Source organism: Pinus tabuliformis, chromosome J (assembly GCF_031772625.1).
Source record: "Pinus tabuliformis cultivar Carrire ecotype Pingquan chromosome J, CPIR1, whole genome shotgun sequence".
NCBI lineage: Eukaryota > Viridiplantae > Streptophyta > Pinopsida > Pinales > Pinaceae > Pinus > Pinus tabuliformis.
In genome coordinates, this window is record NC_142295.1 from 235,032,818 (window position 1) to 235,176,996 (window position 144,179).

General features: G+C 38.6%; 1 protein-coding gene and 2 pseudogenes across 5 annotated transcripts; 2 read left to right on the forward strand and 1 right to left on the reverse strand.

Moving 5' to 3' along the window:
- Positions 1 to 34,829: 34,829 nt before the first annotated feature.
- On the forward strand, positions 34,830 to 36,114 carry LOC149226616 (uncharacterized; annotated as a pseudogene).
- A 714-nt stretch (positions 36,115 to 36,828) lies between these two features.
- Positions 36,829 to 91,971, forward strand: LOC149226617 (uncharacterized). Of its 5 annotated transcripts, XM_089377536.1 has the most exons (4): positions 36,838 to 37,183; positions 39,330 to 39,456; positions 41,591 to 41,693; positions 41,788 to 42,356. In XM_089377536.1, the coding sequence occupies exons 3-4, from the start codon at positions 41,605 to 41,607 to the stop codon at positions 42,056 to 42,058; spliced, it is 360 nt and encodes a 119-aa protein (XP_089233662.1). In that variant the 5' UTR covers positions 36,838 to 37,183; positions 39,330 to 39,456; positions 41,591 to 41,604; the 3' UTR covers positions 42,059 to 42,356. The 5 variants fall into 5 exon arrangements, with proteins under 5 accessions (XP_089233661.1, XP_089233662.1, XP_089233664.1 ...); XM_089377535.1 differs by lacking the exons at positions 41,591 to 41,693; positions 41,788 to 42,356 and adding an exon at positions 39,756 to 41,583 and having other exon boundaries at positions 36,829 to 37,183; XM_089377538.1 differs by lacking the exons at positions 41,591 to 41,693; positions 41,788 to 42,356 and adding an exon at positions 91,495 to 91,971 and having other exon boundaries at positions 36,892 to 37,183.
- Positions 91,972 to 96,252: 4,281 nt separating this feature from the next.
- LOC149226618 (mitochondrial carnitine/acylcarnitine carrier-like protein pseudogene) lies at positions 96,253 to 103,364 on the reverse strand (annotated as a pseudogene).
- Positions 103,365 to 144,179: the final 40,815 nt, after the last annotated feature.

Below are 144,179 nucleotides of genomic sequence, written 5' to 3' on the forward strand. Positions count from 1 at the left end.
ACAGTTTTCATACACCAGCATCTTTTTCTTCAAGGCAGTTTGAATAACAACAGTCATGGCATCTAAGCATTCATCTGATTTTGAAATGGAGAGCCAAAGTGACTCACCCATGGAGGAACATGCATCCCGGAGGCCTCATAGAGGTGGCAGACATATCAGAGAAGAACCAATCACCCTCACTGAATTATAGGCCTGCCCTCTTCCCATGTTTTGTTTTCAGCATCAGTCATGTTATGAGTTTTGTCAGAAGGTTGCTAATGTTAAATTTCATCATGAGTTGGCTCGTCTATTTGTACTGCATTTATATGGAGATCAGGCTACTTTGGCTATTGTCACCTTCACACTTACACCAGAATCTGTCTCACTGGCAACCGGCATACCAAACATTGGGGAACCATGGACCAAGAGGAAGAAGATTGACCGACAGCATTATCAGCCATACATTAAAACCGGTTTCTTGAGGCAGCTCAAGAGAGTGTTTCCATTTCGATATCTTAAAGATGAAAATGCTCCACTAATGAAATTGATCATGAACTATTTCAGCTGTGAAGGACGGTTCTCTCGTTTATATGCTTATCACATCAGGTTGCTCATGCATTTCACCAGGGTACGGATGATGAACATTCCGTATTTCATTTGCCGGAACATAGAGAGGATGACCACCCTTGTACAGCACAAAACCCCTCAGCAGCAACTTAACAGTGTTTATCATTTTGCTCTTATTAAGATTTTGGTGGTTCATCAGCTTGGATTACAGGGCATCACTTGGGATGATTTCATCTCTCGTGACTTCTTCAAAGCTTCACAGGGAATATCAGAGGTTAAGCATGAGACAGGTGGACCTTCTCATCAGTATGAACGCCATGAGACCGCTAGTGTGCCGGTATTCATCACATATCAGAGGGGCACTAGACATTTGTTTGCAGCAGCGAGGCGAGTATTATCTCTACCCGGTGTGGAAGGGGCCTCGCTTCTGACACCAGCACCACAGGTACATGACAAAGAGGCCAATGCAGGATGAGGGGCCTTCAGGTGAACAAGAGACCGACTTCATTCTCATTCATGATGATGATACAGATACGGGCCCACAAAATGCACATCTTAGAGAGATCATCCAGGAGCAGCAAACAGAGATCAAAGCCTTATCCCTTGACTTGGAGAGGGCTAAGTGGAATATGAAATACTTGGAGCAGAGGAACAAACAACTTGAAGATCAACAAGCAATCATGGAGTTACAAAACATTCGCGAGATTCGCCAAGCTGCACAAAGGAGAAGGGTTGAGCTCACTTCATTGGAGCAAGAGATTAATGATGATCGTGAGTCTTGGCTCGAAAGAGTCAACATCCACTTAGAGGGACTGTTGGACAAGGCTGACAGAGACAAAGCATTGTTGAGACACATGGCTTTCCATTACATGGCGCAGAACAAGGTTTGCAAAGTACGAATAAGGAATCTAAAGGAAAAATTAAAGAAGGCAATAAGGAAGCAAAAGAGGCAAAAGGAGCATGATCGCCTTCGGATATTGGCCGAAACCTCTTTGGCCCAGCATGACACTTGATGGAGAAGCTCCAGCCCAAATTTCAAGAAATTTGGGGCATTTTTGGCATTTTGACAAATTTTGGCACAAAAAACAGGGTTTTTCTCCCTATGCGCCGTGCCACGTGGCGCGCGCTTTTTCTAGGGAGCTCCAAATCACAAAAATTTTACATTTATGGATTTGTCATGAAAAATCATGGTTGTTGGTGCATGGCCAAGAAATTTGGGCAAGTTTTGAGTCCTTAGGAGGTCAAAAACACTCAAAAAATGACCTCACTGCCTCTATTTTGACACACAAGAAGCAATCTTGGGAGATTGAAGTTTTGGATGGGAAAATGACATCCAAATCCAAAAATTCCACTTGGGTTGAAAAGTAGATAGGCAGGGATTTCCAACAAGAACACTTGGGCTTAATTTGGACTTTAGGAAGTGCCTCAAAATTAGCTCCAAAGTGGCGCGACACATAGAAGATTTTTGCCCATTTTTCACTGTTCAGCTCAGAAATTCACCCAGTTTTGACCAGTTTTGCTTTTTGATCTTACTCTTGACATTTCATGATGTAATTTGATAACTATGATGTAATAAAGGCACATTTTTACTTGTTCTAGAGGATTCATTCACTAAAAGGTGAAAATTAAATGAATGAATCAGTTTCCTAGCATATAGGGGTAAGTTGTTTGACTACCTAGATTTCAGTTCCTTGTTTAGAATTAGTTCAAACAGCTCCTAGAATGATGAGCTCAACCCCTAGAGGCAAGGGAATAGGTTTGGCTTGTCTATATTATGTAATTTCTAAGTCATTTTCAGGGTTGGATACTTGGGATTGCTGGGCACTCTATTGTACATTTTATTTCTGCAATTTTGGCAAAGGAAAGACCAGGGTTTTGCAGCACTTGTTGGGATCCATGTGGCTCTATGTTTTGATGGTGTGTTTCTCTATGTATTTGTAAGTTCATTGATGTTATTGTGTATCATTTTCTCTTCCCTTGTCTTCTGCAATTAAACAAATGAGTGATTAAGGTAGAATTCATGGACTGTTATGCTCTGCCTGGATATTTTGTTTAATTCTTCATGTTTTCATCTGTTTGAGGAGGATTCTTGAGACCTTCTTTCCCTCCTTGGCTCCTCACCAGTCTGATCCACCCATTCATTCAAATCCAAAGCATCAAAACTACTGCCTATCTTGCCCCTACCTGACCTCTGCAAAAATCTGGCCTCATCCCCGGACCCAAAATTTGCCTGTCCCCTTTTTCCAACAAAACCCTAAAAAACTCAAAACAAATCCTTGCACTTCATACCTAGCCTAAGATTAGTTTATATTTCAGCCATCTCAAGCCCCATAGATCATCTTTCGCTGAGATTGACCCGGAGAGAGCCCTCTCCTGTCCTCGTAGGGCTAGCCACGAGGCTGAGCATGGTTTGTTGTGGACCTAGAACCTTGTCTTTTCAGCCTCAGGCAAATCTAGGCTCTAACATAGGGATTTGATATTCTTGATAGGTTTTCTCCTCCACTTTGACAAAAAAAATGGACCATTGGGTTGTCCTTAAGGACATGTGGTCTTCTTGTCCATATATATGACTGATGCAAATGGTATGTCACTTCTTCAACTACTACATTCTTTCATAATATTAATTCATTTGTTTTAGAGATATGATATGCTTCGTTGTGAACATCAAGTCAATTTAAAAATGAATATGGCCAATCTTTTTTTTTTACATATTTTTAATGCATGAAATATATTATGGCTAATTTTACTGCTAAGTATAGCTTAAAATCGATCCATTAAGCAATACATTTTTTGAAAACATTTAAAAACAATAAAATAGAGATATTTGTGAATGGATGATTTTTTGGCTAATGTGAACCGCAATGTTTGTAAGCATTCATACAAAATGGGAAAGCAAGGCAAATGGCAATCTGTCTGTTGGGTATGTGTTATATACTTTACACTACTATCCCCACAAACTGTACAATGCACGATGTGTAGCAGGGGGGGGGGGTCACAGATGGACGAAAGTCCCCTTGTGTAGGATTTCGAGGGCAACCCCCCCCCCCCCCCCCCAAAAAAAAAAAAAATATAAAAATAAAAATAAAAAATCATGTTCTTTTTTTTATGGTTTTTAACACACGAATTCACTAAAAGTGGTTTTGTGGTGCATTGTAGCTTTTCCCATGGTTTTGTAGTTTTAGTTAAGGAATTGCAATTACATTCTAATCCAATGGTGAATGTACTATTATGGTTGGTAATGCCGAGGCTTTTTCCTCTATGAAAAAATATTTTATGTGGATTGTGCGCTAGTTTGTTATTACTTTGTTATTTGACAAATCTATATTACAAATTATCTATCTTCTTCCTCCATTCACCTGATGGACCTACACTGGTAAATTTTAATTTTAATTTATCAATCTTTTATCAAAAACATTTATAGACACCCTCCATGTCAGCCGGATAAATCATTCTTGCGGACAAGAACGATCTCCCTAGTATCAACAGATATCTAGCAACAAACATGACAAGCAAATCTACCTTTCTCTAAATATATTGCGATTTATTAATAAAAACCAAGAGGTGTTTTAGACCCTACCTTAAGTCCAACGCTAGTTTGTGGCAGCCACGCTTCGACCATCCAAACGAGTTTCCTTTTGAGAACCTGCAATCGCAAACAAGCACACATCAAATAACACCTGCATAGCTAATATAATAAATCATATTCATCATGGTGATCAAGGAATCCATGAAATAAACCATAAAACACAGCTTATTGAGAAAAATAAACTTGATTGTATTAACTTTGAAAATAGAAGAACTTTACAACCTTTGGTGCCTTGATTTTGTACAAGCTCCTCCCAGGGTCCAAGCAGGAATCTCCTCTACTTTGACAAGCCTCACACTCTTCCCAATGAGATCAAAAAGGTATGTAATCTCTCTTCTCAAGCTCAATTAGGAAGACTAAATTCCAACAGCATTTCACCTAAAAAATATTCAGCTTTCAACCTTTTCAGTAACCAACCCAATGCCTCATTTTATAGTGCAGAGGAAGGAAGTTACAGGTCCACCTATGAAGGGATAGAGTCCTCCTTCAAAGGGATAAGCTCCTCACATCAAGTGGTTAGCTCCTTAAGGTATGGGATGCATGAACCTTAAAGGAGCGAACTTTCCACCTCAAGATTCCCTCTAGAAGCTTCCAAAAATGACTCAAAGTGAGTTTTTAAGAATGTACTTGCGCCCTTTTGACTTTTACAAGGGTCTGCACCCATTACACAGAGACAGAGCGGTCAGGTACACAGGGGACATGACCAATAGGTGCGGGACCGCAGGTAATGCTAAGAGAAAGTGAGGAACCAGAGTTTTAGAGACTTTTAAGGGCTTTCTCTTATTTTTTAAGGCTTGACATGAAGAAATGAGGTTTAAGACTTGCAAAGGAGGAAAGTATGAGTGCTGATAGACTCACATTGATTGCAGAATGTCATGGTGACAATATTTTGTGCAACAGATTGCCCCCTAAAGTGTGAAGTCTGTAATAGATGAGGATAACATTTGTAATCTAAGAAGAGTGAAGTACTTTATCATTTCAAAGATCATCCTGTGGACACCCTGGTTGGAACCCGTAAAAACATTCAATACAAAATATATATATGTGAACATATCATTGCTGAGGTAGGCATTCCCATACTCAAAGCAAAACTGACTAGAAAATTAAATAAACTGCTCTGATATAGGAATGATTTTGTAATACATCACAAGTATAGACATATGTAGACACAGTATGGGCGCAGCCATCTGTTTATGAATAGTCCACTGTATAATGAATAACAAAATTCCTCGTAGCCTGGATGGTGGAAACTAGATCCAGGGTCTTGATTTCTGCTTCCCGAACTAGTACGATTATATCCATGTGAATGAATGTGTCGAAGTCGAACATGGTAGAAACCACTTGATTACCAGTTAATGATGTGAACTATTAACAAGTGTGAGAGAAACCACCAGTAATGTCAATGGTTCTCAAAGTACTCAGTACAATCCATGAAATGTGAATAGATGAGTTGATGTCGAGCATGTCATAGAATCCTTTGATCGAAGGTCAATGATGCAACCTATTGTCGAAGGCGAGAAACTTGCCATTGAGGCATGCAGATTCCAAGGTACTGACGATTTCTAGATCATCTTTCTAGATAATGAGCTAAAGTCGATAGAAAGCAATCCGTCATAGGCAAGCCCAAAACACGAAATCATAGATCAAGTTTAAAGAAATATATTTGGCAAGGACTAACTCAGGGATGGTCAAGATGGATGACAGATATTTTGCAGATGAATGGTTTATTCAAACTGACCTCTTGAACACATAACGACACTGCAGATGGTTTGGTGACAATTGACATAAAGCTAATACCCGAAAAGCGGCTGAAGACTTTCAATATGGTTTGATTAACTGTTAGGCAAAGGATTTCCCAACCTAGGTGAACAAAAAGTGTCGTGTTCAAGAGTGGTTAAATGCTTTTCTAAAACACAAAGTATAACAAACAGGTTCATTTTTCTCTCTTTCGCCCACCATTTCTGGCAAGTACCTCTTTATTTTTGACAAGCTTGAGGAGGACAACATTTTCTTGGTTATAAGCTCATCCTTCGGATGAGTCCAACTTAGTTTAAAAATTCGAACCCTAAGAAGGAGTGGTTCGTTCCTGTTTAAAATTGAACAGGTCCTTTACTGTTAAATTTTAACGAGTCCAGTATAGGAGAAACTCGGTGTTTTTCAAATTTAGGGAGTCAGAAGAAAAACTTAAGAAAACTCCATGGACATCCTTTTTCATAAATTTGTGTCTCCCAAGCCCGAAAAAGTATAAAATAATACTTGATAGAACTGCTTGACCATTACGATCAAGGAGTACTTTTCATAATTAGTGTCCCTGATCCGAAAAAAGTAAAAAAGCGATCAAAGCCACGTCGTTTTATAACCAATATCGAACTTGAAACGACAAAAGCCCGACAATCTTTTCATGTTTATACGGTCATAAAAGAGTTGTAAGTGGACCGTCATTTTAATTCCGTTTTAACGAGTTAAAAAAGGGAAAAACTCGACAATCTTTTCATATTTTACGAGTCAGAAAAGAGCTTAAAAAGGACTCGTCCTAGAGGAACGAGTGGTATAAAGGGTAGCAACTGGTTCGGGCAATGGAGGAACTGCTCAAAACATGTAACGGTTAAGAGGCTGGCTAATAAAACCACTCATAGATGCAGTCCCTCAGGAAGGGTAAACAACCAAGTGAAAGCATATGATCAGCCAAAGAGATGGGGGCGATGGAATGAAAACAACCAAGGCTCATCTAATAGAAGTTAGCGGATAAAAACGGCAATCACAAGATGTAAATCAGTTATACGTTCATTTTTACACAAGCTTGAACCATAGAGAACTCTGCTTGGATTTGGTTTCATTTTTACGCAAGCTTGAAACGAAAAACTATGCTTGTTATAAGTTCACATGCCCCCAGCATAATGACTCAAAACGAGGTACATGCCCCCCAAGCTTCATTGCATTCAACCAGGTGGATGGAATGAAGGTTCACTTTCGAGATCTTGGAAAGACTCGGCTTGGAAATGGAGTTGTTTCATTTTTTTTCAATGAGGTTGACATAGGAAAAGAACTATCCTCAAAACCCTTGTTTCATTTTTTAACGAGCTTGACACAAGACAAGGAACTATGCTCATGACATCTAGTTTCATTTTTTAAATGAGGTTGATATAAGAACAAACTATCCTCGCTGACTCCTTGTTTCATTTTTAACGAGCTTGACACAAGACGAGGAACTATGCTCATGACTCCTTGTTTCATTTTTTAACGAGGTTGATACAGGAACAAACTATCCTCGCGGCAGCCTGTTTCATTTTTTAACAAGGTTGATACAGGAAAAAACTATCCTCACCAACTGATTATGGCTTCCAACTAGAAGAAAGACATGTCAATGGACACACCTTGATCATGGCTTCCAAGAGGTCTTCATCAGAAGGAAGAATAGTTCTCTGGAAGGAACACATGTCAAGGGACTCAAAAGGGATAAGAACATCGCGTTCAAGTAATCCCATAGAGTTTTCCATGTCAATTACCAGATCTAAATCAAAGGAAGATGAGAAAACAATGAGAGGCTCACTTGCATCGGTAATTGAAAACATGGGACCAGTTGCCACATAATTAACCCATGGCGAGGTAGATACCACTTTAGAATCAGGAACATTTAGGGGTGTCAAATTATTGGTAGTTGAAACAAGACTAAGGAACGAAAGCTGGTCTACAGTCACAATATTTCCATAGTGAGGGAAAGACATCACGCGAAAGAGTGTCGATACGACAACTTTCATTGCATAAACATAGTCTCGCCCAAGGAGTAAATTGAAATCCAAGGGACCTCGAACTACCATAAGATCAATACAGACAGTTTTACCTTCCAAGGTAATAGCAAACTTAGGAAGGATCCCTAAAGGTTCACTAATGGTTCTGTTAAAAGCTTTCAGATTCTGCGTAATAGGCACAAGTTGAGGGGAACCCAAAGCTTTCCAAGCAATTGAGGATAAAATACTAACAGAAGCACCTTCATCTACCTATGTGCGGTGTATGTCCCTACCACCAGCCTTGACAATGATTTGGAAAGGGATGGAGGAAGGAAGACGAGGTTCTATCAGTCTATTCCAATCAAAGGAAAAGACCTCAGTACTTGGAGGGGGTTCTGTAGAGACAGGTGAAATGCCCCCCAGCATAGAAGAATCTGATGTAACAAGAAGAACCTGAGCAGTATGAAGTTCAGTCTCTAAAAGGAGAGTGGGATCGACCGAATGTGAAATTGAATCGACCACTTGATCAACTAATGGATCATCAACTGAGTGATATGAGTTTCACTCTCCAATGGAAGAGTGGGATCGACTGTACTTGAAATTAGATCAATCACTTCGTCAGTTGACAGTAGGTTGGGAGAAAGTTTACGGTAACCAGTTGGAAATTCTTATTGTGGAACAGTAAGGTTTTCCAACAATTTTGAGGCTTCATCCATGTGAGGGCAAATGTGAGTTTGATGACTCCCTTTGCATAACTTACAAGGAAACCTAACTTTACCTTTTTTTCCCAGGAACCTGACTATCACTGGTTGATGGATCAATGGAAAGTTGATGAGATTTTTTTGACCATACTTCCAAGACCTTTGGTATACCATGAAAATTGATAAGGAAGTGGTCACCCTTACAAAGCCTGCAAGGGTATTTGGGTTTACGATGCATGTTGGAGGTTTCCTCAACACAACTAACACTTATAGCCATGGTTGGTTTATTGACTTCTTTCTTATCTTGCTTCTTCTTCTTCCCTTTCTTCTTCTTCTTAGCCACCTGGTTACTAGTGTCAAGGCTTTAACCAAGCGAAGAGGAAGAAATGGAGGAAGAAATATTAGGCGAAGAAGGTAAAGGGTCAACAAAAGGTTGGTGATGTTGAGATGGTGAACTCTGTTGAGGTGGAACAATTGGAGTATTTGGGGCCAACGAAGTTGAAAATAACCATATCGGTAAACCTATTGTAAATCCAGGTAATGACAAAGTAACCATATAAGGAGGACCAACATTTCCAAAGCAAGGAAAAGTACTAGGATTCTCATTAAGAGGGGTTCCTTGGTTGGTAAATTCCAGAACAGTTGCCATTATATTCAACTTCAGTGAATTTTATTAACAATTTAAAACTAAAATTAACAATTCACAATTCACACCTATGGTCTCTAAAAGTAAAAACAAACAAATTAACACGTGCTATCAAATCTAGGAGTCAAACCACACACAAACAGTAACTTCCCGTACTAAAAACACTAGTTGGTGATGAAATCCAACTTAGTAGAAATTTAATACAGAAAGGGCGGTTGGAATAGTTACCCCGACAACCTGCTTAATGAAACAGACTGGCACAAGTTTCTTCACAAAACCATCTCGAGTGAAGAGAACCCCCCAGAGAGTCCAAGTGAGTCTAGTCGACGTTTGCTCCAGGTACAGTGGGATCTTCCCTCCACCGTCACCTTAGGAAAGAATCCTATAGATTATGGCCACTAAGGTTACCAACAAAAACAAATATACCTAGGGGAACAATCTACGATCCAATACACACGCAAAGGCAGAGTAACAAAGCTCAATCCCCTTGAAGGCTCCTTGACATAATCCAAGGTTTACCAACAAGTGACCCCAGGCTCCTCGACAATGGTCAATCCGAGGTTTACCGTTTTTAATACGTGTATATCTGCTATCGTTCCCAATGAGGAAGGATTGATTACCTCACTGGTTCAGATATGATCTCGTGCTTGACTCCTTTAGGAGGAGCTTCCCAGAGCATACATGCAACAATTGGAATTTTTCCTACCACAAGATCGACTACTTGTTTGTTTTACTATCTTGGAGAGTTAACTAAAACCTATTCCAAGACACTATCCTAAGCTAGATTGGTGGAAAGAGCCCTAAAAATGTAAAAATTAGTAGATGAAGTTTAATTAAGCGCTGTGTTGTTTAGGTTGTTATTACTCAAAAGGGTAAATGGATATGAAACCAATGGTGTTATGACCCGACCCAAAACTGAATGCAATCGAATATGATAATGTAATCTTTTCAATTCGATGAATCCTAACTAAAGTAAGGAGAGAGTTTCCATTCACTTCCAACAATGCAAAAAATTGATCACCAAGAGAAAATATAACAAATTCTCTAATGCACTAATTTCATCAAGAAAAATTAATGCAAATCAATTCCAAAACAGTTTTTTTATTTTTATTTTTGTGTGTTAAAAACAAGAATAAAAATATGTAAATTCAAATCAAAGAAAACTGATCTAAATCTACGATTGATTTTTAAGAATGTAAACTATTCAATTGTAATCTATGCACAATTTACTTGAAAAGTATGCATATGTAATCTATGCACATTTTTCATTCATATTCTGAAAATGAGAATTCTAATTATGCAAATGTGATCTATGCAAGAGAATTCTCAAACACAAGATGATTCTAATGTAATCTAAGAACCAATCAAGTGCAAGTCAAGAAAATTGGGTGAGAGTTCCAAAGATCAAAAAATAAAAACACCCAAAGGCGATTAACACTCATACACAATTTTGCAAAAACAAAAGCAAAAAGATGCAAAATTGTGAAAAGACTGAGACAAACCTCCAAGTAATGGCCAAAGGAAATCAAATTAAGAATTTCTCAAAAAAGATACTCAAAACACCCAATTAACTTAATGGAGATTGATGAGATGAAGAATTTGCTGAAAGAAACTCAAAAAAGGCTTTTTGACAGAAAAATACAGATTTGGGTAGACTAAAAGCCGTAAATAAAACCTAAACCTAACTGGACAAAAACATTTTAGGTTTCTCAAAAATTTTGACAGGGTCCGCAGGCTTCCAGTAGAACCAGATGCGGTACCGCTCTATGCACTAAAGGAACAGTGCGGGGATGTCAGTGCTATCTTGTAAAAAGAAAGTGCGGTCCTCTTCAAAATTTCGAAAAAAAAAGTACATACATTATCTAGGGGAGGTTAGTTTCTTTGTCAAATTTGATGTAAAGAATGCTTTGCGTTGATTTTCAAATCTGCTGCGCACGGCCCGACCCTTCGCTCTCAAGCTAGGGTTCTGAGTGTCTGCGGTGTCGCTCAGGCTGCTGCGCCTCTGCGCACAGCCTCGCCCCTCCCTCTGCAGCCAGATGGAGGCTCCTGAGAGCTCTGCCCCCCCTGCGGATCCGCCCCCCGAAGTTAAAGCGTTCAGAAACTTGATAGCGAATGGAACAAATCGGTCTCCCACTGCGACTCAGCAAAAATTCATCAAAAGGATGGATTCGATTCCCTCTGTTGCCCTGCCAGAGGAGGACACCTGCAAAGCTGCTCTGAACTTGGCAGAAAAAGGCCTCATAGGCCAGTTTACAGGCCTATGGCCCTCCCCCAAATCCGTGGAGGATTGGACCCAAAGAAACTGGCAACCTCTGATAAAAAACGGAGTGAAGAGTTACTTCGTGGGCAAAGGGTACTTTGTTTTTGTTTTTGAAAGCTCGGAAGACAGAAGCTTAATCTTCAGAAATGGCCCCTATTTCATGGGGCCGCAGGGACTGTATTTAAATCAATGGAACCCAGACTTTGATCCCTCTCAAGACGTCCCATCTGTTGTGCCGGTGTGGGTAAGACTCCCCCATCTGCCCCTTCACTGCTGGAACCAAAAATCGTTTCAGACTATTGGGAACGCATTAGGCAAGTATATAGACTAGGCTGTAAGAAGAGACCAATATTCTTGTGCGCGTATTTGCGTCGAAGTGGACCTTGAAGAAGGATTGCCTGAAGCGATCAAGCTTACGGTGGCAGGATGGACGCACATCCAAGAGCTCGATTATGAGCAGCTCCCCTTTAAATGCAGACACTGTCACGGCTACGGCCACTTTGCCAAGAATTGTAAGAAGAAAGCAGAGGACCAGGCTGAAAAACAGAATGGAGAGCAATGGACCCTAGTCCAGAGAGCAGCCCAAGCAAAGAAGGACACAGGAAAAAGCGCAGCAACAAGAGACAGGAACAAAGTCATCCCAACTCAGGAGACAGGAGAAAATGTAAAAGGAACCGAGGAGGCGCAACCAGATCCACCGATCAAAGACCAGGCAAAAGAGAACCATGAGGAAACCCCTCCTGAAAGCAATGAGGGAGGGGGAGACATTCACATCGAAGTCACCCAAGGCAGCCCCTCAAGCCCCACTTATGCAGAAATCACGAAGAAAAAGTCAGCTGAAAGCTCTGAGTCCTCAGAGGAAGAACTCTTTGAGAGACCTTTAAAAAGACCCGGAAGGAAATCCCGCAAGGAAAAAAGAGAAGAAGAAGCAGAAAGGCTCAAAACACAAGGGAGCCAATCCACGATAGAAATGACAATCGGAAGAAGTAACAGGCCCAGGTCATCCAAGGGCGGCTCCACCCCAAGCATAGGTAAATAATGAAGTTAGTCTCTTGGAATTGCAGAGGACTGGGGAACCCCGCCAAAATAGAAGCAGTTAAGGACCTCTTAAAATCGGAACCTACTGATATCCTCATGCTCCAAGAGACTAAGATAGCAGGACAAGCCCTGCTAGATACCAGCAAATCAAAATGGAAGAAAAACTCAGGCATAGCTGTCAGCGCTCGGGGATCCTCGGGAGGTCTGGCAACGCTCTGGAACGAAGAACAATTCCAACTCATCAGCACTCATGAGACCTTGCACTGGATATATACAGAAATAACCCACATTTCAAGTAAGTTATCTATCTCTCTAGTCAATCTATATGTACCTGTCAATTATTCAGAAAAAAGAAACTCCTGGAAATCTTTGGCAGAATTTCTTGAACAGGAAACCCCTAATAACATTATTCTCGCTGGAGATCTCAATATTGTTTTGAAAGCAAAAGAAAAAAGAGGAGGTTCTGACTCCAAGGACCCTATGGTGGGTGTAGTGGAGGAACTTGCCCAGCTCTGGGATCTCCAAGATTTTAATCCAATCCAAGGCTTATTCACCTGGTCAAATAACAGAACTGGAACAGATCATATCTCTGCTCGCCTTGATCGTTTTCTAGTGCAATCCCTCCTCATGAATAAGAAAATCATAACAACAAAAATTCTGCCCAAGTTGTCCTCGGATCACAAGCCAATACAGCTCTGTTTAGAAGACGAAGAGGATTTGGGTCCCATCCCTTTTCGTTTTTCTCCTCAATGGATTGAAAGAGAAGGCTTTATGGACACGGTGAAAGCATCTTGGAACATATCCATTTCAGGTTCCCCAAGCTTTGTTTGGGAGCAAAAATTGAAGCTCACCAAAAAAGCATTGAAGGAGTGGATCAAGAAACCAACTCCCAACCCCACCTCTCTTAGAGTTGCAGCAGTCCAGGCTTTGCATTCCCTTCAAAATGACATGGAATGTAAAAACATTAATGAAAACCTCTTGGACAAGGAAATAAAAGCGCAGAGAGCAGCCTACCAATCTTTTAGAAATGAGGAAGAATACTGGAGATTAAAGTCTAGGAGCCTGTGGCTGAAAGGAGGGGACCGCAATACCTCCTACTTCCACCGGCAGTACAGAGCTAGATTGTCAAGGAATCATATAGCAGAAATAAAGACTATGGCGGGCCAAATCTGCAAGGGCAATCAGCAAGTCAAAGAAGCTGCAGAACTACACTTTCAGAATCTATACAGCTCGGATGACCAAGGTGAAGAAATGGAGGAAACAGAATTTCTCAACCATATCCCCTCCTCAATCTCTCTGGAGGACAACGCAGAATTATGCAAACCTGTTACAGAGGAAGAAATAATCAAAACTATCTGGTCCATGGATTCCGACAAGGCCCCCGGGCCGGACGGATTTACCATTCACTTCTACAAAGTATGCTGGGATATCATAAAAAATGATCTACAAAAGATGATAAGGGGATTCATGTCTAAAGCCAAAGTAGGCGGCAGCACTAACTCAACCTACTTAGCTCTGATTCCCAAAGATTCTAACCCGGAAACTTTTGCCAGATTCAGGCCAATTTCATTATGTAATGCTTCCTATAAGATCTTGGCAAAGTTGTTGGCCAACAGAATGAAGCCCTTGCTCCCTAGAATCATCACTAAATCTCAAGGAGGCTTTGTGAAAGGTAGACACATCCTGGACAACGTCATTCAAGTTCAGGAGACCGTACACTCAAGCAAGCAGAGAAAAGAGAAAGGTATGCTCATAAAGTTAGATATGGCGAATGCGTTCGACAGAGTCAATAGAACATTTCTAAGTAAAGTCTTGCTCTCCTTTGGCTTCTCCATTCAGTTTGTCAACCTTCTAAAAGCCTGCATGAACAACCCATGGATAGCTCCCCTCATAAACGGCAGACCTGCAAACTTCTTTAAAGCCAAGAGAGGCATCAGGCAGGGATGCCCGCTCTCTCCCTATCTTTACATCATACTGGCTGAAGCATTAAGTCGAAAACTTGAAGCTGAAAGACTGTCAGGATCCATTCCGGGCCTCAAACCTTCCAACAGAGCAAGCTCGCTGAACCATGCATTATTTGCAGATGATTCGATCCTTCTGGGGGGTGCCTCAATCAGAATTGCAAAGGCCTTCGGCACGGTCATTAAGAACTACTGCAAAGTCTCAGGAGCACTGGTAAACGAAAGCAAAAGCGAAGTCTACAGTTGGAATACAGATCAACAGGAGCTCAACAACATAGCTAACTCTCTTGGATTCAAAGGGCATTCACAATGGGAGAGAATCAGATATCTCGGCCTACCCATAATCTCAGGAGTGAATAAGAGATCGCTTTGGACCGACATAATCTGCAAATTCAAGTCCAAGATCTTGAAATGGGGAGGATACTGGTTGACAAAAGGAGGTAAGGTCATATTAATCAAATCTCAGCTCTCTTCTTTAATAATTTATCAAGCAGCCTTTCTGCTCGCCCCCAGAAATATCATGGACCAAATCTCCTCTCTCCTTAGAAATTTCCTCTGGCAAGGAGGCAGGGGCAATGATAAGAAACTCCATCTTGTAAATTGGGAAACGGTCAAGAAACCCATCGAGGAAGGAGGATTGCAAATCCGAGATCCTTCTCTGGTCAATCTCGCCTTAGGCAGCAAAATCCTGTGGAAAATGTTTAAAGAGCCAAGTCTTCCTGTAAGTGTCATTCTGCGATCAAAGTATACAAACAGAACTGATTTGAGAAACCTCCATCTGGACTACACAGCAAACAGTACTCTGCTGTGGAAGCTCTGTTACAAAAGCAGCAAAATCTTCAATCGAAACATCTACAGAATCCCAGGGAATGGCAAGAAAATCCGACTCTGGCAGGACAGGATAATGGGGCGAAATCCTCTAAGCGAAAATGAGGAAATCGCAGGACTAAGAGACTGGTTAATTACAGGTGGGAAGTTAAGTCTGTTTGACATATCCGATTGGGATCAGAGAGGCGATTGGGCAGGTTGGGCAATCCCTGCTCCACCAGCACATTTGCAACAGCAACTGAATTTATTTCTGGACCTGATCGAAGAGGCCGCACCGATACATAGATCGATGCAAGACCGATGGGGTTGGGGCCATTCTGGAGATTACACAGCAGCTGAAGGCTATAAAGCATTCCAGACATCGGGAAATAGCAAACACAGTCCGGCGTTCTGGAAATACGTTTGGGATCCCACAGCGCTCCCGAAAGTCAACTTCTTTGTCTGGACACTGATACACAATAAGATTCTAACAGGTGACAATCTAGTAAAAAGAAGCTTCGCTGGCCCTCACTGGTGCGCCCTTTGTAGAAGCAACGCTGAGACAGCTCAACACCTCTTCATCGACTGCCAGTACGCAAAGGATGTATGGAATTTTACGCTCCAAGATTTGCTTATAAGCTCCCCCGCTCAGATATCAGTTCCAGACCTCTTTGCCGAATGGAGCCACCGTTACTCTCGGTATATCCCTCAAAAATCGATTTGGTATAAAATCTGGAACGCATTGCCCAAATTTGTCTGCTGGAAGATCTGGTTGGCCCGTAACCAGAAGGTCTTTAAAGATTACCATCTAACTCCCTTGCAAGTAGCAGCTAAGGCTAGATCCCTTCTTCTAGAAACGGTGCAGCAACAATATTATAAAGAGGATGCATCTCTTCAGCAGATAGAGAAGCGGTGGATTGGAAAGCTTGAATTACAAAACAGAAAAATCCTTTTTTCTCCTAATCTAGAGCTCCCATCCTGGAAGAAGAGAGACGCAGATGAAACATTCCAGATCTGGTGGAGAGCCCAAAACTCTCATACAATCTTCTTTGACGGGGCTTCTAAAGGAAACCCCGGTCCCTCGGGCGCCGGCGGGATCATCTTCTCCCCTGAAGGGCGCTCCAGCGATTCTTTCTACTGGGGTCTTGGTTTGAAGACTAACAATCAAGCAGAACTGCTCAGCCTTCTTAAAGCTTGTCAAATTGCCAGAGATAAAGGGATCAGGGACATTCAGATTTTTGGAGATTCGGAGATCCTCATAAAGAAGCTGAACGCTGGAGAGTTATTCAGAAATGCAGGTCTCAATAGAACACTGGAAAGACTGAAAAGAGTGCTCTCATCCTTTGCATCTTACAAATTCTATCATATACTCAGAACTTCAAACACCGAAGCGGACTTGATGGCTAACAAAGGGAGCGCTCTGGACAGAGGGTGGTTGTTCATCAATGAGGACAGATTTGTAGAAACTCCTCCATAAATGTTTAGACATAGCTGCTGTTTTAGAAGCACAAGCAGGATGTAATCAGGGCTGCTTCGGCAAAGCCCCACTCTTTTTTCTCTGGAATCAATAAAAAAACCATATCCACTACAGTTAAAAAAAAAAAAAAAAAAAAAAAAAAAAAAAAAAAACAAAAAAAAATCTAGATCTTAAAAACTACCCAATCCCACACACATTAAGCAAAAACCAAAAACAGGGATAAGTTTCTCAAGTCAAAGAAAAAGGAAAAGCAAAAAACCAAATTCAAGTCCCTAGTGGAGTCGCCAATTTGTCAACCGGATAAATCGTTCTTGCAGACAAGAACGATCTCCCTAGTATCAACAGATATCTAGCAACAAACAGGACAAGCAAATCTACCTTTCTCTAAATATATTGTGATTTATTAATAAAAACTAAGAGGTGTTTTAGACCCTACCTTAAGTCCAACGCTAGTTTGTGGCAGCCACGCTTAAACCATCCGAACGAGTGAGAACCTGCAATCGCAAACAAGCACACATCGAATAACACCTGCATAGCTAATATAATAAATCATATTCATCATGGTGATCAAGGAATCCATGAAATAAACCATAAAACATAGCTTATTGAGAAAAATAGACTTGATTGTATTAACTTTGAAAATAGAAGAACTTTACAACCTTTGGTGCCTTGATGTTGTACAAGCTCCTCCCAAGGTCCAAGCAGGAATCTCCTCTACTTTGACAAGCCTCACACTCTTCCCAATGAGATCAAAAAGGTATGTAATCTCTCTTCTCAAGCTCAATTAGGAAGACTAAATTCCAACAGCATTTCACCTCAAAAATATTCAGCTTTCAACCTTTTCAGTAACCAGCCCAATGCCTCATTTTATAGTGCAGAGGAAGGAAGTTACAGGTCCACCTATGAAGGGATAGAGTCCTCCTTCAAAGGGATAAGCTCCTCACATCAAGGGGTTAGCTCCTTAAGGTATGGGATGCATGAACCTTAAAGGAGCGAACTTTCCACCTCAAGATTCCCTCTAGAAGCTTCCAGAAATGACTCAAAGTGAGTTTTTAAGAATGTACTTGCGCCTTTTTGACTTTTACAGGGGTCCGCACCCATTACACAGAGACAGAGCGGTCAGGTACACAAGGGACATTACCAATAGGTGCGGGACCGCAGGTAATGCTAAGAGAAAGTGCGGAACTAGAGTTTTAGAGACTTTTAAGGGATTTCTCTTATTTTTCAAGGCTTGACATGAAGAACTGAGGTTTAAGACTTGCAAAGGAGGAAAGTATGAGTGGTGATAGACTCACACTGATTGCAGAATGTCATGGTGACAATATTTTGTGCAACACTCCACCATGGCCAACATGCAATTGTGTGTATTTCTATAGTATATTCATATGTGAATATTTTACTTATTAGTTATGTCATTGACCAAATGCATATAATTCAATACAATTCTTGCACAACCTTAGGTATAATTCAACCACTATCTTAACCAAGACCCTCATCTTGCCTAGAAATAATGGTGACAAAATTTTAATCCTTTGGAAAATAACTAAAACACAGTATGTTGGTTCATGTAATGTCTGTACTTTTTTTACATTCAATGTACTCCTTGAGTTTTGATATCGATAAAGCAACATTTGAAAACACAAGAAAACTCGTTTACTAATTGATCAAAGGTTGCCATTTTGAGGATATACATATATACTCAAACCTTACTAATTAAAGGCTTAAATGTTGTTTGTGCATCCATGTCATGTTTAAAAACCTTTTCCTTTCCTTTATCCATTTGCACATTTATTAAGCAAATGGCTACACCTTGGAAACAACATCATGGAGTTTTTTATTACGTCGTAGGCATGGTCTATATTGAAATTGGGCTTGAGGAATTTTCATTTTTACGTAAATGGGTGCACAAGATTTGATTTCAAGAGAATATTCTCCATCTAATACATAATCCAACAGATGATATGAAAAGTAGTTGAATGGGTTTTCAGTTTCAAATCAAAGAATAAGGAATTTAATTTAAAAATGATTTATTTCACTACATGTTATCTTTTCAGTGTTCATTTATTTTTCTTTTTAGTGTTCATCTTTTTATATTTTCGGTTTTCATTTATTTGTGTGACACATATTTCCCGAACATGGAGTTGTAGCTGCATGTTCCATGAGAATCGGTTGTCACCCTTGGGACTGAAATTCTTATGTGTGTTATGAAATATTTCCACATTGATTTGTGGTTGATTTGGCAACGTTGGTCATGGAATTTATGTATGGAGATCGGGCTTTGCGGTTTGGCGTAGAAGATCAATGGTCACGAGGCCTTCAACTCTGTAAAGACTCTAATAATTAGATCATGGAATGCCTAACGACGTAAGTAGACAAGCCCAATCATGAATGGTAAAAATCTCTAAATTTACCAAGTCTACTAATATGTAAAATGATGAAAAGGTTAAAATTCAAGGTAAATAATGAAATTTCCAACAATTGAACGTGCAATAAAGTTTAATTTTGAATTAATCATGTACTTTGGATTAATGATAATCATAAGGGTTATATTTTTAATAAAAAATTTCAATAAAGTTAATAACTTTTGTCTCAACTAATGAGATACATATAAAAAAGATTTATTGATTAATATTTCATTATGTTTGTATGAATTTTTTGTGTTAAGATTTTTGTGTAAAGGTAAATCGTTAAATAAAATTTGAATTGAAACGAGACCTTGTCATTATACATTGAGATGCCTACGACACATATCAACCACATTTATTAATGTGGTTGTGCTAGTTTGACACGTGTTGGAGAATTTATCTATTTTTAACATGAATTCACATAAGCACACATGTAGGCTTCTTTTTTGTCTTCATTATGGGTTGAGCCTTTATTAAATGTCTTTGGCACATTTGTTGTGGATCAAGCCTTTATTAGATCATGCAATATGGGATAATAAAACCTACAAAAACATCACTTTGCAAAGAGATAAAAACATGTTGAGGATTTCTCATTTCTACTCATGGAATTATACAACAATAGAGGATGATGGTGGGGTAATGACAAAAGCATACACAAGAAGCAATATTGTTATACATCTAAGGAGGGATAAGTATAGTAGGAAACTCAAATAAGAAGGAAATTTGCCTTGAACGGTAAGATGGTTCATGCAAAATAGTCACTCAACAACAGTTTGAATGTACCATGTCAAGAAGTAATCTCAAAATGCCAATGGCACGAGTCATTGTCATAATTAAAATGTTCATCATGATCCCTCTAACGATGATGATTTGAATATGTTTGCAAACTAAATTGCTCCAATAATACTTGAAGGAACTCTAAGTGAGGCATATATAATCAGTTATCACAATACTCATGAAGAGTTAAGATATAACATTGTCGAGCACAACACAAAATAAACTTTGCATAAAAATAGAGCAAAATTCTAAGATGTAATATTTATCTTCTTAGAAATAATCCACCATAAAATAACTTGTCTTATTTATAAAACTTACTCTCTGAAGGCCTAGCCCCATAGATTTAAAAATATTCGTGGGTGGTTGTTGTTATGCGTGCCCACAATTATATCTCTCTACTCATGAAATCCTTTATAATTCCACCCATATTCAATGTTTGGTAATTCCCACTAGTAAGTTTTATGTGAAGTGAGCCATTGCAAGTGGTACGAAAGAGACTATTTAAGGCAATACTAACATCCATACTACTTTAGATTTGACCTAAGTTGGCATCCATAAGAAAAGTGTAGCATCCATACTATCATAGATTTGGTCCAAGTTAGCATTCATACCCTCTTAGGAGAGTTTTTGTTCAATGTACTCAGTTTCTTATAGGAGGTCCAACTACAAACTATTTCCTCACAGAATTTACTTTTGATCTTCGAAGTCTGTGTTTAGTTATGGCCAAAATCTAAGATATTTCACCATTGCTATTATTGTTCCATTATTTGTTGTTAATACTCTTAAATTTGTTGAATATTTTAATGCAAATAGTTCATGTTAGATTCAAATTTTGGTTTAGCTTTAGGTTTCAGATCTAGGTCCATGACTTTTCATGTTTCATTTTTTCTTTCCCAAATTTGAGTTATAATAGCGTGATTTTTGGTTGGCTTGCATCAAAAGTATCAAAGGCACAATTAATAGCCTATTCATTTCAATTTTTTCAGTTATATTTTAGATTTTAAGTTTGTTTCATGACAATGGTATTATAGCCACTTTCTTGGCCTCATGGGAAAAATTCTTAACAATGAAATACTTTTTTAGAGAGATAATGAGTTTTTCAACACTTGTTGGCAAATACCCAAGCTTATGAGAAAACTATGGTAAAGATGTTGAAAATGTAGCAAGGAACAGATTCTTTGACATGTGCCTTAGTCAAAGATGCTAATTCGAATTCAATCTCATAGATACTTGAGTTAGTTGTTAGTTAACATGTGTGATGTGGCCTATCACTGGGTTATTGTCAGTTAATTCGAGTTAGATGGCTTTCAGTGAGTTGTGGACTAGTTGATGGCTAAAATTAGCTATCTAGTGGAGTTAATTCTAGTGTTTGTCAATTAATTGATCTCTAGTTCTAGAATAGAGAAAAGTTTGAGTTCAGTTGAGTAGTTGACTTTCTGTTAACTCAACTTACTCTCAATTAACTAGTTGCAGCTACTAAAATTAGCCCTAGTAGGTCATGCGATTTGAATTCCCTATTGATATTAAATGGTGGCACAAATTGTATTTATTATGGTACACAAGTTTTTGTGTGTAGAGCTTGAGAAGAAAGAATAACAATTCTCTTGGGAATTGCACAAGGAAATAGGAGAAATTACTATTTTTTAGGGGGAAATGTGTGCTAGGAAATAAGAGTTTCCTAGCAGATCTTATTTGCCTAAGTGTTGGGAAAGTCTTGTAGGGAGTTGGTCAGTATTGCAAGGAGCTTCAGGCTTGAAGAAATTCTTTGTAATAGATCAGATTGCTAAGTTGATTTAATACAAACAAGAGGGTTTTTTCCCATTTGGGTTCCCAAGATAAATTTTGTGTTCTATGTGTGATTGTGTTTCTTTCCGCAAAATTTTTGGTAGAGAAATCTTGTGTATTTTGTGATTAGTTTTCTATCATTAGTAGTTGCAAGGTTTCAAGGATTTTCTACATGGTATCAGAGTAGAAAACAAGATAGAGATGAAATTCCTTGATCAGAATCAAAGTGTGTTTGAGAGAAAATCAATTGGCGCTGAAATTCTACAAGTGCAGGAATCATGTCATCCTATGGCTTGAGGATAGAGCATGCCCTAGAAGGGACTTCAAATTTTTGTGCATGTAAGGACTAAATGGAGGTTGTGTTAGATGATAGTGGGGTTTTGGAATATATTAAGACTGATATTCCTAAACCTGTTGCATCAAATGCACAACAACTGGCTGAATGGAAGAAGGACACTGCCAAAACTAAGAGAATGATCCTAGAAGGAGTCAGACATCATATTGTTCCAAATTTGCATGGGAAGGAAACTCCATTCTAGATGTGGAAGGCCCTTATTGATTTGTTTGAAAGCATGTAGTGATTCCATAAAACTTGCTTTGAAGAACAAATTGAGGAACATTCGAATGGGCAAGGATGAGCCCATTGCTACATATCTATTCAAGTTTACTCAAGTGAGGGATGAAATTGAAGTTTTTGGAGAAACAGTTCCACCAACAGATCTTGTGAGTCTTGCTCTTATTGGGCTTCACAAATCTTGGCATAGTTTCCAAGATGTAGTGAATGGCAGAGATAAGCTCCCTGATTGGGAGTGACTGTGATTAGATTTCGTGCAGGAAGAGATAAGGAGGAACATAAGGGATGGAGTCTCAACTAGAACTAGCGATGAGGAGAACTTTTCCCTAGCTGGAAAAGGGAAGAAATCCAAGGGCGAGAAGACCCAAGGAAAAACCGAGTCTAGTCAGAATGGAGGAAAAGAAAAGAAGGATCTTAGCAAGATCAAGTGTTTTCATTGTCACGAGTTTGGAAACTATGGTACAAAATTTCCAAACAAGAAATCCAACAAGCATGGTGCAACAACAACAAGAGGAGAAGCACTCTCTTCTCAGTTCGAATTGTATTTCTCCTTGATAGCTTGCATGGCAAGCTTAGTATGAGGTAACGTGTGGTACATTGACTCCAAGACTTCATTCCACATGACAAGAAACAAATATCCCTTCAGTAATTTGGAGGAGAAAGACATGCAATTCCATATCGAGCTTGGAGATGATGACAAATACTTGACCAAAGGAGTTGGTACAATGAGCTTTAAGAGGGAGTCTAGTTCCCTTCTCCATCTCAGAAATGTGATGTATGTTTCAAGATTGAAGAAAAACCTTTTCTTAGTAGCAGCCATTGAAGACAAAGGGTATGATGTTGTATTCAACAAAGGGAAGGCCTACCTCAAGCATTTTTCTTCCAGACAAGTCAAGCAGACTGGGGTCAGGATCGAGAGCCTCTACAAATTAGAAGTTGACGGATCTACAACCTTGAGGAGTAAGGCAGATAGTTCCTAGAGTAGAGATGTGGTGGTTAAGGAAGAGCAGAATAGAGCTCTCAAGATGGAGCCTAAATTAGTATCTCAGTTTCAATATAAGCTACTTGGTAGTTGGGTTGACTAGCAGGATGATAATGAGGACCATAGCCCAAGGCGAGTGGCGAGTGGAGGCAACCACTCAGTCAAATACTTCTAGTGTAGGGAAATTTCGAGTCAAGTGGGCAGAGGATTTGGTTAAGGGAGCTATGAAGAGAGTTGAGTCTCCCAACACCACGAAGAAGACACCCAAATGCACAGGGTACATGGCTCTTTCTAGTTCAGAGGAAGCAACTGCAAGAACAGATAACTTGGTAGAGATGAAGACAAATCCAGGTGGACGAGGCTCTTCCAAGAATCCCTTCCTCCCTAAGAGGGAGCGTTGAAAATGTAGCAAGGAATGGCTTATTTGACACATGCCTTAGTCAAAGATGCTAATTCAAATTTAGTCTCATAGATACTTGAGTTAGTTTTCAATTAACATGTGTGATGTGGCCTATCATTGAGTTATTATCAGTTAATTCGAGTTAGATGGATTTCAGTGAATTGTTGACTAGTTGATGGCTAAAATTAGCTATCTAGTGGAGTTAACTCTAGTGTCTGTAAGTTAATTGATCTCTAGTTTTAGAATAGAGATAGATTTGAGTTTATTTGAGTTGTTGACTTTCTATTAACTCAACTTACTCTCAGTTAACTAGTTGCAACTACTAAAATTAGCTCTAGTAGGTCATGCAATTCAATTTGCCTATTGAAATTGAATGAAGGCACAAATTGTGTTTATTATGGACACATGTTTTTGTGTGTAGATCTTGAGAAGCAAGCAGGGCAATTCTCTTGGGAATTACGCAAGGAAATAGGAGAAATTCCTATTGTTTAGGGGAAAAATTGCGCTAGGAAATAGGAGCTTCCTATCATGCCTTATATACTTAAGTGTTGGGTACGTCTTATAGAGAGTTAACCAATATTGCAGGGAGCTTGAGGCTTGAAGCAGTTCTTTGTAATAGATTAGACTTCTTGATTGATTTAATACAAGCAAGAGGGGTTTTTTCCCAGTTGGGTTCCTAGATAAATTTTGTGTTCTATGTGTGATTGTGTTTCTATTCATTGTTTTCTTTCCACATAATTTTTTGTAGAGAAATCTTGTGTCTTTTGTGATCAGTTTGATTTCATTAGTAGGTGTAAGGTTTTAAGGATTTCCTACAAAAGATTCTCCTAAAAATCACATTTTCTCTAAATATGTTCAACTCTATGATGAATATTAGAAGTTGTAGACATTATAATTTGAGGATCCTACAAAGGAGAATATTGTTGTTGGTTCATCAATATATAATTTCCAGAGGCAATGATGTTATGTAAGGTAGTGGGGATTCTCATATTTATGATTCATTATGTAAATATAATGGATATAATGTAGTATCATAGGTAGAAAACGAGAGCCTTCATCAAGTACCTGAAAGTAATTCCTAGTTATAGCACAAATATTGGTTCAACCGTAAGATACCTTTGTACAAAGAATGGCATTGTTGTTGCTCTAGTTATTGAGATTTTTAAAGCGAAAGTGAAATATTACTTACAACGTGAAGACAATCCAACAGAGGACAATGATTACTTATATTCAAAGAGCAAAGATAATCCATCATGTGGAGAAGTCATTATGGTACAAAATCATTCATGTTGCAGATAACTTAGCTCCTTAAATGAAAAATATGTTCAAAATGCACATATAGATAGGGCAATTATTAGACATTATTATTTACGACAAGAAAAATGCTCACTGTTGGACAACAACAAATTATTCATGATAATACATTTACATTGCACATGCTTTGATGATCACCTACCTAATTCTCTAGGGAATTCTGTTAGAGCATAATTGAAACCAACAATGAGCTTTCTATCCAATACTAGGGCGATTGAATTTCTACCTTCTCCTCTGGGTGGCACATGTACAACACAAGGCCATACGTAAATAATGTTGTGCTATGAGCCTTACTCATCAATCGAGACCAACATATTATTCAAGTGATAGGAAAAATATTATAAAACTTTTTTTGCATCGAGTTTTTTTTTTTTTTGCATTTTTCTTGGTGGTTTGGTCATTTGGTTATTATTTGGCTCGAAATTGAATGCCATCTTTACAAATCGATGATGTGATAGCATGTTGTTTAGAAAAATCAAAGTCTTCCTTGACCAATGATTTGAAATATCAAATTTGTCACCAATGTATACACTTTATATTTTTTTATCATTCCTCTCAATGGACTAATCCAAACAAGGTTGGCAATGAATGCATGTTCATCCTTGTCTGGCCATATTATTCTATTGTTTTTACTTTGACTATGTATATGCACTTTTGTAAGCCATTTGTTAGCAATTTCTTGCTCTTTGAAGACCTCTTTTTAAAACTGATAAGCCAATGTCTAGTGCATATGCACTTGCACACAAATAAAGCAAGAGAAATTAGTATCAAATTTACTTTGGATGTGGTCAACATTGCTATACTTGAAAGTAGTTAAATAATTTCTAAATATATGTGAATATGAAGGCTAAATGTTTTCAGGAGACAATGAATTGGAAGAAAACGATTGGCTCCAATGGTAACCTTTTGTAGTTGAATGTGTCTATATATGTATTTACAAATAAAGCAGATTCATCGCTCAAATATACCATAGAGGAATGATGTACCATTAATATAAGAATTGGATCTACCAGACCTAAAATAGATAAATTTCATGCACACCATAGAGTTTATCATTTTTTTAGATGTCACAATCTACTACAAAAACATAATAAAATAACACAAAAAAATATTTAGAACCTAAAAAACATTTGTTTATTTATTCACTAACCATATAAATATTGTATTTGTCCATATATATGTCACCCACAAAAGAGACCCTAATCATTGCAAGTTGGGGAAAATATGGTAGATCAATCGGTTGTTCTTTAGTGAAACAACAATGCTACAAGAGACCTAACAATAATCATAATAAGACGTCATTCACTCAACAAGGACCTATATTGATGTTCATGAATGACTTTTGTTTCAATAGATGGTGATACCAAGTCATCTTTGACATCACCACTTACACTTGACACTACTTCATGCATTAGATCATGGGACATCCTTTGAATCTCCACAGGGTAATTTATGGTAAAAAACTGAAATTGACTCTATGAAGAGGTCTTAGATTTGTCTTTTTGAACTTGATAAATTCCTTTCATCTGGTTACATATTGGTTATGAGTTGATGAAGACCACACTATCATTGACACCATATTTTTTAGCTGCTTTTAGCCCCTCAACAAGGGCAATATAATATGCTTCATTATTTGTAGTCCTTCAAGACACTTTTCTCTACTTTGGAGCACCTGATTTAGTGCCAAGTTGTGAAGGTCACATGTAAACATTGCTTGTCGTGCGTTTGAATAGGAAGAAACTTCAATGCATAGTGTCCACTTTTACACCATCTTTATGCTTGAGACAACTAGTGAATAAAAAAACAATATAGGCATTTAGAAAAGTCAACTACCTATTGGAGTATCAATGTGATCGTATCAGTTGAAAATAAAAGGAAAACAATGAGGTTAAAAAAAAGGTTAACAACAATTCAAGTAACAATAAATTCTATAACTGAAACTACTTCTCAAAACCAAACTACTGAAATACAAATTTAATGTTATAAACTATAATACTTCATAATGTATCATTTAATGTTTCATGCTCAGAAGAAGTGCTATTATCATGCTCAAGAATCAACAATGAAACCATAATTTTGAATGCTTAGTTTTCTATTAGATAGGCTAGACACAGACTAAGGTCATTTATAAGTGGTACAACAACCTTAAAATTGGATAACTTGGTTATTTTTTATGATGAATTAAGAGTTACTAATGCATACTCATATTAATGTCCATCTCACTCCTGAGACCCTCTAACAAGTTTAACATAGCTGATAAAATTGGGGTTACATAACATTTTCAAGGATTTGTGGGCCAAAATATGAATGAATACATGTTTGCGAAAGTCACACAAGATTAATTAAAAGAACTATTCTTCTCCTTCTAGAAAGACAAAAATCTTAACATGATGGGGGACCAATATACTTTTTCTAAGGATTATATGATTGGTTTAAGAATGACATTTTAGTAGTGGTAGAGGAATCTAGATGAACAAGGAAGCTCTCGGGGGTGCTAAATTTCACTTTCCAAGTCTTAATTTTGAAAAAGGACAGCTCAGATTCTTTTGAGGATTTTAGGCCTATCTTCTTAAGCTACACTATCCACAATATTATCTCAAAAGTAATTGTTATGATAATTAAGCCAATCTTGTCTAAGGCTATCTCCCCTACATAATTCAACTTTATATGAGATAGATAAATTCATGATGTTATAGGAGTGGCTAAAGGGAGACCTTACTCCATCAAAACAAAAAAAGTTTCTAGTAATGGTGATAAAAATTCATGCATGGAAAATATTGGAGTTATACGTGCAAGTTCTTCATTAATCCATATGCTTAAACAAAACACCATCCTTAGCATAAGCCAAAGTTGTTTACGTACATGTTTGCACCCAACTTGAAGCAAATTTGTCAACTTTATGCTTTATAATGGCAACACCAATAAGTATGACCAATGATAAATACAACTTTTTGTAGTATTTATCTCAAAATAATGTTGTTACAATAAATTTAAGGGTTGAATAGAGGATACCAAGCATAATCTCTATTTCTCAAGAGCCATAGTTCAAAGTTCCTCTAAATTTGTTTTTTCGGCAACTCTATTTATTCAAGATCTAGTGTGAGATGAATTCGTTGAAGTTGTCTCCTGACGTAAAATTAGAAGCTTGGTATACAAAGTTTTTAGAGGAGGACAACCCACATGCAAAATTGAAAGCTTGATCCCTAATGACACCATTACTAGTAGTTTATATTCATGTCTCTAGAGATTTTCTTATCATTGATTGCTCAGGGATGATCAAGATTTGTCGAATCTTGTATCACTTGATGATCATCATTCAATTAATTGAAGAATCAAGGGAAATAGTTCCTTAGTTTCTTCACATAGTTAAGACAACGCAACATCGATGCTATTTTGAATTAGAGGTTACAGATTTTATACATAATGTTGTTACTATTTTAGATGCTTTTCCGAAATCACATTCTATTGCTATCTCATTTTTCATCTTCAAAAGGTTTCCAAGGAAGAGAATAAGGAATTGCTCTTTGAATTAGTAAATATATATAATTTGTTGTTATCATAATTATAGAACCAGTGTAGATCCATCTTAACCACAAATCTACCAAGAGCCAAGAGGGATCAAATTTCATTATATGCAAACCTCTTACATGTCAAGAGATCTAATCCCTTTTAGTGCTTGATAAATCCGTGATTAAGATATATCTATAAGTATAGTGGTTTTTTGTCTCTCGCTATATAGACCATGGTTAATTTTTCATTGTTTAAATTGTATTTTTGAATAATTTGTTATTATTAACTTTTTATATTAAAAATTGGATGAGCTACACATTTTCTTTCTTATTAATAAGTAACTAACTTATTTTACCTTTAATAACTTTTTTCTTTGGAGCACTAAAATATTTTGCTAAGGTAAAACTTAACACACACACACATATATAGTATGTCTATATCTATAGAAAGAGAGAGAGAGAGTAGTTAATATGGATATTCAAATAGTTTATTTAAGTTCTATATTGAAATATTTATAAGAGAAATAGAGAGTGAAATATCAACGAACTAAGTGAGCACAATGAGAATGAATGTTTTACTATGTTTTTAATTAAAACTAACCAAATATGTATAATCATTTATGTTTTGATTATAACATTTATTTATTTATTTAAAACATTTTTTTAAGGGACACATGTTAACTCTAAGTCAAACACGGACGAAATTACACATCCCCTCATACCAGATTGTAGAATGAGCCACTCGGCTCAATGATTTTACTTTGATAATGAAGAATTTTCTCAAATTTGCCTCTGATGACATGGAGCTTCTGGTGTAATCATCCTTAGAAACTCTTAAACAAAAGTCATTGAAAAAATTATGCCCCATAGATCATTATAGAAAGAATGGAGAGTTATAAATAAAAAGGAAGTTGTTGTGATTACCTACTAGAAGTAATATAATGTCTCGCTATCTTAACTAGGATTTATTTTCTCTCAATGTCCCTTGTGAATGCCATAGAGAGGGCATCTTAATCTTGGAATATCGCAACAACTTTAATAGGTGTGATTCTTTTACCATTTGTTGGAAATATTGTAGAGGCTACAAGTGCTATAATATTTGCTATGAAAGATAAGTTTGACATTTCATTGGGTGTTGTGATAGAATTTTCAACACAAATAACAATGTTTGTGATTCCCTTTCCTGTGGTGGTTTGTTCGATTATGGAAAGGTCCATGGATTTGAGCTTTCAAACTTTTGCGACTGCTAAACTATTTGACTAACCGACACTCATATATTTTATTACGCTGAAAGACATTTTCTTTATGGAATTGGCTGGGCAAACAATTTCAGCCCAACCAATCCCTTCTCTTTAATTTCGTCGTTCTCTCCTATCAAAATTTAACACATGGTTTGTTCTGTACAGAGTTTTTCACGTCTTGTTTACTTCGCCTTTAAGTCTCGTTCATGTTCAACTTATGCTTCAACTTAAAAATCTTTGATGATGAGGCCATTTTGTCATGCCCCTACACCTGCGGTAGTCTTCCAACCGCTTGTAGCAAGGTGCGGCACCACCGAATGCTTTCTTTTCACCAATACTAACATTCATGGACTACGCCTACTTTCACTTTAACATTACTTAGTTTGTGTTTCGCAACCAAGTAAACATGCAATTATCCTTTATACCAATGAAGCCCATACTCATTCATTATCCATGGCAATTATAAAAGAGACAACAATTGCAACAGTATAAAGGGAGGGGCAACTCCCTGTAATATGAGTCTGCCCGACAATATATTAAGAATATCAATTTACAATGTACAAGTATGTCTTGGCCAAACCAAGTCTCATACTTAGCCAATTTTTACAACTGGAGGCAACCCTGCCTTTTACAATCTTGTGCACCTCTTGCACGAAGGGTGGTGCTCACCCGAGCCACCTAGAACACCCTTGCCAAGTCCTACACAAAACTACACTTTTGACCAAACGCTGGGCACACCTTGTCCATGCCTTCACCCAACCTTCAAGTGCCACTTCCCTTATGCGCATACAACACAAGCGCATGAGCTATGTGCTCTACACCTGTTTACCCCTGCGCCTTTAGAAATCTGCGCACTTGTTGAATGAGACCAAGTCGAATGATTGTCCTTTGATGCTCCAACGCATGCTAATATATACATGTTTTAGTGTGTGGGTGGGCTGCCTAGCCGACTGCCCACACACCCCTCTTGCACGCCATGCTCAAGTCGGCCTTGGGCTCTCCCATAGGTCGGCCAACCCCTCGCACAACCCTTCAAACCATGGTATAAACCATCGCCACTTTTTCCACAAGTGTCGTAATTGTTCACCGTTTCGTCGCATGGAGCTCGTAGAAACGCCGCATTACTGTGTCGCCGCGCCTGCCCGTCGTGCAACCCTCGCCCGCCCATCGTGCAGCCCGCGCCCACCTCGTGCGCCCGCACCCGCCCGCGCGCCCGTGCGCCCGTCGTTCACCGCGCGCCCGTCGACTCGCCCGGCGCCCAACCGTGCCCGCGCTCGGGTAGAACTCGAGGACCTTACATCCTCCTCCACCTGAAATCGTTGTCGTCCTCGACAACATACCATCCCGGTAGGCATCCACCAAGATCATCATCATCCATGATGTTAGCTCCTCCACATAAGGCAAACATCCCTGCAACATATGTAGAGCCTCATCTCCATCATGTCTCGACTTAGTGACCAATTGCCACCAAGCTCACCATACCAAGGTATGCACCTCAACGGTATGTCCTCCATCAGATGTCATCTCGATCCATGATTATCGACCCCTCTGCCACAATCTCCACTGCAACATCTCGTGTCGACCTCATCATGTGTCCCCATGTGAACCTCTGTCATGATACTCCAACACAATGCCAACATATCTCTGTACACTACGCGTCCCCATGCTTGAACTAGTTGGGTAGCTAATCCAACTGTCACGCTCAAACCATGAGAGTGAACATCCTCATGCCATCATCGGTTGTTCCTCAAAACATCCTGCCACATTCTTGACTCATCAAGAATCTATCTCCATAATCCATGCTCAGGTCCATGGAAACTCCATCCATCTCATCTGCAACATGTCATGATGCTTGATGCCAAGCCATCCCTGCACCATCAGTCATACCTACTCAAACATGTTTAAGGACTCACTGCCATGAGCAGCTAACAATGAGCCCCATCTTCTTCATCCATCTAAGAAGATGTAGAGGGAGTAGAGCCTGAAGGCTCTCCCTCACTAATTAACTCGATCCACCTATCAGGATCCTCAATCTCCATCCTTTGTAGATAAGCAACCCGGTCTTCCCTCTGGACATCCGGCCTCACATATACCTCCTCATCATCATCATCATCCTCAACCAACTCTAGCCTTCTTGACAAATCCAAGATGCTATCTAAAAGTGATTTGATGACCAATGACTGCTCGGTAAGCTTTGTCTCAACAGTAGACAACCGCTTACTCATGTCTCTCATTCTCTTCTCATCCTCCATTTGCATCACTCCCAATTTACAATCAGGCCTTGTCACACCAATGGTTGGCACACCAAAGGGTACATCTTCCCTTCCATCATAAATGTAGAGCTTCTTCAAATGTGGAACAATCATAGCATCAAATTGTTTCATGAATTCCATCCCCAATACAACTTCATAGTCATCAATCCGCACTATAGTGAAGTCAACCTTCCCTGTCCATTCACCAAGTGTAGTGTCCACCCTCTCAGCTATACCAAGAATCTCAATAGGAGGAGAATTCACTGTCTTCATTTGTGCTTTTGCCGGTACAAATTTCAGCCCAATTCTTCTCGCAGTATCTTCACCCATGAAGTTGTGAGAAGCCCCACTATCCACCATAGTGAGCACATCAGCACCTCCAACCTTCATTCGAACATACTCCAATCTATTCCTCTCAGGATCCCTCCTAGAGGCCACCTCCGTAGTAGCAGAAGCACCAAGTATCTGTATCATCCCCACAGAAGTATCTTCATTCTTCTTATCTTTCGCAACCTTCTCCTTATGAGCCAAAGCTATGGAATGTTTCACCTCAAGAGTTAGCCATTCCCACTTCTTTCGAATCAATTTTCGCCTTATCTCCAATTCCTTGAGTTATGCTTCAAACAAGTCCACCTCCTTTGCAATTTGGTAGGCTTCGTCCCTATTTCCGTCAGAAATTCCTTCCTTGACCAAGGTACGAAGAGCATCCTTTGCTTTGGACAAGCCTTTGCCCCATTCTGCAAATCCTTGTTCAACCTCCCTTGATTCTTCAAGTAGACTCCCTTCAAATTCCTCGAAGGTTGCAAAACCCATTTCTTGCAAGATAGACATCCTTCACGATTCTTTACTAGCTTCACCAAGTCACCTGCAACCTGAACCAACCCTTGTTCCACTTGTGTGAAACGGCTTCCTTCACCTGCAAGTACCCTTGTCACTGTCACGAGCAATCCTGCTCAACAGCTCCAAACCGAAGCTTTGATAAGTTCTTCACCGAGCTCTGATACCACCTGTCACGCCCCTACACCTGCGGTAGTCTTCCAACCGCTTGTAGCAAGGTGCGGCACCACCGAATGCTTTCTTTTCACCAATACTAACATTCATGGACTACACCTACTTTCACTTTAACATTACTTAGTTTGTGTTTCGCAACCAAGTAAACATGCAATTATCCTTTATACCAATGAAGCCCATACTCATTCATTATCCATAACAATTATAAAAGAGACAACAATTGCAACAGTATAAAGGGAGGGGCAACTCCCTGTAATATGAGTCTGCCCGACAATATATTAAGAATATCAATTTACAATGTACAAGTATGTCTTGGCCAAACCAAGTCTCATACTTAGCCAATTTTTACAACCGGAGGCAACCCTGCCTTTTACAATCTTGTGCACCTCTTGCACGAAGGGCGGTGCTCACCCGAGCCACCTAGAACACCCTTGCCAAGTCCTACACAAAACTACACTTTCGACCGAACGCTGGGCACACCTTGCCCACGCCTTCACCCAACCTTCAAGTGCCACTTCCCTTATGCGCATACAACACAAGCGCATGAGCTATGCACTCTACACCTGTTTACCCCTGCGCATTTAAAAATCGGCGCACTTGTTGAATGAGACCAAGTCGAATGATTGTCCTTTGATGCTCCAACGCATGCCAATATATACATGTTTTAGTGTGTGGGTGGGCTGCCCAACCGACTGCCCACACACCCCTCTTGCACGCCATGCTCAAGTCGGCCTTGGGCTCTCCCATAGGTCGGCCAACCCCTCGCACAGCCCTTCAAACCATGGTATAAACCATCACCACTTTTTCCACAAGTGTCGTAATCGTTCACCGTTTCGTTGCATGGAGCTCGTAGAAACGTCACATTACCGTGCCCGCCTGTCGTGCAGCGCTCGCCCGCCCGTCGTACAGCCCGCGCCCACCTCGTGCGCCCGCACGCCCGTCGCCCGCCCATGCGCCCGTCATTCACCGTGCGCCCGTCGACTCGCCCGGCGCCCAACCACGCCCGCGCTCGGGTAGAACTCGAGGACCTTACACATTTCGTCCCGCAAAGTAACTTCAAGTTCGCAGTATTCCAAGCCGGCACGCGGATCTGTGTTGGCAAAGACATGGTGTTTATTCAGATGAAGGATGTCGCGACCACAATGGTTTCAATCTTCAGATTGTGGCGGTCTGTCCAGTATTCGGCTATAGAAACTCCAAAGGCAAAGCTCATTCACAACTTGATTGCGTGCATGAAGTTGGGTTCTTTCACACGTTTAATATCTAGGAAAACCACAAAGACAAAAAACCACGAATTGCTTTCACAACATCAAGAATCAAGTGACACGTTTATTGTGATGGTCTGGCCACACGACGATTTTGAAGCTGCAATTTTGTCCTAGAAAATACAATGATAAGACGTAAAAATCCAAGTACCATAATAGAAGATCGCTGTCACACGTCTTAAAAAAATGATTGGCTTAAGAGACGAAAATGGAGAAACTGGATTGGATGGGATTAATAGTATTTGCCCAACCAACTCCATAGAGAGAGCACTTCCTTTAGGTCCCAAATCAATTAGTTCCGTTCATGCTCTTGGCCAATAGTTGAAACATTGGAGTTATGGTTCAGAAGTTAGGACAAAAATAACTATAAAATTCTGAAACCAATATCACAAACACCTAAGAGATATGAAGATCTTTAATTATTCAATAATATGACAAAAAACATGTTGGGCTTGAAGCGATGAAGTCAAACATTTAAAGTTTATTCCTTGAACTTATAAATAGACTTTAGCTATATTCAAGAAATGAAAAGGTTCATTTAATTATGATAAACTATATATAACCATGAATTGCTACAATCTTATTCACCCAAGTGATTCAAATGCTAATGGTGGATGGTACACGATTTTAGTCATAGGGGAAAGAAATGGAGACAAACATTCCCATAATGATAGAACTGTCATTGGGAAGCATCGTCATGCTTGGATTCATGGTGGGTTTTTAGAGTTAGTTGTTCTCTTGATTGAAGAAGTTGTTGTCAAGTACTTCATCAATGGTGGAATTATTGTCTCTGGTCGTGGACAGGGATTTGGAACAACATATGAGAAGCACGAGGCTATGCTCCTTGCAACAGATAGGATTGCTACTCTTTATTTCAGCTTTCTAAATGCATAGTCTGTTGATTGATTATATGACTGGGACTTTGAGAAGCTAAATAATCGTTTCTTATCACCTTTGGTAGAGACACTAGCTCCTATAGTAACTTTAGCTGTGGAGAGCCAGGTTCTGTATCACACACCAAAGGCATCCCATTCTCACTGGGATCAAAAGTCTGCAAGCTACATGTTTCATCTCAAGGACCTTCCTTTCTTTGTTAACTCCAATGAATGGCACTTAGATACGTTGGTTGCTGCTACTGGGCGTTCTAAGATATTGCATTTTGCAATCTATATACCATCAGTTGTGGAGTGCCCTCTACGGTTGAATCTTCCTAATGGGCAACTTTCTCCAACTAACGGATTTACATCTCCTGGATGGGGTGGCATCATTGTCTTGAACCCTTCAAGTTGTCTGAGAAGTATTGGAATCAACAGGCCCAAAAGGCATACATTTTCAGAAGAGGAGTTTGAACCAGTAATGAAAGTTGTTGTGGGACAAATACGTACACTTCTAGACCTTCCACAAACTGCTCTGCATGATACCAATATGCATTTATCAACTGTTTTAGCCAGTGAGACAAGATTCTCAAAATGGGAGCTGGATGTGCTGCTTCGTCACCGTGTAGTCGTTAACGTGGCATCTTTCTCCTTGACTTTGTCATCTTTTTCTCGTTTAGTCCAATCGCTCCCTAACATGGTTATCATGGATGAAATTGGAGACCAGGTACATCGATCACTTGAAGTTACAGGTGTGGCACGAAGCAACTCCTTTGTTGGCATGTATTTTGTTGCTGCGGAATATGCTAGAAGAGCAAGGGATTGGGCCGAGGAGGCTTTGGATTGAGCACCACTTTGCTATCTACACTCCCTTCTTCATTCCCATTTTGCTGCACACATTCCTAGCTACAGTGAAGGGGGTCACTTGCTATCAATGAGAACAAAAGAAGTTCCTGAAATCATCAAGTGCATGATGCATCTTTCATTACAAAAAATATATTGTATGCTAGCCAAAAAATGGGTTTTAATGTCACTATATCACCTATATAGCGAGTACATGTAAAGTCAAATGAAGATGGCCATGGCTGCCAAAAACGAAATAGTCTCACGGAATATTATGGCATGGAGTATTCATTAAATTTTTATAATATTTTTGGAAATCAGATAAGTAGAGTTTTATTTTTATTTTTATTTTTTAATAAAAATTAAACAAATTAAAAATATTAATTTAATTATTTTTTTTGGTTGTGTGAATTAGATAAACTAAATATTACATTATATAAAAAAAATTATGATAACAAGTTATGTGTATGATTGATCTCTCACTACTTTAGATCGAGATTAATTTTAGAGCTATAGATCAAACCTCTCGAAGTGTAAATCATTGACTCTTTTATATAGAAAAATAAGACTCGAATAAAGATCGCATATATTGACATGACCACTTTTTATTGCAAAGACATTAATGACCCTTTTTTATTGCAAAGACACTGGTAACTAGGTGTGAAAATTAAAAAGTTTTTACATTCACTCTAACATTAAAAAGTTTTTACATTCACTCTAACATTATGCACCCCATTAATGTAGCTCATATAGCACAAAGAGATAGTTCCCCTTCGCACGATAGTTCCTGTAGCACAAAGAGATAGTTTCCTTCCCCAACTCTTCCTTTAGTTTGCACCAACTTTATAACTTTATATGGATAGTTTCCTTCCCCAACTCTTCCTTTAGTTTGCACCAACTTTATAACTTTATATGGAGTGAAAGAGACCTTTCACCATAACTGAAGCTACGTTTGAATGAAACAGTCCGATGTCTTCGACACTTAAATAAATGCTGCGATTATAAAATCCGACGGCATCTATTTTCACCGTGAACTGTGTTCCCTCTGAAAACCGGATGAGGTCCGTGTTTTACCCTTCAATAGTCGACGGGGTACGTGCTGTTCGTCGTTCTCGAAGTTGTCTGGTTTTTATTCAACCAAATCCTGTGGCTACCTCGAGTGCTTGAGCAACGCCAGGTTACGCCATTGTCGCTTGGAAGGTACGGTGGACTTCGCTGCCTCTATATTTAATTTAGGTATTGCCATTTTGCAGTTTCTAGGGTCAATTATTTAGGGCTGTTTTTGGAGTTATTCGGGCTGGTTTCGGTCCTGTGCGCCTGCCGATAAATGACTTCTTCTATGTAAAGTAGTGATTTTATCTGGATTAAAGTTTGTAACTCGCTAGATTTGCTAGCGGCCCAGAAGAATCAAGCTTTTGGTGCGGCCGAATCCTAGAAAGGCGAATCTTGGGTTTTATTGATTTGTTTGCAGACACATTTTTGAGTAAAAAGAAATTACCTTGTATGGGGCTATATATAAACCGTGTGACCTCGTTTTGGTCGCATCTTTTTAAGATATAGACCTCAAAATTGGCTTGGTTTGTTCTTATGGTTCGTAATTTACTTGGATATATTAGAAACCAAGGTCGAATTTGTCGTGAATTTTTGCATAAATTTGGGGAATTTGTTTACTTTGTGCATTTTGAATTTTTGCCGACCACCAAACGTTGCCTAAACCGGCGTTCTCTGGGCAACAGTCCCTTTTGTAATAAGAAATTACTGGAAATCCCACTCTTTTCCCTCGATTATTTAGATTTGCGTCTGGAATTGAGAATTATTGGGCACCTCCTAATTGGATTTTCTCGAAGATAGCTTTATTGCACTGTGTGATTGGTTCTAAAATTCTACTTGGTCTGATGTCCAGCTTTAGAAATTTCAATTCGGTCAGTTCAGTTATGTCGATTTTTTTTTTTGGTTTTGTCTATGCTTCTCTTATTTTGGTTGTTGTTGTTGTTCCTCAATTTAAATTTTAAATTTTTTATTTGTTTAATAAATTATTTTTTTTCTACTTTAAATGTGTAACTGGTTAGATTGTCTGAAAATCCTTAAATGTGTAACTGGTTAGATTGTCTGAAAACTTGTTTGCTTTCTTTTGCTTCCTCTGCACTTCTTTTTAGAACTCTTTTTCTGCAAAAGCATCCTTCATTTCAATTTGACTATCACTGATCAGATTCTAACACCAGCGGATAAAATTTCAGTTAGTCCCCGTTCAACTTTTGTACGGTATTTTAAAAAGCAAGCGGAGATGTATGTTTCATATTCCATTTAAGAATGATTCCCAACACTCAAACTTCATTGGTGGCAATTTGACTTATATATGTTTTTTTTTGTTCTGTGGATTAGAGAAGGTTTTCTGACTTATATGTTTTCTGTTTAGAATAAGATTCCCAACACTCGAACTTCATTGGTGGCAATTTGACTTATTTATGTTTTTTTTTTTTGTTCTGTGGATTAGAGAAGGTTTTCTGACTTATATGTTTTCTGTTTAGAATAAGATTCCCAACACTCGAACTTCATTGGTGGCAATTTGACTTATTTATGTTTTTTTTTTTGTTCTGTGGATTAGAGAAGGTTTTCTGACTTGTATGTTTTTTATTTAGAATAAGTTTACAATTTGTTAAACTTAATCCTGAATATGAAAATAGATGTTGTAACCAGATTACAGTTCTCTTGAAATGTGTTTTGGAAACTTGAGGTTTATCTTCGGAAGTAAACAATTGAAATATGTTTTGGAAACTTGAGGTTTATGTTCAGAAATAAACAATTTCTTTTTCTGGCACTGTTTTCATGCCTGGAAAATTTATCACATTCTATGCTCTAGCTCAAATAAATTAGCTGGTTTTATTTATGCAATATTTTTGAGAACATATACACCTTTAGTTTTTAAAAAATTGAACAAATTGTGACACAGTTTTTGTTTTGTTTTTTTAAATCAGTTTTTTAAAAACTGCAGATTATAGTCTAAAGGCAAGGACTAGCTGTTTTGCAGCTATTTCCCTTGTTAAATAAGAATAAATGGACATTTTGAATAGTTCACGTGCTTCATCATTTTTATTACCGCATTTGGCCTTCTTTTCGGCAGTGTTGCAGTACTCGCGATAAAATCACGATTTTATCGTAAAATTGCGGTTTTTTAAATCCAACGATAATATTGCCCGATAAATACAACCTTCCTTTTTTTTTTTTTTTTTTTTATATTCGGCGATTTTTTGGAAAAAATCGCGATTCGATAGCAAAAAATCGCGGGCCATTACAACAACGCGTTTATAAAACAAAAATCATGATTTTTTGAAATTCATTTGCACAGACAGCGGCACGCCAGCAACGACGGGGTTTTGGAGTGACCTCTTGGTCGTTTGGGAGCTGAATCCGTTGATTGGAGGAGAAAAACGGAGTGAAAGCTAAGGAGGAGACAAATTTTCGCCATCAAACCGGTATGGGCACCAAAATTTTGTGTTTTGTAACTTTTTTTGTTTTTATGTTTTTGGTTGCGTTTGGAATCTGGATAACCTATTGTTTATCAAAAGAATTCAATGGGTTATCAAATATTTTTGAATTGATTTGAATTTTGATGGGGTTTTTGTCATTTGATTTTTCATTTTGTTTGTTAAAATTTCTTAAATTGTAAATTTTTTTATGTGGTTTGTTATGTTACTCATGTATGTGATTTTTTTTTAGTTTTTGTAAATTGTAAGTTTGTAACTTGTAAATTGTAATCCTTATTTTGCCATAGGTTCACCGAATCACCATTCAAGTTCAAAGTTCAAAGTAAACATGCCAAGGAAATTGGAATTTGGACTCTCTGTGGGAATTTGGTGAACCTGATGGAGGGATTGATGGAATAAACTTGTCTTGCAAGTTGTGTGGGCAGCATATGTCGGGGGGGTTTACAGATTGAAGTATCATCTTGCACAAATCCCTGGATTTGATGTAGGCCCTTGCACAAATACAAATTCTGAAATCATCCGAAAAGCCATGAGATCATTGGAAAATTTAGAGCACAATAGAGAGGCCAAAGCAGAAATGAAGAAGCAACTAACAAAGTCTGTGTTAGGCTCAGGTGAACAAGGAAGTGGCACTGGTTCTACTTCAGCAACAACCAACCTGGTAGCTGCCTCATCATTTTTTGTTCCTAGAACCATGTTTGGTTCACAGCCATCTATCACTTCAATGCTTAAAAAAACTGAGAAAGAACAAGCTGACAAGTTGTTGGCCAAATTTCTCCTTTGGAGTGATATTCATTTTTCCAGCATGCTGTTGATGCTATTGCAATTGTTAGCCCAGGGTACAAAATCCCTTCTTATGGTGATTTTAGAGGCCGGATTCTTCAAAATGAAAAGGTTGACTGCACCAAAAGATTGGAGGAGTTTAGGGAATCATGGGCACAAATAGGATGTACTGTGATATCAGATGGTTGGACTGACCAAAAGGGGAGAACCCTAATAAACTTCTTGGTTAGTTGTCCCAAGGGGACTATGTTTATGAAATTTGTTGATGCATCTGCACATATCAAAGATGCAAAAACTTTATGTGATTTGCTGGATGTGTTTATTTTAAAGGTGGGTGCAGAACATGTTGTCCAAGTCATAACGGACAATGCTGCAAATTATGTCGCTGCTGGCAGGATGCTTATGGAGAGGCATCCTACTTTATTTTGGACACCTTGTGCTGCACATTGTATTGATTTGATGTTGGAGTACATAGGGAAAATTTCCTTTGTCAAAGATATTGTTGAGTCATCAAAAAACATTACAAAATTTATATATAATCATACATCTGTGCTTAGCTTGATGAGAAAATTCACCAACAACAAAGAGTTGATGTGCCCTGCTATTACACGGTTTGCCACCAATTTCATATCTCTTCAATCCCTCTTGAATTCTATGTGGGATGTGAAGAAAATGTTTCTTTCAGAGGAGTGGCGTGCTTTGACAATGAGCCACAAACCAGAGGGAGAGGCCATATGCAGACTAGTTTCATACCGTGAAGACTTCTGGGTGGGAGTGCAGGAGGTGTGCACCATTACTGAACCTTTGGTAAAGGTTCTTCGATTAGTTGGTGGTGAGAAGCCCGCAATGGGCTATTTGTATGAGGCCATGAACAGGGCAAAAGAATCCATTCGGGCTTACTATGATGATAAGGGAGATGAGGGGTTTCAGAGACAACTCCTCCTATGGGAAGTGATTGATGAACGATGGAACAACACACTCCATCGTCCCATTCATGCTGCAGGGATCTACCTGAACCCCGCATTTTCTTACCCATGTGGGTTCGTATTTGATGCTGAGATCATGGATGGATTCTTAACCTGTGTTCAGAGGATGGTGCGATCTCCAGCAGAACGTACAGAAATCTCCAAAGAAATTGAGACATACAGGATGGCAGGTGGCACATTTGGCTTTGACATGGTTGTGACTGATAGGACGACTAAAATGCCAGGTATTTTTTAGTTTGTTTCAAATTTCATTGTCTCTTCAAGTTCATAACTTCATACTTTGATTCAACTTTCAAATTTCATTTTTTTTTTTTTATATGTTTATTTAAAATTTTATTTTAATTTTGTTGTAGATGCATGGTGGAGAATGTATGGTGCCACGGTACCCCTTCTGCAAAAGCTTGCCATTCGAATCCTCAGCCAAACATGTAGCTCCTCAGTATGTGAGCGCAACAGGTTAACACTTAAAATATTGCAAATTTCCAAATAATTTTTTGAATTCATTAAACAATATTTTTTTTATAATTATTATTTCATGATCTTTGTACAGGTTGGAGTCCCAGCGACTTAATGACGTGGTCTACGTCTACTACAATCTTCGATTGTGGGTGAGGCAAATTGAGAGGACACCTGATATGGAGGCCATCTCATTGGATGGGATTGACACCATTGCTGCATGGAGGGTTGAGGCCGAGAGGCCTCTCATGGAGTTTGCTGATGATTGGTTAGTGCAGGAGGAGGAGGAGGAGGAGGAAACAGGAGGAGGCAGAGCAACAGGAGGAGGTGACACCACCTACCCGGGCTACCCCTGCCACCAGTAGAGGATGTGGTCTACCTCCTATAGCTCCTAGTTCTTCAACTTCTAGAGCACAGCAGAGTCCACTGCCAACTCCACCGGCATCTACATCTAGAGGGAAAGGGAAAGCTATTGCATTTTCTCGCAAGAGGGGCAGAGGAAATCAATAGTATTAGACTTTAGTTATTTGGTTCATTTCATTGTATATGAAATTATGACTCGTGAGATACATTATTATATTTTTTGTTGATATTTTGAGGCTGAGTTGGGAGTCATGAGTCAGGACTTACTATTTAGGACACGATTCACTGTTATGTGTGATGTAGCACTAGAAATGATATTAAACATCTTATATATTAGTTCTTTTATCATATTTATGTATCAATGTATTTATTTTATGTTGTAGATGCTTCAGATATTAACAAAAATTGAAAAAAAAATGAATATTTTTGTATGTTACGCTTTTTTCCCGATTTTTACTGATTTTTTCCCCGCGCCGATAATATCCCGATAACGATTACTGCAACATTGCTTTTTGGCATCGATAGGGCCTTTTTCTTTTCCCAAGGTAATCTGGTAATCTAGTGGATGCATAGCCAGGGGAGGGTACCCCATGCGAAAACATGCATCCACCCCTGGCTAGGGGCTGGTGTTTGCATGGTGGTTTGTTTTTCATGTAGTGGGTTGGTTTCCCTGCTCTGTCTGGAAGAACCAGTTTTCCTAGCTTGCAAAGAACTGTGAGAATCCACTGTCATATTTGCTTCAAGCTATATTGCTTTATGTAAATATGAACTTAAATGCCAAGAATGATCCCTGATAAGTATGCACAAAATGGTATTAATTCTACGTTGTCTGATGGAACATGAACAAAATCAACCAATTCTTTCTTTAACAAATTACACACAATTCTTCTAATACAAAAATGTTCCATTGGCCACCACCCATAGCCATGGAAAAACAAAAAACTCCCTTTTCTTCAATGTGCTCTTGTGCTTTTCGAGTATCCTCTTTTACATTGTACAAGGTTATTTTCCTGAGCTCAAAACACACAAATTAGCAGGTTTTTCCAGTTGGAGTTTCCTGGGTATTTATGGTGTTTTGTTAATTGTATGCTTGTGTTTTCATGAATTTGTTTTCTACTGCAATTTCGTTAGAATACTCAGTATATTTGATCAGTGAATTTTGCAGTTCAGTTTCTAGTCCTTGCATCTCATAACAATGAACACTGTTCAAATTAGCTGGTGGGTATTAGAAAACTAACATTTCCATCTTTTATTACCTTCCTCCATTGTGTTATCCTAGATTGTTTACTTATTTTAGATATGCACTAGAGACTTCTTATTGTGCTACCTATGCTGATTGTATGCTTGGGTCTCGTTGAGCTTTCTTTGGTCATGAGTGGACATTAATACAATTAAAGTTCATTTCATGTATTTCTTGAATTAAGAGGGTTAAATCTTGTTAATATAGTTTGAATTTCATTATGTGAATGGGAATTTTGATGGGGCGTTTCCATAGCCACTTAGAACATATAAGTTGCCAGTTTCCCTTCTAACCCTTCCTTTGTCATGTTCACAAAATCAACAAGTTAAAATCCCTATCTTAAGAATATGTAACATCTCTATACGCCTAGCTGACCTTCAACATGACTCTCCCACACATCGCACATTTGAGCTGACCAACACGTCTGCACTATGACTCGCCCATTGCACAACTCGTCCACCGTTTTCCTCCACACAGTCGCTCGTCCACATTGCACATCGGGTGGGCACTCGCCTACCGACGCGCTCGCTACATGTGCTTGCCACCCGTCACACATAATCGACCGAGTTGCCTTTAACTGACGGTGGGGTCGCACATAATTGAACGTCTTGCCTCCTAGTCGCTTTTAACCGAACGCGGGCGCTTGTCGCACATCATGGCACACTCGTACTACGAGTTCGGTTTTTTGAATCTCTCGGGCGCTCTCGACTCGAAGCCTTGACATCCTCCCCCACTCTAGATAAGGTTGTCGTCCTTGACAACACCATCATCAAAATATCGCAAAGTGTCGCTAGCTCCAACATCCAATGTCCATGCTGTAGGAATTTACAGGGTAAGTTCCTAAAAAAGAACACCAAAAGGACACCGCTCACAACCAGATCTCAAATCAATACACCAATATTTTTGACGTGGTTAAAACCCTCAAAGAGGGAAACAGTCCACAGCTTGAGCCAACGTGGCCACTTCAGGCAATTTATTAATCAAAGAATGAAAATTTACATAAGCTTTCTCTCATAGACGGATTACCCGAACAATGACCCTCCATGCGCTTTAAATAGAACTCATGGACCAATCGGGTGTCAAGCCACGGATCAAGTGTCGGTAATACCGAGGAGAGAGTGAACCGTCGGATCACTACATATCGTGACCGTCGGATTGTAAGTTACAAAATGTACAACGGTAAAGAAACACACTTTACCTAACTCTATACCTAACTCTATACTAGACCAAGTTGAACTTAACTATTTCCTATGTGTCGGAATATCCTAACATCCCCCCTTAAGAACAATTTGGGATAGGATTGAAGGATTTACAAATATGACACAATAGGAGAAGGAAGGAGGCACTAGAGCCTATCCCCCCTTAGTGACAACTTCCTGAACTCCAAGCATATATCGAAGTTTAGTGAACTTCGCCTCTGTGAGAGCCTTTGTGAAGATGTCTGCAACCTGATCATCTGTTGAACAATATTGCACTTCAAGAACATGGTCATGAATGAGCTTTCTGATGAAGTGCATGTGTAGTTCAATGTGTTTGCTGCGCTGATGCTGGACTGGATCTTTGCATAGCTGAATGGCACTTTGATTATCACACCAAAGTGTGGTTGGATGCTACTGCTCAAAGCCAAACTTTGATAGGATCTGACGAAGCCACAAGGCTTCCTTACTAGCTTCCACGGCACCACGATACTCTGCTTCTGCTGACGAAAGAGAAATGGCAGCCTGTTTCTTACAAGCCCATGTAATAGGTCCTGAACCAAGAGTGAAGACATAACCGGCAGTAGACTTCCGATCATCAGGGTCACCAGCCCAATCAGAATCAGTGAAACCAACTAATAGAGGAGCTGCTTTGGCACTGTAATGAATCCCAAACTGTACTGTACCTCGAACATAACGAAGTATTCTTTTAGCTGCTTTCCAATGACTTTCACGGGGGTTTTGCATAAAACGAGCAACAAGGCCAACATCAAAGGAAAGGTCAGGACGAGTATGGGTTAAATACAAGAGTTTTCCTACAAGTTGACGGTATAAGGTAGCATCAACTTCAGGAGAAGTACAAGAGACTGAAAGTTTGACTCCAGACTGAAAGGGAGAAGGGGCTGGCTTACAGTCTTCCATGTGAAAATGACGAAGAATATCACAAGCATACTTGGACTGGGAAAGGGAAATACCCTCCATGGATTGCAAGACTTGAAGACCGAGAAAATAGTGTAAGTGTCCTAAGTCTGTCATTTCAAATTTCTTTTTAAGGCTGGACTTCACATGGTTTATAAGGTTGGGATCACTACCAGTAAGAATAAGATCATCAACATAAAGAACAAGGATGATAAGAGAGTTGCCCACTTTCTTGGTGTAGACAGTATTGTCAGAATAACACCTAGAAAAGCCAGATTCTAAAAGAAAGCTATCCATTTTGGCATACCAAGCCCGAGGAGCTTGCTTGAGACCATAAAGAGATTTCTTAAGTCGACATACAAGGCTGGAGTCTGTTTGGATGAAGGCAATGGGTTGTTCCATATAGATTTCTTCATGCAAGTCCCCATGCAAGAAGGCAGATTTAACATCCATCTGATGGACTTCCCATTTTAAAGAAGCAGCAAGGGAAAGAACAAGGCGGATAGAGTTCATTTTGGCAACAGGGGAGAAGGTTTCAGTATAGTCAATGCCTTCAACCTGTGAAAAGCCCTTAGCAACAAGACGAGCTTTATGTTTATCAACTTTCCCATCTGGTCCATACTTGGTTCTGTAAACCCATTTACATCTAACAAGTTTGCGTCCCTTTGGTAGAGGAACAAGATCCCATGTATCATTTGCCAACAATGAATGATATTCTTCATTCATAGCTGCTTCCCAATGTGGATGGCCTGAAGCTTCTGCAAAAGTGTCAGGATCATGATTTACTGGAGCTTGAGCCAGTAAAGAAGAGGCTCTTTCAAACTGAGAACGTGTACGTCGCTGATCTGTAGGATCACCGGCAAGATCACCTGCTGCATCCCGAGTAGCACGGACTCATCTTGGAAGTTGAGGATCCTGAGAAGGTGGGGGAGGATTGTCATCCTCACTTTCATCATCTGAAGAAGAAATGTTTTCAAAAGTAGAAGAGATAGGAAGAGGTGGCACATCCGCCGGACTAGGCTCGCAGGCCGATTTATTTTCATTAAATTTTACATCTCTTCTAATGATAACATTTTTGGACTTAAATGGAATAAGTCTATAACCTTTTACATCTTCAGAATATCCAAGAAAAGTACATTTCTCACTCTTAGGTTCTAAAGCTTTATGCTTTTCATTTGGAATATGGGCCCATGCTTCACTTCCAAAAACACGAAAGTGACTTACATCTGGTTTAATGGAACTCCAAGCTTCTTCTGGAGTGATATTCTTTAGAACCTTAGTAGGAGTGCGATTTATTATATAATTTGCACAATTAATTGCTTCGGCCCAAAAACTAAGACTGAGTCCTTTAGATTGCAGCATACAATTAGCCATTTCCTTTAAGGTGCGATTTTTCCTTTCAGCTACACCATTTTGTTGTGGAGTGTATGGAACAGTATGTTGCATTTGAATTCCATTTTCGGTGCAAAAGTTGATGAATGTGTTTTTAACATATTCTCCACCATTATCAGTTCTTAGCTTAAGAATTTGATGTCCAGATTGTTTTTCAACAAAGGCTTTGAAGGCCAAAAAAGTGTTAAATACTTCGCTCTTGAGTTTTAAGAAGTATACCCAAGTGCGTCTGGAGAAATCATCAATGAAAGTTAAGAAACACTTGCAGTGAGAGAATGAAGCAACAGGAAGTGGACCACATAAATCACTGTGCACAAGCTGTAAAGGGGCTGAGGCGTGCCAAGAGGCACGTTTTTCAAAACTGTCCCGATGATGTTTTCCGAGTACACATCTGGAACAAACACCATCTCTGCAAGATACCATAGGAAGACCTGTCACCATATTTTCTTTACATAGATGCTGAAGGGAGCGATAGTTTAAGTGACCAAATCGCTCATGCCAAAGTTTGCTCACTTCATCATTATGAGCAACAAATACTGAGGGAAGATTTGATGACCCAAAGTTGTGAAACTTATACAACCTTGTGGAATCATCAGCAATACCAGTAGCTAGAATCTGTTTAGGATCTCTTAGATCCTTGATTACAACATCATGAGGTGAAAATTCAACAATTTTACCTTCACCTGAATGAGTTATCTGATATACAGATAGAAGGTTGCAGGATAAGGTTGGAACACATAATACATCATTAAACTGACCATTGTCTAGATGAACAGTTCTAGTCCCGACAACATTAAGAGATCTATCATCACCAACATATATATTTTTGGTGTTACAATCATTTAAAGAAGAAAACATGGCTTTGTTTTTGGCCATGTGATAAGAGGCTCCAGAATCAATGAGCCACTCATGAGAATGAGAAGAAGAAGATACATTTAATGCATAACCAGACTGAGATGATTGACAACGACATGCAGAAAGTGCCATTCCTGAAGATGAAGTTGAAGTTGAAGTTGAAGATACATTTAATGCATAACCAGACTGAGATGATTGATAACGACATGCAGAAAGTGCCATTCCTGAAGATGAAGTTGAAGTTGAAGTTGAAGAATGCTCCACATGGATGTTATGTTTCTTCATTGCGGCTTCCAAGGCTTCCATCTTCTTAAAGCATTTAGATTCTAAGTGGCCATCTCGATTACAAAAGTTACAATGTCTATCAGTCTTCTTCCATTTGTTTTTATTGGTCTTATCATTTTGCTGAAATGATCTTTCATTTTGAGGGTGAGTTTGCTTAGGACCCTTGTTTGGTTTAGGACCATTCTTTTTAGGATATGACTTCTTAGGATTCTTTGAATTTGGTTGCTGCTGGGCGGCTAACGCTTTCTTGGAAGAGTTTCCAAGATTAAGAAGACCAAGGTGTAAGAGTTTTTCTTGTTCTCTTATTAAAGAATCACAAAAAGAGTCAAAGGAAGGGGCCTTGTAGTCTTTTCCTTGACAAATGAAAGCTTCCCTTGTAGAAGGGAAGGTGGAAACAAATACAGAGTAGGCTGGTCCCAACTTAGTAAGGATGGAATAAATAAGGTTACTATCTTCTTTCTTAACCTTAACACCTTCCAAGAGATATCTAAGGGTCTTGAATTTGGACAAGAAATCTTCAATGCAAGAAAAATTATTAGGATCCAATGTAAGCAACTCATTTTCAAGTTGATGGGCTCTAATTTCATTTTTAATCCCAAAAACTTTAGTGATTTGTTCCAATGTTTCATGAGGAGTATCAAGTTTTGCAATATGGAATCTAAGATCAGGAGAAATGGACATCCCTATCAAACCACGTGCTTGATCTTGTCTATTTTCCCATTTTGCAGCCTTGTCTTCATCTTTTGGTTTCTTCTCTTGGCCTGTGGCTATTCTGTAGAGACCTTTACTTCTAAGTAAATCTTCCATGTAGGATATCCATTGGAAGTAGTTAGTGCTGTCAAGAATGACTTGGCATGGACTTTCCATTTTTAAAAAAAACTGAAGCCGAAGATGCTGAAAGTAAGTGTTCCAATGGATAGATCTCGAAAAATTAGGCTGTTTTAAAAAAAACGGCTCTGAAAAGGCTTCCGGATGAAGAAGTTATGGCTTTTAGAAAAAAATTTGTTGAAGTTGCCGGCAAAGTGCGCGAATGTGCGGGAATGAAAAAAACGCCCCCACAAAATGGAGATTTGAACCCAAGACCTCTACTCTCTTAAAATAGCTTTGAACCAATTGAGCTGACCATTCTTTTTAGGATATGACTTCTTAGGATTCTTTGAATTTGGTTGCTGCTGGGCGGCTAACGCTTTCTTGGAAGAGTTTCCAAGATTAAGAAGACCAAGGTGTAAGAGTTTTTCTTGTTCTCTTATTAAAGAATCACAAAAAGAGTCAAAGGAAGGGGCCTTGTAGTCTTTTCCTTGACAAATGAAAGCTTCCCTTGTAGAAGGGAAGGTGGAAACAAATACAGAGTAGGCTGGTCCCAACTTAGTAAGGATGGAATAAATAAGGTTACTATCTTCTTTCTTAACCTTAACACCTTCCAAGAGATATCTAAGGGTCTTGAATTTGGACAAGAAATCTTCAATGCAAGAAAAATTATTAGGATCCAATGTAAGCAACTCATTTTCAAGTTGATGGGCTCTAATTTCATTTTTAATCCCAAAAACTTTAGTGATTTGTTCCAATGTTTCATGAGGAGTATCAAGTTTTGCAATATGGAATCTAAGATCAGGAGAAATGGACATCCCTATCAAACCACGTGCTTGATCTTGTCTATTTTCCCATTTTGCAGCCTTGTCTTCATCTTTTGGTTTCTTCTCTTGGCCTGTGGCTATTCTGTAGAGACCTTTACTTCTAAGTAAATCTTCCATGTAGGATATCCATTGGAAGTAGTTAGTGCTGTCAAGAATGACTTGGCATGGACTTTCCATTTTTAAAAAAAACTGAAGCCGAAGATGCTGAAAGTAAGTGTTCCAATGGATAGATCTCGAAAAATTACGCTGTTTTAAAAAAAACGGCTCTGAAAAAGGCTTCCGGATGAAGAAGTTATGGCTTTTAGAAAAAAATTTGTTGAAGTTGCCGGCAAAGTGCGCGAATGTGCGGGAATGAAAAAAACGCCCCCACAAAATGGAGATTTGAACCCAAGACCTCTACTCTCTTAAAATAGCTTTGAACCAATTGAGCTATACAAAAAATTTGAGAGAGAGAGAGAGAGAGAGCGGGGGGGGCCTTGGGTTGCGTGCTTGCCTTGAGAAAGCTCTTTTTTCCTACAAAACAAAAACACAAAACCCAACACGAATATGCATAGAAAAACGAACCTTACGGCTCGAAGTTAGCTTTAGCCGGAAACTAAATATTTTTCTCAATGTTTCTGATTTTCCAAGATCACACTAAGGTGCAGGGAAAAGAGCATACGCATGAGAAAAAAACTTCCTTTCTGTTTCTGATTTGCCTAGATCGCACAGAGTCGCAGGGCAAAGAGCATACGCAGAAATGAAAGGTATAGATCCAGTAATAAAAAAAAGCTAAATAAACAGAAACCGAAATAACCAGAGAGAAAATAACAGTAAACTGCAAATAAACAATGTATACCTCCAGATCTTAAAAATGACGCAGATAGGGCTACCGGAAACCTTTTCGCGTGAAACGAAAGGGGTTCCTCACTGGAACAGATGCTTCGAACACAACAGAGCAGTCCTCTCGACCCGAAAGCAGTCAGAAACAGTAGATCTAGGAAACGACAGCCGCATGCAGTTCTACCGGCTTCAGATTTGGATCACCAACGGACGTGGCTCTCAAATAGCTTTGATACCATGTAGGAATTTACAGGGTAAGTTCCTCAGAAAGAACACCAAAAGGACACCGCTCACAACCAGATCTCAAATCAATACACCAGTATTTTTGACGTGGTTAAAACCCTCAAAGAGGGAAATAGTCCACGGCCTGAGCCAACGTGGCCACTTCAGGCAATTTATTAATCAAAGAATGAAAATTTACATAAGCTTTCTCTCATAGACGGATTACCCGAACAATGACCCTCCATGCGCTTTAAATAGAACTCATGGACCAATCGGGTGTCAAGCCACAGATCAAGTGTCGGTAATACTGAGGAGAGAGTGAACCGTCGGATCACTACATATCGTGACCGTCGGATTGTAAGTTACAAAATGTACAACGGTAAAGAAACACACTTTACCTAACTCTATACCTAACTCTATACTAGACCAAGTTGAACTTAACTATTTCCTATGTGTCGGAATATCCTAACACATGCTGCCCAACTCTGCCATCTCCTTGAAGGCTCATGACTCCATAAACAGGAAAGTCTCCTCAATCCATGATCATCAACCACATCTATCACAACCCCACATGCTGCCCCATCGTGTAAGGCTAGTCCCTCCAACTCAACTTACATGCTCTCACTGCAACATATATCGTGTCGACTCATCATGTATCATCATCATGTGAACTGCTGCTATGATACTCCAACTCAACTCAAACACATCTCAGTACACTGACGTCCCCCATGACTCGAACTAGTTGGATGGTCAGTCCAACCATCATCCAAATCCATGAGAATGCACCTCCTCATGCCATCATTGGTTGTTTCTCCAGCATCCTGTCACAACATCAACTCGATCAAGAATCCATCCCATCTCTATCCAAATGTAAAGTAAGCCATATCCAGGTCCATGAAGTAGTCTCCATCTCATCTGCAACATGTTATCATCGATGCTAATGTCCATGTGCTGCTCATCAATCAACTACATCCATCATCATCATCCATGTGTGAGAGGTCCTTTCCCTCCACTCGGTCAAGAACTCCTCCCATCAATCCAATGCTCAATGTGCCATATCCAAGTCCATGAAGAAACCTCCATCTCATTTGCAATATGCCATCCATAAATAATGTCAAGGGGGTAAGTCTACCACTGCCTCATCGTCTCATCCATGTGTTGCCCATGTCAATCAGCCACCATGTCCATAAAAAATGGTAAAGTCTCATTAACTCAACCCATGCCCAAGTGCTCCCACCAAGGCATCTCCATCGTTGCAACTCCATCTAACTCCAAAGTGTCTCGTCTCTATCATATCCATCAAGTCACTCCTCACGAACACACCCCATAATGTGTCTAAGGTATGCATCCCATACTGCATCAAAGTCAAGTCTCATCCCGACCTCAGCTCCTCAACGAACCAGATACTCCAAGACCACCATAATATGAAGTCCTCATCAACTGCAACTCTTTCAAGTCATCATGAGATCCTATGAATCATTTCCATCCAACACTCCGGCAACCATACTTGACTCGGTCTCAAGTGCCATCGTAAGTTGTCTTTGCACTCTCAGTGGTATGAATACTCTCATAGGCTGCTCATGTTTCCAACCATGGTCTTGTTGTACAAATGTGCACAACATCCCCATCGGTCCATTTGCAAAATGTCTCCATGCCGCACTAGCAAGTCCATCTGCACAACATCCCTGCCTTGGCACATCTTGGATGCCCATAAGTGACATCTCTATAAGTGCTCCTGCATAATGTCCCTGCATGAAGTCTGCCATGCTCTCCTTTATCCAACTCGATGTTCATGACTCCAACTGCTCATCTTGTCCACTCTAGTAGACCCATCACAACTTCGGTCATCACATCCTCGTTCTTGTTCAGGTTTAGTGCCCTCGGTCACTCTAACCTCATATCATATCATATCAGAGGTTCCTCCCACTAAAGGTCCACTAAGACGGCCTCTTGGTCCCAACCATGAAGAAGTCCACCCAAGTATCATGTATCATAACTCCGGTGTGCCCTCCCTTCAATCTGTCCATGAGTCATGCTGGGCACTTAGCCAATTCTCCACTTGGCTAAGCATGACTCATCCATCACAAAGCTCATCATGTTCCTCCCTTGTCACAGGCATTTGCACCTTTTGCCATAAGGTCACAAATTGCCCCAACAAGTCCTGCAACAACCAATGTTCCTTGCTTCCTCAATGCACAAGGTCTCATCATAGTCATCCATGGTAAGGTTGTCCATTGCATTGGCAAACTTCCTTTGCCCATCCCTGCATATGGCCCATCCTCCAAAAGCTCCAATGAAACACAAGTAACATCAATACTTACATTTTCATGAGGTCTCTCTATGTGAGTGCCTCATATCATCAATGTCTGCATTGTGCACGAATCTGGCTCAACTTGGGTAAGTAATGGTGCCTCAAGTTCTTCCTCTTTCGTTGGCACTTTTGCAACACATTCCTCTTCGTATGTGGCTTCTTTCCCTTTGTTGCAATCGGTAGTTTGATCTAGTTCCATTGCTTAACCAAGTTGAAGAAGCTCTCCAATGACATTTTCTTCCAAGAACTTAAGTTCATCCCGAATTCTCGATCTTTCTTCTTTCGTGCGCTTCAACTTGTACATTGTCTGCATAAGTCCCTTACAACACTCTTCCATCGTTCAACTTGGCCCAAGCTCAAAGCTTTACCCTTGCTCAACTAAGTCGCACTGCAACCAAATCCCAAGTCTCCAAGCTTCAATACCAACTGCAACCATTGCCGTCGTATTCCCGCTTCTTCTTCAATCAAAGGCCACTTTCTGCAAAACGGGCTCTGACACTATCTGTCATGCCCCTACCCTTGTGGTAGTCTTTCAACCACGCATAGGCGGGTGCGGCACCACTGTACTTTTTCTTTTCACCAATACTCAAGCACACGGACTACGCCTACTTCAACACTTAACCAATTTCTCTGAGTGTTCATCATGCGGTGGAAATAAACATTCATATTATCTTCTTTCAATTATCTTCAATTATGCAGCAAAATCATAAATCAATACACAAGTATACACACATATACTTGGGAGGGGCAACTCCCGGTTAAGTCTGCCCAATAATATATAAAATTTAAAATTCTTTCAAAATATAATATTTTACAACTTTTATCCAAGTCCGTGCAGCCACTTGCACACCTTGCCGATTTCACCCGACAGTCGTGCCCGAGTCATGCAGCACGGCCACTTGTCCGCACTACCTTTGTCGGAAACCCCAAGTTTGTGTTGCTCAAAACTATTGCACAACACTTTGGCGTTTAGACTTGCCTAGCTCCACCGTTCAGTAGTGCCAAACTCTCTGATTAGCCGCGCCCAACTCTTCGTTCAGCCATGCCCAACCCTCTGTTTAGCCGTGCCCAGCCCTTCGTTCAACCGCGCCCAACCCTTCGTTCAACCATGCCCAACTCTCTGTTCAGTTGCGCCCAACTTACTATCCGCTTGTTCAACAGTCGTGCAGTGTTGCCCAAGCTACAACTTGTCGTGTTCGCCTCGGCCTACTCATCGCCCAGGTCAGTGCCAGCAACACTGCCTGCCCGCGCCCTTGCCTGCTACCCGAGCTGCCTGCTCGCGCCCTTGCCTGCTACCCGCTCAAATTGCGACCCGACTTCTGAAGTTCGTCCTTTGCCTTGGTTGTTTCGCTCTTCCCTTCGCTTGGTTCTATTATTATATGAACTCTGTGATGGTCGAATGGTCTCCAAACTCCATCACACCATCTCCTACTTATACGACCTCCACCAAGTGTCATTCGCCCAAGAGATGTGTCGGTTGGGGCTGCCCATGGGTCGGCCTGCCCATGTTAACACTCAGTCGACTTACCTACCAACACGTCGCACCCTTTGCATATGAACCATCGTGCCTGTTCGTGGGTTGGCTTGCCCATACGCCTAGCTAACCTCCAACACAACTCTCCCACACATCGCACGTCCAAGCCGACCAACATGTCTGCACTATGACTCTCCCGTCACATAACTCGCCTGTCTCACAACTCGTCCACTGGTCGCCTCCACACAGTCGCTTGTCCACATTGCACGTCGGGAGGGTACTTGCCTATCGACGCGCCCGCTACACGTGCTCGCTCACCCGTCGCACATAACCGACCGAGTCGCCTTTAACCGACGGTGGGTTCTCACATAACCGAATGTCTCGTCTCAGCCGCCTTTAACTGAACGTGGGCGCTCGTCACACATCTAGGTGCGCCATACTACGGGTTTGGTTTTTCGACTCTCTTGGGTGCTCCCGACTCAAAGCCCTGACAGCTGGGGTCTCATGGAAGTAGAAATAGTGTATGATCTAGGGTCATCTCTATCCATTTGTCACTTGGTATCCCTAGTTTTGAGCACTATAAAGAAGGAAGTGATCCACTGGGCAAAAGATGGTCCAGGATATGGATGTCGTTGGAGGATAGAAGAGTGGAGAAGGAGGGCATTCTACATGTATAAGGCTAGGCATCTCAGGTTAGGTTACCTAAACAAACTGTCGAGAGTTTGTAGCTCTTTGAAAAGACAATGGAGTTGTCCTTAGATCTTGTAGTAAATCAGTCTATAGAAGATGAAGTGCTCCTTAGGTTTAACCTCTTGAAAATGGTAGAATAGACAAATCTTGTTTGATCGATCAATCTAATTGCCAGTGTCAATCTGCAGCCTATTGAAAACAACTCTAAATTTCCCTTGGGGGATTCAAAGAGCATGCATCTAATGGTAAGGTGTGTAATGGGGTCGAACAATGAGTCCATCCCTCAAAACCATGAAGGGGTCAACCTAAAAGGCCATCTTTAGACGTAACCCACCTTGAGAGTTCATCAAAGAAACCCATACAAACTACCTCTAGATATCCTCTTTGATGATTGTGTTCGTTGCTCGTTTGGTAGGTAAGAGGTGGTTGGGTGCATCAAGGAATATCTAAACAGAGGGGGCTAATACTAATAGATGCTAGAAGATCCAAGACCTTGGCATACCAACATTGAGAACAAATCAAAGAACTAGTTGATGCAATGGACTTTAATGAATAGTAAGCTAAGTATGGATACTAGTTCCATCCCTTCGCTATATTAGAATTTAGCAAAACTCTGAATGTGTTGCAGGAGTGAGATGAGACCAAACACCATCTCAAGTGGAAAGGTTTGAGCAACAAATTCTGGAGGACAATGGGTTGAAGGACTGTTTGCTTGCACTTGATGATACAACGAAGGAGAATGATTTGTACTCTTTGTTGAAGACCATTCAGACTCTAGTAGTAAACCAGGTCCCCAAATCTCAAAACTGTATAAAAATGTGTGTTGGACAAGAGAGTCCATGAGTGACATCTTGGACAATATGTCTTCAAAATGGTTTTGGAAACATTGCCTCTCAATAAGGGCCAAGGATATGTAGTCCTTGTTGAATTGCAACTAAATTGCATGTCGTATACTAAAGTGAGGTCTTGTCTACAATACCATCAAATAAGTGTACATTTTGGTGATCTAAATCCCTCTATTTTGAAAAAAAATAGTGACAAGAGAGGATCTTCTTCAACTTGTTGAAGATCATGATGTTGTTTTTACTTGGGTTGACCATCAATTGATGAAGGTCAAAAAAGAGGGTTAGAGTATCCATTGATCTTTGTAACCCTTCGGGGATGGGGCTAAAAGGATCACATCATTCGTGAAAAGTAGGATATGGAGGAGGCACCCATCTTTGTCCTGGATGTGCTCATGCAAGAACAACTCTAGCTTGTCAATTTATATCCCAAACAATGTGGGGAATAGGGAGTCATTTTATTTGATCTTAATGGTACACTTGATGAAATTTGATATCCCATTTGTTGTTCGTAGATGACCAAGTACCGACTCGTATAGGTGCATGATCACGGTAAGTAAAGTCTTTTAGATATTAATGTTGTTGAGAAATTAAGGGCAATTTAAATATTCACTTTCTCTTAACTATGATAACTGCTTGTGATATTATTTCCTTAGATTTTGTTTCTTATCGTTAGTATGTGTTATCATCATCAACCAGCTATCAAAACAAGAAGATAAAAAATGCATAAGTACACAAGAGATTGGCACCAAGCCAGGGCAAAAACCTCTCCAAAACGTGAGAGGAAAAACCCTTTGAACTCTTTCTTATAAAATCTTTATTGAGGAATTCCAAGACCCAAACTTTGACTTAACACTGCCTTCAACATCAAAGGACAATACGTCGTACCCAAACACTTTGTCTCTGTCTGCAATTATGGACAACATAGCAGGTCTGCAACAAGGGTATGACAGTCAACAATTATGGTCTCGGTTAGGCTCATCTAGCCTCTTCTTACCTTCGCACTTCTTGTAGATCCATCATATATGTCATAACCTTTCGAATTTTGCTTGATCTGAGATCTTGTGTTGACAAACAATTGACTGTTCTAGCGCAGCGAGAACAACACCCTTCACTTCAGGATGTAGGCACACGTACTAGGAGAGTTAGGGCTCATCTAGCCCTTTGGTGACTTTGATCTCTACGGCAATGCCTTCCTCCTCCAAACAGCGACTAGATCTAACCTCTAACACAACGATATGCTCATATAATGTGATACCCTAGACCAAATCAGAGTGTCACATGAGAGAACAAGCTTTGATGATGAGCTCGGATGAGGGAACAAACTTCCTCATTGATTGCGGCTACCCTTCTCTTCAAACCTTTTCACTTCACTATTCGAATTAGAATGAATGTGCTGTGAGGAGGCATCAACGCTGCCTATAAGTAGGCTTGCTTCCTCATCTCTAGGCCGACGTGATCCTTTGATTAGGCCAACGTGATCCCCTTTGATTAGGCCGACGTAATAAGTGGTTTCCAGAATTCTTTCAAGCGGATTCTTTGCATCAATTCTGTGGGTACATGTTGGAGTATTTCCTTGATGATCTGGAAGGATTTATGACTTATATCAAATACATGTATTTTCTTCATTTTACATGACTCATCTAAGGCTCTCATTTGGAGCCAAAACTAGACCAAGAAACTTCTTGAGCATGAAACCCATGTCTCAAGTAATACTATAAAAATATTCTTGATACAAAATTACATCATTGACATTATGAAGACCGAACCTAGTTACACTATTTTCAACAAATGTCTCTAACGCTTTGTTATGAATCTTTGGAACAAAGACTCTCTAGCACAAAATCAAAAGCTTTCTAAAAGTCCACAAAGCAATAGTAGACTTTCAAAGAGAGGTGTTGTGCCTCCTCAATGATGGTCAATGTGATCAATGGTCTGGTGTTCAGGTCGAAATCCGACTTGTCCTCTAGCTCTAAGCTACAGTCTCTCAAGCTCCCTAGATAGATTCAAATGGAGGACCATAACATAGAGTTTAGAAAATGTGTGGCCTACCATGATCATGTCTTGTAGTTGTTGGGATTTTAGAGATTGAATTGTGAATTCGGTGAATAATTTGATGTGACCAAGATTGTGCAAAACCTGTGTAGACCACATGGTCTAAAAAGTTGGCTAGGTGGTTATCCATAACATGAATACCCTGCTTGAAGAGTTCTGCTTAGAACCTTTCCTCATTTGCTGCTTTGTTAGTGCTCATCATCTAGATGACCTCTCAGATATCTCGATATGATAATAAGTGTCAAGAAGGGTGGGGGTAACTCGGAGTAGGGGTTGCCCAAGAACATTGTAAAGGGCAGAGGTATGGGTAAACATGGATTTTGGATCGGGAGGAAGAGAAAAGTGGGGGACGGTGAGGTGGGTTGGTGTGATAGAGGTAGGACTGAAGAGTAGCTTCCCAGAGGGTGGATGAAAAAATGGTGTATTTGGCAGGCATGAGACTCAGGTCTTATATGGGAGCATCTGCCAAAGATGGCAAGTAAAGATATGTTAGAATCACTCACCTCACATAAAAATGTGGTTCTAGGTGAGTCGAGGGGGGTTTATAGAAGATCATGTCAACTTGAAGGAAGAAAGATAGAAGAGAATGGTTGGCCAAGGCGATAGGAGTCAACAAAAAATGGGGGATGAAGGGGAGTAGAACCTAATTGGATAAGACATAATCTATTACACTTGTACCTCGAATGTGAAGATTGCAACTGAAGAAGTGAGACTCTAGGATGTGTAGGGAAGGTCATTTAGGATTGGTAGTCCATGGGATTCACCAAGTTGCAAAAGGTCCCTGTCATAACATGTAAGAGGTATAGATACATCATTAGATAACCACTGGAGTCCTAATGAATTTGGGTTTGTTTCTTGCATGCAAAACACGTCCTTTGAGTGATCATGGAAAGGGATCTGGAGAGCCTTGCTACATGCATTAGAGTTGCCTAGTTAAATAACATCTCCCACTGTCAAGTACTGAATGATGCTAGTGTATAGGTCAAAAGAGGGGTCTTTGTCTGAGTCATTTTGAATAGAAAACTACGATGAAATAGGGGGGAGTAACAAATTGCCACATAAATGTCTCTAGGAAGGGAGGTAAATCCATTGAGTTGAATCCACAGGAACCTAGCAAATTTGTCTAAAGCCACGAGAGAAACACTAGCCCAAAGGGAGTCCTTGGTTAGGTAGGCAAACATGATAGGCTACTATGCCTAGCCCTAGTTGGATAGGGGCTTGCATGGGTCTTAGTGATAAAGAGAATATTAGATGTACCAAGAGCATTGAAGAGAATGCCCGAGGATGCCTAGAAAGGTCTGTTGCCATTAGAACAACCTAATGAGATATGCGAACCTTGTTGCCTTCCCCATAGAAACTTCATTTAGAGACCCTAGGTTGGGAGTAGAGGGGGGGGGGAATCTTTGATGATGGCCCGAAGGTTGGGAATGATTATCATGGGATAGAGATTATTATTAATAGAGCTAAAATGCTCCTAACCTTATCCTCTCTATTAGGCCCCACATGGTATTAAAGCATGAAATTAAAAAATGTAAGTGGCCTCATTAAAGAAGGTCCACTAGTTAGCGGTTGAGGCTTCATTAATAGAGGTCCACTAGATGGTTAGGCATTTGGTCAATTAGAAACTACATCCTATAGTAGAAAGTATATAGTTGGTTGTCAAGTGAATAAACAAAGTAAGAATTGGAAAATAAGAACAATAGGCAAACCTTTATTGATATTAGAATTGGATGAACCTTTGGTTCAGATTTGGGTTCGAGGAAGGAGATGGTAAGGTAAGCCCCTTGACCTTTAAATTTAGTTCATGAGTCCTCCTCCCTTGGCTTGAACAACTTCCTTGACCTCAACAGGGGGGGGGGGCTTGTCCTTATCCTTAACCACATGTGCCCTTGATTTAATATGCCTCTCTATTTCTTGTTTAAAAGTGCACTGCTGATTTTAGATTAGTTGTTTATTTTTGAGCTCCAAATACATATATTCACTTGACAACCGACTACATACTTTCTATTATAGGATATAGTTTCTATTTGACCAAAAGCCTAACCATCTAGTGGACCTCTATTAATGAAGCCTCAACCACTAACTAGTGGACCTTCTTTAATGAGGCCACTTACATTTTTTAATTTCATGCTTTAATACCTTGTGGGGCCTTATTTAATAGAGATGACCCTCAGTAGTTTAAGTAACAATCTATTCCTCTAACTAGGGGAGTTATGGTGAAGCCCTAATAGTTTAAGCCACAATTCTGTCATTACACAAATGTCTCTTAAGCAAAGATTCTGGAGGATGATCAAGCTGATTCCTCTACTTGATAATGGTCTTTGGTTTTTGTAGTTTGTTAATCATTTTACGGACTCTTCGAGCCACTTAAGAGTAAGAAACTCTCTTTTCTTCAATGTGTTCTTATTCTTCTTGATTATCCTCTTTTACATTGTACAAGGTTTCCTTCATTGGTAAAACTCCTCTATTTTTCTCTTTTATTATCTTCTTGTATTGTTGTTAATCTCAATTTGTTTACTTCGTTTAGATATGCACTAGACACTCCTTATATTGCTACCTATGCTGATTGTACCCTTGAGTCCCATCGAGCTTCATGGGTGGACATTAATACAATCAAATTTTATTTCATGTATTTCTAGAACATAGAGGAGAGTTAATTTTGTTAATTTAGTTTGTATTTCTTTGTGGGAATTTTGATGTGGGTTTCCCATAAGCCACTTAGAACACGAGTTGCTAGTTTCCCTTCTAACCATTCCTGTGACATGTTCCCAAAATCAACAAAGTTAAATCCTTGCCTTTGAAGAGTATTTAGCACGCATACATGTCAAAGCTAAGGTAATGCTTCTTTAAACTTGGCAAAACATAATGCCCCACAAGATAGATACAAAATTCAAAATTCTTTTTAGGTGGGAGAGAAGGTCTAGTGATATTTAGACAAACAAAAGTTAAAGCAACGCCATTGTCACAAATTGAAACCTATCATATATGGCCCATAGATTGTTCAATAGAGTAGTGGACCAAAATGCTTTTTGTCTTAATTTGCCTTGCCAACTAATCCGACTATTAAATGATCTTGTGGTTGTTAACAATGTCAATCTCTATGAGTTCTGACTCTTGGAAGAAGAGGTGTAGGTCATGCATCTACAAGTCATTATTTGTGCCTTTCAAGATGCACTTTCTGGTAGACACTTTTTGATACTGAACATAGATTACTAGGCGGAAGCAAATCACTACATACTTGGTTGTTGGAAAGGAGGCTTTCCTTTTGAATTTAAGTGCATCTCTTAGACTATTTATGTGCAACAGTCTTATATTATATAGTGTAAATTAGGGACAAGTTCCTTGTATTCTAGGAAGAAATTGATGAGCACATGATTTTGTCTGGTTTTATGTTATAAGTTATACTTGATATTAGTTGTATGATGACATTTTATGACAAGATTTTGTTACTCATTAAGCATCATTTGATATCTTAAATATTATAGTCATGCATATATTAGTTGTTAACCTATTGCATATTCATGTCTTAGTCTTTATGTATGTTCCTTAAATATTAATTCTTCAAACATGAAAGAGATTGGCCCATAAAAGAAGGTTTCTTGTCTTTAGATATATCATATAATCCTTCAAAGAGTTTTTACAAGTATAGAATCTTTCCTTTGATACAATTATAATTTCTTCCAAGTTCTCATCTTGCCAACTTTTGTCTATATCACGTTTGAAGTGGTTTTCAAAAAGGCTTTTGATATTTAGGTTTCATAGATTTTGGCCATTTAAAACTCTCAACTTGTGTTTGAACCAAGCATGGGGTAAGTTGGGTCTAAAGTCGTGCATTATACTATTGCACTGAGGGCTTGTTTGTTCTTAGGTTTGTTAGTTAAAAGGACCTAAGGATTATCATGGATAATTGTTCCATCGTTTTAGGGAAAATAAATGTTGTATCTTTAGCCTTTGTACACACAATTAAATTTCTATACATTGATGTAAGTCTTATTTTTTGATTTGGTGAGGTTCTCATACTTGACTTTACACCATTGAAACATAGACATTTATTATTGAACAAAGAGGAAATGCTTTTCAGAAGTTTATTTTGACAGAAGTTAAGGGAGGGCACTTGAGCTAGGATGGCCATGGAAGTAGATACAGGGAATTTTGAAGATATTTAATTGGATCTCCATGGCTTTTCTTCTAGGTAGAACTGGATTATGAAAATGTGGCGTTTATATGCAAAACATGCCATGATTAAGTGATACGGTGCATCTTACAGTAGAAGGACTATAAAATATTCTTTCAAAAAGGAAGAGAAAGACTTGGGTGGAATAGAAGTGTTGTGCATAGTATGGGTTCTCACAAGAAGACTGTTACCCGAATAATCCTAAAGTTTATTTGAATAGGAATTTTCCTAGAATAATAACAAATAAAATTTATTCTAGATAAGATAAGATAAGATAATTATATTAATGTCCAACAAGTGACCATAAAAGTAGGTCAATGGGATATTGAGTACAATGATGTCGAATATACATGTATGAGTACCAAAAGGTCTCCCATATAAAGAACAAGAAATAAAGTAGAAACCTAATGTCTATATGCTAAAACATGGAAAACCCTCGACTCCAAGTGTGGGCAACTGTTGGAAGGAATCAGGGACTAGGTCATGATCCACTAGATCTAGATCTATCTCTCTTAACTCTTGAGGCCAAATGTAACAAAGTCAAAATCGAATGGTGCCCTGTGGGAGTGCTAGGGGAAGATTTGGATCCTCTGTTGTGCAATTGTCGGGAAGAAGTAACTAGTCGTAGGTGTCTAGGTGACCTTAGATGCCTGTTGGTAAGAGATCTAGTCTACTTATGCCCCTGAGGTTTTCTGGGGAAGGGGAGTGGTCCCTTAGGTTTGAACCAATTTAGAGTCTGAGGAAAATGCTGCTGTCAGTTTGTCTCTTGGTGCCTCTAGCTAATGGGAGCATCGAAAAGGAGGACATAATCCGTTGAACAAGATCTGGTCGAGGAGGAGCTTGAAGAATGTAGGCACAAAGTTTGAGGGCCTCTTACGTGTAAATGGCTAGACATATCTAGTCCGAGTATTGAAAGAAATTAGAGAGGGTCTAGATTCCCCTGAACAGGCAATTAAATCTCTCATGGATCTCATAATAAATGGGGCAACGAAAGATGAAATGGCTCCTCAGTCTCAATTTCTTGGAGATTGACAACTGGAAAATCCTGTTAATTTGGCAGCTCAGTGACAAATTTCAATTATGGGACTAGACTTCTCTTTTTGAGAAGAGGACCAATTTTGACTATTGAAGCACTTGATTCAGACACGGGAAAGTGGATTTTTGAAGTGAAGCCCATAGTTGCACAAATAGTGTGTAAGGGCACTAGTTGTTTCACATATATATTATTGTAATGTTGGCCACTACAAAGGTATGAACATGAACATGTGTAGGAACATGCTTAAATGTGAAATTGTTAATAGGAAATAATGTAAACACATATAAAGGCATACACATTGCTTTTGTAATCCTGTATGGCTATTGTGAATGCATTTGGGTACTTTAGATCCTATATGGCTAATGATAATGCATTTGGTTACATTAAATTTTATCTGGTTAATGTAAATATATGTACATATATATCTATATATGTGTGATATATATGTAAATTACTAAATAATAACACTTAGCTATGGAGGAGGTTATTTGCTACACAATCGGGCTAACCCTAACTCCAGAGAAACCCTAGCTAATCAAGAAGCCAGATTCAAAGTTCTCAAATAAAGGGAGAATCGAACACCGTCTTTCCTGTGCTGGACGAGACACTTGGTCACGGGTTGAATCTCTGTTGATGAGAGTCGAGATCTTTCTGTACTACAGTTATAATACCTCTGTGTTTCATTGCTGGATATATTCTGCATAGAAGGGTTCGATTTGTGAAGTATTCAACAAACAACGTGGTAGTCTGTCTCTCTGTGGGAAGTGCTGATAATCCCTGGACAGGCCGCGGCTTATCTCTGCTTGTTACATTAATTATTCCTGTCTATTCTGATCGTGGATACTCCAAAGGTGACTTATAGGTAAGAATGAGTTATTGTTTTCTCTTTCTGGGTCTACGTGCAAGTGCTGTAGCCTCTTGAGGGTGCAATGGGCAGTGTATAGCAGTGAAGTGGTGTAAATCCCATCATGGCGCCCCTTATCTGCAATGAATGAAGTCAAAACCATATTTCAGAGGCATTGTACATAGCGTTGATACCCGGGCAACGTTCCTCAAACCAAGGGACTGATATATATACATTATTTCCAGAGGGGCTGTTCTTTATATATATTCGCACATATCTCTGTGGTTGCCTGTGACCAGGTTCACTCTTTCTTGCTTATTCAATATGTATTTATTTTCCAAATGAGAAACTACATTTCCTGTGAGTGTTATTACCATATATCCATGATGTGTTAATTTCCAGGGCTGATACTGGCATTTTATGCTTGTTTGGATATACTAAAAAATTTTGAGTGCACTATTTTGGACATGAAATCTATGATAAGTCACCTACAGCAGTATTCGACCAAACTGTTTGACAAATTACTTCGCTGAAATTCAAGCTAAAAACTCAGAAATTTTGAAGAAAAACCAGAAGTCAGTAGTCTTGTTGGGCAAATCAAGGTTAGGGCTAGAAATGGGACATTTGTAGCATTTCTTGACTTAGGAAACCAACTATGATTATTCTAAACCAGTTTTGTGTACATTTAAATTGGTTGTTATCTCAATGACACTGTTCCCTGTTGGAGGCATCAGTGAAACACATAACCGTAAGGTCAGACAACTGTATAGCCTCTTTACTGTAGTAGCTGGGACATTAGACTACTACAATGTGCTTGATTTCCACGAGATGGCTTGAGTGACATCCATTAATGTATCTATGGAAGTGCATGTCTGGGTACTGCTTGTTGAACTAGGGTTGGTTAAGGATAAGCAGATCTGGAATTGATTGAGGGTGGAGGCCTTACCTCTGGAACTCCTCATTGGCTATAGGGTAGAGGCTACTGGCTACCCCGGGTTAGCCTTCAGTAGGCTCTGGATTCCGTGTGTAGGGTGGAGTTACTGCAACCTAAGGGTGGAGGGTTTTGCCTCTGGAGTCCCTTAATGACAGAAGGATGGAGATTGGATTAGATCTCTGGAATCCCTGTGTACCTGAAGACGGTTATGCCAGAAGGTGGAGATTGGAGTAGATCTCTGGAATCCCTGTACCTGAACACTGTTATGCCAGAAGGGTGTAGATCGGATCAGATCTCTAGAATCCTTGTACTTGAACACTGTTATGCCAGAAGGGTGGAGATTGGATTAGTTTTCTGGAATCCCTGTACCTGAACTATTATCCCAGAAGGGTGGAGATTGGATTAGATCTCTGGAATCCCTGTACCTGAGTACTGTTATGCAGAAGGGTGGAGATCGGAGTAGATCTCTGGAATCCTTGTACTTGAACACTGTTATGCCAGAAGGGTGGAGATCAGATTAGATCTATGGAATCCCTGTACCTGAACTGTTATGCCAGAAGGGTGGATATTGGATTAGATCTTTGGAATCCCTGTACCTGAACACTGTTATGCCAGAAGGGTGGAGATCGGATTAGATCTCTGGAATCCCTGTACTTGAACACTGTTATGCCAGAAGGGTGGAGATCAGATTAGATCTCTGGAATCCCTGTACCTAAACGCTGCTAAGCTAAAAGGGTGGAGATCGGATTAGATCTCTGGAATCTCTGAATGTTCGGTCATTGGGACAGCCTCCATAAGCTAGGGGGTGACAACTGCAATAGCAGTTTATCAATGATTGGGAGGAGAATCGCCGACTATGTCCCATTGCCCATCTTAGATTGCACAATACTGAGTGATGTATTGACTATGTTAATCAAACATACCTGGACTATTTGTTACATCAAATCTCTGGAATTCCTGGGAGCTGTTGGGTGGAGGAGAATTACATCTGGAACCCCAGTACAATCCTATAGCTGAACATTTACATGCAGGGTGGAGGTGGGACAGACCTTTGGAATCCCTGGTCTGGTCATTGGGATAGAATTCACAAGCTAGGGGGTGGCAGCTGCATTATTTGCAGTTTGTCAATGGTTGGGAGGAGAATTATGAACCTTATCCCAATGCCCATTCTGAGTCATACGGTACTATGTATCTGACTGACTATAATTGCCTGGACAGTTCACTGAATAGTAAATACTAAATACCAGGGCTATAATTCCTAGTTTGCATGGTAGGAGGTGGATTCTGTAGTCATGGATAATGCTGTACATTAGGCATTGTTGTTAGCCCATATGCTAAATGCGCTTCCACAAGTTGGATGGTTCACACGCCATGGTAAACAGCATACAGACCTCTGGGACAATAACAACATATAGGCCTCTGGGACAATACTGCTCCTAGGGAATGAAAGTTGAATGTTCCCATAGGCCTGGGCCACCAGATGACAAACAATGATTTGACATATTAAAATGATCTCATGTAAAGCACTGTATATTACTCAGGCTGGTGTCATTGTAGTTGTTGCATGACTTGCATGGTTATTTACTCAAGCAGGTGTCATGGTGCATGGTTACGTTGCCTGAAATGAAAGGTTCTTGATGTACCTCTGTCCTGGTACCTTATTGCATGGGTTCTGATGAATGCTTTTGCTAGAACTCCCGCACAAATGTTGGTTTCTGAAATCTGTACATGATTGGTTGATGGGAATCCGTTTGAAACATATGGCAACAACAGTATTCAATTTTCTGTAACAAAATGATCTCTAATTAAGACCAGACTTGTCACACAAATGCATTCTCAAAAGGTGCGGAAGTCACCAGGCACAGTCATGAGTAAGTATTGAACTCAACACAAGGCATACTGATGTTCTAGCTTTTAGAACATAAAGAGAATGCATTACAATACGCAGTCAGAAACTTATCCTCGTTGATAAATAAAAAGAATGATGACCATCCTGTAGCACGAGTCTCTTCTCGTCATGGAAATTTTATAATGCAGTCTGGAGTGACTGTTATGCACCATCTCACAGACATAGAATCTACAATCCAAATATTGAGGGATGATATGATCACTACACATATGCTAGGAACCAATGACTGTCAAAATCGAGTAAACAAGGTAGGTGGCTACTGACAGAACTGTGCCGTGTGTCAATAGGGTTAAACCACGAGGATGCGATCCTTGCTTGAGATAGTTAACTTGATCTCCTGGATAGGTGCTAGAGTTTGGCTACCCAGTTTTCATTCATTTACACTCAGCCCTTCAACAGAGCTGAAGTTCAGTTGAATAATTGCCCAATGCTGCCACAAGGAGTCTATTCATGTAAATGATCATATGTATGATGCACTATTAGACACACCATGTTGTCACTTGAACAGAGTGTAACAAACAATTGTAGAAATAGTTTTCCTTGGTAATATAAGGTAGGGCTTCCTTGGGAAAAGTGTCACAATAGAATTAAATATTCCAACTAAGGGTCCATTAACTACCAGAATAAGGAATAGCCTGAACAAAGGAATAAGGGTTTGAAATATAGTTGTTAAGCCCCAAAGCTGTCCGGGTTTAATGTAGACAGTGTGTAGCAAGAACTACAACCTAAAAAAAAAACGGAACCTTTAGATCCCATTCCCAAGACTGTACATTGGGAATCGGTTCTTCATAGTAACCACCTCTCCTGATTGGGGTGAATAAGGGGGCTTGTTACATAGTCAAGGTTGGTCTAAGGACAAATTGCCCCTCCAAAGTTGCATACAAATACAAGTGACCTCAAGCTCATATAAACAACACAACACAACACATCATTTCATCTTCTCTCTTTCAATTTGATTGGTTCGTACAGGTCTGAGGCAGCCTTCTCTCTCTCAATTTGATTGGTTTGTACAGGTCTGAGGCAGCCTTCTCTCTCTGTCACACATGCGAGGTCTCTTAGCATCTTTGACTGCAGCGTTGACTTTTCTGTTTGGAAGACTTTGACCAGCATTGACTTGGGTGTTTTTGGCATGGTTTGTCTTCATCATTTGGAGGAAAATTCTGTTTCTGTAGGCTGCATTAATTGGCACATAAACCGAGAAATTCTGGGCAGTTTGATTGGAGTTGACTGCAGGAAAAATTGCAGACTTTGACCAGCGTTGACTTTGACCTTTGGAGGAGAGTTTGACTTCGATTTTATGGGGTATTTCTGTCTCTCTAGGCTGCATCTTTTGGCACAAAAACCGAGGCATTGGAGCTGTTTGACTGGTGTTGACCAAAGAGAAAAGTGCAATCAGTTTTACCAAGTTTGACCAGACTTTGTTGACTGTTTTGGGCTCATTTTTACCAGCATTGGAGGCTGAATTTATGGGCTGTTGACCGAGCTGTTAGAGGCAGATTTTGACCATTGACTTTGACTGTTTAGGGCATGTTGACTGCTGTTGACTGTTGACCTGAATTACAGATTATAACCGTTGTCCAGAATTGACTTTGGAGGATCATCTTTATTTGGTTATGGTTTGTCTCTATTGATAGTCAAAGTTTGACTTTGACTCATTGTTGAAATTGGACTATTGTACTCTCTGCTGAACATTTTATGACAATCTAATAGAAGAATAATTTGAAAGGGTTTTCTTCCTTGTGGGGTTTTTCCCTAGTCTTTTACCAAATCAGCATCTCTTGTTGATTTGTTGATTGTCACCTATTGTCATTGCATTCACTGTTCTATCTTCAATCACTGTTGATGATTGTAAATATTAATTATTGATGAAAGATTGCTAATTGAAGAATTGAATTGGGCTAAAGTAATTGGTACAACGTAGAGTAGTGTAAAAATTAACATGGGATCAAAGCTAAGGTGAAGGTCAAAACCCAAAGGAGAAAGAGTCGAAGCAATCTTCTGTGGAAAGTTGAAGGAGCCCATCTAATTAAGTCAAGATGTCAGCCTCTTACTTGAAGGAAAATGAGACGCTGATTGACTCATCTAACTTTGCTACATGGAAGATCGTGTTGGAAAGAATTTCGGAGGACAATGATGTTTTTGAGTACATTCAAGGAAAAGTTCCTGAGCCCCCAGAAAGTGCTCCCGATGCTGCCAAGAACAAGTACAAGAAAGTTGAGTGAAAAACAAAGAAAATTATAACTGATGGTTGACAAGATATTTTACTTGCCTATGTTGGAAATTTGAAGAAGTCTAAGGAGATGTATGATAAGCTAGCTGGCATGTATGAAGTCAACAATTTGAATGAAATCACCACCTTGAAAGATCAACTGAAAGACATGAAGATGAATAAAGGAGAGATTGTGCAATCTTACATTATGAGGACATCTCATCTTAGAAATCAATTGTAGAGAGTTGGGGTAACTTTGCCTGACAGGGACCTAGTTGTTAGAAAATCGAAAAGGCAGAAAGATTTTCTTATACTTGATAATTACTTGTGAGATTCTTGTGTTCTTATTAACTTTCTTATGTTCTTCTTTTATCTTAGTTCATCAAGCAATTACCAAAACAATAGCATGAAGATCAAGGACACCAGATGTAGGCAGACAGCTAGGGAAAAACCCCAACCTTGGGGAAAACCCAGTCAACAACTCTTCCTTCAATAGTTTTCTTGAGATAATCCAAAACTCTTGACATAGATACAAACTTCCTCCACACCACACCAAGTCAACCCTTTCCTTTTCAGCAGATGATCACTTTATAGTCCTGTCTTTGACTTGGATACAACAATAGCAACAACACTTTGATGCAGTAGTATCTTCGACCTAGCGATTTCGATCTTAATGCAACAACTTCAACCTTGAAGCACTTAGCTCTTCGACCTTGAAGCAACACTATGACCTTGATGCCGTACTTCGACCTTGATGCCGTAACAAAACTTCAACCTTGATGCCATAGCCTAGAAAATCACACGTTTGAGAGAGAGAGAGATAACCCAAAACCTTTGATCCTTCAATTCTCCTTCCTCCGCTGCAACTTTGCACTTTTTCACGGCTTCTTCTAGGAGATCGAACTTGTGTGTGTGATTGTCCTCCAAATGAATCGAACTGCTTCAACATATAGGCTTCTAGTGAAGTCAAATTACCTTTCTTGAGGCCGACTTGGTGTGGAGGTAACATAATTCATTTTTGACTCAAAAATATTTTTTTTTACATGATTCAAAAGCCCAAGAAGGGTCTCTTTAAATGTACAATGACTCTATTGACTTAGAATAAATCCTAGAAGTCCTCAATGTGGAATTTGACCTAAAACATGATGACCCAAGCATGAAACCCATGCTTTAATAAGTCATAATAATAATAAAATTTCTTTTCATTCTTTTTCATATGTACATTTTATTATGACTCAATTACAATTATGAAGACTGAACCTAGTTACATTTTTCAACACTCCCTCTTAACTAGGGAGGTATTCATCATATACAAGTACAAGGAAGATCTCCAACTATGTGAACTATGAAGAGTTTAGGCACCGTAATGCCATGGACTAGATTCCTGACCAGGGCAATCTATCCAAGGTCTCTCAACAATTTAGGCACCACAATGCCACAGACTAGATTCCTGACCAGGGCAATCTATTCGAGTGGGACTAAGATGGACTAAAGCTTTCAACCTCTCTAGGTACCATCAGGCTTACTTGCTAACCACCAACCCAGGGATCTAGGTGCGTATCCGAGGTCAGAGCTCTATGACCAATGCCACCCTCCCTACTTCGAGATCTAGACATCAACACATAGTGTCGACCTGATGTCCTCCCAGGCAATGCTTCACTCACAAAGCCTCAACAAATCTGATTTTTACAATCAGTAGCAAATCCATCCCAATCAAATAGATCGGTAACAACAAATCTCTCTCGATCAAACTGATTGATAACAACAAGCATGTAAAACATGTTATCAAAACTTCCGAGAGATTTACCTGTACAAACACAACCCCAATTAGTAACAATCTTTCAAATGTACATAAGTAAACACAAACCTCCGGGGTCTTCTAGACAACTAATGTTGCTTCTCAATTTATCATAGTAGGACTTCCAAACGAATCTTGACAGAAGATTCCTTAATCATACATCTTCCTTTCCTACTTCACATGCAACAACATATTCTACAAACAAATCTTGCTTTTCTTATCTCAGCAGCTCCTCAAAATGCATTCTCCAATTTTCTTCTTTCAAGGTGTCCATCATGACTATAATATGCCCTCCCTCTTAACTAGGGACTTGTTTCCATGAAGACAAGAGTGATGTGTCCTTCTCTCACTCATGGCCTTCACTAAGACTTACGACTGTTAGTCCTAGTCTAGTGCATGACACATGAAGTAGAGAACCATATCCATCACTCCCTCTTAACGAGGGAGGATCTAATCATTCCTATACAAGGAATATACCCAAGCTCCCTCTTAACCTAGGGAGATCAACTTCTTTTCTACGACATCAGAGAATCTTTCATGGCTTCCATCCTTCTCATCAAAGTTATCATGACCATCATCATCCATATAACTTTCTTCATCATGCTTATCATATCAACTTTACTTATGAACATCTTCACCATCTTGAAGATTATGTACCTGCACAACTTAGATAGCAAGTACAACCAAATCTATAGAAGCATGAAGTTAACCTCATCAAAATCATACAATAATGGAAGCATTAGACTTTATAAACATAATCAGCAAGAGACTTTACTTCTATACTTCAACTTCTTGCCCAGGTTTTGTTACAAACCCTAAATCACATCAACAACTCAAGATATCAATCTCATTATATCTAGGGCTTCAATATTTCTTTCAGAGATATGACAAACTCTTTTATAACATATAGCAAACCCTAGAGACCAGTATAACAATGCATCTAACAACTTTCAAAATTCATATGCTAGACTTCCTACTAGGATTTCGTACAAACCTTAGATTTCATACATGAGATTCAACAATCAAAACCAATCAGAATTCAATCAACAACATGACTAGCTTCTACTAGGTTTTGATGTCAACCCTAGATTTTCATTTACTAATTCTAAACAATCAAACTGATCACAATACAATTTTAGGTTTTTATCAACCTTTCCCAGATTTGTCAAATCATACATTAGAGGATTTAACTTCCACTAAGGTTTAGCTACAAAACCCTAGAATTCACAAACAATATCATCCTAGAATATCAAACTTCGACTAGGGCTTAGTTCCAAACCCTAGGACTTATGACTATCAATAATGCATATGTAGGATTTCATCATCATGCATAAGCATATCATAACAACATATGTCAGGCAAACCCAATGACACAAACACATTAAAGTCAGACATATAACAAACTTGATCAGACGAACAAACATATACCTAGGGATTCATTCCTAGGTCATAAGGATCTTGCTCATAAACCCTAAAGATCCAGGGTTTCAATACATAACATAACAAACCCTAGATTACCAAAACTTCAAAAGTTTGGGATTCAAGATATCACCTTTCAATCCTAACAAGTTAGGGTTTTCACAACCATACCAAAACCCCAAACATGACATCATCAAAGCATCAAACATTTTTTATAGACTTCATCAATAACCCTAAGTAGGCTAGGGTTTCACACATTATCATCGACATACCCTTAAGTTAGGGTTTTACGGAGAACCTCTTTAGGGTTCCACAAGAATAAACAAAGATGTGATGAGGGTAGATTTTATCTAATGATGAATCACCTAATCAAGAATCTTTACGATTCAAGAGTGCTAGACACAACAACATTAGTAATGTAGATTAGATTACCAAAAAGAATAAATATACCTTTATCATGAAGAGAACAAAGCTTATGGTCTAAGGCATACCTTTGTTTCTTAACAAACCTTGTAATCCCAATGCTTTGTCTTGTGAGACCTTCTTTCATAATCCTTGAGTATTTATTAGGCCTTTCCTAAACAAGGAAAATATGAATAGAAATGTGATTAGTATTTAATATAAACAAATTTAGAGAAGTAAGGGAAACGAAATATAAAAGATAATACAATGAGTAAGATACTTATCTTTGGAAAGTGGTGAGGGCTCCTTCTTAGTCCAATTGTAAGGGATCGAGTTCCTAACAAATAGGTCTTTGACTTCAGATCCTTCCATCTTGTTCTTCTTCGGTGAAACTTCTTCGACAAAGTTTGCTTGATCCCTGTTCCTTCTTTTATTCCCTGGATTCTCAGGATAATTCCTTTTATAGTGACCCATCTTGTGACAACTGTAGCATTGGCCCTTTGGACTTCTTGAAGGTTCCTTTCTTCTCGTGATGAGTGGAAAAGTCATTCGAGATTTTCTCTTCTTCACTCTCCTTGTTGATTACTAAAGATATTCTGACTCCTTGACTGCATGCATTCCATCCACTATTAGTCTCATGGCCAAAATCTTTGTTTCTATAAACTTTGCTTTCTTTGCTTTACTTGATTCATTTGTAGACTAGAGCCAAAACTTTATTCTTTTGGAGGATTAGATCTATCCTGTTTTTTCCATGACTTGTAATTTGATGCTCCTAATTTGTTTTCTCCCTTTATGGAGTTAAACATTGTCTTTGAAGGTAGTAAACTCCTTTCCTTGCAAGGTCTCCTTATATGATCCCTTGCTCAACTTCTTGAGATTCCTTAGTCTTCTTTCAATAGATCTTCAACGTGCCTTTTTCTACTTCTTGCGATTCCTTAGTCTTCTTTCAATAGATATTCAACGCGCCTTTTTCTACTTCTTGCGATTCCTTAGTCTTCTTTCAATAGATCTTCAACCTGCCTTTTTCTTTCTTCTTCACCTTAGCTTTGATCCCATGTTAGAAAATCGAAAAGGCAAAAATATTTTCTTATACTTAATAATTACATGTGAGATTCTTGTGTTCTTATTAACTTTCTTATGTTCTTTCATCTTAGTTCATCAAGCAATTACCAAAACAATAGCATGAAGATCAAGGACACCAGATGTAGGCAGACAACCAAGGCAAAACCCCAACCTTGGGGAAAACCCAGGCAACAATTCTTCCTTCAATAGTTTTCCTCAGATAATCCAAGACTCTTGACATAGACACAAACTTCCTCCACACCAAGTCAGCCCTTTCCTTTTTCAGTAGATGATCACTTTCCAGTACTGTCTTCGACCTAGATACAACAGTAGCAACAACAACACTTCGATGCAGTAGTATCTTCGACCTAGCAACTTCGATCTTAATGCAACAACTTCGACCTTGAAGCACTTGGCTCTTTGACCTTGAAGCAACACTTTGACCTTGATGCCGTACTTTGACCTTGATGTCGTAACAAAACTTCGACCTTGATGCCGTAGCCTAGAAAATCACACGTTTGAGAGAGAGAGATAACCCAAAACCTTTGATCCTTCAATACTCCTTCCACTGCAACTTTGCATTTTTTCACGACTTGTTCTAGGAGATTGAACTTGTGTGTGTGGTTGTCCTCCAAATGAATCGAACTACTTCAATATATAGGCTTCTGGTGAGGTTGAATTACCTTTCTTGAGGCCGACTTGGTGTGGAGGTGACATAATTCATTTTTGACTCAAAAGTAATTCGTTTTACATGATTCAAAAGCCCGAGAAGGGTCTCTTTAAATGTACAATGACTCTATTGACTTAGAATAAATCCTAGAAGTCCTCAATGGGGACTTTGACCTAAAACATGATGACCCAAGCATGAACCCATGCTTAATAAGTCATAATAATAATAATAAAATTTATTTTCATTCGTTTTTCAAAAGTACATTTTATTATGACTTAAATACAATTATGAAGAACGAACCTAGTTACATTTTTCAACACTAGTGGTGGTAACCCTTAGAGGTCTCCCTCCTATTTCGGAAACCTTCATTACCACCATAAGCAATAACAATGTTTTTTTCCGTCATTTGATGAACTTGTTGGAAATCTCACTCAAGAAGAATCCATGATGATTTCAAGAGGGAGAATTCATAAGCATGGAGAAGAAGAGCCCACTGCATTTGTTACTCGAGATAAGAAGAAAAAGAGAAAATTAAGGATATCTAGTTTGAATAGGCTCTCTCTTGAGTTAAAGGACTTTAATAGAAGATTAAGGGATATTGAATGTTACAATTGTCATAAGTGTGGTCACTATGCCCGTGATTGTTCGAAAAGGAAAGATGGTCCAAAATCCGATCGAAGCTACAACAACAACATGTACGATGAGAGAAGAAGAAGTGATGATAGAAGAAGGCAAGATGATAGAAGAGGGAGAGACGATCGAAGAAGAAGAGATACTCCAAATGATCGCGAAGAGAGTCCTCGTCCTCAAATGAAGTCAAGAAACTCCAAGTATGAAAGTAACATATCTACTAGTTAATCTGAATACATTCTTATTTAAGCCCTTTCTAGTTCTTCTCCTTCGAATTCGTGCAATAGCTGGTTGGTAGATAGTGGGGCTTCTAGACACCTCACTGGGTATAAGGAAGTCCTCTCAAATTTGGTTGAGAGGGAGACAAGTTTGAAGATTATTCTTAGGGACAACACCACATATCCAGTGAAGGGATTTACTATTGTCAAATTTAAATTGGACTATGGAAAATTTGTTATTTTTCATGAAGTGATGTATGTTCTGGAACTAAAGAAGAATCTGATATCTATTTCTGCCTTGGAAGATAAAGGAATGAGAGTAGCCTTCATTAATGAAAAGGTCCTCTCTTGGCCGAAGGGATCTTGAATGAAAAATGCCTTTATCTTGGGATCTAGAGCGAGAGGACTATATAGAGTCACTTGTGTTATCGTTCTGTATTTTTGAGGTTGAGGGAGTAAATACATTAGACAACATCAAACCACTTTTGAAGCTGGGATCTAGCCGTCCCAGCTTCAAAGAGGGATCTCTCTGTTTGATTTAACTTGGTTTTTAAGTTGATCTTAGGCTAGTTATAATTATGCTTGATGGTTGTTTGAATTTGGTTGATTGGTTTGGTTGGTTGATCTGATCAAATTACTGTCTTTCCATTGGGCTATGGAGTCAAATAATGCTGGATATTGCATCAAATGTTTAAAAGAATAATCATAGGGCGAGCTAGTTGCATTTACTGGATCTTTAAAGTGAATTATGAAATGGAGAAGAGGTGATTTCAGTAATGATTGAAAATATTTTTTCAATAAGACTTTAGAAGAAAAACATACAGATTGTAAAAACAGTCCAAATAAGGTGTTCAATTAACAAATCTTATTTTTCACATTTCTTGTTTTACAATTAGATTTTCAGATGATTATAATGCAGAGAATAATAGTGAAAACAACAATTACAATAAGAAAAACATCACCAGTAAATTGCAGCACAAGAATCCTGTGAAAGTCTTTGTATTAATGACGCTCCAACAGCGTGGAAAAAGTACAATGCTCAATAAGAAGAATTACAATGATCAGGAACCGACCCCCAATACTTCGAATGAATGAAGTATTTAAACAAAATTTCCAAAAAGATTACAATGAATGTCGCATCGACATGACAATATATTATTAACTTAAAAAATAACAGAATGACTAATGTGACCAAAAGAGGTGAATTTGGTGAAGTGATTTGGATATCTGGCACTATTATTGCGGAGAACGGTTGCTGAGTTGCCACGATTTGGGTGTTGCGTTGAATGTAGCTGATCTTTTCCCTAACCTTGAAATTCGCACAGTTTATCCCACCGCTCTTCATCTGGGATGGTGATTTTTGTTGCCTTGTAGTAGATCTCATCTACCTCGGTATATCGAGCAAATGTAGGCTTTACTACGAAAATATGCTTTATCTCATGTTGAATGAAAATAATGTTGCTGATAGCTTCGAAAAAAGCTCTCCCTATCATAGCACCTTTAATGTGGGAAGATTTAGCAGTATCCTTTGCAATGTCTTTAAGCTTCTTTATATAATCTTCCCTGGTCATTAGTTTGTCATTAATTACAAATAAAGAAGGCAGGCCCCTCTTTGTTAATGCCTCTATTTTGCTGAAAAACCTGTTGACTGCTATTTCCAAACTGTGACATTTTTCTGTAAGTTGCACAATCAAATTTTCTTTGTAAGAACTTTCTTCACTTCCAAGATTATCTCTGTCCTGTCATCCACTCCCAAATCATCCAACTCATATCTGTTTTTGGAATTTAGAAACTTGATGATGTTGTTGGCTGTGGCAGGCATATCTCCCAACTCTTTGTTAATAGTGGAAATGGCCTGATTGGCTCTCTCAATCAACTCTTTCTGTTCAAATATAATTTGAATACATGGCGAGATTTCATCCATGGCTTCAATAATATTGTTCCATATAATTTCCTTAACTTGAGCCAGTGTGTGGCCAATGGAGGATTCGGTTGTGGATTTCTGCCATGCTTCTATCTGGTTTTGAGCTCTCTGTAGCTCTGCTGCATGGAAAGTTTCAGTCTTTGCCTTCTGGTCTTGCAGAATATTAACTTGAGCCTGCAATCTTTTAATTTCTTCAGTTTGGAGAGACATATTCTCCACTGCACTAGCCAACTGATCTGCAGTATTCCCTGTGTTTGTTGTAGAAGATGTAGATGTAGGAATTGCTGTAAGAGGTACAACTTCCAAAGGGACAATAGACATTTTGGCAGCTTGCTCCTTTTCTTTGATTATTTTCTCCATCTCTGTTTCCATTTGTTTCAACTGTACATTCTGCTCCATGATGAGCTTCATCATGTCTGCCTTTTGTGACTCTGTTTCTTCAATGTCTTTGGCCAGAGGATCTTCTGTGGCTGGTAATTTCAACTGTTTTCTCAATGCTGCTATGTCGGTATTCTTCTTTCTTATGATCTCTTCTGTTGCATTGATGTTTGAAGGATCATATCCTATCTTGATTACCAAGTCCTCCAAAGTTTTGATTCTTGTGTCTTTAGCAAGTGAAGATACTTTCTCCATCTTTAATTGTGACTGAACATTAGCTAAAGTAACCTGCAATTTGGACAAACTCATAGCAGTGTTAGTGAGTGTGGATGAAATCATTTGACCAGTTTGTTTGTGCATCTCCATTTGATCAATGGGATGTATGTCTTTTACATCAAATTCAAATGAAGTCTTTTTGTAATCTAATGCTGCCTTGGGCTGTGGGATTTGTGCTTGGAGGAAGGCCATCTGCATTTTGCCTTTCTCAGAGTCAAAGGCTGACAGCAGTCTGCTTTGAGAACTGGAAGTCTGCTTCCAGAACTGATTATATGTATTGATCTTCAAAGCTTCATTTCTCACTTTAATCTCCTTGAATATATCAAATATGTTCTTTTCTTTCTCCCCTGTGGTAGATGTACTGGTTTGCATAACTTGTTGCTGATCCTGTGAAGCTGTCGAGGTGGTAGGAGAAAGTGTAGTTTGATCACCTACTAGTGAGGAAACAAGTGTCTCTTTGGTGGTGATAATATCCTCTTGATCTGAATCCTTGCTTAGGCTTAGTTTGGAATTGAGCTTGGTCCTCTTCCTGTACATGATTTTGAAGTCTTCGTTGGGAGTATCAGTCACTGGAGGTGACTCTTCTTCTCTATTCCTTTTTCCTATTTTCTCCTGTGTAACAAGAGTCTGTAATGTCGAAGTTGACACCAATTGCTCCTCTGCCTCTTGTAGAGTGTTTTCAGTCCATTCTAGTTGGTTCTTGTATCTCTCAATCTCTGGTCTGGATGTATGAAAATAAGTTGTAGATTTGTTCTCTACCCTTAACTTGGAGATGACCCCTAATGGATCATATGACCATGTGAAGCTGAGGCTGAATTGCATTTCTTTCAGCAATTTGTTTGCTTCTTCCCTTGCTGCCCTGCTGTTACAAATGAAAGGTCCTATTTGGGTTTTGATCTTGAATTGAGATTTCTTCTTGGCAGATACAAAATGAATCTCATCAACATTGAGCATTTGCCTGATGTATTCTAGGGCAAAAATCCTCATTGGGAGGAATTTTGGCAGTTTGTAAGGAGCAAGTTCACACCCATATATCCTTAGCTCTATGTAATTTTGGTAAAGATACCAATCTCCTGTCTGGACTTGGTCTGATAACTGCAAAATTTTCCTGATTTCTTCACTGATTCTTGGCTTTGACTTGCTGCTTAGGAGACTGAGTGTTGGATGTACAAACATTTCTATGAATTGTTTGTATGAATATTCTTTTTGCTCCTTCATTACTAGTGTAGTCTAGAAGATGACTGATTGCTGATTTCCCTCTTCATCCAACTTTTGTAATGCAAGCTTGAGGTTGTCTCCCTGAAAATACAAAAACATATATACTAACACAGAAGCATATTTAAATACTTCCTCAGTTTGGAATTTGACAAACTGTTCATGGATGGAATCTGCAAGGAATTGGCTGAAGTTGAATAAGATGGAAGGCTTGGAATCTGCAGAGAAAATAGAAAGGAAACCTACAATAGCCTCATCTACCCACTGATCTGAGTAATAACCAAGGAGGTAGGAGATGACTGTAATGATTTTCTTGGCTCTCTCAGGGAAAATGGAGGATGGATAGGGAGGATTTTTCTTGGGTAATGGGGCATCTTCAGTTAAGAAAAGCTCAAGGGTTTTGGCTCTTTTTGCAAAGTCCAGTTTCTGATACAATTCAATGAGGGCTTCATGAGAGAAAGGAGTGGCATTCTCTGTAATAGGTGCTTGCATCATTTGATCTATTGATTGGGCAGTTATAGTGAATAAAATTTCTCCTGTAGGGGCAATAACAACTCTTTGGCTAGGTAGATAACAAGCATGGCATTTCCTGACGAATTTAGGGGTACTGTGGGTACATTTCAAATAAATCAAATTCACACAGGGTTTCATGGATTTTGTAATCTCTGTCTGCCAAAGGAATATGATGAAAATCAATCAGAGGGTGGATCAAAGGGCTTACTGGTTCTTCCTGTGCTTTATCTTTAGGAGGCATGATCAGGTTAGGCCGAGACACTGGTGAAATCTGAATTGTGCAGGTTCACAGGGTGGAGAGATGAACTCGGGTAGGAAAATAGAGGCACTGGTTTGAGAGGTGGTTAGCTAGTATGATCCTCGACCGGGTCAAACTGTTGCAATTCGAAATGGAAAACCTGTCATAGAGAGATAGTATTAGCAAAGTGTGGTATCGGTATACTGTGAATGGGGGGAAGAAAGGGACTTTATAGTTTTTGGGCTTTTTCGTTGATGATGGCGCGGATCCGTTATATTAACGGTTAAGTAATTAAATTACTTGACGGGTTGATTTGGAGGGAGTGGATGTGATTTGAGGGAGCAACGAATAAATGAGGTGGCAACAGGGAATTGGCAGGAGTGTAACAGATAGGAGAGTGGTTTCGTGTAGCGGAGAAAACCATTTCGGAGGGGGCCTAAGGTGGTTAGTGGTTTCGGCAAGAGGGGGCGTGAAAGCTCGAGGCGGCGACACATTGCTGTAGATTTGGGCTTTAATACCCCCCATTTCAGACCCCCCCGACGGTAAAGTTCGGATGGTGAGGGGGGTCGAAACATAAACTTTAGCCGTTAGATATGAAATGGGGATTTCAGATGAGGTGAAGGTGGTGGGGTTTTATCGTGATGTGATGGAGATATAGTGGGGTAGGGGAATGAATGAAATGGAATATGATTGGATGCGTGGCGCGGTAGGCAAATAAATGAAATGTAAGCGAAGGAATGATTTTCGGGTGGGGGACTTAGGAATAATGGAATAATGCACCAAATGTGTTTTGATATACAAAACCTTAGAATAAACCTTTATCCCTTTGCTTTTCTCCTGCACATGAAAATATCTTTAGAATTTGACTTAGGATAAAATTTTCATGTTTCTCCTAAAATCACCATTCTATTTCTACCTACCCTCTCATTTCAATTCTTTTTCTAAGCTAACAGTTTCTCTTCTTGCTTTGCAGGGTGCATTTAAACTAGCAAACCCAGATGACTTTTTTTATATCAAAATCTACCGTATTTTATCACTTATCTCACCATTGATTCAGATTAAACTGTTGAATCAATTTTATCTCTACCTCGCTGATTCAGATTAAACTGTTGAATCAATTTTATCTCTACCTAGCTACTGATTTACCAAGATTAAATTGTTTGGTAAATCTTTATTCACTAACCTATTCAACATAAATTGAAATGTGTTCAATCATGATTAAACTGTATGATTTGAACAAAAGTTTAGTCATTGTGGCATTCAAAAACAATTTGCACACAACGCTATTTGATAATGAACCTAACTTATCAGTAGTGGCATTTAGACTTGCAACGCTTTCCGTATTATTTTCTATTTTTTCTTTTGTGGGGTTCTTATTTCCTTTTTTATTTATTTATTTTTTAACATACCCTCTTTTCATTTTCTTTTTTCATATTTTTGGAAATCATTTGAATATTGAAATTATGTACAATATGAAATTACAAATACAAAATACTCAATCACCTTGAGATCCTATAATTTATAGGACCCTAACAACTGGAAGACCTCTTCTAGCAATGATCCACGACACCAATCATCAAAGAGAGCCATGGCACCGAAATAAAAAGAAGTGAAGGGGAGGACTCCCCTCTAGCAGGATCAAGACCAATGATAATTTCGAACATAATGAAGTAACATTGAGAGAACAGGTTTTGAAGGATACTATGGTCGAAGAATCAATTATGAAGGATGACGCTTGGGATGGTGCAACTTCAAAATGGCTTTACAAGAAAAAGAGTGAAGCAGATGGAAGCATTGAAAGGGTCAAGGAAGAAGTATGTGTTGTGCAGCCTCAGGGCTTTGATGTACAAGATAGGTAGACTCACATTTGTTGATTGAGGAAAGCATTATGTGGCGTGAAGTTACTTGACAAAGCTTGGATTCACAAGAAACAGTGCCGATTTGAACCTCCACTTCAAACTGGTTCAAGGTATGACTTTGATTCTGGTTTTATATATTGACGATCTATTCCTGACAGGTAGTGAGCCTCAGATGATCAAGTGCAGGAAGGATTGTGGTCTGAGATATACTTTCAGAGATATGAGACTATATGGATACACTAATGATGATTGGGCTGAGAGACTCTGTCATACTTTGACTAATGAGCAGATTGTAGACATAGAGCAACATGGATTGATGGATGTGACCCTCTTGAGTAAGGGTTTGGGCTGATCAAGGACACTAAGCTATGCTCTTCCCCCTTTTTTGAGCTCTCAGGGTGAGGAATTGAGCCTTAGAGCTCCTGGGGTTGAGGGACCTTTGGATTTGCCAGAGTATACCCCAATTGGCATTTGTCTTTCCCACCCATCTGTTTAATGGGTGTTGGCTACTTGAGTTAGGCGGGATCCTTACCACTTATGGTAAGTGGCATCTTGCTCAAGCTAGAAATGCAGGTGTTCTACCATTGACTCTTGAGAGTCAAGTTGGGAAGATCAACAGATAATAGGATAGGCATGATCCTTACCATTTATGGTAAGTGGTATCCCTCCTATCATTGCCAGGGAGTGGGATAGGCACGCTCCTTACCTTATAAGGTAGGTGGCATCCCTCAAGGATTGTGATTTGAGATATACTTCCGAAGATATGAGACTATATGGATACACCGATGATGATTGGGCTGAGAGACTCCATCATACTTTGACTGATGAGCAGATTGTAGACATAGAGCAACATTGATTGATGGATGTGACCCTCCTGAGTAAAGGTCTGGGTTGATTGAGGACACTGAGCTATGCTCTTCCTCTCTTTTTGAGCTCCTAGGTTGAGGAATTGAGCCTTAGAGCTCCTGGGGTTAAGGGAACTTTGGATTTGCCAGAGTATAACCCAACTGGCATCTTTCCCACCCATCTGGCCAATGGGTGCTGGCTACTTGAGTTGGGCAGGATCCTTACCGACCACTTATGGTAAGTGGCATTTTGCTCAAGCTAGAGATGCAGGGGTTCTACCACCGACTCTTGAGAGTCAAGTTGGGAAGACCAACAGATAATAGGATAGGTGTGATCCTTACCATTTATGGTAAGTGGTATCCGTCCTATCATTTCCAAGTAGTGGGATAGGCGCACTCCTTACCTTATAAGGTAAGTGGCATCCCTCCTATTGTCTGTAGGTTTCCCATGTCATAGCATTGGCTCCCCGCTGGCAGAGGTTTCTCAGGTCGTAGCATTGGCTTCCTACTAGCAGAGGTTTCCCGGGTCGTAGCATTGGCCCCCTGCTGGCAGAGGTTTCTTGGGTCGTAGCATTGGCTCCCCGCTGGCAAAGATTCCCAGGTATTAACATTTGCTCCCCGCTAACAGTTATTCTGAGTTGTAGCAGTGGCTACCTGATGGATAGAGGGTGGTCGCTGAAGCTCCCCTATGATTCGTCTTCTTTATATTCGAGAATGTTTCAGCAGATAAAGTTGCGCAGAGATGGGACTTGATATGATGACATGATGCTTACATGATGCAGTTGGAATTTCACCCCAGCTGAGAGGGAGTGTTAATTTGGCAGTTCAGTGACAAATTCCAATTATGGGACTAGACTCCTCTTTTCGAGAGGAGCAATTTTGACTATTGAAGCACTTGATTCAAACATGGGAAAGTGGATTTTGAAATGAAGCCCACAGTTGCACAAATAGTCAAGGTCGGCCTAAGGACAAATTGCCCCTCCAAAGTTGCATATAAATTCAAGTGACCTCAAGCTCATTTGAACAACACAACACATCATTTCATCTTCTCTCTCTCAATTTGATTGGTTCGTACAGGTATGAGGCAACCTTCTCTCTCTCACATGTGCGAGGTCTCTTGGCATCTTTGATTGCAGCGTTGACTTTTCTGTTTGGAAGAATTTGACCAGCATTAACTTGGGTGTTTTTGGCGTGGTTTGTCTTTGTCCTTGGAGGAAAATTTTGTTTCTGCAAGCTGAATTAATTGGCACATAAATTGAGAAATTATGGGCAGTTTGATTGGAGTTGACCATAGGAAAAATTGCAGACTTTGACCAATGATGACTTTGACCTTTGGAGGAGAGTTTGACTTCAATTTTCTGTGGTATTTCTCTCTCTAGGCCACATCTTTTGGCACAAAAACCCAGGCATTTGGAGCTGTTTGACTGGTGTTGATCGCAAAGAAAAGTGTAGATTTTTGACTAAGTTTGACTAGACTTTTGTTGATTGCTCTGGGCTGATTTTTAGCAGCATTGGAGGCCGAATTTATGGGTTGTTGACCAAGCTGTTAGAGGCAAATTTCGACTTTTGACTTTGACTGGTTAGTGCATGTTGACTGCTGTTGATTGTTGACCAGAATTGCAGATTATAACTGTGGACCAGATTTGACTTTGGAGGATCATATATGATTAGTTATGGTTTGTCTCTATTGATAGTTAAAGTTTGACTTTGACTTGTTGAAATTGGATTATTGTACTCTTTCCTGAACATGTTATGACAATCTAATAGAAGAAGAATTTCAAAGGGTTTTCTCCCTTGTGGGGTTTTTCCTTGGTCTTTGACCAAATCAGTGTCTCTTGTTGATGTGTTGATTGTATCCTATTGTCATTGCATTTACTGTTCTATCTTCAATTACTATTGATGATTGGAAATATTAATTATTGATGAAAGATTGCTAATTGAAGAATTGAATTGGGATAAAGTAATTGATACAACATAGAGCAGTGTAAAAAGTAACAAATCCTATTTGATTGGTCAATCTAGTGATCAATCTCAATCCGTAGTCTATGAGAGCCAACTTTGAATTGTCCCAAAAGGATTCAAAGGGTGTGCCTCCAATAGCGAAGCATGTAATGGGGACGAACAATGATTGCATTCCTTAGTACCATGAAGTGCTCAACATAGAAAGCCATCTTGGATGTCACCCACCTTGAGGAGTTATCCAAGTGACCTATGTACATATTTCCTTTAGATATCCTATCAGATGATTTTATCCATCTCTTGTTTGGTTGGTAGGAGGTGGCTGGGTGCACACAGGGAATATGTAAATGGAGGAACTTGGTCTATCATACTACCGACTGATGCAAGAAGGTTCAAGACTTCGGTGTGCCAACACTAGGACAGAGTCAAAGGACTCACTGTTGCAACAAACTCTGATGGACAATAGGTTAAGTATGGATACGTTTTAGTCCCCTTCTTTGTGTCAACGAAGCTTCAAACATGGTGTAGAAGAGAGACGAGACCAAACATTGTCTAAAGTTAGAAGGGGCAAGCTCAAAACTATGCAAGAATTATGGGTTGAGGAATTGTCTAGTTGCACCAAGTGATGTAATGAAGGAGGATGATCTGTACTCTCTCTACTGAAGATCAATCAGAGTCTAGTAAAATAGGTCCCCAAAACTCATAACCATATAAAACTATGGGTCAGACAAGAGTGTCCATGAGTGCTGTCTTGGTTGACATGTCTTGAAAATGATTTTGAAAACATTGCCTCTCAAGAAGGGGCAAGGACCCATAGCCCTTGTTCATTTGGGGCTAAAGTGCATGTTTATAATTGAAGCAAGGTCCTGTGAATAGTATAAGTTATAAATAGGTAAGTATATGAGTTGGTGATCTCAATCTCCTCTCTTTTGAAAAGGAAATGATGGTTAGAGAGGATTTTATTTGATGTGTTGAAGATCATGACCTTGGTTTTACCTAGGTTGGTCGTCCACTAACATAGATCACAGAAAAAGGCCAAGGCATCTGACTATCTTTGTAATCCATCCAGGGGTGAGGCTAGAAGGACCACATCATTCACAAACATCAATATAGAAATCTAGACTTGGTGTAGAAGGAAACCATTGCTGTCTTAGATGTGCTTATGCATGACTCTAGCTCGTTAATGTATATTCTAGATAGCGTGGGGGACAAGGGGCAACCCCAGTAGTACTCCAGATAAAATTTGATAATCTGTGTGCTGCGCATAGATGATCAAGGAACGAATCATATAAGCGCATGATGGTTAACTAAAGGGTATCTGATTTGCTAATGTCTTTGAGTCTTTGGAATAAAGCCTCCCTAGGGATAGAGTTAATGATCTGCTTTTACTTTGAAGTGTCTTCCTATTAGGCAAGGGCACCATTTTTTAACTGCATGTAGTATGGTCAACATTTCTTTTTCATAAATGGGATTGAGTAAGTTCTTTCCTTTAAGTTGGTTGGTTTTAAAGGCAACGAGCCTTCTTTCTTGTATTAAGACTATGCCGGTGCAATGCCCTGAGGCATCACACTCCACAAGAAAGGTTTTTGTGAAGTCAGGTGCGGCTAGGAAAAGAATCATACATGTAGCCTCTTAAGTTTTTCAATGGATTTGGTTTCTTCTCGAGTCCAAGAAAGTGCTTCCTTCTTTGATAATGCTATTTGAGGTGCTACTATTTGATCATAATTCTTGACAAACTGATGGTAATAGCATCTAAATCCTAAAAATCATCTAAGTTTCTTCAAGGTTTTGAGGATTGGTCATACTATCATATCTTTAATTTTATTAGGGTCCACTTTGACACCTTCATGAGATATGGTATGACACAAATATTCCACTTCTTGAATCCCAAAGACACACTTGGATGACTTTGCGTATAGTTGTTGCTCTACTAATATTTGTAAGAACCTATCAACATGTTGTATATTCTCTTCCCAAGATTTGCTATAGATTAGTATGTCATCAAAAAATAGTAAAGCAATTTTTTTTTCGAAGAGTTTGAAAATAGAATTCATCAAGCTTTGAAATGTTGAAGGTGCATTAGTAAGTCTAAATGCCATAACCAAAAACTCACAATGACCTTCATGTGTTCTAAATGCTATTTTGGGAATGTTTTATTGCCTCATTTTGATTTTATGTTATCCCGAACAAAGATCCAACTTAGTATCCTCCAATGATTCCTCTACATTTAAATTACTATTTACTGTTGTCTTTTATTGCAGCTTCAATTGTTGTTGCCGATCAAGAACCCTTGCTGTCTTGGTTCTTCGTTTGCTGCCTGTGAGTAACTCGCAATCCAACAGACTCAGCTCAATTCCTCTATATACTAAGCACAAGACCCCGATTTAGTATGATGTGCTGGTTAGGTTACCTATGCGGATTTGCTGTTGCCTCAAGAAAATGCGGCTATTAAAATTGTACCAGCTTGTGGCCGGTGACTTCAGAATGTGGCCCTTGGCCCTGCGGGCTGCCGATTGCGGCCTTGTCTGTGGCCTGCAACCTCCATGGGAATCTCAAACGCCTCGTTGCTACAAAATCCACTTATTCTGCCTTAGAAACCTTGATGTTCGCTTCAGGGGCAGAAATATTCCTATTTTAGCTTGAGATAAGGTTTGTAGATCAATATAAGTATAAAAACTTCTCCCTTGCTAACCAGGATAGAACCAAACTGCTCCAAGTAAATATGTTGTACCAGAACAAAGAGAAAAGGGAGGTCTAGGAAGGGTGGGATCAACTTCACCAAAACTAGACAAAAGATTAGATAGGGTCGGATCACCTTCATTGAAGCTAATCAAGAAGGGGTATTAAACCCTTAGAGCTCAGCTCAAGAAAACAGAGATATCAAATCCAAATTGATGATGGAAAATGATTCCAACTTTGTGTTATTTATAGATTTTCTCATGGGGTTCCCTCTCATGTGAGGTGTTGCAATGCAACCCCCATTTGGATTCTTGTAAGGCCTAATGTTAGGTGGTACACTTCTTGTTTGCAAATGAATAACATGTTGTGATCTTGAGCATGTGGAAGACCCTTAGGTATCCTCGGCAAATTCCTTGGAATATTTGTCGATAACCTTTAGGAGATCCATTGGAACATGCGATATAGATGTTTGAACATATAGTGAGCACAATTGTTTGATTACACCATGGTGTTCTTTTTGAGTAAATTTGTCATGGTGTTAGAGCTTATCGCTTTAGAGGGTTTCCCTTGGATACCTCTAAGATCAATTTCCTTACTTTCTGAGGAAAATCTCATGAAAGGATATTGAAAATTAAGGGCCACTGCCCTAATGATTGCAACCATTGGACCCCTAATAAAACATCGATGCCACCCATTTGGATTGCTATCGTGCGACTATCCAATAAATACTCCCCCATATTGAGCTTAATACTATGGCACTCCCTTGACAATTTATGTTACTTCCATCAACAATCATTACTTGAAATTCTAGTGTTAGAAATACAAAGCAATTGAGAAGTTTTGCTAGTTTGTATTTGATGAAGTTATGGGTATTACCCAGATCAATCAACAATCAACTTTTTCGTTTTGTTATGTCCTTTTATCTTGAGGGTTTGTGGAGTATTGATGTCAACCGATGTGTGACACGTAGTGTCCTCTAGCTCTAGATCTTGTGATGATTCTAATTCTTGATCTTTTTCCTTGTCATAGTCTACGTAGAATAATTTCTTCTCATTGCATTTATGCCCCTTACTATACTTGTTGTTACAATTGAAATATAGTCCCTTTCTCTTCTTTCATCCATTTGCTAGGGTGTTAACCTTGGTGGTTGAGTGAGGTTAGGAGAGGGAGCACGATGCTCTTTATAGTTGTTATTGACCACTATTCGAGTAGCCATATTTTTACTTTCAACTTTCATTGCTAGGATGAAAGCATTCTTTAGGGATTTAGGTTCAAAGAGGCACACTTCGTGTTGGATGCTTTCCTTTAAAGTTCCCATAAAAGGATCTAATAGTTTATCCTCTAGAATGTCCTTTACCTAAGTTTTAATTTTTGGAATTGTTGAATGTGCTCTGAAATTGGGCGCCTCTTTTTCAAAGATTTATCAATTGACTCAATAATGTTTTGCTCTTAATATCCCCATAATTTGCTTAATTCATCTGTAAAAATGGACCAGGAGACAATACAATCCTTTTTCTGTTCACAAAGCCATTGATACCATACAAATTAATCATTTTCTATATACAAGGATGCAATAGTTACCTTTTGAAAGGTTGACACTTGGTGTACATCAAAGAATTTCTCCGTCTGGAATATCCATGTTATAGGATCTTTACCTTCAACTTTCCTCATATCGATCTTCATAGTGAAGTAGTTCCTTGGTGTTTTTTTGAAGCTCTAATGATGTGGATCTTGGAGTGATGAAAGATCATGATTATGAGATTCAATATTTCTGCTCTCTAATCGTGATAAAATACTCCCCATATGTGATTGAGTCTGAACATTATTGTTATGCTTATTTACATTATATTAAGCAAATATCCTGTCATATCCTGTCATCTTGGTCCCACACAATTAGCATGATCGATATGCCGGTGCCCGATTTGTCCCACCATCAAGCTCCCCATACTCCCAAAATGGGTCCAAGGCTTTTGGCATATTTGTAGTGAACTAATTCAAACCTAAGGCACCAGAGAAAACAAAAAATTGACATTAAACACCCATACACAAAAAATAATAAGTAATAACCACCTCATTAATTTTTTTTTTTTACATTATTTGCAATGTGAATGAAAAATGGCAATAAGAGGGTGCATAAGAATTTTTTTTATATTATTTGCAATGTGAATGAAAAATGGCAATAAGAGGGTGCATAAGAAAGTTAAAAAAAAATGAAGCTTACTGTCCAAATATGGAGAAAACCCTTGCATTGGCTCATGGGCATGAAACTCATAGCAAATGGAAAAGAAACAAAGAAGCAAAATGTTGGTAGGCAAAGAGGCTAAATCTATGAAAAAAATCATTAACATAGGGGTTTTTAAGAACTCACTTGTTAATGGAAGAAATGAAGTCTGTCTCATTAATCTTCAATCTTTGATGCACAATTTTTTTTAGTTGGTGGTGATAATGACTGTTTGATCCTCAATCCCTCCTTGAAAACCATCACAAAGCTCTTCCCCTTCTTCCTTCTCCAAGACTAGGAAACCAAAATGAGCAAATAAGACTACCAAAATCGCTTTTCTAACCGCGGCCCAGCCCGCCTGGCGATATTTGAGGTCATAGTGCGATATTTTGCCTAAATATCAGCGATATTTCTGAAATATCACGATATTTTCAGACAAGAAAATATCACGATATTTTCTCGGCGATATTTCCAAATATCGCAGATATTTCAGCAATATTATCAACACTGATATATATATATATAGATATATATATCTAGATATATTTGAAAAATGTATATAGTTGAACTTAAAGCTGAACCTCATCTGAACCTTGTCAGAAAACTTGAACCCAAATCAAATTTAATAGTTTCCGAACCTGAAACATGTGACTTTGAATATTATACACACTTGTTTGCTGGACCGAGTTTCATCAATGGGTGCCTGTTGTCATGAGCCTGAACCTACATAGGATGGCTGGAGGCCATCTTCCAAGGACCATGACAATCCCCTGTGCATTGTGGTCTGGATTCCCTTGACAGCTTGACAGCGTGACTTATGATTACAAAATTCTGGACTTTCCATTGCGTGGGCCAGCTGGCCATTTTGGTTTATATTATTGCCTATTAATGTTTGTGTACTGCAATTTTATGCCACAAACTAGGGAAATTTTGTTATTAGATGCTAGGTCAATTTGCTTGTGGAGGCTGCTGATGTGGCCCACATTCTTGTATAAAATGCCCTGTTTTCACATTTTTTGTTTATCTTAAGAGCTGAAGGAAACTATTTATTTAGAAAACCTAAAAATTTAACTCTACATTTGAAGTGTAGAATCCTAGCTGCTATCGACCTAAAAGAAATGCATATTTTAATTGTTTAAGGCACAATGCTAAACATGGTTTGTTACATTTCTATAAAGTATTATTAAACATTGATGATGTATTATCTTCCATTTGCTACTTTCTACTTTACCAAGGGTGTGGAAAGAGTAAATGATATGTACCCAATAAGCATCATTGGAGACTGCAGGACTTGAGGGCACTAGTAGTCTTCAGTGCACTTAATGAGGTTCACAGTTTATGTTGCAGCGGTGGAGCATGTGGCTCTGTTTGATACATGTAAGAAGTTTATAGGGCTTGAGAAATCATGAGTATCCAAAGAGAGGAGTGCCTTTAGGAAGTCTGATGCAGGTGCTGGATGCTTGTCTTCAGCACATACCCTAAGGTGTTAGGTTAAAGTCCGAGCTCCCAAATTTGTTTGTATCAGTATGCTGAATCTTTTGATCTTACATCTTATTGCTCTTTTGCTAAATCCAAAATTCTAGAAGGGGAGGGAAAGCAAAGCAGTAAGGAGAATCAAATAATATTTTGTCAAAACAAGGTCATGCATTTGGTCAGTTATGGAGAAAAAAGCTCACATGGATTTATATAAATTGCAATTTTGTTTTCTCCAGTTTAGATTTAAAGTTCATTATTTTCCTTGATGGATGCATTCTTGAATGTGGTGATTAAGGTTGTAAATTTTAATTATGGCTTTTTGTTTTTTCAAGCAGTGCTGGGGATTTTTCATATTCAACAAAGCAAAATTTGAACTGATTGAAATATAATGGGAACTCATTACGTTTACGGGTTAATATGCGTGCAATATAATATTAATTGAACAAACACATCCCCCACGTTCTCTGAATATGACACGATTAAAATGGATTGAATTGTATATCTCTAACCTGATAAATTTCAAATTTATGGTGCTGCATGTGCTGTATAGCTTTGCTAATGAGATTGTTTCCATATTATGGCATAAAATTGCTAATAGTTTTATTTTTTGACAGGATATAAGAAGCTGAAGGTGAGTTTGTCATAGTGACATGGCAAAGGCCAAGGGTGGATCTATTCTTATCAGGTTGGTCTCTTCTGCAGGGACTGGATTCTTTTATGTCAAACGGAAGAATCCTAGGAAGCTTCCTGAAAAGCTGGAATTCCGCAAGTATGATCCCAGGGTGAATCGTCATGTTTTATTCACAGAGGCTAAGATGAAATGAGCTATTGTAGAGGGAAGCGGAGTTTGTATCTTCAATTTGTTGTAAAAAATTAAGAATATACTTGTAACTTAATGATTTTGACTCTTGAGTCGTTTCTGAGTTAAAGGGCACCTGCGTTATCATTTCAAATTATTTGCAAACATAAAATCCATAAATTATTGCGTGATCTATACCCTAGGTTTAGTTAATGGATCTTAGTGCTTGATAAGGTAAATTGGACATGCATATTAGGTGTTCTATAAATGAGGTGAAGTTTGAAGTATTGAAGGGGGATGTGTGTAATCTTTAGGTCATGTAATCACACTTTTTAATCAATATCCAGTTGGGGGTTTAATGCATGCATACATCATGTTCAAGGTATTTTGTCATCTAGAACTTATGTCAACTAACCTTGTAGCATCGTGGAACAAGCTATAGCCAGATTGGTATGGTTTCGTTTGTATTCTAGCTTTTGTGTATGCTATCTGACCAAACAAGAAATATGTATACCATCTAACTGCTCTTCGATGGCTCCTGGCTTCTAGAAGACTAGTTTCCTATATCGCTAGGCCAATAGATTGACATGAGTTTCGTCTCAACATTATGTTTTCCCCATGAAAAATGTACTATTAACATTGGGTCATTGTCTATGATATTTAATAATTCTAGGAAACATTTTTTGAGTGTTCCATGGGGACGTGCCTTGTAGGGTGGGGTTGTGCTCCCCACGTTTCACACACTTTAGGGATGGTGGGGTGCCTAGGGAAACATTTCCCTTCATCCACCTTTGGGGGAAACTTGGGAAACATATGGGGAAACATTTCCCTAGTGTGGGGACACGTTTCCCCAAAAAGGTGACATTTGAGGCCTCCACTTAGAAGGGGGACTCTTGGTGCTCCCAGTTTTTTTTTGTCTAACAATCCATGATGATGGAAAGAAAAAGTGACAGAGCTTTGAGGAGTCTAGGACCTTGGTAATTAATGGTAATATTAAATTCTTAAAGTAAAGGACAGAACTATACATTTACTTAAAGTTTTTAACATTACCATTAATTGTTTTAGGATGTTTGAGAGTGGTTCCAACCTCATTAGACGTCATAAGCCCAAATTATGGTTCCAACAACACTAGACTTGCATAGGGTTTGATTGTTGCTTGGCATTCCAAAATCATGGGATGTAGGAACTATGCACAATATAGCCCTTCTCTTGCATTTAAACAAAAATTTTCTTATTTAGGGTAAAAGGTAAGCAATATTTCCTATAACTTGAAATCTCTGGTTGGTCGATCACAAATTTTTAGGCCGATAGGCCTTCTTTTGGATCAGTTAGTCGTCTACACTTTCATTTTCTGATTGACATCTGGCTACATATCTTCTGATTTTCTGTTTGACATCTGGCTACGTATCTTCTGCTGTTTGACATCTGGCTACAGTATCTATGTTGCAGAGGACCATCTCCCTATCTCCAGTTTTCCCTGCAACATTTCAATTTTTCGTGGTAGCTCCTAACAATTTCTCGCTCACCTGGCCTTTCTCCTCCTTCAACATTCGAAGCATATTCTAATTGACATCTGGCATATGATTTTCTGTTTGACATCTGGCTACATATCTTCTGATTTTCTGTTTGACATCTGGCTACGTATCTTCTGCTGTTTGACATCTGGCTACAGTATCTATGTTGCAGAGGACCATCTCCCTATCTCCAGTTTTCCCGGCAACATTTCGATTTTTGCGGTAGCTCCTAATGATTTCTCGCTCACCTGGCCTTTCTCCTCCTTCAGCATTCGAAGCGTTTAATGTCTATAATGCATCAGGAAATATCTTCTGTGTGCTGGCAATCAGTTCTTTGCAAAACGTCATTCATTTCCAGATTTATTTGGTTCACGACCAACCACTCTTTGTTGCATGATGCTATTTATTTGTGCTGTGTTCCCTGGGTTCTTGTTTTTGCCTCTCTGTTAAACCTGTACTGCCAGCCGTCCTTCTCACAGAGTATAGACAAGTACCCAGTTGATGTTCAGGTCTGGAAACCAGTTGGGTCTTTCAAACATCGATCAGATCTGAATTTTCAAGCCCCCTTCAGGTAAGCTATCGTGCCCTGGAAATACCGGTATTCATTTCTTGCAAATCATTGCATTGCGTTTCTAAACTGTATTGTCGCTGAAGTTAAGTTTATTCTGTCTCTCTCTCTGTGCATTGGATGCAAAGTCTGCATTTTGTGGGCATGATCTAATCCGTCAGTTTATAGTTGTTGGGTTTAAAATTTGCGTTTTTGGGTTTTCACGATTTTGCATTTCCATATCATGGTGTCACAGCACTGGATCCTAAAAAGTATTAATTGATGCATTTTCTGTTTATCCAGCAGAAATATTAGGTAGTTACATTTTAACTACGTCTCGTATTTTCTGTGGATATGTTATGTTGCAACACAGTGGAAAGCTTCTGTGTTTTTATTTCTTTTCTATAAGATAGTTTTAAATCTAACAAATAAATTTAGGATCAGATAACTGTTCGTTTATTTTTGTTTGGAATCATCATTTGAATGATGACACACATGCCAACGTTTTGTTCTGTGACATTTGAAGTCTCCATTGTTTGGGGATATATTCCTGCAGGTACTCTCTTTTCAATCTAAAAGATAAGTACACATTAAATCTTACTTTCCTGGCACAGTCAAATCATTGGCAAATCCTGTCTTTGTCTGAAGTTTTTCTATGTAAACCAAAGCACAACAAAGTGTCGCTGATGATTTGTTGGGGTTGTAGACCCTGTGGCATGCTTTCAGGGCATATCCTAGCATTCTGACCTAACCCCTCTACTTAAGAATATAACACTGAAAGTACTATCAAAATAAATTTAGGATCAGATAACTCTTTGTTTATTTTTGTTTGGAATCATCATTTGAATGATGCCACACATGCCATCCTTTTGTTATGTCACATTTGAAGTCACCATTGTTTGGGGATGTATTCCTGTAGGTACTCTCTTTTCAATCTAAAAAATAAGTATGCATTAAATCTTACTTTCCTGGCACAGTCAAATCATTGGGAAATCCTCGTACGCCTTTTTCTGAAGTTTTTCTATGTAAACCAAAGCACAACAAAGTCTCGCCGATGATTTGTTGGGGTTGTAAAGCCTGTGGCATGCTCTCAGGGCATATCAAGCTTCTATCTTTTTCACTAGCACGCAGGCTGGTAGTGCCCTTGACTTGTCTTCCTAGGATTCCATCATATTGAAATCACCACAAATGAACCATGTCACATTGTGTGGCTCATTTGTAAGCCAATGCTATAATATTCTGGTCTCTTGTATACTTCCCACTGGACTCTACTACGTGCAATAGATGACTATGGCACTTAAACACATCAAACTGAAAATTATAACAGCAAGTATAACAAATCCGAAACTCAAATCACATCCCTGTTTTATTACTTTGGAAAAGAGGAAATAAAGGAAGTGTTAAATCCTAACTATAATGACTCATGCTGTTTCTGAGCTGATTGCTTAAACCCATGCTTTAAAAAAGATATTCAGTTTAATTTTAGCTCTGATATTATATTTATCCACACCTATGTTGATAATGAAGGAAAATGCCTCTAAACTCTGTACTTGGAATCAGGAAAAGCTTGGCATCCCTAATGCAATACAAAAATTTCATCATTCAAGGTCAAAGTCCTTTTTTTCAATATGTAGCTAGAACTTCAATACTCCTTCCATCAGTCACTATCTTAGGGCTGAAAGTTTGATGCACGCACATACGCTTCCAATCTCGGTGATAGCATAAAAATTAGTGTTCTTGCTGTGATAAGTAGAAAGCCAATATTAGACACTTAATCTTTAAGTAAATATTAGTAGACAGTTAGTTTATAAAATACTACTATTTTGTTGTTTCCTCTTAAATCAGAATCGTTTCCTTAGTGCAAAAAAGATCGAAATACTTTGGATCGTGAAATTCATCCCTGTTTTATTACTTTGGAAAAGAGGAAATAATGGAAGTGTTAAATCCTAACTATAATGACTCATATGCTGTTACTTGAACTGAATGCTTAAACCCATGCTTAATTTTAGCTCTGATATTATATTTATCCACACCTATGTTGATAATGAAGGAAAATGCCTCTATACTCTGTACTTGAAATCAGGAAAAGTTTGACAGCCCTAATGCAATACAAAAATTTCACCATTCAATGTCAAAGTCGTTTTTTTCAATATGTAGCGAGAACTCCAATACTCCTTCCATCAGTCACTATCTTAGGGCTGAAAGTTTGATGCAAGCGCATACCGTCCAATCTTGGTGATAGCATAAAAACGAGTGTTCTTTTTGTGATAAGTAGAAAGCCAATATTAGACACTTAATCTTTAAGTAAATATTAGTAGACAGTTATTTTTTAAAATACTACTATTTGTTGTTTCTTCTTAAATCAGAGTCGATTCCTTAGTGCAAAAAAAGATAGAAATACGACAGAGTTATCTACTAAGTGGCTTGGACCATTAGTAAAAGAGAGTGGGAGAAAGCGACTAATAATGAATGATATTGCGAGTGTTCTTTGGGTGCCTTGTGTACTTCAATTTCATTTTTTATTTTTCATTTGAAAGGCTTTTCTCATGGCTAACATTATACAAGCAGTGTCTTTATGGTGTTGCAAGATGCCACCAAAGAGAACAAAATAATACTTTGGATGGTGAAATTCATCAATCTGAATGACACTCTTCACAACATCAGTTGGATATACAAGTGTCCAGCGAGCAGCGCTAGCAATCCCACCAGAAACAAGTAGGGTACCCATGCCCAATTGAGATGCGTCATGCCCTCATGCCATGAACTGCTTCAAAGCCTTATACACACCAGATGCAATGCCATTTCCAGATACATCTCTTAATAAAGTAGGATAAAGCCCTTAAACAATCCTCTGGCTCCTTCGGATCTTAGGACATGCTTAACTACATCAACTAGGCCATTGTGTTTAATAGACGTTGCCACTCCTGTTACCCCCAAAGTTGCAATTGAAGCAGTAGCCAAAACACTCTGAGCTTGCAATCTACATTTGATAAGCTCAGTTGGGCAAGTCAAGAAAGATACAACAATCCTTGCCCCTTCTCCACACATGTTAAAATTGGCAACTAGGGCCAAACTCCATGTGGGTCATCTTATTAATGGCAGCTTTGATAAGCTCAGTTGGGCAAGTCAAGAAAGATACAACAATCCCTGCCCCTTCTCCACACGTTAAAATTGGCAACTAGGGCCAAACTCCATGTGGGTCATCTTATTAATGGCAGCTGATATGTTTCTTGAATCCCTCTCATTGACAGGTGTAGAATTGATCTAAAGATCATTCGATTCCGATAAGTATTCATGGCTATAGAATTTATTTGTGTTATGGGACAATCTGTCAGGGTCGACCAACAACCAAATAAACTCCACTTGTGCTCAACGTTTTAGTATAAATAGAGGTGGCCTTCAAGTTATTTCAACACACATTTGGGATCTCTTCCTCTCTACTTGTTATTGGGTTTTAGTAGGAGAAGAGATCCTAAGGGATAACGCTGCCCTAATCTAGAGGGAGTGCCCTAGGCTCTAACGCTGCCCTATGAAGAAGTAATACGCAACCATGGAGGGTCTAAGGAGAGACTTTAATACGCTGTCAAAAAGGAAGCCTATACGTTGTCCTAAGGGTGGTATGGATATACCCTAGCCATAGCAAGCCTAGAAGAGAACAACGTGGAGTTAGGAGGCTATTTCAGGAGGCTGAGGAGCTGTTGAAGAGGGCCGCAGTCCATATCTTGAGGTTGAGAGGCAGGGGGAATGTTTTGGGGTAGTTAGGTGAAGGAATATCCCTTAGAAGGGCTGCTGCAGCTAAGGGACAACTTGTTGTAGCAAGCCGCAGTAGATAAGAGGAGGCCGAAGGGTGGAATAGGGGTTGGAACAACCGAGCATTGCAGCCAAGGCTTTCCTCCCCTCTTAGAAAGGCATCCATAGTTGTGGAGGGCTATTCTGGCCACATTTTGAAGGTTGTTAGGACTGCTGTTAGAATGCCCTAACCAGTGATGCAATGCAGCGAACAGAGAAGCCTCAAAACAGTGATGATGATACATTGAAGCAACATGATGATGGAAGCAGATGATGATACATTGAAGCAGCATGATGATGGAAGCAACAATGATGATGATATATTGTAGCAACATGTCGATGAATGCTGCAACATGATGGGTATAGTGACGAAGTGTATCAATAGCATAATGAAGGGGCAACACAACGGTGAGGTGCAGCTGTATGATATAGCAAGTTCATGGTGCTGTAAGTATAGCACATTGGTACAATAGCATGCAAGGGACATCAAACTAACATTGGGACAACTGTATGGTACTTAGCAGCAAATACACCAAGCATGCGAGGGACAACAAACATGGACAACATGGTTCAATCCTGACACATGGGACAACAATACAACATTAGGTGCAACAGTGATGAGGTCGAACATTGTGATGATGGGTGCAGCATGGTGCAACACGGTGAGGTGCAACATGATGACGAGATGCAGCACGATGATATGTGAAGGAGTCACCTTGGAGAATCAATTGAATCAACATGTCTTCAACTGATCACATGTATCATCTTCTTAGAGATGATCTATGCTCTCATTCAAATAAGTCAAAGTGTTGACTTCAGTTGTAAATGTACTATATCTCTCTCTCTCTCTGTGCTGAATTATTGAAGAACATATAAGAAGAATTGATCAAGAGTTTCCCCACATTGGGGTTTGTCTCTGGCTAGCACCACATCTTGTGTCTTCTTGTCTTGGCTTGTCTTCTGCGATTTATATTTATGTTCTATCTGCAGTGTACTTTAACGCTGATGTGATTGCTAATCTGGAAAAGATATTGAGCTCACTGTGAAAGTTGAAATAAATTGCTCTAGCATAGAACATACCTAAAACTAACATGGTATCAGAGCTGAGGTGATAACAGTCCAAGCAAGAGTGAAAGAGAAATCACCGAAGACAGTTGGGAAAGGACAAAAGTATCAATGGATTCCTCATCCCTCTTCTAATTCACCAAGGGTGAAGTCGAAGCAAAGAAAATTATCAGAATGGCGCAATGGAAGTTTCTGATGGCCTACCTGAAGATCACTTCTATGGGAAGTCCGTATCCAAGGGTGGAAGGAAACGCAGTTCGACCATTATGCAAGGAGTGTCCCACTCGCAAGGACACATCACTTGATGATGATAATAATCATTCCAGGGACATCTTCAATGATCAGAGGAATGACAGGTAATGCAGGTCATCAAGCACATGACCGACTCTTTAGAGAAAGAAAGGAACCCCAGGAATGAAGAATTAAATGTTGTTTCTGATAAGATAAAGAAGTGTTATCTTGGCCCTCTCCTTCAGATTCTTTGGGAATATGGCTTTTGATTGTAGTGCTTCAAGGCACTCCATCGGATAGAAGGGTGTTGTCTCTCTAATTTGGTAGAGATGGAAACATTCGTGGGATTATACTTGGAGCCGATGCCACCTATTTTGGAAAGGGTGTTTCTCAATTGAATGAGGGTAACTCGATTCATTTATAGAATCTCTTTTATGTACATGATCGCAAGAAGAACCTGGTGTCCATTTCGGCAATGGAAGTCAAAGGTTTAAGGGTGGCATTCATCGATGGAAAGGTACGTGTTTGAAAATAGAATTTTCAAAGATGCTTTTACTCGTGGGTTCAGGGTTGGCAATTTGTATCAAATTGCAGAAAGTCCATTGGGGACCATGTCAGTTGACACATAGCACCGGAGGTTTGTGAGTCAGATGATGACAGGGATGCCTGAATTCAAAAGGAGCATGAAGGTACATGTTTGAGATGTACTGAAGGAAAATCTCATAAGGGGACCATTCCCCTCATGTAGCAGGTCCACAGGTTTGGAACAACCCGAGGAGGTTTGAGATTCATAAACGAGAATCTCATGTGTGCAAGGGGGAAGAAAGCCCTCTATGGCTTGAAGCAAATCACCCCGGGTTTGATATGAGAGGATTGATCGCTGTCAGATGAAGATGAGATTCACTAAGAGTGAAGCCGATCCAAACCATTGTTTGAAGGTTGTGGATGATAGACCTCTCATACCGACACCTTCTAAGAACGACCTATTTCTGATAGGTGCAGACCCTCTCACTTGTAGAAGTAAGAGGGAGTTGGATTCTGGATGTGGAATGGTAAACTGCAAGCCCGTGACTACCTCGAGGATCTTAACTTTCAAAAGTTATATGGTGATGATGCCGGACCAGATTTGAGAAATGCCTCTAAGTTTCATAAACTCATTTGCATTGATGTTCTTGGTGAACTTCTGTCCGGTTATATATTTTGCAGTTATCATGGTGAGCTCATATTTGGTTGAGCCTCACTGGATTGGTGCCAATAATCTTTTGAGATATCTTCGGGGCACAATCTCTCATGGATTGAGATACACTGAAGGAAATATGAAGCTACATGATTATTCGAATGCTCACTGGGCAGGCAGTGTGAAGGATCGCTAGAGCACTTCTCATTGCTGGTTCTCTTTGGATTTTGCTTCGATATCATGGATGAGCAGGAAGCAGAAGTCGGCTGCCATAAGCACCGCCGAGACCGAATACAAAGCTACGAGTATGATCCCGTGTGGAGCTACCTGGTTGTGGAAGCTCTTCAGTGAACTGTTTGTACACATGATGAATACCACTGTGATTCTCTGTGACAACCAGGGGGGATTCTATTGTTGAAGAATCCCATATTCGATGATTGCTCCAATAGATAGACATCATATACTACCTTATCTGGGATATGGTAAGTCGATGAGCGAGGAGGCTCCATCGCATTGACACTGATGTACAGGTCACAGAGATTTTGTCAAACCCCGGGGGAAATGTCAAATCTGTAACTTTTCCGAACGACTTGGAGTCGTTGAGAGACCTTCTTATAAGGGTCTTGCATGTTGCATGCATTGAGCTTTGGGAGCTCTGGGGGGCTTGGGGTAATTACTGGAGCAACACACGACCATAGGGTGACTCACCCTCCCCTAATGGTGCGTTGTGTACAGGGTGAATGGCTCAACCTTCCCTTGTGATACCCGGTGGTGACTTTGGGACAAGATGATTAGTTCTCCCGTGGGACAGGATGATTAGTTCTCATGTGGGGCATGATGATCAGTTCTCCTGTCGAGGCATCCTACCCATGCAGTCTGGGACTCATGGGAAGTACCTCTCATTTGATCGATGAGTAGGGAAATGGGGTTAGGGGCCATTAGTAATACTATCGATGGACGCATCATTAGATCTACCATACTCCCTATGCTAGGATGACCTCCACTGATCTGGAATCAATGAAACTAATATGGGATCAGTGTGAGTGGTTTGAGACACTCTCTTGTGATATTGATCTGGGATCAATGAAACTGACTTCGGGTCAGTGAGAGTAGTATGACACACTTTCCTCATATGAAACTGACTTCGGGTCAGTAGAGAATGATATGAGACATTCTCGATCAATTCTTCTTCTTCATGGTTCAACAGAGCAGAGCAGTGCAAGGCACTGATGGCAGAGAGTACAATCAGACATATGGATCAGCGTATGGAGTTCTCCCTAGTTGAGAGGTAGTGTTAAAATTGGCAACTAGGGCCAAACTCCATGTGGGTCATCTTATTAATGGCAACTGATATTTTTCTTGGATCCCTTTCATCGAGAGGTGTAGGATTTGATATAAAGATCATTCGATTTCGATAAGTATTCATGGAGATATGAATTTTTTTGTGTTATGGGACAATCCGTCAAGGTCGGCCAACAACCAAATAAACCCCACTTGTGCTCAATGTTTTAGTATAAATATAGGTGGCTTTCAAGTCATTTCAACACACTTGGGATCACTTCTTCTCTACATGTCTTTGGGTTTTAGGAGGAGGAGAGATCCTAAGGGATAACGCTGCCCTAATCTAGAGGGAATACCCTACGGTCTAACGCTGCCTTATGGAGAGGCCCTAACACTGCCCTATGAATAAGTAATAATACACAACCATGGAGGGTCTAAGGAGAGACCTTAATACGTTGTCAAAAAGGAAGCCTATACACTGTCCTAAGGGTGGTATGGATATACCCTAGCCATAGCAAGCCTAGAAGAGAACAACGTGGAGTTAGGAGGCTATTTCAAGAGGCCGAGGAGCTGTTGAAGAGGGCCACAATGCATATCTTGAGGTTGAGAGGTAGGGGGAATGTTTTAGGGTAGTTAGGTGAAGGAATATCCTTTAGAAGGGTTGCTACAGCTAAGGGACAACTCGCTGTAGCAAGCCGCAGTAGATAAGAGGAGGCCAAAGGGTGGAATAGGGGTTGGAACAGCCGAGCATTGCAGCTAAGGCTTTCCTCCCCTTTTAAAAAGGCAACCAAAGTTGTGGAGGGCTATTCTGGCCACATTTTGAAGGCTGTTAGGACAACTGTTAAAATGCCCTAACCAGTGATGCAATGCAACAAACAGAGAAAAGCCTCAAAACAGTGATGATGATACATTGAAGTAGCATGATGATGGGAGCAAATGATGATACATTGAAGCAACATGATGATCGACGCAATAATGACGATGATACATTGAAGCAACATGATGATGGAAGCATCAATGATGATGATATATCGCAGTAGCATGATGGGTATAATGATGAAGTGTATCATAGCATAATGAGGGGCAACACAATGGTGAGGTGCAACTGTATGATATAGCAAGTTCATGGTGCTGCAAGTATAGCACATTGGTACAAAAACATATAAGGGACAACAAACTAACATTAGGACAACTGTATGGTACTTAGCAGCAAGTACACCAAGCATGTAATGGTACAAGAAGCATGCAAGGGACAGCAAACAATTAGTCAACAAACATGGACAACATGGTTCAGTCATGACACATGGGACACCAGTACAACATTAGGTGCAACAATGATGAGGTCCAACATTGTGATGATGGGTGCAACATGGTGCAACACGGTGAGGTGCAGCATGATGACGAGATGCAGCACGATGATAGGTGAAGGAGTCACCTTGGAGAATCAGTTGAAACAACATGTCTTCAACTGATCTCATGTATCATCTTCTTAGATATGATCTATGCTCTCATCTAGATAAGTCAAAGTGTTGACTTCAGTTGTAAATGTACTATCTCTCTCTCTCTCTCTCTCTGTGCTGAACTATTGAAGAACATATAAGAAGAATTGATCAAGGGTTTCCCCATATTGGGGTTTGTCCTTGGTTAGCGCCACAACTTGTGTCCTCTTGTCTTGGCTTGTCTTTTGCGATTTATATTTATGTTCTATTTGCAGTTTACTTTAACGCTGATGTGATTGCTAATTTGGAAAATATATTGAGCTAACTGTGAAAATTGAAATAAATTGCTCTAGCATAGAACATACCTAAAACTAACAACACACCACCTGCTGCCCTATAGAAAGTGGAAAACCAGGCGCAACCCTAAATAGGGCTTCCATCTGAGCTCTTGAACTGAACACAACTGCATTGCACGCTGCGACAGTGGCCAGTGGCACCGACATAATGAGGATGTTGGCCAGGAAGAGGCAATGGCTGACTCTGGAGCTTCACCTCAATTGTGTCAAAGGGATGCCCAGATAATAGTTGTGCTGCTCCCCCAACAGTGATAGAAATTAGATCCTTTGCTACATCGGTTGCCATAATTGGAAGCTACTAATCCTAAAACCCAATATCTACAACACACGGCTTTAACAAGCATTGGTTAAGACCAAAAATAATTGGTTTTGCATTAAAAAACACCCTTCTAGACTGCAATTTTATCCCAACCTAATCAAATAAACTCTTAGGGATTGTCACTATATGGGAACAAATCTGAAAGTCAAATCAAATCCCTGTTTTATTACTTTGGAAAAGCGGAAATAATGGAAGTGTTAAATCCTAACTATAATGTCTCATGCTGTTACTGAATTGAATGCTTAAACCCATGCTTAAAAAAAGGATATTCAGTTTAATTTTAGCTCTGATATTATATTTATCCACACCTATGTTGATAATGAAGGAAGACGCCTCTAAACTCTGTACTTGAAATCAGGAAAAGCTTGACAACCCTAATGCAATACAAAAATTTCATCATTCACGGTCAAAGTCTTTTTTTTTTTCAATATGTAGCTAGAACTTCAATACTCCTTCCATTAGTCACTATCCTAGGGCTGAAAGTTTGATGCAAGCACATACCCTCCAATTTCGGTGATAGCATAAAAATGAGTGTTCTTGCTGTGATAAGTAGAAAGCCAATATTAGACACTTAATCTTTAAGTAAATATTAGTAGACAATTATTTTTTAAAATACTACTATTTTGTTGTTTCCTCTTAAATCAGAATCGTTTCCTTAGTGCAAAAAAGGATAGAAATACAACAGAGTTATCTACTAAGTGGCTTGGACCATTTTCTTTAATGGAAAAAGAGAGTGGGAGAAAGCGACTAATAAGGAATGATATTGTGAGTGTTCTTTGGGTGCCTTGTTTACTTCAAATATTTTTTTTATATGGTATTGTATCAAGTGGTATCAATGCGAAACACTTTTTCATTTGAAAGGCTTTTCTCATGGCTAACATTATACAAACAATTTCTTTATGGTGTTGCAATATGCCACCACAAAGAACAAAATAATAATTTGGATGGTGAAATTGATCAATCTGAATGGCACTCTTCACAACATCAGTTGGATATACAAGTGTCCAGCGAGCAGTGGTATCAATCCCACCAGAAACAAGCAGGGTACCCCTACCCAATTGAGATGCATCATGCCCTCATGCCATGAACTGCTTCAGAGCCTTATATACACCAAATGCAATGCCATTTCTGTATACATCCCTTAATAAGGTAGGATAAAGCCCTTAAACAATCCTCTGGCTCCTTTGGATCTTAGGACATGCTTAGCTACATCAACTAGGCTAGTGTGTTTAATAGACGTTGCCACTCCTGTTACTTGGTGAACGATGGTTGAGCATAGATTGCGAGGCACTGAATATGATTACAATGAATAGCTCTTTTCCTCTTCACATGATAAAAAAAAGTGAACACATTAGCAATTTTATGGATTGGATACATTATTATTTCTTTTGGGAATGTATCTCCAAGCAAGCTACAATGGAATCAACATAAATAATCACTTTCATACATCTAATACCAACATGAAATGTATAGAAAAAATAGGGGCAGGCACGAGAAAACTTCAAAATTATTCACCTAGCCTGAAATGCCAATAAAGTGCGGGGTAAATGATTAAATTGATGCCAATTAAGATTGCTCACACATTTATTTTCTTTTGAAGTTGAGAGATCAAAGAGATCATAATTCTGCGAGGCTTCTTTGTTAATCAAAAAACCGATAGTTTATCTATTTCATTATGTACTTTGCAAACTTTAATTTTTTTATTAATTTGCGTTAGGGTTTTGATTGTAATATGCTTGATGATGCACTATGAAAGGTTTGTAACTTTGCTATCACGAATGTGTCTTTTTCTTCCTTTTTTCCTTCCTTTTTTCTTGATTTTGTCAATGGTTAGGAATTCCGGGGGTGTTGATTATAGTTTTAGTTGTACCCTTTCAGGCTTGTACCCTTTCAGCTTTTGGGCTTCGACAACTTTACAAAATAACATTTCATTGAGTAGGTATTTACAAATCAGTGATTTTGGGATCAAATCCCACAAAGTAATTTTATTCCTGCTCTTCAAATTCCTTCAGGTTTTTGAAATTAAAACCAATGAATTATCATTATAATTTTACCATAATAAAAAACAATTAGAAGGACTTTGGCCAGCTCAAATTGCTCATCGGTTAGGCTTGAACCAACATCTCTTCTAGAGAACTTCCCATGTAAAAATCTTGCCACTGAGAGCTATCCAAGAGGAGAACTTTTACTTAAGTAGGACATTTATACAAAAATTATTATTTTTATCAAATTACAACTTTTCCAATTCAACAATTCCAATTTAATAATCCTATCGGCCTCTCTTTGTACATTTTGGGACAATTGCTAGTATATTGTTCCTCAACATTAGTGTTCAATGTTGATCTTTGAGAAGAACCTCATTTTCCTATTGATCTTTGAGAAGGATCTCATTTTCCTTTAAATGATTATTTAGGTAATGCAAGCTTGCACAAAATACATTGATGCAAACCCACGTAGGGATTACCAATCCAATTCTTTCTAGAGGAAATCCTAATCCCATCCAATTCTTTCAAGAACTAGGGTTTAGAAACTGAGCATGCACTCAAAAGTATTTACTTGAACTAATCAAAGCAATGTGCGGTTATGGTTTTGAGAATTTAGGACTGGGTAGAGTCTTAGTGTGACTATCTATTACAAATTCTTCAAGATGCTATCTGAGGCTACTTTGGCTAGGTTTATAGAGGAGTGGTTGGATTTGTACTAGAAACAATTCCTTGATTCTTGTGGGATTTAATGAAAGGAAATTCTCTTGTATTTGTCAGGAATTTTAATGTGACAATATTGGCAAGAGAAAATTGTTTTGATGTCGTAGATGCTTGAGAAGTAAATTATGTAGGAGAATCAAGGTAGGATTGGTGTTGTGTGAAGATTTAGGGTTTTTTCATGCTAGGTAGATTAGATGAAGTGAAAGAAAAAAGTATATGAGATATGGTTCGAACATATTGTTGAAGAGAGTAGAGTGATGCACTGGATTAGGATAAAAAGAGGGTTTTAGAGGGGTTTGATCTTGGGCCTTGTTGCTTATGGTGCATTGGTTATTGACCTTATGAGAAGGAAGAGACATAAGGAGGTCAGGTGTATTGTTTACCAAATGAGATTGAGAGGTAAGCATGTTTTTCCAGAAACGAGCACATTTTGTTTCTTTGGTAAACGAATGTTTATTGATATTGCAATGAATCCCTCAATGAAAAATTGAAAATAAGGCTTTCTCTGGATGATTTTAGATATAATAAACTTATATATGAGCTTTGTAGGATAGAAAACAGACCAGGTCTATTAAGGTTATGGAGGATGGGATGTCTATAGATTTATTCCTAGGGAAACATACATTCTTTATTCTTGTTATTGTTCTGAACAACGCTGCAAAATTTAATATGGTTTACATGCTTCTTGATGCGAGAATCGAATGGCAATATGTCCTCGATTATTTTCCCTTTGGTGAAATCATTTCTAGCATTTGTTGGGTTGACGAACTAGATGGTGGATATATTTTTCTCATATGTTGAAGAAAATTAATGTTAATGGATGGATTTTGTGATGTAAAAAGCAAAGATATGGCTTCCAAGTTGCTTCTTGGAATGCATGACAGTGGCCATATGTCAGGTTGCTTAACTTTGAAAATTGTCTTTCTCTTTCTTTGTGAAACAAGCCAAATTGATGACATTCTTAAACTATTGGATGTGCACATACATTTCTTGCCTCTAGATAGAGCTTATACAAAGTTTATAGATATCATTTCTCAAGTAGGTAAGGCTAATATAGGGATTAGTGTTCTTAAAAAGATACTAAAGGTTGTTTGCACACAAAATGCCACTTCCTATATTAACTTGGTACAAGGTTACTGGATAAGTAAATGTGTGGTCAATCCCTTGAATTTGCTTAGGGAATAATTAGCAGAAAAGATATTTCCTACGAAGCTTTACAATGTTATGGTTAGTGGCCTTCGCATGGCAGAGAAATTGGAGCTAGCCTTTATGTTCTTTGAAGAAATGATTGGCAAGGGGCTTGTGGCTGCTCAAATTCTTAGATAGGAGGAAAATTCCTAACCTCAATTGGCCTAGAGGCACTATAACGCAAACCACCCACTGTCACCTCATCTCAGTGGCCTTGCCTCTTACTTTAGATCTAGTAAATCCTCCCCTAGTGGGGAATCTCTAAATGTTAATTTAAGCTAAATATTCGAATGTAGAATGAGGTGGTCTTAGCTCAAATTACAAAATTAACTCTATCAAATTAACTCACTTATCAAAGGTGTGAATGATGCAACTCGAATAATTCCAAAGGTAATTGCGAGGCTAAATTTCACTTTAAAAACAAAGTTCAAAGAAGGCTTATGATTGCTAGTCCAAAATATCCAATATATATTGATACATCTTGAAGTAAATAAATGAGCAATTTGTCTAATTAAGATTGGTTATGTTCATAATCTCAGTCAACTATGTGAGATGCAAACATCACAAAATTTATATAATTTAATCTAATATTGGATAATGAAATGATGATGACCAACTTGAGTGCCATAACATTGATGACCAATATGAGTGTTATAAGTAGTGTTAATGCTCCAAGAAAATTAACAACCATAAAACTTAAAAAGGGTTTTGCCATTCAATGACCCATTCCATAATGTCCAATAATTGTAAGTGCTAAAAGTTCATGATGTAGTGTTAAATTTAGGAGCCTTGATCACTTAGTTTTCAAGATCACAAGAAAATGCTAATCACATTTCATTTAACCAAAGCATTAAGGATCATGTTTAAATGTCATAAGACCCATCAACCATAAGATGCAATGAATGATTACATGTGAAATTTGTTGCTCTAGATGTATTACAAGCAAAGTGTCCACATCTGTTTCTAAGTCACATGTCTTAGGCTTATGAGGTATCAACAATTGCAATGAAAGAACAATCCATTTGTGTTGAAATTCTATGGATACAATTTTTTGCTTGATAATTACTTCCTAATGATTTTCAAACAATATTTTTTATGCCATTGTTATTTTTGAATAATTATACTCAGAAAATCTCAACAGTGAATGCAGTGGAAACAATAAAGATAATAGAAAAACAACCATGCATAATAGACACACAAATTTTCACCTGGGAAACCTAACCTTGGGAGAAAACCCAACAATATTTTCTTGAGGAGAAATTGTATTTTCAGCAAGGTTTACAGATCAGAAATTGTCTAGAAATTTGTGTAAATAATCCAAGTCAAATACCAAGAAAACTTGGTCAAACAATCGCCAATAAAATAGTCAAATCAACTCAGTCAACACTGGTCAAAAGTCAAACTTTGTGGTCAACTTGGACCTGCGGCCAAATATGCAAGTGCGCCCTATGACCAGCTTGCAGTCAAACCCACATGTGCGCCTTGTGGTCAGCATATGACCAAACCCACATGCGAGGGCTCCAAAAATTTGGTCAAACATATTTGGTCAATGTTGGTCAAATCTCGGTCAACTTTAGTCAATGCATCTTGGTCAACTCATCCTTTCTCACACGTGTAACTGTTCAAGAGATATAAATAGATGATGATGAAAAGATAACCAACAACATGTTTCTCCTTGGCTAAATTTCTCCTCCATTAGAAAAGATTCAATGAGCTTGCTAAGTTGATGATTTGTCACACAAATTGTCAATTTATGTAGAGCTAGACCCATCAAGGTGGCTTCTGATAAAAACAATCCCTTCACTAATGGAACCTTCATCAACACTAAACATTAGACTAGAATTGTTTACCTCACTGTTGGGTGAAAAACCCCCATCTATAAACAATTCAAACCCGTTTTATAAAAAAATAGATCACTCCATCCCAGAGCACAATGTGAACATCGTGGGCCATTCACCCCTAGCCAAATTAACATGGCTCCATGGGTGAATGTATTAATCACCTCTAGTCAAATTAGCAATACCCCATGGGAGAATGTCTACCCTTGGGCCATTTACCCCTCGCCAAATCAACATGGCCCAATGGGTAAATGTTTTATTCCCCCAACTAGTCAAATCAACATGACCCCATGGGAGAATGTCTGCCCGATGCTACAAAAACATCAACACTCCCTCTCAACGAGGGCGAAATTTTGCATCGCGCCAATCTTGTCATAGAAGTATACAAACTTGCCCCTAGATAGAGGCTTGGTGAGAATGTTCAGAATTTGCTCGTTTGGGGATATGTACTGAAGCCTCAGTACTCCTTTCTGCATCATGTTTAAGATGAAGTGATATTTGATCTCAATGTGTTAGGACCTGTCATGAAATATTGGATTCCTAGAAAGCTTAACACAACTTTGATTATCACAATATATTAACATTGTCCATAGCACCTGATCAAATAGCCCTGCGAGCAACTTCCAAACCCACACTGCTTGACATGTGGCAATGGGTTCGATAAACTTTTCTATTGCTCTATTAAGTGTAACAAAAGTCTACTTCTTGCTAAACTAGGATATCATAGTTGATCCCAAGCTGAAGCAACACCCAAAGGTGCTCTTTTTGTCCACTGCAGTCTCGATCCAATCAGAATCAGTGTATCCCTGCAACCTCACTTCACCACTTGAGACATATCTTAGACCATATCCAACTGTACCATGCAAGTACCTCAACACATGCTTCGCTGCAACCTAATGTACATGTATCGACTCAACCATATATTGACTTAGGGTTTTCACTACAAAGCAAATATCCACCCCGGTGTTAACCAGTTACATCAAGGATCCAATCAACTGCTAGTACATCGTGGGATCCACCAAATATGAATCTGAAGCAGAATCACTCAACTTCATTAGAGAAATTCTGAGTTAAAAAATGGGTCTCAAAACCAAAAAGTACCAAAAACATCAACTTTAGAAGAACCATTAGGATTCAATATGATGATGTCAATAATGGGGGATGATTCACCATTTTTGGAGTAAAAAGGTAAAAAGATAAACAAATAAAAAAATAAAAAAATTAATTTTTCAACTTGTATTTTCAATTTATCTCCCTACGATTTTACTCAAATTTCGAGTAGGAGAACTCATTGGATGCGAAATTTAATTTTGCATCTAAGGAGTACCCATGTTGCATACTTTCGATGGACCCTAATACACGAAAAATGTGATTGCAAAATTAAATTCCACATCCAATGAGTTCTCCCACTCGAAATTTGAGTAAAATCGTAGGGAGATAAGTTGAAAAAGTAGTTTTTTCTTTTTTCCCTCCAAAACTTGATGAAGTAATCTAATCTTATTTTATTATTTCCACTATTATTTTATAGTATTCCTTAGGAGGCCCATTTTAGACCTCACAATTTCTCTAATGCTTTAGATTGGTCACAATAGGTGTATCCATGGAATCGCAGTCCATCATATTGAATCTCCTCAAGGTTTGAACTGTGTACTTCCTTTGTCTAAGGAAGATCTCACTAGGTCTCTACCACACCTCCAATCCCAAGAAATAATGCATCAAGACAAGATCCTTCATCTCAAACTCCGAATCCAACTCCCTCTTGCACTCGACAATGAGCCTCTCTGTCCCAGTGAATAACAAATCATCAACATACAACACCAAGATCAAAGGATCACCATCAGCAACCATTAAGTAAAGGTCAAAATCCACATCACTCTTGGTGAAGCCCAAACTCATCAAGTATCCATCAATCCTAGAATACAAAGCTCTGGGTGCCTGCTTGAGTCCATACAAAGCCTTCTTCAACGTGCAAACATGGGACTCCTTCCCAATGTGTGCTCTATGTACACTTCCTCCTCAATCACACCATTGTGGAAAATAGTCTTTAAATCCATATGATGTAAACTCCAACCCATAATTGAAGCAATAGTAACACCAATTTTGATAGAAGTGTACTTGGAAACTGGAGCAAAGGTCTCCTCATAGTCCACTCTCTCTTTTTGGGAGAACCCTCTTGAAACAAACCTCAGTTTGTACTTCTCGACGCTGCCATATGTTGCATACTTGGTCTTATAACTCCCGGTTGGAGGTCACTATAGACTTCCCCTCTAGTCTAATACTATTCTCCACACATGATTCTTCATGATGGACTGATACTCCTCCATTATGGCATCCATCCAAACTTGCTTGCCTACTACCTCATAATTGGAAGGCTCAAAATCAATGATGTGGCTCATCAATGCCATATAGCTTAAGAACCTTTGTGGTTGTTTGCTCTCCCTGAAAGTACCATGGGGAACTACATGCCTCTCTACATCTTGCAAAGTTTCACAAATCCATGTTGCTCTCTTCCTTTTTGGGCGTGTATACTAGATAACCAAAGATCCTCAATTGATTGACCTCTGGCTTCACTCCTATGAATGCCTCAGGAGTCTTGTTTGCGGTCAACTCAGACTCGTGGTCAAATCCGCACGTGTGGTCGACGGTCAGCCTGTGGTCAAACCCACACTTGTGGCCTACGGTTAGTCTGCTATCAAACCCACACATGTGGCCTCCAAAAAATTGGTTAAACAGATTTGGTCAACACTAGTCAAATCTTGGTCAACTTCAACCAATGCAACTTGGTCAACTCGTCCTTCTTCCTCAGGTAAATCTTGTCTCTTGATCTTGAGGTCTTTGCAAGATGTTGTTGGACAACAATTAGGCCTCTCCTTCGACACAATCAGTCCAAAGATGATCAAACTTGGGTAGCTAAGCTTGTTCACAAATACCCTATACAAATGGATCACATGAAGAAGGAAATCCATTAAGAGTCATTGTAACAAGCTTTGCATCATCAATGGTATCCCCAATGGCCTTAAGTTGATCTCTAAAATGTGAAACTCTCATGAGAAAAGTGGCAACTAAATCTGATATAGACATCATGATACAACAAGGCTGATGCCTCAAGACTAATTTCTTGCTAGTATTCTTACTCTTGAATAATCCAAACAAGGCATCAAACATTTCTTTAGCAGTCTTCAATTCAACAACACGTGGAACGAAGTGGTCCTTGATGGAATCTATCAAGATCCTCTTATCCTTTGTTTCATTCTTCTTATGCATGGATTTCTCCTTAGCATTTGCTGGTTCTGAGACAACTTCCTTCACATAATATTGAATATCATTTTCTTCCAAGATATGGTCTTCCAAGATCTGAAATTTGTAGCACCATTCAATCTGTCTTCTACCTTAGGTTGGGCATCATGTTTACAAGAGAATTTTAACCTATAAAAACTTCCTAAGTATTGATATTTGATGATATTCAATGGTTTATCTTTCAATAGAGCTCTGATACCATGTTGAAATTCTATTATAAGTGCAATAGAATACAATTTTTTGCCTAATAATTACTTCCTAATTATTTTCAAACAATATTTTTTATTCCACCGGTATCATTGAATAATTATAATAAGAAAATATCAATAGTAAATGTAGTGGAAACAATAAAGATCATAGAAAGACAACCATGTGCAATAGACAATTTTTTTCACCTGGAAAACCCAACCTTGGGAGAAAACCCAACAATCTTTTCTTGAGAAATTGCCTTTTCAACAAGGTTTACAAATCATAAATTTTGTGTAGAAATCTGTGCCAACAATCAAAGTCAAATACCATTAAAACTTGGTCAAATAGCTACTAATAAAACAGTCAAATAAACTCGGTCAATGTTGGTCAAATAGTCAAACTTTGTGGCCAACTTGCTTAGTCAACTCAGACACATGGTCAATTTCTGCGCTCAAATCTGCATGTGTGGCCTACGGTCAAACTCACACTTGCGACTTGCAATCAAACCCACATGTGCGACCTCCAAAAACTTGGTCAAACATAGATGGCGAATGTTGATAAAATATCAACCAACTTCAGTCAATGCAGCCTGGTCAACTCATCCTTTTTTTGCACACGCATGGTTGTTTAAGAGATAAAATGGCGATGATAAAAAGTTAAAGGTCTCCAACAACAAATTTCTCCTTGGCCAAATTTCTCCTCCACTAGAAACGATTTAATGAGCTTACTATGTTGATGATTTATCCCTCACATGCTGTCTATTTATATAGAGCTCTAAGGTTTCGTAGAGACCCATCAAGGTGACTTCTCATCACAAGAGACCCCTTCACTAATGGAGCCTGCATCACAACTTAACGTTAGACTAGAATTGTTTACCCCACTATTAGGTGAAAAACCCTAATCAATAAACTATTCAAACCCACTCAATAAAAAAATAGATCACTCCATCCTAGAGCACAATGTGAGTATCGTGGGCCATTCACCCCTAGACAAATTAGCATCTCCCCCTGGGTGAATGTATCAATCTCCCCTAGTGAGGTCAAGATGACCCCATGGGAGAATGTTTACCCCTAGTCCATTTAATCTACCCAAATCAGCATGGCCCAATGGGTAAATGTATCATTCCCTCACTAGTCAAATCAACATGACTGTGGGAGAATGTTTTCCCGATGTTGCATAAACATCAACAATTTATGAGTTTATTTAACAGAAAAATAATAGTGGATCAACTAGTGTGGAATGCTAGTAACCCAATGAACAAAGTTCTTGAGGGATTACAAGCGTTTTAACATGATACACTAGACTATTGTTAAGGGTTAAAGTGTTGAAACTATGTATGACAACAATGAAAAATCAAGATGTTAAGCAATAATATGTACTAAATATGTGTGTGAAAGTTAATTTATACTTATATTGCATGCACATATTTATCAATGTATCAAATTTTGCATCAAAAGAAATTCACCAAGTGTTTAAAACCCTCAACTATATATTTTAAGACATGAAAAGAGCTAAAAAAAGCTTGATTGTTTTGTTTAAAGACCAAGTTGTTCCATCATCAAGGGCATCAATTTGATGTATCAGGATGTTGCAAACACAAATATGTCAAAACATTGCCCAAAGATTTATGCCAATTTGTTGATTCCCTTTTGATTTTTAGAGAGCATAGGTTAGATCAGTGTCTGAAAAATAGCATGGAAAACATTAGATTTCACCCATGAGAAGCAAATTGATCTATGTTAGAATTAATTAGAGTGACATGCTTCTAAAACTCAAGTTTAAGGCATGATATACAAAGGTTAGCTCAAAATTGGAGAGGAAGCAATCTAAATTTTAAAATAGAACTTAAAAAATCTTACACTGCTTGCTAACAACAAAAATTGGAAGGGATTTTTTTAAGAGATTGATATAAAATGCAAATGGAAATAGCTTTTACCATTGGGTTTTGGGGTCTAGATTTCCTTTGAAAATTGTCTTGTTGTTGAAGTCCCCAAACATCATAAAGAAGAATGCTGGTATGAGCATCAAACTAAGTAAAATGAAATCTTGCAAAGAAGAATGCTTGGATGATTATTTATTATTGTTGAAGTCCCCAAATATCATGAAGAAGAATGCTTGGATGAGCATCAAACTAGGGAAAATGAAACCTTGCAAAGGAGAATGCCATGTGTCACTTGCTTTCAGGCCACTTGGTCCCATCAAACCCTCAAAATTGGCCGACATGTGTCCCACCTCCCGGGACACCATGTGGCCCTATAACCACGTCAACCGCTGCATTGGGAATGGGTCCTGCCTAGACCTCCATTGCATGGTAAGTTCAGATTTCCATGTTATAAGTGTTTTTGGGCTTTCCATTGCATCAATGTGCAAACACATAACCACTGGTCCTACCTAGCTAGTCACCCTGAGAATAAAATCCTGGGAGTTTCCCTTGGGCTCCCTTCGAAATCTTTGGGGATAAAACTCTGGGACATGTGGACAGTTCCCGTGCTTCCTCTCTGCTATAACTCAAATCTCTTCACCTTTGTGCTTGGGCATGGGGCTTGGTCACATGACACTTAAGAACAAGCCTCTTTTTACTCCTATGGGCCCTAACTTCCACCCCGCGTCATGATCATATGCATATGGTATGGGTCTTTTTCCCCTCTGCATTTGGTCACAACACTGCATCACACAAGCTTATTCAACACGAAGGCTAGGCCCTATGGATCAACCCCTAATCTTTCCATATATGTACATATAAGCTTAAAACCTCAACCTGATGGTTTTTCAAGGGCTTCTTCCTTAGCACATTGTAAATGTTAATGTACTTAAGTGGAACCCTTGCCTAGGCCTTCGAGACATAATTCATAGATACGTATGTAAAAATATATATACAATCCCATTCGAGCTATCCTTCTTGAGCTTGAAATTCTTCGACCCAAATTAGCCAAAAAATGCGTGACTGAACTATATGTTAATCATAAATATACATAGTATACGTATATCCAGGGCTATCTCTACTGAGCTTAGGAATATTTAAACAAGGCTTAAATAACCATTTCTTTCAATTCTATAACACATACACCAAGGTCTGGCCATTCATTTTCATTATGGTCCTTTAGATAAATTTCTAAATCATAACAGCTCACCAACCTATAGGCTTCTCAGCCAATAATAAACAGAAAACAAGCCCATGGGTACATACTGGAAGCCCTTCCATTTACTCGGGAAATATATAGGGACATGTCCTTCCTCAAACAGGAAAAAAATTAACATTTCATGACATATCACATGCATTGAACCAACAAATTGAATACATATCAGTATAGGCCTTGGGCCATCACAAAAGCTTAAACCATTCCATATCCATTTCTTTAAACAATAATGCTCATTCAAGCAAGAATACCACATTCCTTAGCATTGTAAGCCATGATAAAACAATACATTAAAAGCATATATGACATGAGAGTCACGATCATAAACTTATCTTTGATAAATTGAATTGGGCAACCGAGATTGAGACTTCAACTCTCCCCCCAACCTTAGACACATTAAATCCAAGTCTTTTTCACAGTAATCACCCCCAAGTCAGATTCCATAGCTTGAGAATGAGTGCTTAAGGGATCAAACTAAATCTGCCAACTGAAAAAAGGACTACAAAGGAATATCCACATCCACCCACCATTGACTTCATGTAGTCAATATATCATAGGGAATCCAAAGGTCCACCACCTCGACCCTCAAAGCGACAAGGGAATCCAGAGACTTTGCCTCCAACCTTTAAATCAACAAGGGACTCCAGAGGTTAATACCTCCACCCTCAACTCAACAAGGGAATCCAGAGGCTAATACTTCCACCCTCAAATCATCAAGGGAATCTAGAGGATGCGCCTCTACCCTGAAAATAATAAGGGAATATAGAGGCTGATACCTCCACCCTGAAAACAAGGGAATCTAGAGGCTGTGCCTTCACCTTGAAAACAATAAGGGAGTCCTAATTTTACTGTGAAACCAAGAAAACAAATAGAGGGGGGGCTAAAGAATTTCTCCCACCAGGAATCCAAGGAGTATGCGTCCACCCAATATGTTAAGGGAATCCAGAGAAAAACATCTCCATCCTCCATTCTTACAGGGAATCTAGAGAAAACCATCTCCACCCTCCATTCTTATAGGTAATCCAGAGACTAATTTCCTCACCTGAGAGCTATTATTCCGCCTCCCATTTCTCAATTGAAGAATGGCTCTTCTCCATTCATTCAGATAACATCATAGAGTTATTCTTCTCTCGTTCTTTCTCGACTACTTTCTCCTGCGTTCTCTTTGTTGTTCTATTTATCCGAAATTCGATTCCCCTTTATGTGTGAGAGTGCTCTCTATGCATAGGCTCTCTGTTATGTCATGTGTGGAGTATGATCATCCTATTCCCATTACTTTGTTGCAACTTTTTATTGGTTGTATGGGTAGACAATGCTGCCGTCCTTTCCTTCTCGTCCACGGTGGTTCTGTCCTGCGTGGTGGTGAGGGATGTTGTGTGTCAGAACTTCCTTCCACCCCACTTCCTGTTGGTTGACTTATCTATCCCCCAACTACCAATGCAACCCATACTTCATTTATTTTTTCCCTTTTTCCCTTGTATATTTTTCCAAGGCAGCCATGGTTCTTCTGTCTTTTTTTCCTGCTCCATTAATTTGTAAAACTAGTCCATTTATGGCACACCTGCTAGCCTTCAATGATTATCATGAAACAAGTCAAGCTTCCTTCAAATCGCAAGCAACCTCCTTCCTCAAACTTTGGAATCTGTCTCCCAAGTTCTCAATCCTTTTTAATTATAAATCAAAATATATGAAATAATTACAATGAAAGGGAATTAGCCTAGGGTTGTCACAAACCCCTCCCCGTTGAGGGAACATCGTCCTTGGTGTTCTATAATCGAACACAAAATGAAAACATGTTTTAAAACCAAGAACAATAGATTTGGAGCTTTTTATGCACAACTATGTACAACATTTACATAATTTATTTACATTTGCTTCAACCAACAAACAAAAACGGATGTGTTGCCTGCATCTAGTCAGTAATTTCCCACGTGGCTTCCTTGGGCCCAAAGTGCCTCCATTTCACTTTGACTTGCTCTATTGCTCGAGTTTGAAGCATAAGCTTCCTTCGATCTAGGATGCATAGAGGTTCCGATTGGAACTCTCTGCATCCTGCACATATCTTTAAAGCAATGAAACATGGAAAACATCATGAACTTTCACTGATGAGGGAAAGGCCAGATTATAGGCTACTGACCCTATTATTTCAAGCACTTCAAATGGCCCACAAAATCGTCGTCCCAACTTGGCACATGACCCAAATTTCAAGGAGATATTCTCGGGTCTAACTCGCAAGTAGACATGTTCTGCAACTTGGAACTCCTAATGCACTCTATATTGGTCCACATAGCTCTTTTGTCTATCATGTGCCACTTTTAAGTTCCTTGTGATAGTTTGCACTTCTTGTTCCATTTCCTTCAACATATAAAGTACAATAATGACCCCATTAATTGGATCACTCCAGCTGATAGGAGTGTTACAACTCCTTCGATATAGTGCTTCAAATGGGCTCATTGTCAATGATTCATGATACCCATTGTTATATGTGAATTCTATGAGTGGAAGATATTCTTCCCACTTCCTTGGCTGATGCATTACACACATACTTAGCATGTCCTCAAGAATATCGTTTGATCTCTCTGTTTTCCCATCAATTTGTGGATGATACACTGTACTAAAGGCCAACTCTGTTCCCAACCCTACAAATAGTTCCTTCTAGAACTTTGAAGGAAATTTGACATCTCTATCTAAGATAATTTTCTTAGGAACTCCATGCAACCTTACAATTTTCTTTATGAAAATTTGATCCATATCGTTCGCTGAGTTTGTAGACTTAACGACCACAAAGTGATCCAGTTTTCTCAACTTATCAACCACTACCATGATTGTGTCATGTTACTTACAAGTCTTTGGCAGTGCTATAATGAAGTCCATCAAAATCACTTCACACTTCCATTCCGGAATGAGAATAGGTTGAAACAAGCCAATTGGGTGCTTGCACTCAACCTTCACTTGTTGGCACTCTATGCACTTGGAGATGAAATCAACCACATTACTTTTCAAATTGAGAAAATAGTATTTTCTTAATGGTTGAGATAGTCTTTTGGTAACTTGGATGACCAGAATATGGATTTGCATAAAAATCATTTAGTATGAGTTTCTTCAAGTCACTGTCATTTGGCACACAACTTTGCTTTTTGAGTCTAACAAGCCCATCACTGGTAAGGCAGTATTCCTTATCCACTTCACTTTCACATGATTGTTGCAATTTCCCTTTCAGTTGCTGATATTCTTCATCTTGCTACCCAACATTTTTGATCTATTCTTCAAGGTCAATTCCATAAGAACTTATGGATACTATATGGTTTATTTGCACTCTTCTTGCCTTGCATTTAACTTGGGATGTTCAAACAAATGTTTCATCACTCCATGACCAATCATTAGAGTAAACCTTCTTCCAATGAGGTAGTGCCTCCACATCTTTACTGCATGGATGATGACATCTAATTCCAAGTCATGAGTCACCTAGTTTTGATCATGTTCATTTGATTTTCAAGATTCTTAACAAACTATTTGGCCTTCCTGCATCAAGACTCCACCAAATCCCTCCTTGCAAGCATTTGTGCATACAAAAAATCCTTCTCAGTATTTGCTATTCTTAGCACTAGTGCATTGGTTAACCATTGTTTTAGCTAATTAAAGTTTGCTGCACAATTAACTGTCCATTCATACTTCCTCCCTTTCTTTAGAAATGCAGTGATTGGACAACCAATATTGTAGAAATTATTAATGAAGCTCATGTAATAGCCTTCTAGCCCCACGAAGGACCTAATTTCCGCCACATTCTTAGGTGTTGGCCATTCCGTGATGGCCTTAACCTTTTCTGGATCAACGCTACTCCCTGTTTTGAGACAATGTGCCCCAAATAATGGATTTGTGATTGAAAGAAATCACATTTATTAAACTTTGCATAAAGTTGATGTTCTCTTAGCAACTACAATACCATAACCAAATGCTCTTCATGTTCCTCCTTGGCCTTTTAATAGACCAAAATGTCATCAACAAAAACTACCACAAACTTATCCAAGGGCGCATCGTGTTCACAAGGCACATAAAAGTTGTAGGAGCATTAGTAAGCCCAAAGGGATCTACCACAAACTTGTAATTCCCATACCTTGTCTTGAATATTGTTTTATGGATATTGTCATCCTTTATGCGCACTTGATGATAGTCTAATCTCAAATCAATCTTGGATAAGACTACTTCTCCCCATAATTAATTGAATAGATCATTAATCCGTGGCAAGGGATATCTGTTTTTGATGGTCACCTTATTTAGTTGTCTATAGTCAATGCACAATCTAAGTGTGCCATTATTTTTCTTTACGAATAGAACTGGTGCTCCCATGGACACACACTTGACCTTATATAGCCTTTGTCCGACATCTCCTTGAGCTATAACTTCAAATCAACTAATTCTGGAGTGCTCATTCTATATGGCGCCTTTGATGCTGGAGCTACCCTTGAAATTAATTCAATAGAGAAATCCACCTCTTTGTGAGGAGAAAATACAGGTAACTTTTTAGGAAATTCATCTTGAAACTACTTAAAAATGAGATATTTTGATAGAATGTCACTGTCGCTTTCTCCAATGCTGTTGTTAGCTTCAACCTCGCTGGAAATTTGCACAAAAAATAAGGTGCATCTCTTTTTGTAGTTTCTCTTAGCTTGCATGGTTGTTACCAATCTCATAAATATGGGCTTCTGCTTACCCTGCAATATCCTTCTTTCCCCACACTCATCTGAACACTCAATTTCATTTTTAAAGCAATCTACCTTGGTGCGATGCATGTACAACAAATCCATACCTAACAATATGTTGCACGCTCCTAGTGGCAACACATTGAGATTTGCAACGGTAAGAATGCCATTCAATTTAATTGAGTAATCTCTCACCCAATGTTCAAATATTTTCCTTGTCCCTGTTGCCAATTGAACCAACTGCGATTTTGTGTGTGCCTCCTTAGCCAATTGGCATCGCTTTATAAGTATTGTGCTAACGTAGCAGTAATTTGATCCAAAGTCAATCAAAATAGAAATAAATTGATTCTAGAGCTTACCTTCCATTTTGATTATGGAAGCCTGGTGGTCGACCTGCCTGTTGTCTACTACTGCGTAGATTTTAGGCAAGCTACGAGCTATATCTCGCACTTTCTGGGCTTCTTGAACATTGTACAAGTGTGGCCCGACATCCCTCTGCTATGGACAATCTACCTTGTGATTTCCTCCGCAAGCTTAGAACTTCAAGGGCTCCCTTGTATCACTCTTATTCTGTCCTCCCATAGGCTGATTAGCATGACTTCTATCCATTGTGTTACCTCTTTGTTGAGGTTGACCTTGACCAACTAAAGTTATGTTTTCTTTCTTCTATGCAATTTGGTATTTCCAGCCTTTCTTGTGCCCCTTCTCTTTATATTTCAGGCTGCCTTCTGCCTTTCAATCCCTCTTGAATTCTGTCCTGCGCTTTGAATGTTCATAATAGTGATTCAATTTATGAATTGCATCTTCTAATGTCTTAGGCTCATCGAACTCAATTCTATCCTTGAAGGATTTTGGCAGTCCACTGACAAACCTCAGGATCTTTGCCTTTTTTTCCTTATGGTAGGGAACATACCTTAGAAACTCTAAGAATTTGGTGGTATACTCATCTTCCATTTGGCCCAATCTGAGCTCATAGTGTAATAATTCCAATGATAATTGAATTATTAAACATGATAATTACTTGTAAGCTTGTTGATTTCTTTATTTGTATGTTTTTCTTCTTTCATCAAGCAATTACCAAAAATATAAGAATATGAAGATCACAAGAGACAAGAGCACAAAGATATAGGCTCCAAGCCAGGGAAAAACCCCCACCATGGGGAAAACCCATCAATCCTTTCTTTATAGAATCCAGAGAAATCCAAGTCAATTACATATGCTTCAATAACTAGCTTCTTCCATTGCCAAGTCAACCCTCCACTAAACAATATTTGCCTTCATAATTCTATCCATAAATATTTGCTTACATACTATCACAAAGATGTACCATTGAAAGGCCCGAAGTTCATCACAGGTTCAGACCACAAAGTCTGAATTTCTTCACAAATATAATCACACAGAGCACAATTTTTCCCTCAGAAATTACCATAGAGAGCCTGCAATATTATAGGTAAAGGTCATATGAGTTTCATAGAGACCATAGAGGAAAGGAACCGAAATCATTCTTTCCATAGAGATTTGTACCTACTACAAAAGATCACAAATTTTCTACCGAATGAGGGAGAACACCTACCAATATATAGTAGTTTTTCATGCCCAAAAGGGTGTTTCATGTGACTAAGTTGACTTGTCTCCTAGGAGGGCCAACTTGGCAATTTGGAAGACAAATTAGCAATTATAAAATTCAAATTTTCCTTTTATTTCATGTGTCCAAATGGGACATACAAAATCAATTTTCTTTTAATAAAATATCTTCTTCAACCAATTGTGAAGACCAAACCTAGTTACAATTTGCAACACATACAACTCCTTAGGCTTGTTGTCAAAGTATATCTCATATAGATACTTGTCCCTTAAATATTCCTCAAATTCCTTTTAGGACAACTCTTCCTCTTTTTTTCCTTTCACATTCCTTAGATCTTCCCATTGGATGTCATCTTTACCTTTTAAGTTGAAGGTGGATATCCTTGCTTTTATGTTCTTCGAATAACTATGAATCCTAACGAACTTCTTTATTCTGAGGAGCCATGCCTCAATGTCTTCTGATTTATTCACTTCTCCGTTACATGTAGGAGGCTTGGCCTTCCTAAAATATTCTGGAATATAGTCTTTCTCCCTCATTTTTTCATGATGATGCTACTAATGATGATGCCGTGGTATTTTGCGAAAATTATCACACTGTTGTTCAGGGGTTCTTTCAGGAGTATCTAGAAGAGCGTCTCCTTTCACAGTGTCTTCACATGACAACTTGTGCCTTTTTCTGGACTCCCTACAATCTGCCCCATTGGTTCTTTCTTCTTGTCCGAAAGGGCTTTTCCCGTTTCTATGTCTAGCTCCCAATTCATGATGCTCTTTCCTCTACAAGTTCAAGAGCTAGGCAATATGAAAACATTCATTTCTGCTTGCCTTTCCTGTGATCTGACAAGCCTTTCTTGTTCCTCAACAATATTTTCATTATAAACTTTACAACTCCTTATTTCGACTCTTAAGCCCCTCAGTGTATCCATCCAATCATGAGAATCTACCTCCCATCACTGTCCAATTGATTTTTCCTCTTCCACTATCCATTCTTCTTCATATTCGTGCTATGATTGATTAGAGCTGTACAACATCATTCTACTATTAATTCCTTGGTCCAAACCCCCAAGCAAGATTCTATATCTTTAGGATGAGTGCTTAAGGGATCAAACCAAATTTTCTAATTGAAACAAGGACTCCAGAGGACCATCCACCTCCACCCACTAACTACTTCAAGTAGTCAATATCTCATAGGGAATCTAGAGTTCCACGACCTCCACCCTCAAAGCAATAATGGAATCCAAAGGTTGTGCCTCCACCCTTCAAATCAATAAGGGAATCCAGAGGTTGTGCCTCCACCCTTCAAATCAACAAGGGACTCTAGAGGTTAATACCTCCACCCTCAAATCAACAAGGGATTCCAGAGGTTAATACCCCCAACCTCAAATCAAAAAGGGAATCCAAAGGTTAATACCTACACCCTCAAATTAGAAAGGGAATTTAGAGGTTGTTCCTCCACCCTCAAAACAACAAGGGAATCCAGAGGCTGATACCTCCAACCTCAAATCAACAATGGAATCGAGAGGTTGTGCCTCCACCCTAAGAAAAACAAGGGAGTCCAGAGCTCAATGTGAAACCACAAAAACAAACAAAGGGGGATAAAGAATTTCTCCCACCAGGAATCCAAGAAGTAGCCCTCCACCCAAGCTGTCAAGGGAATCCAGAGAAAACCATCTCCACCCTCTAGGCTTATAGGGAATTCAAAGACTATTGTCCTCACCTTAGAGCTATTCTTCCACCTCTCAATACTCAACCATAAAATGGTTCTTCTCCCCGCATTCAGATAACATCATAGAGTTATTCTTCTTTCGTTCTTGCTTGGATGCTTTCACCTGCATTCTCTTGTTTTTCTCTGTATCCAAAATTCGATTCCCCTCTATGCGTGAGTGCTCTATGTTCTTCCATGCATGGAGTATCATCACTTCATTGCAACCTTTTGTTGGTTGTGTGGGAATACAATGATGTCACCCTTTCATTCTTATCCACGGTGGTTCTTTCCTACGTGGTGGTGGGGGATGCTGTGTGTCACTGCTTCCTTCCACCCCACTTCTTGTTGGTTAACTTATCTGTCCCCCAACTGCTAAGGCAACCCATCCTCTATTTAATTTTTTCCTTTCTGCCTTGTAGATTTTTCCAAGATAGACATGGTTCTTTTGTCCTTCTTTCTTGCTTCATTAATTTTTAAAACCAATACATTTATTGCAGACTTGCTTTTCTTAATAGATGCCATGAAACAAATAAAACTTCTTTCAAATCCCAAGCAACCTCCTTCCTCAAACTCTAGAATTCGTGTCTCAAATTCTCAGTCCTTTTTAATTATAAATCAAAATATATGAAATAATTACAATGAAGGGGAATTAGCATAAGGATACCACATATGAGATGGATATTCCTTGGAGCTCTACTAGGATAAGGTCGAGATGGGCCGAGTAAACATCGAGAGATGTTTAGGAGAATTTGGAGGCTCCTAGTAGAACTTTTAAGCAAAGTAAACCATCGACCATATATTTTAGTTATTTGGCACTGTTGAGTAGCGTCAACGAGTTTGAGTCTTCCACCTTTGAGGAGACTATAGGCAAGCAAGTATGGAGAGATGTCATGATAGAGGAGTATAGATCCATCACGAACAATGATGTTTGGGATATAGTGACGAGACTAGAGGGGAAATATTTGGGTCACTTCTATAGGTTTTAACCCCGTACATAAATTACTTGCATACGAATTCTAAAAAACAGAAAATAAACAATTGCGAGAGCATAAAACATAAAACATATATACACATACATTTTCCCTTAGATCCCAAAACCGGGACTACCAGATTGATTTTCATTATATTCCTTTCAATGTTACAATACATATATATACATGTTGAAGCATCCATAAACCCCAATCCATTAACCTTGGATTAGAACATAACGGTAGTTCCCTTAACTGGATCTCAAAATACCATGGACAGAAAACCATCATGACCAAAACCATGTGCGAAATCCATGCACAAAAACATAGGTAGGTCCGCCCACCTAATATAGGGTCCATTTTTTTTTTTTTCCCGAGGCGCTACCTCGAACCCCGTACAGGGGGGGCTACCGCCCCCCTGCATACCCTCCAACAAGGGGGGAGACCGCCCCCCTTGTGACCCCCCCTACTACACCCGACGCAACGTACAAGAGGGGGATGCCCACCCCCCCCTCCCCGGCACATGGGGTAGTCGTGGAAAGAATATAACACACACCCAACATCTTCTTGATGGATCTACAAGATCAACACATGAAAATGATGGCAGTATCAAGAAGTATAAAGCGAGGTTTGTGGCACAAGGGTTCTCTTAGAAGGAGGAAGTGGATCTATGAGGATACATTTGCACCCGTCACAAAATATGAATCTATTCAAGCAATTATGTCCTTTACTTCAGAGATGGGGTGGAGGATACATAAAATGGATATGAAGATTGATTTCCTCAATAGGGTTATTGAGGAGGAAGTATATATTGCACAACCTCAAGGTTTTGAGGTATATGGGAGAAAGTCCCATGTATGTAGGTTGAAGAAGGCCCTTTATGGTTTGAAATAGAATCTGCGTGCATGGTATCAATGGATGTCTCCTTGGTTTTGGCTTCACCAAGAGTGAGGTAGATTCCAACTTGTACTTTGTACTCGTTGAGGGTGAACTGCTCATCTTGGTATTATATGTAGACGATTTCTTCTTGAAAAGATCGGGGAAGATCATAGGGATGTGCAAGGAGGATCTTGCTTCATAATTCGACATGAAGGACATCGAATTGATGCACTACTTTATTGGATTGGAGGTGTGGCAGCAACTAGGAGAGATTTTCCTTAGGCAGGGAAAGTATGCAGTGGAGATCTTGAGGAGATCAAGATGGAGGATTGCAAGCCTATATCTACACCTATGTTAACTAACTTGGAGAAGATGAGTGATTCTAAATGTGAATTAGTGGATCCCACACTGTGTACACAACTGATAGGTTCCTTGATGTATCTAGTCAACACTAGGGAAGATATATGTTTTGATGTGAACACACTCAACTATTTCATGGTGGAGTTGAGACAGGTTAATTGGGTGGAAACGAAGCATGTGTTGAGAGACCTACATGGGACAATAGAATTTGGAGTGAGATATGTCAAATCTAGAGGAGCAGAGCTGCAGGGGTACACAAATTCTGGTTGGGTAGGTAGTGTGGAGGAAAAAGAGTCCACATCTGGATGTTGTTTAATCTTGGGATCAACCATGATCTCATGGTTCAACAAGAAGCAACAATTAGTGGCACTCAATTCAACAGAGGCAGAGTTCATGGCAACAAGTATGAAGAGTTGTGAGGCAATGAGGCTTCACAAGATGCTTGCTGGGTTTTTTGATCTACAAATGGGGCCAAATATGATCCACTGTGATAATAAGGGTTGAACCTCTATGAGAATCTTGTATTTCATGACCTTTCCAAGCATATCGAGATCATATATCACTTCATCAGCGACACGGTCCAGAGGGGAGATGTGATATTGCAGTACATTTCTATAGAGGAGCAGGTGTTAGATGTTCTCACTAAGCCTATAGTGAAGGGAAAGTTTGTGAAGAATTGAAATAAGATGGAGATGGTGGAGAATCCCTTCCTTGCTAGGAGGGAGTGTTGATGTGAGTAGCTTTGGAAGGTCTTCTACATCGACTTGGTGTTTTAGTGTGTGGAAGACATTATTTTCCTCTTCCAGTGATTTGTCTTCTTTCCAAAGTCTAACTTAGGAAAAATACAATAATTAAAGTCAATTAATTATTGTGGATTATTGGGTTATTTTCTAAAGGATAAATATTTTAATTATTTTAAGTGACTTAGAAATAATATCAACCGCTGATCTCCAATATTAGTCTAGAAGGGAGATTGGCGGCAGGGATTTGGAATCGATGAAAATTATAAAGGGAGCCTAGGAAGAAGGTGAAGACACAAGACAAATATCACAATTGTGTGATCGAATCATTACTAAGAGAGACCAATTTTCTTTGCAGTGTGAGTGGCTTAGTGATCGGTTTATATAGAAGGAGAAGTTTGAGTGGGTTCGTGCGAATCCAAGAGGTCGAGTAGGAGGAGATTGTAGGGATGAGTTCCCAGAGGGAGATCATGTTTGTTTGGAGGAGGCCGAGTCGCTGGAGTGCTAGGGTTTTTCCAATGTACATTAGTGGTAGGGTGCATATTGAATTGTTGGAGGGTGCAAATCGAGTTGTTGGAGGACACACATCTCATTGCTGGAGGTCGAGTTCTTGAGGCCGAATTTCATCTAGAGGCAAATTTCCTTGAGGCCGATTTAGTTGGGCCAAATTCATTCTGAGGGACCCTAGTTCCAAGTTCTACTTATTTTTCCTGGTGTCTTCGTGGGTCAGAAAACCCAAATTTTCCAGATAATGAAATGATGGAGAATTTTTTGTGGGTTAATTAATTTTCCAATGTGTGATTGATTTCTCTGGCTTATTTCCGTTGCATATTTTTAATTATAGAAGTTAATAATACCAACGATTTTATTTTTTTGGTAAATTACTGTTTACGTGGGTAAATAAATAAACTGTCGGGGATAAATTATTTTTTTGGGAGAAAATAAATCTGACTGGTATTATAAATTTAACATCCACAAGGTTTCTATTGATCTTCCATAACTCATAAGGTTGAGATGGTGTTGCTATAATGCTCTTTATTCATTGGTAGATAATTATTTATTCAACTCCCAAATAGCTTAGAGTTAGTTATGGTGGCCATTTGGTGAGCTCATTTGCTTATGGAAATGTCAAACAATGCCTCAAAACACAAAATTCCTAACAACGAGAATTTATGAAATTCAAGATGGCGATAAGAGATAGTGAACAATAGGGAACTAGAAGTTGCCTTACTTAGTATTTATTTCCATTTTCATAACAACACTTACATGAAAATTTGGAAAATATTGGTTCACAATTACGTTGCAACAAAGTCGAAAAACTGGTTGAAAATAACTTTCAATTTTTTTTTTTGGTAGGGAATTTTGATCTATATATGATAGTTAAAATAAGAAACTTTTTGATCAATTTGACTTAAAAATAAGGCTTATGGTTAAAGTACATAGGCATTTGTAATATAAGAAGAGTAATTCCATAATTGTTTTTATCTTGCCTTTAATGGATCCAAAACCTATTTTATTCATACATGTATCTCCAACACTTCAAGGGTAAATCGTGTAAAAGTGCCCTAGTTTTTGCTTACTAGGTTTATCTACATGCTCTTTGCTTTCTACCATATTAGTTTCCTTATATATTTCATCATTATTTCTCTAGTTTTGGATTATGTGATAATTACAATGTTAGGTTTGTAAGTTTTAAACATTTAAAGTAAAACAATGCATATAGATTCTTTCACAAAATAGAAAGAGAAACAATGACATACACATATTACACAAAGACTTGTCCTAGAAAACTTTAATTGGGGAAATTAGTGAAACTCAGAACCAAAGCTCTATCTCTTCTTCATTGTATTAACTTGAATATACATAATATCTTGAATATACATAATATGACATTTAGGTATTTGACAACATCCAAAACACTAATTCATCAAACTAAATTATATTATAATTGGTGGTCCCTTAATTGGGCTTATATTACAATGGGTTAAAAAACCATTGGTTGAAAACCACAAAGTAGGATAAAACGACCGAGAACATCCCAATTAGTGTAGGAACCACAAGAGTACATGAATGCGTTTCAGATGCAAGAACCTTTTATGAGCAATATAGGAATAAGCCAAGCCTATACTTTGTTTTTCATGACGATATTTTTGGGTTAAAATTAAGGTTCAATTATATAAAGTTCAAAAGTTTTATATATGTTGATTTGATGCTAGAATACAGGGTACCTTTGCCTTCATTATAACTAAAAAAATCACTCTTCTTAATAATTTTTTTTAGTGATGCCTGAATAATTAACACGTAAATTTGTATTATGATCTATGTTTTCATTAGATACCATTATTAGGACTAAAGTGTATTCATGAAGGTCGATCCTTATTCATTTTTGTGATTATGTTAAAATAGTCTGCCATAAATTATTCGGATCCCAAGGGTTTGAAATGATGACCCTTATGGCCATTATCCCCTCCCAAACACTCATGCATATCTGCTAATCATTATAATTTTACCAATTTTGGTAACTTTACCAAAATTCACTACCCCTTAACCAATTCCCGTACCTTGTGGGCTATAATTACTACTATGGTGATAGGGAGTTTGAAGGTAGAATTGGTGGTGCAAGAATCAAATTCTAAACTGATGTTTCATTTCAATTAAGTGTATGGCATCAAAATTATATGCTCCAATAGAAGAAACCATTATTGCACTCCTTGATTGTGAATAAAAAAGGATCGTGGACTATGGATAATTCAAAAGATTGTGCTTTTGCTATTGTGATTATGTCGGTGGTATTGCAGGCATCATGGCACCAGTGACGATAGAGCCATTTTCGGTTAAGGAGGTAGAGGGAATTAAGGAATATGAATCAAGTCCTTCTATCTTGTAGGAAACAAGATGTCTCTCTTTCCTGTATAAATTCAATGGCTTCGATTCCGCTGTCACAAGGGCATTCACACAAGGCTTTGATGGAAAATTCGTGACCATAGGTACACTGAAGTTTGAATTGACAGAGAATTTTATCTCATGAGCTACAAAGCTACCTGCTACTGGAGAACAATGTTTTAAGAAGGGAGAGGTAACGAAGGGAGCTTGGTGTAGATTTCTAGTAAAGGTTGATTACCTAGTCGACTGGAAGAAGGGAGTGCTTAGAAGTCAAATAATTGAGAAATGGAGGAAATTTCTTTTCATCTTGTAGAAGTTTCTCACTTGTGAGGGTAGGTATTCAATGACATTTTTATATCATATACACCTTCTCATGCACTTTGAATCTGGACAATCCATCAATTTTCCATATTTTCTATTGAATAGTCTATAGCCAAGATGGCTCGAGGTGTTCATAAGTGCCCTGGAATGCAGGTAGAATATAATATTTTCCATCATGTACTGGTCAAAATACTAGTTAGCGAGGAGTTAAGGAACAAGGGGTCTACTTGGGAAGAATTCCTTATATCGTATCAATATGGGAATGTGAGACAAGTTATTGATATTAAGGAGCAACCTGAGAAAGGATCTACAATCAAGGTTAGAGGGTCTAAAGCTATTTCTAAGACTGCCCGGTCTCAAAAAGAGGAACAATAGGGAGAAAAATGAAACAAAATAAAGAAGTTCAAGGCTTCCCAGTCTCAAGAAGAGGAACAACAAGGAGAAAACACAAGAAAACGAAGAAAAGCATGCCATCTGTTGTAGCTCTTTTATTTTTGATAAGTTAGACATTAGATGAAAAAATCAAAATGCCATAGAGAAAATGATAAGTTAGTATATGGACGAAAAAAACAACATGGATTTGCTATTATTTCAGGTCCATATCATAAAAAATGATAGGGTAGTTGCTCTAAAAAAAGAAGGCAAGGGAAAAAATGTTAGATAAACAATAAAAATAAAAATATTTGCTTTAGAAAATAAAATTAAGGTTGCTATGTTTAAATGTGCCTTTGAAATTAGTTTTTTTAAATTAAGCAATGCTTAAAATCCTTAATTAGGATTTAATTATTGTAATAAAGCTTGACAACCGTGCAAAATAGTCATAACATATGATTTGGTCATACAAGCAGAAACAACAAAACTTCATGTCAAGCGCTAATAACCACTGAACACCTTTCGATGGATATCATTCACTCTGCCCGGATCAACGACAGAGGAAGCTTTTCGGCCCCCCTTCGGTCGTTTCCCGTTAACGCGGGGGGGGGGGTTTGAAAAGCAGTTTTAATGGCTGCCATTTTTTGCGACGTGGCGCTCCCGCAGTGTTTCGGGCCCCTAAAGCTTGAAACCATAAACCATTGCACCCCCCCGGAATCCGCTGGCAATGATCCTCTTTTCGACCATTGACTTTTTCTTGCACCATATCATCCACCCGTTATCTCTTTCCCATTCACAACCCTCCATGTCACTAGTCCATTATCTCTCATCCATTCGCGAATTGCCATGTTGCAAAGCCGTTACCCATATGCGCCTATACCGTTGCCACCCTAAATTAACCGTTTAATCTCCCGTTAGACATTAATTCTCGCTCCTCTGCAAATTAATTGCCTACGGTTAGATTTAAACGACCAATTAGCCCCGATATCTTTTTACCAGAGATAGTGTCATCAAACGATGAACTAGTAAAATTGGAGGATTACTGTGAGAGACTATATACTATAGCAGTGGACAACAATCAATTTGCAGGGATAAAAAGACAGATTACTGGCAAAGAGTTTTTGGAAGCTTTGAGCCCTTACCTCATAATCAAATATTAAATTGGGCATCTTTTTCTCACCAAACCCAATATTGAAAGATACATCGAGGTTGATGAGATATTTCGAAGAATGGTAAATCTGGATATACCAAGTGAGAAGAGGTGGGATCAATTTTGTGAGACAATTGATTAATTTTCCATTCCAACAAGAAGACAACGCAACAGATTTTGAAGGAACAATCATCAACAACTTCCTATCTAATAGGGACACATCATTCAACAATTTTCCTTTCCTACTTTCTTTCAGACTATTTTTGTAATCAGTTTAGGATATTTTGTTTACTATCCAAACTAGTATAAATAACTCTCTTCTATGAGTTATTAAAGGTGGTACCTTTCCATAAGCAATTTTGTAAAGCATTGATGTACAAGATTTTTCTATATCACTGATAATAAAGCAAAGGATTTTGAATTTGGTATCATACAGTCTCGTTTTATTCTGTAAGTCTTTCATGTGTTTCATTCATTCTGTTAATTTTGCATATGTTTAAGTTTTATAGAGATATCAGGTGAGGATAAATGTGTTACAATTATTCTTAAAATTCCTTTTGAAGTTATTATCATAAAGAGATTGAGATATTGGACTATCTGTCTGAAAGGCTCCCTCTAAATCACAAAATTGTCAGTATCTTGTGTAATTTTAAGCATATTTCGTTTAAATTTTGAACATTGGTCAGAGGTTTTCCCAATTATGATGATTTATCTTTTTATCTGAAATTTAAAGTAATCATATCTTCTTACTATTCTTTCTGCACACCTTATAAATTCAAATCACTGTGTGAAGTTAAATAGCAACCCTCTGGTTATTTATTAGTACTATCTAAAAGAGTTTAATACATCATTCTTACAATTTGTTTGATGTATTGGTCCTCCATAAAAACCAAAACCAAAACCCCAAGACATATATGTTAGATGCTCTAGCATGATCAATTGACCATTATCATCTTAGAGGCACCAACATCAATCTGGCGTCGTTGCCGGGGACTCGAATTTGATTAGTTTTCTTGGGACAACGATATAAATCCTATTCCTTTAAGGGTGACTAAAGGTCTAGATAGGTCAAAATTATTCACCCGACGACTCTACTGTGCAAAACTGGCACCTTTTAAACACACTAGATCCCATTTTGAATCTGACACAGTTAGTCCTTTGTCAGATCCAGAAAAACTTGTGAGAAGGGCCAATTCCAAAAGAAGACTTCAACCATCTTCTTCTTCTTCAGCCTTGCAGTATGAAGATATATTATCATCAGATCCCTTTAGCAACATTCCATCCAATCTAGATTGGACACAATTATCACCTAGGGTTTTTGAACTTTTAGATAGGGGAGTTGATTTTAAATCAACTTTCCTTATTCACTCACTTGAAACATGTCAAGAACCCCCACTACCATTAGGATCACCTAAATTTGAGTCTGACTTGGGTGTTCATTTACCTAAATACAAACCTACAGATTTCATATCCCCCACTACTTATTCATTCCCTTCTACTTCTGATCAACCTGAAGGGACCTTCTCTATATACTCAAATCCACTCTTTGAAACAAAAGAGGATATTCATTCACATGTACAGAAGTTAGTTATTAAGACTCCCTTAAAGTCATATAGGAGATCTCCTCCTTCTTCGTCTCCTCCTTCTTCACCTCCACACAGATATACACCTTCCTTATCACCATCTTCCTCTTTTTATTCTTCATCATCTACACAAACATCTCATACACCATCTTCTACTATGGCATTCCAACCTATTGTACAGGCTAGATATGCAGCTTTAGTTTTAACTCAAAACCTTGATGCATTCCCTCTTGGATATTTAAAACACCTTCCTAGGTATAATGAAGAAACTGGTTCCTCAACTGAGGACCATCTTCAAGCATTTCTAGATTTTGTAGATAATATGAACATAGAACAAGAAAATGTTTATATGAGGTTCTTTGTCCAATATGTTGAGGGAAATGTGAGAACTTGGTTTAGGCAGTTACCTGCAAATTCCATTAGGTCTTGGGAGGAGTTAACAAATATATTCAAAAACCAATGGGGTGTGAAGAAAGATGTTGTTTATTTTTTAACTGAGTTTGAAGAACTAAAATGAAACTTTGGAGAACCTGTAGCTGATTTTATCAAAAGGTTCAACAAAATTTACCATAAGATGCCCCCTGATTGCAAACCCCCTGTAGTAGCAACCAAATCTAGGTTTTCAAAAGCCTTGATGATTTTGCTATAATGTTAAGAGAAAGAACCTCTAGGACTCTTTAAGACATGCAAACTAATTCTATATATGTGGAAGCAAATAGGACTGCATCAGCCACTTTAAAATATAAATAGGAAAAGGCCCAAAGAAAGCTTAAATCTAGTCAAGAGGCCACTGCTTCTTCAAAAACTAAAACTGAAGATTCCAAAATTGATGAAATCACTCCACTTCTTAGAAATCTGTCCAATAGAATTTCCAAGATTGAAACTCAACCCAGAACAGTTCAACAGATGGTCACTTGACCTCAAAATCAGAATCAAGGTCAATATAAAAGAACTCCACAATTACAAATTCTTCAAAGACCTAGTAATGATTAGCAGGTTCCAACTCCTTTGTTGATAGATGATCAACAACCTGATGACAATACCATGACTATCATTGAAGACATTAACAATATGGATACCTCTTCTAGTCAGACCACTATTGTTCCTCTTTCACAAGATAAGCAAGTTCAAGAAGATCAAGAATCCTCACGGGTTTCCAAATACCATGCCTTCTCTGAATTTCTAATTACCGAGTTAAACAAAAGATATTATTTTAGACCTAGACCTGGTCTTGGAAGACCTCCTAAGGAACCTCCAACAATTGAACCTCATACCAAAGCTGTTCAAACTCAGACAACTACTATTTGATCATTAAAAGAGACGACTGATACAACTCAAATTGGTAAAACTGTCTTAACTACATTTAATGTTGAAAATGAGTTAGAAAGAGTTAAGATCCCTATACCACTTTCAGAACTTTCAAAAAACCATGGATATAAAAATCAAGTTTCCAAATGGATACAAAATAACTCTGTTGATGCTGAAAGCGATGTTATTAGCCTTCAAGATGAAAAACCAACAGTTGTCTTTGGTCCTAGCTCAGGTATGATAGATGAAATAGTATCCCCTTTCTATGTAACACTAAAGACAAATGACTCCATGTTATACAACTGTATGCTTGATTTAGGAGCATCACATAATCTCATGCCAAAAACCATCATGGATCATTTAAATCTTGACATAAATAGATCCTATCATGATTTGTACACCTTTGCTTCAAAGAGGGTACCTTGTCTAGGATTGATTAAGGATTTAGTAGTCACTCTTACCCAAATCCCAGTAAAAAGCATAGTATTGGATATAGTTGTCACTGATATCCCTCCAAAATTTGGAATGCTCCTTTCAAGGTCTTGCTCTGCCAAATTAGGGGGAACTCTTGAGATGGACATGTCTTATGCCACTATTCCAGTTTATGGGGGAGAACAAATTAGGTTGTATAGAGAAGTTAAATTTGTGTACACTGTATGCAAAACAGATCAACCAAAGAACCACCCCATCTATGCTATTGATCAAGATTTTGGTTGCTATCAACTCTCTTCAAATCACATACATGAATCTCAAGTAAAAATTGAAGATGTAGTTGAAAACCCTATATCAAATCAAACTGATGTGTGGAAGCTATTATTTGATGGTTCTTGTACAAAGGATGGAGTAGGGGCAGGGGCAGTATTAATCTCACCAGAAAAAGAAAACATCACACAATTATGTAAACTTGATTTTGAAGTTACCAACAATGTAGCAGAATATGAGGCTTTCCTTCTAGGACTACAGTTGGCCAAGAGTTTAAAGGTACACAACCTGAGTGTTTTCATTGACTCCGAACTCATTGTAATACAAGTCAGAAATATTTACCAAACAAAGCATCATAGGCTTAGGTCTTATTGAAATGAGGTTTGGGATTCCATTGAAAATTTCTTTGATGCCTTCAACATAACTTATGTCCTTCTCCTCCGCAAAAAACCAAAAGATAGAGAACCCCAGACCCATTCTAGAATAGTTATTATCGGGTTGCAGATAGATCTGTGGCAAGAATGTGGGAATATATCAATTGTGTCCCTCATCCACGATGAGCGAACTGGGCAAGACTAGCTTTTACCCCAATCTCAATCCAACTTCATACCTGATTTTCATTGATAACCGGCCAGATAGATAGCACGGCAAGCAATCAATTAAGTACATCCATATTGATAGCGTGCCTCCATAACTCATCAAGCCATACCACTAGAAATGAAAACATACATGCAAATTCTTTGGCTGTCTCTGCAAGATCATTTAAGATTCCTGATCAAACACAATTCTTATACCAAATCCAGGTGAAATACAGGCCATCCATACCATATAACCAAAAGCATTGGCAGGTATTTGAGGATGATGAACAACTAAAGTCTTTCCTTCAAGTTGTAGGTGAATTTTATCTTCTACAAATTGATGAAGACAATCTTGACATGGTTAATCCTCAAGCTAATGATGATCCAGATCTAAACTCCAAGATTGCAGATCATGACATCGTACAATTATCAAACAACTTCATTCCTAAAGGGTTAATTCCTTTAGAGAAATTATCCGATTATAATGATGTCACCTCAAAATCCTCCATCCATTTCTCCTGAAGATGACATTGAAGAAATCAATATTGTAACCAAAGAACAAGTGAAAAATATAAAAATATCTACATCTTTAGCCCCAGAAGTTAAAAATGAATATCTTAAGTTACTTAAAAAATACAAAGATGTTTTTTCTTGGTCTTATGTTGATCTTAAAACCTATGACACATCCCTCATTGAACATAAGATCCCATTAAAAACTGAAGCTAAACCCTACCAGCAAAAACTTAGAAGAATTAATCCAGTTCTTCTACCAACTATTGAGAAAGAGCTTAAGAAAATGTTAGATGCACAGATTATTCTTCCACTAAGATATTCTAATTGGATTGCCAACCTAGTACCTGTTAGGAAAAAGAATGGTGAAATTAGGCTTTGTGTTGATTTTAGAAACTTAAATAAAGCATCACTAAAGGATAACTATCCATTACCTAAGATGGATCAGTTACTTCAACAAGTTTCTGGAGCTAATAGACTTTCTATGTTAGATGGTTTTTCTGGTTATAATCAGATTATGGTTGACAAAGAGGATAGGGAAAAGACTGCCTTCACAACACCTTGGGGTACTTTTATGTATGCTAGGATGCCTTTTGGTTTGAAAAATGCAGGAGCTACATTCCAAAGAGCTATGGATATAGCTTTTGTAGGCTAGGTAAATAAATTTCTTGTTATTTATCTTGATGACCTTACAGTGTTTTCTAATTTTGATCAAAAACATTTAAAGCACTTGATGAAGGTTTTTGAAAGATGCAGGAAATTTAGAATATCATTGAATCCAAAGAAATCTCTATTTGCTATCATTGAAGGGAAATTGCTTGGCCATATAATTTCTAAAGATGGATTAGTCATTGATCCAAACAGAGTATCAACCATTTAGACATTATCATTACCAAGAAATAAAAAGGAAGTTCAGGCTTTTCTTGGTAAAATCAACTTTTTAAGAAGATTCATACCCAATTATGCTGAAATTGTCAAAGATATAACTGATATGCTTAAGAAGGGTCATGAAGTTAAATGGACTATCTCTTCCAGACATGCATTTGATCAAATCAAGAAAGTTATTTCTGAAGCTCCAACCTTGGCCAATCCTGATTATACCAAACCATTCAATATCTTTTCCTTTGCCTCTGAAACAACCCTTGTTGCTGTTTTACTACAAAAGAATGAAGATTCCCATGACCAACCTATAGCCTTTTTTAGCAAATTCATGAGAGATGTTGAGCTCAAATATGACATAATTGAGAAGCAGGCTTATGCCCTAGTCCAGTCTTTGAAATATTTTAGGATGTATGTTTTGCATTCAACTATCATAGCTTACGTCCCCAACAGTGCTGTTAAAACTGTTCTCACTCAACCAGATACTGATGGGAGGATAGGTAGATGGATCACCCAAATTTTGGAGTATGATTTACCTATCAAAACCACAAAGCTAGTAAAAGGTCAAGGATTAGCTAAGCTTCTAGCTGAATCCAATTGTAAAGTGCTAGGCATCAACTCTGTTTTGGAAATACCAGGGGAGAATCCACAAGAACCTTCCCAAAATTCAAATGAGAAGAATCCACAAGAACCTTCTGTCTATGCAGAAGGGGAGAATCCACAAGAACCTTCCCAAAATTCAAATGAGAAGAATACACAAGAACCTTCTATCTATGTAGAAGGGGAGAATCCACAAGAACCTTTGCCTTCAGACCATACCATTTCTGTACACATTGATGATAAATTTCTTTTATCAAATTGGTATCAAGATATTGTAAATTTCTTGATTCATTTTGAATGCCCTACATCTCTCTAAAAGTCAATGTAAAACTCTCAAATTGAAAGTAGTCAAGTACTGTATTGTAAATGAAAATCTATATTGGAAAGACCCACTCAATATCTTGATATTATGTTTAACAGAATCAGAGACTGAAGGGATCATTGATCAGTTTCATGCTGGATTTTGTGGAGGAAATTATGCTCGGAGAGAAACAACATATAAGATATTAAGGGTAGGATTTTATTAGCGAAATTTGTTCTTACAAGTAGGAGCAAAGGTTAGAAGTTGTGTCCCTTGTCAGATGTTTGCTGGTAAGAAAAAAAGAGTAGCTCTTCCACTGATCCCAACAATAGTCTCAACACATTTTCTCCAATGGGGATTAGATTTTATTGGAGAGATCCATCCTAATTCAAGCAATCAACATAGATGGATCCTCACTGCAACAAACTACTTTACTAAATGGGTGGAAGAAATTCCAGTAAGAAATGCTACTGATTTTGTAGTGATCAAATTCATTGAAGAAAACATTTTATCCAGATTTGGTTGCCCAAGCCAGATTGTAACTGACAATGCTACAACATTGTCTAGTGTTAAAATGATTGAGTTTTGCCAGAAATATCAGATTTTGTTACACCATTCAACTCCATATTATCCACAAGGTAATGGTATTTTAGAATCATCTAATAAAAGTCTGGTAAAGGTTATTAGAAAAACTTTAGAAGATCATAAAAAGAGCTGGGACACTCATCTAATTTATGCAGTCTGGGCAAATAGGATTACTCCAAAGAGATCTACTGGGAAATGTTCTTTTCAGTTAGTTTATGGGAAAGATGCAATTTTCCCTACTAACTTGGCTTTCCCTGTTTTAAAGTTTCTTCAGGATTCAACTGATGAACCTGATGATTTTTCAAGTTGGATAAATCAAATCATTGAACTAAATGAGAACATAGATGAAGTTCAATACAAATTGAAAAAATATTAGAATAAAATGAAAATCCTGTTTGATAGAAGAGCCAGGGGAAGGGACTTCAAGGAGGGAGATCTAGTTCTAAGATGGGATTCCAGAAGAGAAGACAAAGTCAAACATGGAAAGTTTGACAACCTATGGTTTGGACCTCTAGCAATTGCTAAAGTAAAAGGAAACAACACTTTTGTGTTACAAAATCTAGAGGGACAATATTCCACATATCCCGTTAATGGAAGATTTCTGAAACATTATATTCAGTATTGAGAAGATGAATTAGATTTTACTACCATCATTATAAAAAGTCTAGTTTTATTTTACTTTTTCAACTGCTAGTATGACTTTATAGCAAAGACTCCATAGCCCGAGGAGAAGGCACATGGATCTGCAAGTTCTCTGCATTCTACAGGAGAAAGCAGTCCCTAGTTGGAGCCGATGTTATAGCTCTTTTATTTTTGATAAGTTAGCCATTAGATGAAAAAATAAAAATGCCACAGAGAAATGATAAGTTAGGATATGGACCCAAAAAACAACATGGAAAGTAAAAAATGTTAAGATTTGCTAATATTTCAAGTCCATATCATAAAAAATGATAGGGTAGTTGCTCTAAAAAAAGAAGGCAAGTGACAAAATGTTAGATAAGCAATAAAAAGAAAAATATTTGCTTTAGAAAATAAAATTAAGGTTTCTAAGTTTAAACGCACCTTTGAAATTAGTTTTTTAAATTAAGCAATGCTTAAAATCCTTAATTAAGATTTAATTATTGTAATAAATCTCGATAACCGTGAAAAATAGTCATAACATATGATTTGGTCATACAAGCAGAAATGAAAAAACATCATGTCAAGCGCCGATAACCATTGGACACCTTTTGACGGATATCATTCACTCCGCCTGGATCAACGACGAAGGAAGCTTTTCTGCCCCCCTTTGGTCGTTTCCCATTAACTCGAGGGGGGGGGGGGGGGTCCGAAAAGCAGTTTTAATGGCTGCCATTTTCTGCGACGTGGCGCTCCCACAGTGTTTTGGGCCCCCAAAGCTCGAAACCATAAACCACCCACCCCCCTCGCTGGCGGTTTTCCTCTTTCTGACCATTGACTTTTTCCCGCGCCATATCATCCACCCATTTTCTCTTGCCCATTCACAACCCTCCACGTCCCTAGTCCGTTATCTCTCATCCATTCACGAATTGCCATGTTGCAAAGCCATTACCCATACGCGCCTATACCATTTCCCGTTAGACATTGATTCTCGCTCCTTTACAAATTAATTACATACATTTAGATTTAAACTACCAATTAGCCCCAATTTCATTTATAAATATCCCATGGCTCTACATTTTACCACTTTTCTACTTCTGTCCTATCACCTTAATCCATTTTCACGCTCTGTGTATTTTACCCTATCATCCGTCTTTAAATTGAAACAATTTCCAAATCCATCACCTGCAGAAAGATGGCTCCTAAAGATAAAATGCAGAAGACTATCAAAGAAGGGAATCCGTCTACAACATCGCTTGATTTAGATCACCTTCCCCTGGTAGACTCCCTTTTCAAGATCACTGACTGTGAATGCGAATTCGATTTCCACGAATTGCATTTATGGTTAAAGCATAAATATGTTGATAAAGAGGACCCCATTCGCTTCTAGGAGACACTTTTTCCATTATACTCTTTTCCCAAAACTCATCAATTCCCTGATTTGATCACTTGGTGTCAAGCCAGGTATGACCCTGTGCAAAGAAAAATGATGACTCAGGATGGAAAAATCCTGATCACCATTATTGCTTAGAGAATAAACCAAATACTAATGATACCTCCATCTGAATCCCTCAGTCATTTCTCACTAGTAGCTCTCATGGACCTTTACAATAAACTTACCTTCCCACAGAGAGCCCTTATCTTTGAACCTTTTCTACCAGAAGATGCTGAATTACCCAAGAGAAACCCACCATATTCATCTTCTATGTTCCCTGAAGCCACTAGACATATCATCTCCCTACTATCATACCTCCTAGGATATGAAAATAACCAATCTGTTGATGAATCCATCCTTGGATTCTTTTCCATTTTCAACAAAGAATAACAACATGCTTTCATGTATAATTATAGCCAATTTCTGGCTGATAATATACATGAACAATTTATGAATTTGACCACACAGGGAGTTTTCAGATACAGCTCAGTCATAATCCATTTAATTTTGTTTCAATAGGGAGATTTATTTCCCATTCAGTTTAACAGGCAAGATGAGTAGGGAGTGAATCAATCAGCGATTCTTTGGACAAAATTAGTAAAAGCAGGATCATCCAAGTTTACATTTTCCCAGTTCATAGATTCTTTTGTACATCCAGTTCTTCAATTGCTCAATAGCCAGGCAGAGCCCAAAATTGGAGAAGAGATCAAGAAGACATTGCACCTATCAGAACAGACCAAGACTGGTGACTGGTATCTGTACCAGAATTACATTGAGATTAGAATATATGGCAGTGAGTTGGCTCCATACAAACTGCCTAAGTATGTGCTAATGAGGATATTCTCACTAGAATACATCAGGCAAATGATAAATATGGATGAAGTCCATTTTGTCTCAAGCAAAAAGAAGTCACAGTTCAAACTCAAAGCCAAGGTAGGGACATTCATTTGTAACATTAGGTCTGCAGGCATACAAATTATTGAAGAGAATGAAGCTCCAACCAAGCTTCACTTGGTCTTATGATCCATTTGGGATCATTTCAGCCCTAAGAGTTCAATTAAAGGCAACACCTTACAACCATACTCCCAGGCCAGAATTGGAGAAGTTCATGAACCAGGAGCAGTGGTCTGAAGGAACTCTCACAGAAGCAGATGAACAGGTTATATCCACTCCACAGGTAAAGACTCCAGCTACTCAGAGTACTCAACACAAAAGAGCCAGAGAGGAAACTCAGTCAGCTTCAGAATCAATTAAAGAGTACTCTATACTACAAAAGAAGTTGAACACCGGATTGTCCATATCATTAGGGAGCAAGCCACCAGAAATAATTGATCTTGGAGAATTGGAAGATATTTCATCAGCAGGGACCACTGATCCCAAACCTCCTTCTACTTCTTCAACTCCTTATTCAACTGAACCTATGGAGATTATTCACTCAACTGAGACCAGCTCAGCAAAAGATACTAATATCTTCTCAAAATTTTTGGAAATCAAGCAAAAAAATGAAAGTATTAAATCACAAGTGTACAATCAGTTTTGGAAATAGACATCCACTTCTCAGCACAGACTTCTCTATGCATTTGACAGTGAAAGAGGAAGGATGCAAATGGAATTTTTGCAAGCTCAAATTCGATTTCCCAAATCCACAATAGACTACAAAAAGACCATATTCTCATTTGATGTAAACCAGATACATCCTATTGATCAAATGGATTTGCATAGGCAATCAGGTGAGATGTTATTTTCAACAATGACTACAACTGCCATGTCTCTTTCCAAGTTTAGAATTGCTTTGTAAAATGTGCAGTCACAACTTAAGATTGAAAAACTGTCATCCTTATCTAAAGATAACAAATTAAAGTCTCTAGAAGATATTATTATCAAAATTGGATATGATACCCAGGACTGTAAAACAATTGAAGAAATACTCAAGAAGAAGAATGTAGAGATTATAGCCTTGAAGAAACATTTGAAACTGCGTTCAACTGAGGATCCACAAACCAAAGAGATGGAAGAAAATGAACAACACAGGGAGGAAATGTTGAAGCTCATTATTGAGCAAAACATAAAAATCAAGAAAATGGAAGAGAAAATAGAACAACTGCTCAAGGAAAAAGAGGCAGCACAACTTTCTGTGACCTCAGTGACAATAATTCCCATAACAAGTACAGATCTAAGCTCAGTTCCCACTGACATTGCTTCATCTTCAGCAATAGTTGAAACAACAAGGTTATCATAGGAGCTACAAGCACATAAACAACAAAATGAAAAGTTACTCCAGAAGTTCCAAACCCTGGAGTCACAGAAGGTAAAGAATGATACCTTGTATGTAGAGGAAATGAAAAAGTAACACAGGTTAGAGCTCAAGGTTAAAAAATTAGAGAGCAAGACTCTAATGGTAGACACTTTGGCCCAAGCCAAAGAAGACATCTGGTTAGATATCAACCACTCCATAATAGAAGTATGGCCATCCATACAAATCATTTTTGAGCAGCAAGAATTGATTACTAGATGCAGGGCAGAGATAGAGAATCAGAAGGCAGCATTGGGCACAAAACCCAAAGAATCAACAGGGATGATCAAAGTACTGAACTCTAAGACTAGTCAACAGTTACAAGAGATAAATATTCCAGAAAGGATAACTACTATTTTGGAGATTAAGAAAGTCCTAATGAAGAAGAATCTGTTAACTCAGCTCAAAACAAAGTGTGAAGCTTTGAACACTGTAGTCAGAAGGTTTCATTCTAAATTCAGTATGTTGCATAAGAAATGTTTACCAGAGATAGTGTCATTAAATGATCATCTAGTAAAATTGGAGGATTACTGTGAGAGACTATATACTATCGCAACAGCCAACAATCAATTTGCAGGGATAAAAAGACAGATTACTGGCAGAGAGTTTTTGGAAGCTTTGAGCCCTTACCTCATAATCAAATATGAAATTGGGCATCTTTTTCTCACCAAACCCAATTTTGAAAGATACACTGAGGTTGATGAGATATTTAGAAGAATGGTGAATCTGGATATACCAAGTGAGAAGAGGTGGGATCAATTGTGTGAGAAAATTGATTAATTTTCCATTCCAACAAGAAGACAACACAACAGATTTTGAAGGAACAATCATCAACAAATTCCTATCTAATAGGGACACATCATTCAACGGTTTTCCTTTCCTACTTTCTTTCAGACTATTTTTGTAATCAGTTAAGGATATTTTGTTTACTATCCAAACTAGTATAAATAACTCTCTTCTATGAGTTATTAAAGGTGGTACCTTCCATAAGCAATTTTGTAAAGCATTGATGTACAAGATTTTTCTAGATCACTGATAATAAAGCAAAGGATTCTGAATTTGTTATCATACAATCTCGTTTTCTTCTGTAAGTCTTTCATGTGTTTCATTCATTTTGTTAATTCTGCATATGTTTAAGTTTTACAGAGATATCAGGTGAGAATAAATGTGTTACAGTTATTCTTAAAATTCCTTCTGAAGTTATTATCATAAAGAGATTGAGATATTGGACTATCTGTCTAAAAGGCTCCCTCTAAATCACAAAATTGTCAGTATCTTTTGTAATTTTAAGCATATTTCATTTAACTTTTGAACATTGGTCAGAGGTTTTCCCACTTATGATGATTTATCTTAGTATCTGAAATTTAAAGTAATCAT

Bases quoted from the DNA above. Each gene is read 5' to 3' on its own strand.
- LOC149226617 (XM_089377535.1), top strand. From the start codon at position 40,498: ATGTTTATGAAATTTGTTGATGCATCTGCACATATCAAAGATGCAAAA.